Source organism: Pangasianodon hypophthalmus, chromosome 3 (assembly GCF_027358585.1).
Source record: "Pangasianodon hypophthalmus isolate fPanHyp1 chromosome 3, fPanHyp1.pri, whole genome shotgun sequence".
Taxonomy (NCBI): Eukaryota; Metazoa; Chordata; class Actinopteri; order Siluriformes; family Pangasiidae; genus Pangasianodon; species Pangasianodon hypophthalmus.
This window is the reverse complement of record NC_069712.1, coordinates 4,523,442-4,667,620: the sequence shown is the minus strand read 5'-3', so window position 1 is coordinate 4,667,620 and position 144,179 is coordinate 4,523,442. Positions and strand designations below refer to the sequence as shown.

The 144,179-nt window shown below is 37.4% G+C and overlaps 5 protein-coding genes and 1 pseudogene across 7 annotated transcripts; 5 read left to right on the top strand and 1 right to left on the bottom strand.

The window, feature by feature from the left end:
- Positions 1-43,093: 43,093 nt before the first annotated feature.
- Positions 43,094-57,323, bottom strand: LOC128318005 (uncharacterized). Its single transcript, XM_053232368.1, has 3 exons — positions 57,264-57,323; positions 54,859-54,936; positions 43,094-44,366 (listed from the first exon to the last, which is right to left on the bottom strand). Exons 1-3 carry the CDS (start codon positions 57,321-57,323, stop codon positions 43,827-43,829), a joined length of 678 nt encoding a protein of 225 aa, XP_053088343.1. The 3' UTR covers positions 43,094-43,826.
- Positions 57,324-59,770: 2,447 nt separating this feature from the next.
- LOC113542300 (zinc finger protein ZFP2-like) lies at positions 59,771-62,404 on the top strand. The gene is made up of 2 exons (XM_026939714.3): positions 59,771-59,833; positions 60,669-62,404. The coding sequence occupies exon 2, from the start codon at positions 60,675-60,677 to the stop codon at positions 61,761-61,763; it is 1,089 nt and encodes a 362-aa protein (XP_026795515.3). The 5' UTR covers positions 59,771-59,833; positions 60,669-60,674; the 3' UTR covers positions 61,764-62,404.
- Positions 62,405-66,308: 3,904 nt separating this feature from the next.
- LOC117596921 (zinc finger protein 239-like) lies at positions 66,309-71,710 on the top strand. The gene is made up of 2 exons (XM_034303191.2): positions 66,309-66,698; positions 70,615-71,710. The coding sequence occupies exons 1-2, from the start codon at positions 66,576-66,578 to the stop codon at positions 71,209-71,211; spliced, it is 720 nt and encodes a 239-aa protein (XP_034159082.2). The 5' UTR covers positions 66,309-66,575; the 3' UTR covers positions 71,212-71,710.
- A 10,254-nt stretch (positions 71,711-81,964) lies between these two features.
- Positions 81,965-96,107, top strand: LOC113542293 (zinc finger protein 850-like; annotated as a pseudogene).
- Positions 96,108-107,971: 11,864 nt separating this feature from the next.
- LOC113542281 (zinc finger protein 239-like) lies at positions 107,972-122,750 on the top strand. Of its 2 annotated transcripts, none has more exons than XM_053232513.1 (2): positions 107,972-108,108; positions 112,000-122,750. In XM_053232513.1, the coding sequence occupies exons 1-2, from the start codon at positions 108,022-108,024 to the stop codon at positions 112,828-112,830; spliced, it is 918 nt and encodes a 305-aa protein (XP_053088488.1). In that variant the 5' UTR covers positions 107,972-108,021; the 3' UTR covers positions 112,831-122,750. The 2 variants fall into 2 exon arrangements, with proteins under 2 accessions (XP_053088488.1, XP_053088489.1); XM_053232514.1 differs by lacking the exon at positions 107,972-108,108 and adding an exon at positions 108,977-109,077.
- On the top strand, positions 108,946-127,374 carry LOC113542265 (gastrula zinc finger protein XlCGF26.1-like). 2 transcript variants are annotated; one of them, XM_026939659.3, is made up of 2 exons: positions 108,946-109,077; positions 125,843-127,374. In XM_026939659.3, exon 2 carries the CDS (start codon positions 125,849-125,851, stop codon positions 127,160-127,162), a length of 1,314 nt encoding a protein of 437 aa, XP_026795460.3. In that variant the 5' UTR covers positions 108,946-109,077; positions 125,843-125,848; the 3' UTR covers positions 127,163-127,374. The 2 variants fall into 2 exon arrangements, with proteins under 2 accessions (XP_026795460.3, XP_034159081.2); XM_034303190.2 differs by lacking the exon at positions 108,946-109,077 and adding an exon at positions 124,674-125,454.
- The last annotated feature ends 16,805 nt before the right edge of the window (positions 127,375-144,179 follow it).

Below are 144,179 nucleotides of genomic sequence, written 5' to 3'. Positions count from 1 at the left end.
TGAAACATTACTGACATTACAAAGCTAAACACTACAAGACTTAGATTTAGCTTAGAGAATTGAGAGTTGTGTTTGTTTCTTATATAAGGCTGTGTTATATGGTAACAGTGAGTGTGTTATAGTCTCTCCCCCCCTCTCTCTCTCTCTCATCCAGAAAAGGAGATAGATAGATAGATAGATAGATAGATAGAGAGAGATTAAACCTGTTCATTTCACACTGAGGTTGTCACCTTCCTGCTTTCAGTCTCAGAACAATTGACTGGATTTATGAGAGAACTAACTATCCAATGTAGGCATATTTGTAGGTCTGGCCATGTTTTCTGCTTTAACACATCACAGAATCTTGTCTTATTTATCTGTACTAGAGCTGAGGTTTGATTATTAGCTTTAAATTATATCTAAATTATGCTGCCTGTGTTGCTCTCTATAACAGACCTAGATTTTTTCAAGGTCAAGGTTGAACTGAAGTACTATCCAAGCTTGCTGTAATGAAATGAAGATCCCATTTAAATCACATGCAGTGCCACTGAAAGCAGTTTATTCAATTACATCCTGACCTTTTTTTTTAACAAGTTTTAAAAACTTGTTAAACATATGTAGCTTATGGAAAGCTTGAAATGTATGGTGTGATGGAATATTTTCCACTCATTACTGCTTACCATCCGAAAGGCTCGTATGTGAGAGCAGAGATTCCTACTTTTTCCCCTGAAAAACTGGCTAGAGTTTTTTTATGCTGATATATAAAAAAAAGCTCTCAAGCAATGAGCACACTATAACTATAACAATGCTCTTACCAGCCCCAGCTACATAGTATCAGATAACTAACTAGTTTAGCTTGCTTTGCAGATGAGATTTATTATTATCAGTAATGCATATGAAGACAGGTAGTTTTGTAACTGGTGATGAGGAGGTTGTTTGCCTTCGCTGTAATATTGGAGACAGAAAAGAGAATTTTAACTGTTTGTGCAACTTGACCGTAAGCAGCTACAGTTAAAGTGAGACGTTATTTTTATTTACACTGGAACGTTGGAATATCAGCAATGAAATATTTTCATATAATTTTGTTTTTCAGCAGCATTTTGTCCTCTAAGCTTGTTTTTCTTAATTACCACCAACTTGTGACCTGATTGGTCAGGAGGTTAAAAGGCACTTAATATCACTTGTTTTTTTTTCTGGAAAAAAAAAAAAAAGGGGGACATTTTCTGAGGGACGCTTTCTGTCCACTCTGTTCTAACATTTCTGTTTGAACTTAATAACTAATTATCAAAGTTTACTCAATGTTTACGGCATAAAAGACCGTTCAGGAATTGACTTTATGGAAAACATAACTATTATAGCTATGATGATTCCTTTCCAAATATTAGTTAGATTTGAACATGAATATAGCAAATATGCCCTGTTTTAAAAAGAATTGTAATGTAACTAAATCTTACTGTTCAATTTGGATTAGTTAGTTAGTTAGTAAGTTAGTTAGTACTTGTTAGTGTATCCTGGCCATTTATCAGTCATCATTGAAACAGATACAGTTTCTAATACATGTCTAACCTCAGGGTTTTATATTTGTATCTCTATACGCTTTACAAGAGTTTAAGTGATGTATGAAAAGCAGAAGTGTAATATAATTATCATGTCAGGAATGTGATCATTTCAAGATCTTCAGACTGAAAAACCCCATGTCTCTGTGGTATAAATACTGTAATTAACACTAATTAGGCAACAGCTGAATGTGCATCTGTAGATTCAGCCTGGTAAACAGACGTTAACTGGATTCCGTTTAGCAGAACAGAAATTATGCATTGTTCATTAATATAAATGATTTCTGTGGCGCTCATGCTGCTGCTCACAATTCTATAGAGACCATTTATACAAATTCAATTAGTCGCCTGATCACTGGATGCAGAATTTGTTGAAGTCACTGCAACACTTCCTGATGGAAAATTCATGTCCTGACTTTAGTGTTATTTTCTCCTCAGGATGTTGTACATCAGATAAATGAGCTCTGTGATGTATTACATGCAGGGTTGGCCCTTGGCATAGGCAATATAGTCAGCTGCACAGGGTGCTAAATACAGGGGCACCTTTTTATTGAGCAAATAAAAAATTCTGTGCCGTTTCATGCACCAACAAAAAGGAGCATGTACACACTATAGACCTGTTTATGAAAGGAAGAGAAAGAGATGCTAATTTGCACAAAGGTCATACAACCAGCTGCAGTAATGTGGTTTGCATATTCTAAGGCAGCATTTGTCATAATTTGTCATAAGATTAACACAAACCATCACTTCTACAGACCCAGATAATTTTTTGTAGTACTACTATAGGTGTTATGTAGTGTATTATAGCACAGCACTGTTGATTTCTCAATTCAGATTGGTCAGAAAAGGTGTTGATTAATTTCCTCTAACAGCAGCTCTGGCTGCAAGGAAATTACAGGTTAATAGTCTAATATCTTATAGTTTCTATAGTAACTTACACATTAACTTGTATGGTGACACTCATCCTAATCTAAGACTAATAATAAATGGATAAAACATGCTGTTATTTAACAAAGAAGTATATCCTTATTTCTATGCTGTAAGGAGATGCTTATTTATCATTTGTTGTAGGAGTCTCCAGTGTCATTTAGTAAGTTTTCTGCCATGGGAAGGTCCTCAGGACAGAGTTTGTACTTTCCTTTTTTATTGATAACATAACAAGCTGTATTGTTTTTGGCTTATTAACTTCTAAAGAGGGAAAAAAGAGAGGTTGGTGAGGAAACAACTCTTTATAGCTGCTATAGTATAAGTGATTACAGGAACTAAATTGTTTCATGGATGTTCCATAAGATTACTTGCAACTATAAATGGATAAAAAGTAAGGAGTGTCATTCTTTAGTAAATTAATAATTACTATCATTGGTAAATTGTGGTATAAGGGGAATAAAACACTTCAGGACATGCTGTTATAGGAGAATAATCAACTTCAGGGTGGTTGGACTAACCTGTTGTTCGTTATTTAAGAGTATGCCGTGTTGTGTTTTATTCCTTACTTAAAATGTAAATACTACACACACACACACACACACACACACACAATACAGTTTGACTTTACTCACGTGAAGTTTCATGAAGAAAGATACATCTTACAGGAAGTGCAGCATGACAATAAATAACATGCCAATCACCACATCGCACTGTTTGTGTTTTCCCCTGGTACATATTTGTCACAGGGATCTTCAGAATATCAGTGTCATTATAGAGAAAGAGCAGTGTGATGTTTAATACTGCAGGGATTCACATGAATCATGGTGGGTTATTCTTGTGGATTAGTGTGTGTTATTAGTTTTGAGCATCAGTGGGTGTTTGGGACTCTTCAAGGCCACAGGAAATGAAATGGGTGTGAGGAGGGATGTAATTATTATATCTGCTTTTCTAAGACCTGGTTTATTTTTGCCATGTGACTTTGTGCACATGCAGACGCAGCAGCAATGCGAGCAGTATTGTTCACATATTCACCTGCATAATTTATGGACATCAGGCGGATTTAATGCGACTACTGGACGGCATGTCAGAACCAAAACATCCCTGTCTGTCAGGTTTCCACGTAGAAGTATAAAATGTTTCGCAATTTCGTGCACAGTGATGTTCAACACAGTGAATATCTCCGTCTCTCATAAAACTTTCCACTGTCATTGTGATTGCTGGCATGAGCTGTATGTCAGATCAAAAAACTATGACCTTACATCCAAAGTATTCTCTAATCTAGAAGATCCAGAAGGTACACAAGACAGAGCTTTGAAAGTTACATGAGTGGCTTTTAAAATTCGAACACTAAGCATAATAAGAAAACCGGTTATTACTCGTACTCAATAACTGATTAGAATAGTGGTTTTCACACTACTTTACTTCAAATAAAACATAAACATTGCTTATTTTACTTAAACAATGAGTGGCATAATTTCAGGTAAATGGTTTAATACATAATAAAACCATCATCATCAAACTCCTTTAGCTCCAGTGATATTTATGTGCTATAATGAAATGAGCTTTGGGCAGCTGGGAGACTCGAGTGGCTCTAGGAGTCTCAAGGAGGATGGAGGAAAGAAAGGGATTAATTTCCTGCAGATTTATGACAGAGGTGTATGTGTGTGTGTGTGTGTGTGTGTGTGTGTGTGTGCAAAACCTCTCTGTTAGGTGCCATGTTCAGCATAAGCAGGATCATCCTCTGCATAGAGATTATTTTACACACACAGAGTTTGGCTATTGCCACAGAAGTTTTTCTTGACTAACAAAGTCATAAAGAACAAAGACATATCATTTAAAATGCTAGTTTTATCCAACTAGCCACTATCTACAAACACTTAAGAAAGACATTAATGTAAATTTTACCTTCTGTGGAGAACATAGAGAAACGCTGGTACATTTATTTTGGTTTGGTTTTGTCCCTTTACAAAGCAACTCTGGAGTAAATTAACCTGCTTTATTGCTGATCATATCTATCCTAAATTTTTGTTACTTTGGAGAAATGTATTGTTTGGTTTCACTGACTGTGACAGAAAGGTCAGCTCTCAGTTTGATTATTATTTTAACCAAATTTTACATTCATTAATCAAAATTCACCAACAAAAAACCTAACTTTTTAGAGCTGCCAGTAAATCTCAAACAATATGTTTCTTCAAATCTCTGAATGTTCGAAGAAAAAAAACTGTTAAAATATAATTATTTTAAGCTTTACAAGATATTTATGTAACTCTTTATTATTATTATTATTATTATTATTTATTTGGTTTATTTTCTTATTACTTCTTTATTTTTCATCTACTGATCCCAAGTTGTTCACCCATTGTATACTTGTCTGATTTTCAATATATATATATATATATATATATGTATATATAAAATTACACACACACACACACACACACACTACATTTTGTCATATGCTGGTCATTAAGCTGTATCTGTAATTTGATTAATCTTTATAAACCAATATCATCTCAATTGATTCACAGGAAGTGAGACCACCAAACTGTTCTGATTTTCTCATCAGTTCTCTAAAGAGCTCAAACTTTATTCTAATTGGTCACAGAAACCCACAATCTATTAAAACCACTACGATAAACTGGCTGTTAAAGAGGAACATTTAATATTTCATTACACTGAAGGTTCACTCATAAACTCTGAGATTATATGGATATTTCTCTGCATTAATTTGTTTATTATATATTATGTAGTCTAAATAATGAGCTCTGGAAAGTCCCAAGATCTTTTCAGAAAAGGAATCTGAGTGAGACAAAAACTTTCTGAATATTGAAGATATTCTTTTAATTTAAATTTGTGGGACATTTGGCTGGTCTTCAAAGGAAAGCTGCTTCTTCTTCTTCTTTTTAACAAGAACTGCTGACTTTATTAAACTAACAAACAAAAACTAAAAGAGCCAAAAGATTTGTTACAGAGGTCATTGTGTGTGTGTGAGAGAGTGTGTGTGTGTATACAGGGAGAAAGAAGGTAAATTTTCTGGATTCACTTTTTAATCATCTCATCTCTATCACAATTTCTTTTGTAACTTCTAGCTGCATGATTGCTTCAGTTAATGATGTACAGATGGAGGAGTGTGTGTGGAAATAAAGTTGCCCTAACTGACACACTTAGAGATTTTGAGCAGATTCCAATTTGCTCCTAGAAAATCTTATTAAACAGTAAATGTGAATGACAGCCAAAAAGCTTCTTTCCAGCACATTTAAGCGAGCTGTGCTCAAACTCTCCTCATTAGCCTTCTATCTGTTCTTGCTGCTCCAACTCGCTTGGCTTCAAGCTGATCAGCAGCTGGGATTCAGATGCCTAATGTGCAGCTTTCTAATCATTGCGATGTACTTTATTGCTTTCTGCTCTTCAGTCCTCGCTGCTGAAAACCCTTTTAGCTCAAAGAAAGCTGCTGTATGAAACACTCAAGGCCAATAACAAAATCAAGTGCTTTCTAAGATAATTATGCAGACAGTATGAAAAGCTTTTTAGCAGTAAACCATCCACTCGCTCTTACTCATCAGTTCTTATGGCTCATTTCCTTTCAGGTCCATGGTTGATCGCTTTGAGGCACTAAGTGTGATTATTTTGTAATCTTCAGAAATAGATGACCGAAGCATAGCTTTGTGGCCTTTTGAACTCAAGGTGAACTATTATTATTATTATTATTATTATTATTATTATTATTATTATTATTATTAGGGGGTCAAGCACTGAAGGTGCATAGGTATATCTGATACTCATTTGTATTTTAATTAAATGAAAATTTACTCTTGAAATCCTGGTGTTGAAATAACAGCTATTTAGCAGATTGATTTACTGCTAAATAGCTTTTCACACAGTCTGCATAATTATGAGTGTTTCACACAGCAGCTTTCTTTGAGCTAAAAGTGTTTTCAGCAGCGAGGACTGAAGAGCAGAACGTGATAAAGTGTTACTGTTGATATTTCAACACCAGGATTTCAGGAGTCGATTTTTATTTAATTAAAATACAAATGAGCCTCAGATATTCGTGATCACACCGTTTTAACTTGACTTGTTGGCGTATATAGTGATCAGTGCTACAAGACCTTTAGGTCTCTGCACTGTCTCCTATTTGACTTTCTAATTAATGTAACATTCAGCTGTTAGTTTGCACATTGTATTATGTTATACTGTGCTGTATCATGTACTGCATGTTGTAATTTCGTGTACTCTACAAAGATTTATATCTCCACATGAGACCAACCCTTACCTTGTCATTTTTCCCTGTCATTTCTACAAAACTCTTTGTCATTGTTTTGATTTGGTTTAGATTTATAAAGCACAAATAGGATGCTGCTGAATGCACACTTCTATGAAACCATTTCATATCTTTCCATAACCTGCATCCAACTGTTAAACTGAACATTATTTAAACCAGAAACTCTCTAATATCCATCAATCTGCAGTTTGCTTGAAGAATCATTTAACAAGATGAATAGTTAAAATAATGTTTTACTACAACCATAGGGAGAAGACAGAGAATACATTTTGTGACAAATGTATATTCTCAGCTGAAACACCATTGTTCAGATGTTTAACACTGCAAAGCCTCTTGGGACAGATTTTCTCTGAATCTATTTTAATGTTGCGTTACAGAGCCTCATCTCTCTGAGTTGTGTTTGATTTATTAGAGCAGATCACTCAGATCCTGATGGAGGAGTAATAAATAAATGTTTTCCGCCATTCCGCGTTCTCTTGGGAAACCTAAACATGGCCGTAAACTGTTTTTCTTGTCCTTGTTTTTATTAAGTATCTTGCCAATGAGCCATAAAAGAGAAATTTGTTATGAAAGCAAAGCTGTTACAGTGCTGGTGATGGATCGTTCAATTCTGTGCACCTTTAGACAAGAATAAATGAGCTGCTCTGAGGTACAAATATTCAAAACCTCACTGAGAAAGAGTCTGTAGTTCTGAAAACTACAGACTTTCCTTAAGTAAAATATCTTTCTATTTTGCATGCATCTCAGCCACAAATATAGCTCTTTATTTATAATTAAGCGTTCTCTTCAGACTAATGTTGGTGGGGAAACAATTGTTGATTCATTCACTCACTTCTGTTCCATTGGCTAAATTTATTTTTATTAATGTCTTTTTATTACAGGTTATTTAAACATTTTAAAAGTTGCGTGTAACAAACTTCATGGATGGGCAAGGATAAGGAGGGAACCTCCTCCACAAAACACAAACCTTACAGAAACCACAAATGTAGCACCAGCATAAAACACACATGCATCTCTCTCTCTCTCTCTCTCTCTCTCTCTCTCAGGTGCTTCCAGCCGCTACTTTATTGCTCTCTTCCACTGATTAGACAACTTAGCGCCAGATGTGCATCCTCACGGCCTGGCCCCTCCCTCCCTCCCTCCCTCCCTCCTCACATTGTGTCATCTGTATGGAGTGCGTAAGCGCTCTTCTTTGTTTTGATGATGATTTTGATGACATATAGACAATATGACAATCTATATAGACATATAGATTACAAACTGAATTGATTAGGTTTATGTCCATTTCACAAAGTCATGTAACTATCCAACAATTTGATAAAATAGTGACATTCATCCTGTGAGGAAATCATACTATTGTTTTGGTAAAATATACATATGGTTTCTTAAAGTATGTTCTAGTTTGGTCAATGCTTGATTTTTTTTTTTTTTTTAATTTTTTGGCTATTTTTCACATACTGATTGAATCAATTTGTTACTTTGCCACCTAATTATTTATAAAAAAAAAATAAACCTGCTTTTGAGTGATTAATTAAACAACGATGTGGTAAATTATCATGTTTTTTAATAGAACAAAAATCTTACTAATAATTTTCATTGACAAATGACTGATTGATTTAAAAGTCCAAGAAGCGTAGTGTGATTTATAATGCGAGGGAGAAAGTGAAAAGTCTTGAGGGGTTTTGTGTGTGTGTGTGTGTGTGTTAGAATTCAGAACATCAGTGTTAAGCTGGAGGTCAGACAGCGAGAGCAGCAATATTGTGTGATATAAATGCACAACAATACTTTCAGCATCTCTTCCCTCATTTACATGCGGCTCTTTTACATTTCCCTACTCGAGCTGCCAGCTGGGACAGATCAAGGCATTTATCACCCACTGGCCACAGGCGATTGGGTCTTAATCCACCAGTGCATGTGCGCTTGTTGTTGTGGATGCTGTCTGAGGTACTAATGCAATCACTAGCCATGTTGGCACAATAAACATGATGAACCTGCTGCTCCAGTGGTGCTTGCTTTCCTTCCATTATTAAAGGAAACTTCTAACATCTCTCATATGTTTGTCCACCACAGCGAACAAAAGGACACCAGTAATTCTCTGTTATATGGAATCTCTGTGATGGAGAGTGAGAACAGCCGGGCTTTATCACTCCACTGTCTGAACTCTGACGAGCAGAGAAAGACATGACAAGTCAGTTTGATTGGAATCTTATAGAAAATAGACAAAACTTTACTTTAATGTCTACAAATAAGCATATCTTAATACTTAACCAATGCACACATGATGATGAATTAGTACATGCACACCAGGAAATACTGTATACTTGAACAGCCTCTGAGTCATATATGAATACCCATTATTAGCATCTTTGTTATCTCAGGTTAACCCAATGAATTTATGTAACTTTTACATTTTATCTTTGCTTTTCAACACCTTTCCAACAAACTCTACATATTATATTACATGAAAATACTTCTCCACATTGCAGATTCAGAATTATTTCTTTTACATCTTAAATAGATAAATGAAAATCCATATAAATTATGTAATGCTTGTCATAAACAAATAAATAGAAAGTGTATGGCCAAAGAAGTTCGCATTAATTATTAAAAGTAAAGACAAAGTTCTAAGTCCTGTTTATTCTGTATAAAGTGTGTATATTTGGCTTAGAGTATTGCTCCAGTAAGAGCATCAGTGTCCACTGGGACTTCATTAAGTCTGTGTGTCAGAAGAGTCTCTCTCTCTCTCTCTCTCTCTCTCTCTCTTTCCTGTAGAGCTGCAAAATCATTTTATTATGTCCATTTGTTTCATCTCATAAAAAAAAAACTTGCTGCCCCAGGACTTCTGCTGTCTCATGTACAATATTTGGCTGTGCAGATGTTTGCCATGGCATTTTGTAGCCCAATTATCCTTAAATACAAAGTAAATCTAAAATAATTAGTCAGTCTCAGGAGTGTTCAGTTGCCTTAATTAAGCACTGTCTTTTTGAGTGGCAACAAATTAGAGCTGATGTTTCTCCCCAAAATTAATGCAGAGTCAAGAGACCAATTTATGAAAACTATTCCATGTTAAATCACAGTTCTGTTGAATTTCTGATTCTTAATTTTCCACTAGTTCTGTCTGTACGAGAAATCACAGGTTTATCTTAATGCACTCAATCTAATAAGTTACTGTTACATATGGACTTGTAAAGCAAACCACCTCATATAAAAAGATTTTTTTAAAACTCTGTAATGGTAGATATAAGTTTTCTGTAAGGAGACATTTATTTAACATATATGGAAGGAGTCTCCAGTATCAGTGCTTTGTAATAGTCAGTGTTGCAGCTGTAACTTTGGACTTTGGCTGGTGAGGGAATGTCTGTTTATATATAATGTAAGTAAAGTATAAAATGATAAGAAGATTTTTTAAAAACCCACTTCCTGATGTGTTGTTATAAGAAAATCACCTCTGTTGTGGTAACAGTAACCGCACTTCATGTCAGGCTACAGATCACCACTTTGTTGTGGATTATTTTCCTATGACAGTATGTCCTGAAATGTTTTATTCCTAACATAAGGTACTATTTACTGCATTATTAAAATAATGAGCTAACATAGTGCATATTTTATTTATTTATATAGTTATTCTCTGTATTCTGTCTTCTCAAGTGCTCTCTAAAAACCCTTCAAATGATCTGAATTGTCAAATGCCAGGAATAATTATCCTTGACATATTCCTTATTGCTAGCATGCCCACTATTGCTTTGTGAACTTCAAACTGCAGTAATGTTCAGCCATTTCCATTCTCTTTTGAACCGTTTTGCTTTGATATGGACTGATCCTCCGTTCTGTATTAACTTCTTTCTGCTTCACCATGACAACAGCCATAACTGAATGCTAATCAAATGCTAAATGGCATCACATTTGCTCAGCAGACTAAATCCCAGCCATAAATTCAGTCAGCAGTTACCAAGTGCATATAGTTAGCACTTATTACCCATAGTATAGAGCTGAACACTGAGGAAGCTATCAAAATCAATATGAAGGACAGAAGCATAAAGTCAAACCAGGAATAAAGAACCAAGGAAAGCACCACTCAAAATGCATGCTGGAACGGCAAAACCTCACAAAGCTAGAAGCTGAATTAACCGGTATAAATACACATAGATAAATGAGGGTTAACAGAAAGCAGGTGAGTTCAGTGTGCAGGTGAGTGAGAGTGAGCTAATTACTGGACTGGATTGAATTGTGGAATTATGGTGGCTCCTGGATTAGCAGTGAATTTGGGTGTCACAGCCCCATACTGTAGGAAAACAAATAAACTCTTTTTAATTTAGCAGTTCTCTAACCTAGCACTAAATATTTCCTCAGGTGATACTTATTATTCACAAAAGTTAGTGAGTGTAATGCGATATCCAGCCCAGATTGTCATTTCTGTAGTTTCTTCATATATGTGTGAAATGATCAAAGAAAGCTCACAGCGGTTCTGCTGTTCTGCAAGACAAAGAGCTAATGCCTTTTAGTCTGAATACAGCTGATTGAATTGAGTCCTAATTCTATTTGAAGAAAATGACTAATCACTTCGTCTCTCCAACCTTGAACCTGAGGTGACTCTTAAATCAGTTTACTCTGTATGTGTCTAAGCTGGTTATAAAGAACATCCTACTGATCCAACATGCATAGTCCTCTCCTCTAAACACAGGCTTTTTCTGGTCTATTTTGACTTTTTGTGTCGTTTCTAGTGATATTGCAACACCTAATGTGTCTAAAAAGGTAAAAAAAAAAAATTAAGAACCAACAAGTAAGCAGACAATTACTATTTTCTATCGCTAGTGTATTTTTTTATTATTATTAAATTCAATTGGTAATATTTTTAACATCAAATATTTCTGTAGTGATGATTAACTGAGTTCTGCATTAATTAGTAGCATCTGGTAGTGTTAAATGAAATTAGAGAATGCTCTGAGGCACATAGAAAATAAATAAAGCCCTTCCCTTGAGCCATGCACATTACAGCACAAAGCCTTCCTTAGCACATGCTTTGCCAATGCAATACAATTTATCAGGCAGCCAATTACTCCCCATAGGATCCTTACTTTTTATGCTAAACCTATTAGGCTGCTGTAAGATCCTAAATATTTTCACAAGCATTTCAGGAAAGCATGTGTGATGTTTTCAGAGGCTACGTTGACATTATTAAGGAATAGATTTCATTTTCCAACTTCTGGCCTCTCAGTTTATAACACTTATTACTATTTTTTTTTTTTTTAGCTCTCCTACTCAAAATCGTAACTAGCTGCCAATGGTGATTGTGTATAGTCTCTTCTAAAGAAATCTGACCATGAACATTTAGTGTGAATAAATGCCAACAAATTACTTTCTTTACTTCCCTCACTCTCCAAAATATTAGGGAATATTTGTATCTACAAAACATATTCAGAGAAAATAACATTTTGAGATACTGAGGTCTGGTATCTGACAAGGCCACAATACAGACGCTGGTCTTTGCAGGGTCACAAATGATATTAGAGATGCTGGAGAATTTTCTTTTTCAGTCTAACTTGATATCACTGTAGCATTTGACACCAGATACAGCATACAGTAACTTTATTTTAATTGAAAGACCGTGGAAGCAGGTCGAGATACCAAAGGACTACACTGAACTGGGTTTCCTTCTACTTTTCTAGATGCTATTACTATGGGTAATCATGTGTCTGTGTTCACGTGTCATCTAGCCAGTTTCCATTGCAAGGGACTAGTTCATCTAAGACTGTCCATCACATGGCTGCCACTGAATGACTCCTACACTTCATCTTGCAGGTCACCATTTTTGGGCTGAGCCAGACCAGATTATATGGGTGCCCCAGTCACCAGATGCTTCCTGACGAAAGCACCTTCAGGCCTTGCTCCAGTGGTGGGTCCCAGTAACCCTAATCTGGATAGGGTACACTTAGTCTTTGTTGTACTTTTTATGGGTGTGTAGTTACTCGAGGCTGCAGTGGGCCGAACATAGACACACAGGAGGCAGGAGTGGTGGAAAAAAGTGCTCTTTTGTTTATTTCTTGAGTGTGGTGCAGGTGGGAAAGTTGCAAGGTGAGGCTGGAAGGGTGCAGTGTCATGGTCGCCTCATCTTGGGGTGCAGCGAGTACAGGTGAGTGGCGCCCAGGCAGGACCCAGGGAGCTTCTTAGGCTGCCAGGCTGCAGACTATCAACGTGTCACTGAAGGGGAGCGTGGTCTTTGTCACTGTCATCTGTCTTTAAGAGAGAGAGGGAGGAAGGGATCAGTGATCTCATGAAGATAAGACTGGCTACCTTTCTGTGTCTGCTGCACCCTTTTAGACTCACCTGAGTCACATCTTCTAGAGGATGAGGTGATGCTGCCGCAATCATTGGCTGTGTGTTTCTGTTGCCCCGCCTTGCAGCCATGTATTCTCGTGCTACAGCACTGAGGTTGCTGAAATGGCGCTGTCCGTTCATCACCCATGAGACAGTCGTGTGAAGAGCATGCAGTGTTTGTAGCGAGGGGGTTGCAGGCCCACCATCACAGGGGGTTCTGAGATTCACTCTTTGTCTGGCCTCTCCCCTCAGATCTGTTCATCAAGGGTAGCCCTACTGGAAGCATTAAGCTACTGGTGACATAGCCCTGATGTTCACACAAATACACAAGCCTCTTCAGCATAACAAGGTCTTCATCCACAAAGATGTGTCAAAGAGGATGGCCAACATGCTTCCTCACTTTAATTCAGACAAAACTGAGGTTCTTCTCATTGGTCTTTGGCATATACCAAATAAAATGCAGTTTGTCTTATTAAACAATATGTCACAATTTCTGTACTACCTTGACTACTATAATACTTTATTCTCAACACTGTTATCTTTGGTTTACCTTTGGTCAGTACATAAGCCTATAGCAGAATTGCTTACTAGACCAAAATTTTCTGCACCAAGGGAGTAGGGTCAGTAGCATCACTGCCTCACAGCTCTAGTGTCTTTGGGTTGAGTTCAAGTGTGGAGTTTTACGTGTTTTCTCTGTGTTCATGTGGGTTTCATCCGGGTTCTCCAGTATCCTGGAATAAATGCTTCAGAATGCTTAACTCCTTTACTGTCTTACACTATAATGTTTACTTGATTTTAAGATTTAATTAAAAGTGTTGTATGGTCTAATCCCTGAACACCCCCTGGGCATCTATCTAAAATCCTGCATTACAGATTTGCTCATAGTTTGATGCAAGATGGTTGGGGTGATTGCTTCGGTTAGAGCTATCTTTATCATTATTCTGTCTGCACCATTAATCATTTCATTACAACACTCCATATACCACATGGAAGCCATTTTGCCTGCTATCTTTCCTGTTTTACAAATTAAGAACACTGAAAAGGTTACATTGATTTTTGTGGTGCCATTTCCCTGTCTAACAGGATAATCTTAATAAATCAAATCATTTTGTGACACCAGTGGCAAGCTGTGTTGGTGAAGGTGGGTATTGGATTTTCACTGTTGTGTCTGCATTGCAGAGTAGATGCTGGGATTAAGAGTAATGAACAGATTACATCAGAAATGTCAGCATGTTGTTTTTCACAAAGATTATTTTATGACACCACAATCATTCAGCTTATTATCCCAGTGAGGTAATCTCAAAATAATAGCCAAGTGACATTTATTTCAGGTTTTATTTACATATATATCAGTGGGTCAAATGTGAGTCCTGAAAGAACTGGTATAACTCTGTCAGGTTTGTGGACCTCCTTTCTCAGATATGCTTTTTTAGTTCAGTCCACGAACTATGATATTCAGGTCAGGGCTTTATGGTAGCCATTTCATCTTGCATAACTCTTTAAGCCAACTTTGAATGTGTGCTTAAAAGTATCATTGTCCTGCTGGAAGACCCAGGTGCTAAACAAGGTTTAACTTTCGGTCTTATATTCAGGTGCTTGCTTCAGTATTTCTAGATAATCCTCCTTCTGAATGATGACATCTATTTTCTGAAGTGCACCAGTCGTTTTCCCAGCAAAACAGGATTCTGCCTTCCCCATGCTTCACAGTGTTCTTTGGATTAAAAGCCTCATCCTTTTTCCTCCTTACATAGCACTGATCATTATGGCCAAACAGTTCAATTTTTGGTTCATTTGACCAGAGAAAAATGTTTGTGATCACCTGCAAACTTCAGTCTGGATTTTTTTATGCCTGTCTTGGAGTAGGGCCAAGGCAATGTAGGACTCTTTTAATGGTGGACATACTTTGGTACCTGATGTCTCCAACTCCTTCACCAGTTCCTTTGTTGTTATCTTGGGGTCTGGTTGAACCTTTCAGACAAAGGCTTGTTTGTCCCTTGGAGTTAATTTGTGTCTCTTTCCTGAATGATGCAGTGTCAGTGTGATCTCAAGATTTTTATATTTGCATACAAGTGTTTGTACAGATGCTTTTGGTACCATCAGTTGTTTGGAAATTGCTCCTAAGGAGGAACCAGACTTGTGGATATGGCCACAGTTGCACTCCCAGTTAACTCCTAATTATGACAGTTTGCCAATCAGAAGCTTCTAATAGTCAATTTCTGGAGTCTTCCACACTGTTCAAAGAGACAGTCAAATTGGTGTATTTAACCTTTGACCCAACTGGAATTCTTTTATAGTGAAATAGAGCTGAAATAAATCTGTCTCTATTCCATTGTTTTAAAATGACCTCTGGTTGGAGCAAAGTAGATGCCCTAATTAACGATCCAAAAGAAATGTATGCTAATATGAAATGTGTGAAACACTTGTATATCTTTAGCCTAGGTGAATGTAAACTGTATATCTGAAATTGCAATTCTTCAAACTATGATCAATACATAAAAAGAAATCTGTCATTATAGATATCCACGCATCTTCAAAAAAAAAAACCTTTGTAGGATTCTACACATTTTGCTTGTGGTGTCTAGAGTAATCCCATTTTCTGATATGCCTCAGTGATTAAGCCATAATAGGTACAAATGGGTAAAAGAGTCAGAAATTGTTTATAAATTTTTACTTTTTCACTGTACAAATTAAGGTAGTTTATAACTCATATTGCACAGTGAGTGGCTATCAAAAAACATCTTAGCCTAATTCCTCAATAACAGACAAACACACAGGAGATCTGGAAGTATTAAAGCAGGAAGTAAATACTAAAATTATGATCGCAAGCTTTTATTATGAGTTGGGAAATCAGTTGGAAATTTTGAGAACTGCCTGTTTCCTCTGGCTTTGTATGCTGTGCCAGTTTAAATTAAAGTGAATACAGTATGCATACAGTATGCATACAGTATGCCTGTCCATCATATCTGAAAAAGATTGCCTCTAACATTAATGTAAGGAGTTTCAACAAGCTTTATTAAGGGCTTTCATTGTTGAATGGCAACACACACTTGATTCCTCATTGTCCAACCCAGTAAGTACAACGGGGATCCAATCAAGTTTCAAAGTTTCCATCTGCAATTCTTATTGCACTTATTGGCAGAAGACATTCAGTCTGTCAAGAAAAAAAAGTGGCACATCCCTCTCTTCTTTCAGAGAAGTTCAAAGCATTAGAACTGGTTTGGTCAATTGAGGTGATGATATAGTTTCATACCAAAGTTTCATCAATCTCTTCCATAATATGTTTAACCACCCATCTGATGGCTGAGAGGTAGGATAATGCCTAGTCACACTGAAATAGGGGCAATATACTCCAGCTGAGTTTCATATTCTTCACAGTGGCTGCTGGAATTGGATGGAATAAATCCACTCTCAATGCCGAATATCCTGAGGTAGCAGTATTTCACCTTCATTCCTCATTCATCTAGATAAACTGATTCACCATTAGTTCTGTCCCAACCACTCAGCTTTGGGAGTACCTACAATCTCTTCAGAATTTGTGAGGTGGGTGAGTGGAAGGCAATGCTTAACACCACATCTGGACACTATGAATACTTAGTCATGTCATATGGTCTAGTCAAATGTCCCCTCAGTTTTTGTGCACTTGGCACGTTTGTCATTGCTTACATCAGCAACATCTTTATATGTTCTGACCCCCTCAAAAAACACATTAGTCATGTCATGAAAGTCCTTCAGAAACTCCAAATTTTGTTGGGAAAACAACATTTTTATCAGTACAGAGAAATGTGCATTCTGCGTAAACAGGAAGTACAGAGAAATGTGCATTCTGCGTAAACAGGAAGTGGTACCTCCTCCTTGCTCATGCCATACCCCCTCAAAAAACACATTAGTCATGTCATGAAAGTCCTTCAGAAACTCCAAATTACCTTTCTTGGGGTATGGCATGAGCAAGGAGGAGGTACCAAATTGCAGGCAGCCCCTACGTGGCACTAAGGAAAAAATAGGCAGAAGGTCCACAATGAATATAGACAGAATGACAGCAGGTGGATGATGTGTTGACATTGCCAAGAACACACAAAAAAATGGCATACCAATATAAACACTATAGAATACAAGATTCATGCTATATTGTGATAAACACGAAACTCACACTGTTTTTGTTCTCGATGGACTCTCTACATATGTCTGATTGTATTGCAAAAAACGTGTTATTTAAAACGTTGAAAACCAATGCAAAATGCAATATATGTGAGTGAAATCAAATCACAACACTTTAGACATTATTTCTGCAGTTATTGCTCAATTTAACAATGAGATCCAAAATGAAGCTTCATCATTTCATGCATTTAAGCTGAAGATGCATTTAATGCATGCATTTAAGCTGCTTGAACAAAAACCTTGCAAGCTGCTCGCCATCAGGGAATGCAAGGCTCAAGTGAGTTAAAGGGTCAAGTGTGTGTGTGTGTGTGTGTGTGTGTGTGTGTGTGTATGATCTTTAGAGCACACAATCCATTACACTCCCATAAACCTTGTTATGCTTCCATCATGACTAGTTTGAGCTTTATTGAATCAGTCTTGTTATATATTTCCCATGTATATTATACTGTATAGTGATTTTTTTAATTCTCCTTGCCTTACTTATTAAATCATGAGTAGTATTTGGGAAATGAAATAGAGTGCAAGACCAGACATGGGGGTGTAACAGCTAGTTTGTATCATCAGAGTTAATAGCATGCTATCTAACATTTGAGAGATTAGAAATAAAGCTATTTTTATTTAGCCTTATCTTAGTCTAGGGGCAAAGAAACTAATTTACCATCAGTAACTAAAATCAGTGTGATTTCAAGCATTTTCTTCTACTTTTACTTCATACATTAAGTAAAGGAAAAAGTTGGTACATTTCTACTTTTCTGAGGCTGTATTTCAACTTTTATTGGATAATTAAGATGAGTAGTTGCACTTATACTTGAGTAAAGAATTTTGTTTCTCTTGATGCTCATCCATCAGACCACAGATAAAATATTAAAAGGAAGACTGTACTATAAAGTGCATAATATATTCATGATTTTGACTATTTTCCTAGAATTCAGCTACATCTGACTGATGTTCCAAGCCTGCCACACATACCCTCTACCTGCACAAATAAAAATAGCTTCATTATTAGGAAGTTGACACCATTTCTATTTAAATCCATATTTTGGCAAACAGGGAGGTAAGAAATATTTTAGAACTCTGGCTCTCTTTTTAGTTTGCATTGGTTAGGTAGATTTCTTATTTACTAGTTGGTGTTCATGTCATTATTTTGGCCTTTAAAGCCTTAATGTCCATTAATGTACTTAAAAACAGTGTATATATATATATATATATATATATATATATATATATATATATATACATACAAATCATTATTTTTGTGTATTACAGGGCTCATCCGAGACTTGAACTCATGCATAAAACATACATCAAGTATGTGGAGGAAATAAGTAAATGTAGGATAAAGATTCAGAGGAATTTATCACCCGAACATTCAGGTGCCCTCAGTTGCATGTATCTGTTTAAATAATATTAAAGTAATGAATAGAAATACTTTTTTTTAAAAAAATACATATTTCAAACATAGACCTTATATCAAATAACATATGTATCACACTGAAACATTATACTAGATGTCCAAAATCTAGAAAATAATCCCCCATGCTCCAAAACTGTATGCTGAAGAGTTCCCCTAGTGTATTTCTGAAAGGTACAAAAAGTCACGAAGCAAGCAAATATGACCATGAAATAAAATAATGCTAAAAACTTTCATAAAGTAGAGAAATTGAATGAGTTCACTGCTCACTAAAACCTTCCACACAATCTGCCTAACTATCTTAGAAACCACTTAATTTTGTTATTGGCCCTGAGTGTTCCATACAGCAGCTGTCTTTGTGCTAAAAGGGCATTTGGAATCAAAGGACTGAAGAATAGAGAGCAATAAAATACATTGTAATGATTAGAGAGCTGGATTTTAAGCACCCGGATCCCAGATGCTCGTTACCTCAAAGCTAAGTGAGTTGAAGCAGTGAGTTTGTCTAATAGAAATAGACTTCAGGATAGATAGAGGGCTAACGAGGACAATCACAGAACACGGAAAGAAGCTTTTCATTTCCATCCAAATTTTCTATTTAAGATTTTCTCTGAGCGTACTGAATGTGCTTGAACTATATCTATATGTCAATTGGTGTTATTTTTTTATATCCACATTCCTTCTATCTTCAAATCATTAACAGGAGCAAGTAAATGTTTAGAAAGGCACAGCTAGAAGCTATAAAGGAGTTGTGGTGATAAAGACCATTTGACTGGCAAGTCACTTCCAGACAATCATCCTTTTTCTCCCCTGTACTTTTGCACACTTTAAGTTGCACATTTATGTAAGATTGTGTTGCAAGAGCAAACTACACAACAACCCCAGTGAATTTTGTGAACAATGTAACAAAAACATGATCTTAAGCTGCATTACTGTATATATTATATAGACATATAATTTATTTTCATTCATTTTCATACTTTCGAAAATTCATGTTACATTACTAACATACTGCATATAAAAAAAAGTGGGGAATGGAGTTAAACCAGGAGCGGGACATATCCATAAAAACACTGTCAAAACACATCTTTGTGCTGGATTATCACACAAAAACACACTTGTTATAAATGACTCAGTGACCAAACAGTGTGGCTTTAGAAACCTTGTTTCTACCAAGGTAGTGAAAAACTATGAAGACAGCCAATGTATTTGTCTTAACACATAACTTTTTGTAACTTTCCTGCTGCACATACACTTCTTTTCCTTTTGTTTTAATTTCTCCTCCATTTCCTGACAATCTGGTCATTTGCCAATTCCCACCCACCAACCAGCTTTCCCCTTTCAGATGACAGTTAACAACCAGGGAGTGTAAAGGCTCGCATATGATTCCTCCAAGACACATGAAGTCGTTGCATCATGTCGAACTGCTGCTCATACTGTGTCAGAGAACATCTGAACACACTTGGAGGAAAGCTCTAACTTCTCTCTTCCACATAGATGAGCTCGCAGATGTGCACAATTGTTTAGCATCACTTTGATAGACAGGGGAGAGGGGAACAGCGTCACTCCTGCTGAGAGAGGATGCTCAGTTTTGCTCTCTTGGACTCCCAGTAACACACTACTGTGGCATCGTTGGGACGTGAACTCGAAATCTCCCAAAATGATTTTCCTTGGGCCATTCAGAAGGACAGGTTTTCTTAAAGATGCTTTTAAATTTTTTTTTACAATTTCCCTGAATGCGATACACAGAACCTGTAAGTAGTATCCTTTGACATTGAGTGTTGAGTAAAACTCATCATCCATCACATTACAGGCGAAAGCAAAGAAATTTGCTTTGTCAGTCCACACATTTCTATCTCTGATCTCTCTGCTTGTGTTTAAAGGCAGTGATATAATTGCTATTTAAAAAAATATATCTATCTGTATATAGATATATATAGATGTATATAATACCTATCTCGAATGCTTTTCCTATTGTGGCAACCTCGTAGACTTGAACTACATGTGATAATAATAATAATAATCTGAATGGACTGGTTAGAACAATCTAATTCCTGAAAATACCTACAATCTATGAGTTCACATGCAACCTTTCAGTGTAATTAAAATTTTAATTAGCCTCTTCAGTAGCCAGTTTATTGCAGTGGATTTGCTAGGTTATGGGTTTTGGTGGCCAGTTAAAGTAATGTAATGCAAACGCATCACAGGACTGAAGCAGAAGAGCAGTTTGGCGATCTAATTTTCTGTGAACGAGCCTCACTAAATGAATCGAGCCATAAACGTTATTGAGTTTCAAAGATTAATCAAGTTACAGAAATTGTGGTATATTTAGTTTTTGTGTATAATGTGTTCAGATCTATAATGTGCACGGAAATATGTCGCGTACAGTATATTGTATCACATTTAACGCCTGGTGTGTGTGTGGGGGGGTGAGTGAGAGAGAGAGAGAGAGAGAGAGAGATGCCACATTGTGATCTACTAAACAAGTTCTACAATAAGAACAAATAAATGAAAAGGCAATTTGTTAAGGGATAAAATTGTAATCAGATACATACTGCTGATGCAACACACATCATAGAGAGTCACTAACTCCATTAGATGCTAATGTTAAAATGATACATGATGCAAGCATTTCATGAATAAATCTGAGGAAACTCATTTTTTAATGCACCAAAAATCTAAGCAGATTACCCACACCAGAGATAAGCAGAGATCCCCCTCCCGTGGGTTTGATCATGTGGGTTTCCTCCTGGGACTCCAGTTTCCTCACACTGTCCAAAAACATGCATCTAGGCAGATTGGCTATACTAAAATGCCCCGAGGTCTGAATGCATGTGTGAATGGTGGAGAAATAAATTTCTAATTTTCTAATTAGAAATGCCACCCTTGATATCAGCTAGTTAAAAAAAAGACACTTGTAACTCAGATTTCGCACATTTCAGCATGACATAATCATGTGCATGCACAATGACTTTTCCCAGCAGGGTTTGTGACACTATATGTCACTATAATATCATAAATTAATAAAACCGACTGACACTTTCATCTACCCTGATGCAATAACCTCTAACTCTGAAATAAATCTGCTGTGTTTTAATTAATTAGCATTAGCACTTCTAGTTTAACACTATCAGTGCTGAGAGCAGAGAGAGAGAAGTTCATCTATATGAAACAGAAGCTGAACTACTCACCATGTCGTTACTGTAATAATCTACTAATGAACATTTCTGCTTAGGAAAATCCACATTTTGAATTTTTATTCCATACTCCACTTATGAACATCATTGTTTATAGTTCATTGGTTTCCTCCCACCTTCAAATTACATGCCAGTAGGCGGACTGGCTACTCAAATTTGCCCTTAGGTGTGAACGAATGGCTATGCTCACATGCAAAGATTTTCACCAATCTCACTTTATTCTGGCTTTTCACACACACACACACACACACACACACCATGTGCAAGTTCTGCATCCTCACTGATGAATATTAAATACTGATACCTTTACTGAGGTCAATCCATGTCCTGCATCTGCCACAGAATGTTAGTTTGATGCCCATTCAACCACACACTTGTTTTTAAATACATTAATATGTGTAAAATGAACTGTGTTTTCTTACAGGACTGTTTTATTGCACCTGAAGCACATCTCAAACACATGTGCAGAACACACTCACTGATTCTGATAGTTAAAGTAATTAGACACACAGGTTTAAAGTCCTGAAGTACTTAAGTTAGCACTTACCAAACAAAAAAAAAATAAATGTATTGTCTGAGCGCTTGTCTATTACCTCCCCAACAGAGTTTTTGGACTGATGGTATTCCTAGTTTGTGACGTAGTAAGCCAGTATCAGAATGTAGTTTTGATAGACAAAGCACTTTTATAAGTCGTTCTGGATAAGGCCGTCTGCTAAATGCCATAAATGTAATGTAATGTTTACATTTTGCTATTATTCTTCTGTTTAATGGATTATTAAAAGGATTACCCACTTTGTTCATTCAGTACATTTCATTCATATTGGTCTCAGTTGGTTTACTCTATTATGATTCTCTCACGCGTTCACTCAGGTTTGTCGAGGGTGGAGTGGCTGGCTGTCTCATGTCCCAGGGTGCCTCATGTCTCATGTCTGTGTTAGCTTCTGGCTCTCCCTTTTAGATATGCTGTCATAGCTAGTTTTGCCAGAGTCCCTGCTTGCACTCTGCACGCAAAGTACATTGTCCTTAACCATTAGAGGATGTCCTTAACCATCTCTCCCTCTCTCTCCATCTCTCTCTCACTCTCTGTCGAGCTACACATGCTACTTCTGAGATGCCAGTGATCCTGACCCCTTCTGCTCTCCGGAGCTGCCTGACCCATCCTTATGTCCTACTTCTGGTTGGAGTTCGCTCGCTGCTGCTGGGGTTGGCACCATATGGACGGCCTGAAGAACCGTTTGGATTGCTGGGGATGGTGCCACCTGGGGGCAGTGGAGATGGCATGGGGATCACATATGGGGAGCTGTACTGTAATGGCTTGGGACTGCGATTACACCTTCGTACTCAGGACTCCATCAGTGGACAGTGGATAGATTTTAACCAACCGGACTTCTTGCGAAAACCGTGATGAATTTACTGGTTGCACAATTGTACTATTTGTCCATATAGTACACAATAACAGAAGGGATTTATTTATAATTGCATTATCCGTTGCACCCAGTTGAGGATGGGTTCCCTTTTGAGCCTGGTGGAAGCTTTTCCTTGCCACCGTCCACTCTGGCTTGCTCATTAAGGATAAATTCACACATTTACAATATATTTTTTGAATCCATTTATTTCTGTAAAGCTGCTTTGTGACAATGTCCATCGTTAAAAGCGCTATACAAATAAAATTGAATTGAATTGATTAAGGTGTTTACATGAACGTTTTCTTTGAACTATTAGTCAAGTTGTTAATGGATTATTAGGGTGCATGTAAATGTGGCCCATGTGTGCCATGTGTGTGCATGAGGCACTGCAATGATGAGGAATCCCAGGTGTGTGTAGTCTCTGAATCCACTGCAACCATGACTAGGATAAAGTGGTTACTGAAGATGACTGAATGAATGAACGAATTAATGTACTATTTCTTTAAACATACACTGCAGTAAGAAAGGAATAAATATTTATTACAGAAACTACCTGCCAACTCTGTTGCCAGTAAAACTAATGTATATTGCCAAGGTAATGTAGTATGTTTTTTTACTGTGATAATATAATATAATATAATATAATATAATATAATATAATATAATATAATATAATACAATAATATAATAATATAATATACACATCAGCAATCTCCATTAGATACACACTGATTCTGTCCCCAGTGACCCTGCATTCATTGCATGCTAGCCTTCATTTTCCTTATATGGTCATTGTTTCCTGTTCTTGTTAGCATGTTGCTGTAGACCTAAATTCATCTGTTGCTTGTTGTCTAGTTATTCAGTCTTTCTCTGTGTGCTGGTGAAATATTTTATGCGTAAAACTGTATCAGCTAGGCAGCTCTGTGACCTAGTGTTGTCTCTGTGAGAAAAGCACCTATTTCATTTCCTGAGTTCCAAACACCCCTTGCCACTATAAACTAATAACACACACTGATCCACATGAACAACACACACAGAACCCTGTTAATCCCTGCAGAATTAAATGTCACACTGTTCTGTCTGTAGTGGCAGACTGAAGTCCCGGAGATTCCTGTGACAAATTTGTGTATCAGGGGAAATACAAACAGTGTGACGTTATTTATGGGCAACATCCTTTCTCCAGTGCTTATGATGTTAAAAGATGTATAAGTAAAAGTTAAAAGCAGGTTTTTTCTGATTTCACACTGAACATACTCCAACTTTCTGCACTGCCTTATATAACAGGCACTAGAGAAAAAAATAGCAACCATGCATTAACCTCCTAAGTGTCTGTGTGACTTTTACTAATGTATACTTGCTTGTTTATAACTATTTGTACATGATAAATATAGAAGATAATGGCACAGTGCTGTTGAACTCTCGATTCTGATTAATCAGAAGCTGTTGATTAGTTTCCTATCACAGTAGCTCCATTAGTGCGGCGGCAAATCCCAGGTTTATATTAAAGTGCTGATTCTAATACGTTATCGTTTCTGTAATAACAAGTTACACAAAGACTCATATGGCAGTTCCTCTGTGCAAAAGAATATAAAAATAAAACCTGTTCAGTCAAAGTGGAAAAAAAAAAGGTCTGCAGCTCTGTTCTTAAAAATGCTGATTTGAAGCATATTGTCAATCATATTTGGGTGTATGAGTCACACTGAGACAGAGCAGAAAACAGAATGCCCTTTAACACACACATTTATTAACTCGGCACATGTATATTTTCTCCCATGATACAGAAGGCAGCAGTAGGTCAAAGCAGATAGATGTTATGAACTATGTGTATTTAGCTTTCATTGCATTTCCAGTTAACTAGTAGTAAATAAATGCTGTTGTTACTTCAGTGCCAGATGTCTGTGCAGGTCTGAGGTGAGCTGTTGTCCTCCATTCCTGCAATTTCTTATAAGGTTCGTCCTTCAGCTTTCAGCATCATGGATGTAATTCTCCTGCCCCTGAGCCACACCACAGATCTGTGACCTATTGCTGTAATCACAGTGTGTGAGTGATATGTAAAACTGACTGACCTGCCAGCCCTCCTTAAAATACTGTACACCAGTCAGGAAATGGAAAGAGCAGAGCGGACATGGTGATGTCATTAGCTGTGAAGTCTGTGAGGTAAACAGGTAAATAGATTTTATTTGCAGAGTTGAAAATAGTCCTGGTGTTAGATGTGTAGAAGTCAAAGTAAATGGATCGCTTTACTCAGACTGGGATGATGTGGAAGTGCCAGCTGCAACAGACTCAAGACAAATGTGTAAGATGTTTAATCTTGGAGAAAGCAGCAGGTTAAGCACAAAAGGGACTGAAGAGTGTGAGCTGCCACAACCACAGACAACACCCAGCATCGGCACACTGTCATCCATCTGCAATCAGAAAAGCTGTGAGGCTCTGCTACGGCGCTAAAGTGGTTTCTGTCTGCATGCTGTTATGAATGATGGTCATTGGTAACTCATTTCAAAGCCTCGGTTCACAGTGAATCAAGAAACTCCTGCTGAACCTCAGACACATCAATGGCTTTAAACACATGTTGAAGAGGCTTCGTGTCGACATGCTGGAAAACATGGCGTCAGAGCCATCAGACTTCACTCGGATCAAATCAAATCAATGCATGGTCTGATTCCAGCAGGACAAATGTAGATATAAGAATCAATTTAACAGAGAAAAGAGTCACAGGTTTAGTAGACAGGGTAATGAAGCTCACTTTACACTTCACGGAGAGAGAGAGAGAGAATTATACATTTTGTGTGCCAGAATATGATTGTCTCTGGCTGAAAAGGAAAATTCATAATGCATGTACAATATATATTGGTATATTATAGGATTGTCATATAATACCGCATGGAATAAAGAAGGAAAAAAAAAAAACACGCATGCACACATTATACACAGTGGAACTAGAAAGAAATCAGCCCCAGCCTCACTTCTTCATACCATCCTGTGTATTTTTCTTATGACTATTGGTGGTGCTGTTGCGCTTGGTTCCACAAAAACCCAAAATGATCCCATTTGTTAACAGCAAATAATCTGACCCAAAATGAAACCTTACACTGATGTGTTTTTATCAGACAAGGTAGTTTAGCTCTGCTAGCTAACATTTACACCAGCCACCCCTGAATTTAGCAGCTCACAGTTCTGGCTGTTTTCTATGAATATTCCAAAGATTCTCCCCATGGAAACAGTGAATGCTTCAGAGCAGATGTCGCAATTCGAATTGGTCTGGTCTGCTACAAGTTCACTAGTCCAAAAAATCAAATGCTGAGCATGAGCCAAAACAATCAGTGGGTCAGTAATATGCTCCTGATTTATCTCATCACTTTCCATTGATGAAAATTACAGCATCTACTGTGCTCAGAGCAAAAGCTCGCTAGAAAGAAGGGAAAAGAGACGATTGCAGAGCGAGGTTTTTTCATTAACACATCAACACATCAAGTTTGTGTATTCATGTGAAAAATGTCCATATAATGAATCAGTTTGTATATACTGTCTAAACTTACATATACTTATATACATAAAGCTTAACATACACTATATGGCCAAAAAAGTATAGACCCCTGACCATTACACCCATATAAGGTTCTTCAAAATGTTGCCACAGAGTTGGAAGCAATTGTATAGAATGTCTTTGTATGATGCAGCATTCAAATTTCTCTTCACTATAACTAAGAGGCCCAAACCTGTTCCAGCGTAACATTTCCCCTGTGCACAAGGTGAGGTCCATAAAGACATGGTGTGTTAAGGTTGGAGTGAACTGGAATGTTTTCCTCACCCAACATCACTGCCTGATCTCACTAATGCTCTTGTGGCTGAATGAACACAAATCCATAAAGCCACACTCCAAAATCTAGCGGAAAGCCTTCCCAGAAGAGTGGAGCTTTATATAAATTTATATATATATATATGTAAAGCTCCACTCTTTCGGGAAGGCTTTCCGCTAGATTTTGGAGTGTGGCTGTATATATTATATATATATATATATATATATATATATATATATATATATATATATATATATATATACAATTTACAATATATATATATTTTATATATATATATAAAATAAGATTTGACAGCTTCAATTTGTATATAATTGTTCAGCATATTGTTCTATCATACTGCCCTTATGTGAGACTGACTGTTAATAAATCCATTTGTGGGGCTGTTAAATAATAACCTGACAACAATTATGTAGTTAAAGGGTTTTAAACATGTTTAAGGGTTAATACCTGGTTAAGAAAGAAAGAAAAAAAGAAAGAAAGAAAAAAAAATCTCACTTACATACTCCAGCAAATCCTAACACTCACATTATAACTGATTTGAACTTATACAAGACCCATCAGCCATCAGTGCTGTCGTCTGTCCGGCTACACACCATCTGGTTTCAGGCTGCATTAGTGATAATATGAATATAGTCCTTCACCACTATTATATTTATATTTATAAAAATATCATTTTAGCCTTTACTTTACCGTAGTAACAGTACTGTATTAACCATTTCGAACTAGGATGTGGAATTTTATATGGCGGAAACAGACAAGCGGGGTGATACACACAGTGAACAGGAAATACAGACACTATTGGAATGTCACTCGACCACTCAAATTAGTGGACCAGAGGTAAGTGCTGTATAATAGAAAATAACTCCTGGCTAGGCCACTGGCTTGCACTGTGTGTCCTGATGAAGGATTGTTCTAGTTTTGTATGTGGTGCCGCTGGACTGATACACTTCTCCCTGCCAGAGTGATATTAGCAGCTGGACTAAATGGAGCTGCTGCTGTTTGTAATTAGCAGCTCATTACCCAATCAGAAGTGTTCAGGGCAGGTCACGATGCATCTGGAGACTGGCAGAGTTGGCAACAGATGGGGAAACAAACGACCTCCATATTCAACCTTTCTGAAACTTGCATGAGTTGTATTATAAAGCATCTGTTTACTGATTACTCATTTTCAGCTTCTCTCAAGGCTGCAAACACCAGGTTCTCCCAGGTTGATTTCTTCTGACAGCACTGAGTGAAACAATTGATAACATATCAAGACATAATGGTTTCAACTTCGTCCTCCTCTATGGAGCAAATTACATCTGAACATCCATCATGGCTGCTTTCAAATCCCTTTCTCTCTACTTTGTTCCTCTGGGGCACAGTTTACTCTAAATATAGACTCAATTTTGGTACATCTTTTAGCACATCTAAATGGTGTTTGATCCTGCAGAACAAAAAAAAAAACCTGTTGAGGATGTGGAAATTTTGTTGTCATCACATTTTCTTTAAGGCCATGCTTAAAAAACATCTGATATGATGACTGTGATGATTTTTCGTCCAAATGATTGAACTGTTTTCTGCTCTGCCTCAGTGTGATTGAACATGAAATTGTGGGGAATGCCATTAGGAGGTGTCTCTTTAAATCAGTCCTGATAGGAGTCATCATGTGGTAAACTGCTGAGGTTTACCACATGATGTTTGAGGATGTACCAGTAGCACAGTTTCCCAGTTTCCCATTATTCCTATGGCAATGAATATGTTGTAGTTGTGTTTGTTTTGGTTTCTGCTCAAGCCCTGACTACGCCCTGTCCTGTCATTGCTTTGTTGCCTGATTGTGTTCACTTGCTTTTGTTTCATAAAGATAAAGCTTTTTGTGTTCACTTGCTTTTGTTTCATAAAGATTCTAAGATCTGCCTTTTCCTAGTTTAGACCCTTGTCTGTTTCCTTCGTTTCCAAATATGGATTATCCATGTTTAATTTTGCCTGCCTGTGTTTTGACTCCTGCTATAGACTTGGATTACGGTTCTTTGGATTTTCCCCAGTAAAGCAAGCAATACCAGATTTTGCACGTTTATGTGCCTCTTATGAAAAAAATATTGTCCTTTTGTTAAATGTATTGTGGCAAGAAAGAGACCATTGCTGGAAACCCAGCAAAAGGTAACAAAGCCCAACAGACTTCCACTGGATGGCAAACAAGCAAAAGGCAACATGCCGATATAACACCTTCTGATACTTTTTTATAACAGCACTCGTGCTAATGAAAGTGAGATGTTATACACTAAAATAACATGCAGCTGTGTACATGCTAACAGTATATTTGACTCCCTCACAAAACAGTTTGTCAGAAATGTATAGAAGTATTATTGATGACACATACCTCCATTGTCTGAATCTTAGCAATCAGTATATCAATAGCTGGCTAGTGCTAGTGAGCAGATTTCTACTGACCATCTCCCACACCAGACCTCTAACACTTGCTCTTCACACAAACACATTAAACATCTCTGAGTTGCTGCACGAACCTCTACTTAGAGGATGTCTATCAGCTAAAGGAGTCAGTGCTCCAGTAATGATGGAAATAATGAGGTCATTGCTGCAGTAATGATTGATTAATGACTTAAGCATTTTAAAGCAAATCAACTGCTGATTTCCATAATATGACTCATGATGCTGCCGAAATTTTTATAGCCCCCCTGCTGGTCAACAAAATGGACTAACAAAGAGCAGAAAGCCTTGTGTTGAGAAGTAGATTATCTCAACTTAAATGAATGTCCTTGAAACTTTTTTAGAACACTTCAAGCAGTTAACAGACCTTTTCCCACATTGTCCATTAGCAATCAATCAATGTGCAGCATGTTGAATTATAATGGTTTTAGAGATAGATGAATTTAACCATGGATTCATGATGAATGCAGGATGCTAATAATTCAAATGACCTCAATAAGCAGCAGCTGAATGAATTGCTATATTACAATCTGCTGCTTGCAAAACGTTAGTCCTCCATCCAAATATGCTAACCTCCAGTGGTTTATTGTCCTTGACTAACTCAGTATATTTTGAAAGTGATCTGATTTGTGCTGCAAGGCCTTATTCTAACTATTACAAAAGTAGAACATACACATTAAACAGATCTTTTACTACAGGTCATAACTTTTAAAATCCAAATACTAATTTTAGTTGCTAAATTGGTCCTGTATAAATCTATATAACTAGAATGTGAGCATTCTGGATTAACAGACTAATGCAATGTCTCTAAACCCCAGTCTGAGAAGACCACAACACTGTATAGTTTAACCCTTACCCTACTACACCTGACACACATCATCATCTATCTCTTATCATCTATTATATATTTGCAGACAACTAAAATAAATTGTATTTGAGCAACAACCATCTAAGACAGCATGATAAGAACCTCACTCTATCTGAATGGCTCTGACAGGAACAGCATAAAGCTGTTAAAGACAGAAGCTCTCATCATCATTGTAATCATTATTCGTCATTTTCATCATCGTCGACATCATCATCATCATCATCATCATACAACACACATGCACACAAACACACTCTAAAATAGATGTACATGGACACATACACTATATGGCCAAAAGGATGTGGACACCTGACTATCACACCCATTTGTGACCATTCCAAAACCATGGGCATTAACACAGCACTGGTGCCCCCCTTTGCTGCTATAATAACCTCCTCTCTTCTGGGAAGGCTTTCCATTATTTTTTGGAACGTAGCTGTGGGAATTTGCCCATTCAGCCACAAGAGCATTAGTGAGGCCGGGCACTGATGTCAACTATGAAAAAGCCTGGTGTGCAGTCAGCTTTCCAATTCATCCCAAAGGTGTTTAGTGGGGTTGAGGTCACTCAATGGCCACTCGAGTTCATCCACACCAAACTTGGCAAACCATTTCTTTACAGGTTTGGGCCTCTTAGTTGCAGTGATGGGAAATCTTAATGTTACAGCATACAAAGACATTCTACACAATTGTGTGCTTCCAACTTTTTGGCAACAGTTTGGAGAAGACCCACATATGAGTTTGATGATCAGGTGTCCATGCACTTTTGAGAATGTGTTATCTGTAGTGTGTGTGTGTGTGTGTGTGTGTGTGTGTGTGTGTGTGTGTGTGTGCGCTTGCAGGATGGAGAAACTGTGTTAGTGTTATAGTACCAATAACAGCCAATCTTTTTACACCTTCCCAGAATTCAGTTGGAAAGTCAGGTGCTTATGCCTACTGACAGCATTTCTGAGATCAGCCAATGACAGAATTTGATTATACTTAGTGCCAAACAGTCCATCATTTTTGCACACTCCAATCAATCCCATCCTGAGTTGCTCTGAGAGCTTCTGGCCTTTGCCCCCTTCCCAAGAAGCCTTGCAGAGACAGCAGAACAGCCAAGGATATCTTGAAACGGCACACAGCTTACACTGACACTTTACAACCTCAGACTCAAAGCCAGCAAACCCACCAAACTGTCAGTGCCACATTTATCTACAGTCAGGATAAACATGCAAAAACAAACAGATGTGATATCTGACAATATCAGTGCCATATAATTTTCAGCAACAAAATCAAAATACATATACATTTTCATACAAATCAACTAAATAAGTTTAGTGTATGATATCATTACTTGTTAATAAAAATAATTCACTATAAATTTTACTTAAATACTCATGTGGAACTATGGAAGAACTTTAACATCAGACACTATTTTCAACTTATAAATATGAGCAAAACTGATCATTTGAAGACAAGCCAGCATGATATCCAGTGTAGTTTGCTTTAACAAATGGTAAAAGTTAAGAATACAAATGTTGCTTGGGTGATCAATAAAGAAATAGAGACAGAACCATTTATTCCAAAAGCCAGGCTCATTAGGGGAAACTTTGGATATTTTATTCCAAGCAATTACTCTGCCAAATAATGACTGAAATGCTTTGCTTATGCTTACAAACATCGATTGGTCTCATCCCAGTAAAGTCAGATTGAGACACATTAGTTCCTTCCTGAGACAAAGCTATTAGCAAATATTCTTATCACTAGGACTCATTTATTGTTTAAATGTCCTCTGCAATCGTTGCAGGTGATTTCAGCAGTGCAAAATAATAATTATGCTGCATTTAATTGTGCACCACTCATCTTGGCAAGAAAATCACCAAATTTTCTTCTACCCAAATCAAAACTCACATGGCAAAAAAAACCTCTCTTAAAAAGTTCATTACTGTTGAGATTTTCCATGCAATCACCTTCCTGAAGGTAGAGTAGGACTGAACCTGATTCAACTTTCCACTAGACTCAAATAGAAGCCAGAGCTGACCTTTCATTATTGATGGAACTGTAACTCTCTGACCCTCAGCTAAATGAGTTATGAGTGGATTTGTTCTTGCCAGGAAATCCATGACTGGAAAAGTGCTTTCATAGGCAGTAAATGGTGCAGTGTGGTTAGTCTTCTCAGAACAATTACTGATCAATCCATCAAAGGACCAATTTATTGGGAGAGGGAGTAATTCTAAAAACGAATTGCTCACAGGTAAAAGTGCTCTATCTCTCTATTTGCATTCACACCTGGATTTGGACAGTTTATCCCATTCTTCATGGCAGATCCTCTCAAGCTCTGTCAGATTGGATAGCGAGCGTCTGTGAACTGCCATCTTCAGGTCTCTCCAAAGTTGTTCAATAGGGTTTAAGTCTGGGCTTTGAATGGGCCACTCGAGGACATTCAGAAACATGCTACAAAGCACTCCAGTGTGGTTTTGGCTGTATGCTTAGGGTCATTGTCATGTTGAAAGGTGAATTCTCACCCCAGTCTGAGTTTGTGTGCGGTCTGGTGGAGGTTTTCTTCATATTCATCTGTCCATCAATTATTACCAGCGTCCCTGTCCCTGCTGCTAATGAATTCTTGAAAATCTCTACATGTTTTCACTTCGACATTATGGGTAAAAATGGGTAAAAATCTACTGAAAATCAAATCCACAACAGAATAAAGAACATGTAAAAATACTTTCTTAATCCAATGAAAATATATAATCAGTTGCTTTTGTGGTACATTTTGGGTCATTATCCATCTGTAATGTGAAGCACTGTCCTATCAGTTTTGCAGCATTTCACTGAATCTGACCAGACAGTATAGCTCTATATGTTTCAGAACACATCCTGCTACTTCTATCAGTAGTCACTTCATCAATAAACACCAGTGACCCAGTTCCATTGGCAGCCATACATGCCCAAGCCATAACATTTCCTCCACCATCTATGATAGATGATGTGGTATGCTTTGGATCGTGAGCCCTACTTTCCTTCTCCATACTCTTCCCATCATTCTGGTACAAGTTAATCTTGCATCAGAACTGGTCAGGCTTTTTAGCCAAGGTTTTTTTTTTTTTTTAGCAAAGTCTAATCTGTCCTTTCTGTGCTTGAGTGTTACCAGTGGCTTGCATCTTGAGGTAAACATCTGTATTTACATTCATGAAGGTGTCTCTTGATTGTAGACTTTGATAATGATATGCCTACCTCCTCCAGCGTATTCTTGACTTGATCAACAAGGAAAGAATTCCGCGATCATCCACTTTAGTTGTCTTCCATGGTATTCCCGGCCTTTTGGTGTTGCTGAGTTTGTCAATGCATTCCTTCTTTTTAAGAATGTACCAAATTGTTGACTTGGCCAATTCTAAAGTTTCTCCTGTTTCTGATAGGTCTGTTCTGTTTTTTTCAGCCTAATGAGGGCCTCCTTCACTTGCATCGACACCTCTTTGGACTGCATATTGAGAGCTCCCATGAACAGCTACCAAATGCAAATTCAACACTTGGAGTCAATTCCAGACCTTTTATCTCCTTAATTGTCATGAAATAATGAGGTAACAGGCCACACCTGGTCATGAAACTGCTTATCCGTCAATTGTCCCATTACTTTTGAGCCTGTGAAAATGGAGGGACTCCAATAGCTGTAATTCCTAAAAGGTTAATGCAATATTTTTGTTAAAACCAATTGAATTAAAGCTGAGCATTTACACTTCAATCACATCTTGATTGCTTCATTTCAAATAGATTGTGGTGGTGTACAGAGGCAAAATTACCAAAATTGTGTCACTGTCCAAATACATATGGACCTGGCTGTATGTGTGTGCATGTGTGTGTAAATGGTTTTTCTAAAATACTTGAACTCTTTTTGCTGTACTGTAGAGAACAATACAGCTGGAGGCAAATGAATCACATGTTTTTGTGCAGAAAAATAGGGTTTCAACCTGAACAAAGTCAGGAGACGTGGCCAAAATATCATAGGTCACAGAGCCGCTGTGGATGTGCCAGGCCGCTGTGAGAGTGAGAGCAACATTACAATGTGTGCTGCAATATCAGAGTATGAGGTGATTACCAGCAGCCCCATCACTGAGCCCTACAAGAAAACAACATCTCCTAGCGTTCTTAGATGCACTTTACACAGGTCTCATTCCTGAGAATGACAGGGTGCTGGACAGAAATGACTTAGAAAAATATGTAGTAGTCTGGGACAATGTCAGCTTTTACTATACAAACCTAATCAGGACATGGTTTGTCACACACCTACATCTTTTGTTTAGGATTAGAGATGCATGGATTCCTCCCACTCTACTCCTCTTTTCTCAACACCATAGAGGAATTTTTCTCTGCCAGGAGATGAAAAATTTATGTCTAAGACCTTATGGCAACATGTCACTGTTGGAAGCAATGGATGCTGAGGCATGTGCAGGGTGGTTGCATCATGCAAAATCATTTTTTCCCACTTTGTATAGCCAGACAGAACATTAGATGTGAACTGGATGAAATGAATATGTAGAAAGAACAGTCAGAATATTGCTGTGGAAAGCCTTCTTGCTTCTACGTCTATACACCTTCAGTGTTAGTGTGTAGGAAGAGTGTCATATGTAAATGTCTTATATCTATATCCATATTGTTAATTTCCATATCCTTATCTGTAGGGGATGCAAACAACACTCCCACATTGCATAGTTTTTTTTTTTTTTTTGGCCTTTGGCTGAAAAATGAAATATTGTCAAACTATAAGTAAATAATACAGATGTAAGGGATTATAAGGACTATACAAATGTATCAAACGTATACGTACACACTGTATTTGTGAACTAAAATAAATTTGTTACTTTTAATGTAACAGCCTTCAGCTGGAATTGCATCCTGCCTCATGTGTAGTGGTTAAACTGCTGTCATCTACAGCCACCCAGAAAGCAATTTGTTGATCAAATGAGAGCAGATTGCTCCAAATCCATTATTCAAATCCCCTGGTTTTATATTCTTATGTCTACATTTAGTGGGGAGTCAAATAAATGTAAGGCTTAATGTGGTGCCTGATAGCATAAGACACAAGGATACTGGATCCACTCTGGAGGGAAAACTATTATATCACACTGTCTAATCTCACAGATCAATCTGTTTAGTACCCTGATTTATGACTCTATTATACTCTAAATACTGTAAAGCTATAAACTATTCTGGAACATTCTTGATTAATCAAGATTATTGATGGGATTAATCTGCTAAGATGGCACTCTGGCCTAATGTTTTGTTTCCATATTAACATAGCAATGTTTCTTAAACCCAAATTTAAATAAAAAAAAATACAGAACTACAGAATACAGATATATAGTATCACTTTTGGGTTTTTGCTTAAGGCAGCACGTCACTGAAATGCTGTAATTGCTGAAATGGAGATGAGTTGGATCAGAAATCAGAAAACATGACTATAGTCCTAAATCAAAACTGTAATTCTCTGGTTTTGTAAGCAGCAGTGACATGTCTGTCAATCAGGAGTAAAGACTAAGATGGTAATATCATTGTTTTGATAAGGATGCTGGACTATTCCAGTCTATTCAACAAGCTTTTCATTACCCATTTATCTCCTTAACTGTAGGCAGTGCATGTATAATTTACTACTGCAAAAGAGATCTTAACACCATACTGTATACTGTATACTACAGAACTGCTGAATTCTCCATTCTGATTGGTCAGAAGGTGTTGATTAATTTTCTTACAGTGGCCCTAAAGTGCAAAACACTTTAACAAATCAAAAACATAACAGCAAATCAAAAACACAACAGCAAAACAAAAAAACACAACAGCAAAATTATAAACACAACAGCAAAACAAAAAAACACAACAGCAAAACAAAAAAACACAACAGCAAAATTATAAACACAACAGCAAAACAAAAAAACACAACAGCAAAACAAAAAAACAGCAAATCAAAAACACAACAGCAAAACCAAAAAACACAACAGCAAATCAAAAACACAACAGCAAAACCAAAAAACACAACAGCAAAACAAAAAAACCACAACAGCAAAATTAAAAACACAACAGCAAAACAAAAAAAACACAACAGCAAAATTAAAAACACAACAGCAAACCAAAAAAACACAACAGCAAAATTATAAACACAACAGCAAAACCAAAAACACAACAGCAAAACCAAAAACACAACAGCAAAATTATAAACACAACAGCAAAACAAAAAAGCAGCAAATCAAAAACTCAACAGCAAAACCAAAAAAAAACACAACAGCAAAACCAAAAAAAAAAACACAACAGCAAATCAGTAACACAACAGCAAAACAAAAACACAACAGCAAAACCAAAAACACAACAGCAAAACCAAAAAACACAACAGCAAATCCAAAACACAACAGCAAAATCAAAAAACACAACAGCAAATCAAAAACACAACAGCAAAACCAAAAAAAAACACAACAGCAAATCAAAAACACAACAGCAAAACCAAAAAAAAAACACAACAGCAAAACCAAAAAAAAAACCATAACAGCAAATCAAAAACACAACAGCAAAACAAAAAAAAAAACATAACAGCAAAACCAAAAAAAAAAACACAACAGCAAAACCAAAAAAAAAACATAACAGCAAAACCAAAAAAAACACAACGACAAAACCAAAAAAAAAAAAACACAACAGCAAAATCAAAAACACAGCAACTCAAAACAAAAAGGGTAGGTCCTTATCGAACATCACATGCTCGTTTGTGAATGGACACGGGGTATGACTATCAACATATCGTATTTATATTTGAATATTTCTACTTTTCAGATAATACTTTCAGATTCGGATGATTCTACTCCGAGTACTTCTAGCTATGTTCCAGTTACAGATGTGTTTTAGTTACAGGCATACGAGTTTGTGATCATGAAAAGGATATACAGTGAGAGGCCAACTTATTTGTTCCACCTGCCTTGGCAATTTTTTTCTAAATAAATAACCTACTAAATAAGTGCACTTTGTAGGTTAACAAATACAGTCTGGCCGATCTGTAGCTGCACAGTTTCAGCCTCCACTCTACTCCATTCATCATTGATTTTTTTCCAGGCCAAAGGTCCACCACTGACCAAATACCACCCTGTCAGTGCCACTGCTGTGCTGAGATTAGTCCACTGCCCAAATAACATCTAGTCAGCAGCAGCACTGTAGTGGTTTCTCTCCACTAATGGGTGGGGTAGAGGGCAGATGATGTATTGTGCAGCAACAGATGGGCTACAGAGTGTAAATGCAAACCTAAGTGTGTAAATGCAAACAAAAGTGTACCTCTATACTAGGTATATGCAATAAACTGGTGTGAGTGTGTGTGTGGATGAAGATATTACAGATTCCAAAAAAGCTCTCAATTATCCAGACAGAACAGAGTATAAGTATAATGTCAAGGATTTTGTTGAAAAATGTACTTATGAAGAGTTTGGGGTCTTAACTATGGTCACGTTAAAGTAAGGTGCATGATGCAGTTCAGAAAGGTGATGATGCTGATGTTGTTAATATAAGGTGAATCCGTTTTCTTTCTTTTTTTTTTTTTTTAACTTTTCTTAAAGATCCAGAAAGTATTTAGCTTAAATTTCACTAGAGAAAGTAATATATTTCTACATTGTCATACTTTGATGGAACAGTTTATTAGCCCATCAGTTCTGTAGCATCTAAATGCATTTTTTATATTTTACGTTACAGAAAGGAAACTCTCTCTGCAAAGAGAGAGAGAGAGAGAAAGAGAGAGAGAGGAAACTCTCTCTGCAACATAAACGTAAAAAATGCATTTGGCACTCTGCATTGATCGTAAAAGCATCAGGAGATTCAATATAAATAGATCAAATGTCTGGGAAGAAGCAGTCAGAGGATTCAAGCATAGCTCATACATATCAAGCAATGATATGCTTGTGAAGTTCACAGATGATGCCTGCTATTTGGAAGAAGGTATCAGTACAGGTGGACTGAAGAGAGAATTTCTTACACTTCTGTTGAATCATCCGAGGGATCGTGCTATTTTTGATGGGCCGTCAAGGTCGTTACCTCGTGTACAATTCTACAGGTACTTATTTTCATAAATACTACAGTTTGCACTATTTTGAGGCCATAACTGAGATATTGTCAGTTCAGATTTTATATACATGTGTTGAGATGAAAAAGTCATCACCATAGACTGGCATACGTTGGTGACATGTTCTAAAAAGATTTGTTTTGTATTTTATAACAGCTGTCAGGGAAGATGAGTATTTCTTGGCAGGCATGACGATTGCTGTGTCAGTCGTACATGGAGGACCAGGGCCCCATTTCCTTTCAGAGGACCTTGTAAATCACACTGTAGGCCAGCCTTGTTTCAGTGCCACTGCTGAGGATATTACAGATGAAGAAATAGGAAAAGTTCTGCCTGAGGTAGGAAAGGAAAAGATGCCACTACATTGATTACAGAAAGAAAAAAAGGCATTTTTACCCAGATCATAGATTTGGCTGATTGGAAAGAGTTTGTTGTGTTTGAAGAGTTAAAGTTTTTGAGTCCCTGTCTTCATTCATTACCAGTGGGGTAAGAAGTAGAGTTCATCTGGCACACCACCAGGACATGATGGTGTCCTGTCCTTGACTGCCAAACCCTGTGCTTGTTCCATAATGCCGTGCATTCATTTAGATCCTTCTGAAGAACACTGATGAAGCAGAATTTAAGGAGACTCTGGTGGTCATTGCTGCCATTGAAATATCCTGCATCCCCGAGGTCTCCAAACAAGTCCATCCAAAACTGTGCCCTAGTGAGACCATAAAGATGATGTGGGTAACACTTTAGCTTGATGGCCCCGTTGTGGATGCTCATTTTAACTTGAACTTGAGTAATTTAAGTAATCTGCTAATATATATATATATATATATATATATATATATATATATATATATATATATATATATATATATATATATACATATATATATATATATATATATATATACATATATATACATACTAAAGTTTTCTACTAAAACTTTTCCCTAACCCCAAACCTAATTATCTAACCCTTAATTAAACCACAATCCGCTCTTGATAAAGCTATCTATCAGGGACCATCAAAACAAAGTGTGACATACCGTATAATGATGTACCGCTGCATCACGTAAAGTCATCACGTGCTTACTAATAATGCCAGTAATACATCGTGTATAATATTATTTAATATTATTTAATTCAAAATGCTGTGCAAGGTAAGATCTCATCAGCTTTAATTATATATTTGCTAGTACTCACTACTCTACAGGGGTAACTTATGTACTTGAGAAAATATAGAAATATGTTTTTTAGTATATTATATGAGTAAAAGTATCTACATTTCTACTTGAGTTAAATAACAGCTGAATTAGATCGTGTCTGCAGTAGCTTGGGTTTGTTTTTTTAGCAATGACTATTAAAATAATATTAGTATCTACAACTCAATAACTCAAAGTACTTTTACTTTTGATACTTGTTTCCGTTCACAAGCAAATCATTTTGTGCTTTTACTCAAACAGAAATATAGATATAAAATGTATATAATACATTTAGATAAATCGAGCACTATTCTACCAAGAGTATTTCTGCTTTAACTCAATTCAGGATTAGAATGCAGAATAGGACTCATTGTACCTTCCTTTTCTGAAAAAGGAGCATCAGGACTCAATGCGCTGAGTACTCACTGATGAACCATACATATGACGAGATGAACCTGCATTAATAGTCTGTGTGGCTGTGCCACAGGGTGCACTGAATGGCTGCCATGGTACTATTTTCAGTTCCACAGTCAGTACCTAATCTCACGAGAACCAGACCAGTGGTCTCAACACATTTAAGAAAATTGTGAGCAATGATATTTGGGTCATTATTAGAAGTTCCACAGTTAAGCCACATGATTCTTCTAGAGAAACAGCCTGATAATGCTAGATCAAATGGTTTTAGTTTGTCGCATCCATCGACGTGCCAAATGTAGCTGGGTCCCATGGAGTGGTACGTACATCTAATAAATCTGCGGTGTGCTCTCAGCTCAGTTCCTCGAGGATTGAGTTGTCGGAGCAACCTCATTACATCCTCACGTCTGACTTTGTTCACATTGTTCTGTACCCAAACATCTGTCCCGGCGCACGCAACTCAGTGTGGTCGGGATTTGACAGGATAACACTTCTGATATCTGATATTCTGATACGAGAAATTCTTTCTTCTGAATAACCCGGTTTCCTTTAGATGGGTTTTCAGCACTAGCAAATTCATATTAATGCCATGCAAAGTATGCGACATATCTAAAATAACATCATATAAATGTCTTTGATAAAAATAAGAACAAATAAAAGAATGAGTTGATGCATCTAGGCTTATATTCCTTCTTACTGTACACTTCCTCCAGTAAATCCTCACTTCCCATGATTTCTGTTTCTGGACTTATGTGCACTGTAGCCAATCAGCAATCACCACGTGACGTCAATAAGGACCTACTCTTTCCATTTTGAGTAGTTTTTCTTTCCAGTTTGATTTTGTGTTTTATGGATTTGCTGTTGTGTTTTTGATTTGCTGATGTGTTTTTTATTTGTTGTTATGTTTTTTGTTTTGCTGTTGTGTTTTTTGATTTGCTGTTGTGTTTTTTGATTTGCTGTTGTGTTTTTTATTTGTTGTTATGTTTTTTGAGTTGCTGCTGTGTTTTTGGTTTTGCTGTTGTGTTTTTGAATTGCTCTTGTGTTTTTTGATTTGCTGTTAGGTTTTTTGATTTGCTGATGTGTTTTTGGTTTTGCTGTTGTGTTTTTTGATTTGCTGTCGTGTTTTTGGTTTTGCTGTTGTGTTTTTTATTTGTTGTTATGTTTTTTGATTTGCTGATGTGTTTTTGGTTTTACTGTGTGTATTCAGTAGCTTGTACTCAGCATTTTACTCCAGTTAGCAACTGGACTAGTGATGTGGAATTCTGATAGAATCAGGTAGAGAAACTCAGCCATGTCATCCTCTTTAAAAACACGCTGGAGAAAACTAGCATGTATGCAGGCCTTCTGCTGTTTTGATTAATGAGAGCTCCTGCTGCTTTGAAAATCGATGCCTCTCGTCAGCCTTACAGTCACGTCCAAGGTTATTGTTCTCTTTCTGAATAACTACATTACAAAGCACTATTCAATATCATGGATTTTCCTAGTGATCCATTCTGCTCTGTTCTAGACATGTGTGAGATTGGTTTTTCATCATTGTGAAACTCATGATAGAAACATAAGAGGTTGAATTTTCACACAGTAATGAATAATAATCATACTGAAGCACTGCAATGGCATCTATTTGTTTTCTGAGAATCCATGAATATTTCTCTTCATACATCATAGTGTGCCATTTAATGCCTTTTTGTCCAATTTGTTTCCTATATTGGTATTTCTGAGTACAAATACAATATTTGGTGGAGCAAAAATAATAATGTCTGAATAGTTGTTCCCTCCAAATGTTTTTGTTCGTTCGTTCTTTTGTCCATTTGTTTTTATATGGAGTATTCCATGAATTTTTTTTCACAGAACATGTACTGAATATCAGTTTCAGAGCCAGAGCACGAGATCAATACAATGAAACCCAAACATAATCTAGTTTCTTCATGCCACATAACCAGATTCTTTGTGCCATCTGTGCACTGTAGCACAGATAACAACTGATCATCATGTGGATTTAGACATAATAATGTCAGTTATAAACCAAATGTTAGGATTTACAAACAGATTAAGCAAACCTCTTATTTTCAGACAGATATGAAGCCTAGTGCTTAGGCGTCAGATATAAAGCCTAGTGCTTCATGTCATGTAAGGAGTCTTGGAGTGATTTTTAGATTCATTATCACTTTTCAACAAGCAAATCAGTCCTGTTGTCAAGGGTAGCTTTTTCCATCTGAGATCTGTCACTAAAGTTAAGCAATTTCTTTCTAGCAAAGACTGAAAATAGTGATTCACTCACTAATTTAATCACAGTTAGACTATTGTAACTCATTGTACAATGTACGTGGTCTCCGTCAAACTGTGTTATGCCTCCTACATCTGGCTCAAAATGTGGCAGCTCAGCTTTTAACAGGGTCAAGAAAAAGGGATCATGTTTCCCTGGTATTAGAGTCTCTACATTAGCTTCCAGTGAAATTCAAGGTTGATTTTAAAATTCTGCTTTATGTTTACAAGGCACTTTCTGGTCTAGCGCCCCAATATATCAGTGATCTTCTTCTTCCTTATTCCTTCTTCCTTACTTACTCCACATTATTACAGTTTTTGATAACACAATGATTACATGATTTCTGAAACTATGACTCCTTTTCTCTAAACTCTACACACAAACCCCAAAGCATACACAACATGCAAAATGTCACACTTATCTAGCAAAAGCAAACACTTCATTCAAATCTATTTTAACTCTTCTCAGAATAGTATTTTTGCATCATAACTTTACACACAAATCATCGAATGATTAGCCATATGCACGCCAACTACACATGGATGTGACAAATGTAAAATACTACTATCTTGTGTCTTTTGCATATTCAGTGTTCAGTGGAGTGCATAGCAGTTTGTCATAGCACGTACATGTACATATGCAAATATTGTATAAACAGTACGTATGCATATTCAGAATATATTTACGCTATAAACAGAAATGTAAGGTGGGGGAATTTATTTCTTTTTCAAAACATCGTATTTTCATTGTATTCGACTTCAAGATGAACAGTAACAGACAAAACAAATACATTTGAAGATACTGTAAACAAATAGGCTTGTTACTGTAAAGAAAACAACAAATTAGGGTGCATCCTGTTTTCTATTTGGGTCTGGCCACATCACCTCATCAACATCAACAGAGAGCAATGTTCTCTCTGGCTAACCAGCGGGGGAAGTAGCGTCTGGAGTGGCATAGCCAGCCCTGGCATGCCCCTCGTCTACACTCAAAAAAAAACGAATGGTTGGATTTACTTAAAAAAGCAGCGTCAAGTGGTTCCACGCAACATCGTTGAGTAGATTCTACTAATAACAATTTAGTTGTATGAACAAAAGACTGACTCAAGTAAAGCTGACAAAATTTCTTTGTGTAAATAATATACTAGAGAAAGAAAACGTAGGCTATATGCAACAGAATAGCATAGCCAGACTCCAAAATAAATAGCTAACTTAAAATAATTAAACTCTGTGGAAACCTAAATCACTTTTTCTAGGCAGTATTTATCAAGATGGTAAAGAATTTTAATAAAATATTCATACCTTACAGAGTCACCCGCAGAGAACCCTCAACGTGGTTCTGTCTGTCTTTCGTTGCTCAGCTTTGGCGTAAGCCACTACGGTGCACGGAAAAGTTCAGCCTAAGTTGTTTTATTAATTTGTTAAGGTGACCGAACAAACACTTGTTAAATAAAGCTGACAATATTCTTTTTTAGTAGAAACAACACAGTTAAATTAAGTTCATGTAGTTACATGAGTTTTTAAGTGAACATGGATGGATTGAGTGAAACCAACAACAGTGAAAGTTCATTTTTTTGAGTGTATGTCACCACAGGCCTCCTCCATCGCCTGGAGAAGGGGTATATGTTGGTGGGGTTGGCGATCATATACCTTCCAACACCCCACTGAAAAGAAGAACTCTTCTACTGGGTTTAGAAATGGAGAATATGGTGGCAGATTGAGCATCAAAATTTGCGGATGGGCAGTGAACCAATTGCAGACTAGAGCAGTCTGGTGGAAACGTACGTTGTCCCAGATGACAACAACCCTGGACTGCTCTGGCCAATTCCTCTGGTCATTGGGAATGAGGATATTATGCAGGGTATCAAGAAAGGTGATAATGTGGGCAGTATTGTAAGGACCAAGAGTGGCATGATGATGGACACCATTCTGACTAATGGCTGCACACATTGTGATGTTGCCACCAGGCCGTCCAGGGACATTGACGATGGCGCAGTGTTCTCTGAGGTTTCTTCCCCTGCGTCTTGTTTTGGCTAAGTTAAAGCCAACCTCATCAACATAGACAAAATCATGATGCTCTGCAGCAGCATCTAGTTCCATAACTCTCTGAAACAGACAACACAAAACATTCATGTATGACAGTATGAATACACATAGAGCAGTTAATATGTAGCAAAATACACTGGAATACAGTACCAGTGACAGGACAGTATAGCTTACTTGTACCTATTCCTAGAGCGCTCTTTCACTCTGTCAGAATTTCGTTCAAATGGTACTCTATGTAGAGCTGCTTCATGCGAATCTGATGGCATTTCAGGAGATGGCTAAGTGCGGATAAACTAACCCTATTTATGTTACTGAATGTTGTGTTGTCAGTGATGATGTGGTGCTGTAGTTGTTGTAAACGTATGCAGGTTTATAAGAATGTGCGCATTTTTAATACATTATCTTTCTATAGTAAAATATAACTTATATGGGGACATGTAGGGCAGATACTCTCCATAATGTAAGACTAATAATAAATAATTATAAATATCATTAATAATGAATTATATTACTTATAATAAATATAAATAATTAATAAATAAGTTATCATTTAAAAAAAGAAAATATGTAATCAGGAATCATGAAGTTTTTGTAGTAGGAGTGTCAGTAACAAGTTGCTTTAATATATATATATATATATATATATATATATATATATATATATATATATATATATATATATATAGATAGATAGATAGATTTTTTTTTTTTTTTTTTTGACAGCATGCCCTGCAATGGATGCAATATTGTTGATTTGAGATATGATGAGATACCCTCCATGTTCATTGCATTGCCAGATTTTCAGTCAGAAATGACAAAAATGTCCAAACAGGAATTGCATTTCCTGTTTATGTAATTAAAAAAATAAACATAGTCTAAATGAGTAACATTGATGTGGAAACTCTGGGTTGGATCAGTAACAGATGTATGGAAGGAAACTGCTGCATGCTCGTTTCAGCCTCACTGCTTCTCTGCTAATGTGCATCTACTAACAGATGATAGAATGAAACTGAATTGTGCGATTAACAGAGTCCCACACTTGAAGCAGCTGGAGCATCAGGTCCGAGCCAGAGAGTTTTCAGCCACACCGCCCGCATGCTCGCACTGTCATTGACAACATGATGTTCCACAAGCTAATTATGAAACCGTCTGTAAATATCATTTGTATGTAATTATAAGTTAATTATAAGGTACACAAAGAATAGCAACACAGCATGAAGAGCAGCAACTACAAGCACCATTACACATATTTTTACAACATTAGCCTACACAGAACACATTACACATGTGGGGTTTTTTTATTGTCAATTCATGTGAGTCACTAATTTTGTTTAGAGAAACTAATTTTGTTTCTTAACAAACCAAGTACAGAATTTGAAAATGAAACCTAAATCTCATTTATTCACTCATTACACACAGAGAAATGGATCTTCACAGATTCACAGAATGTGGTCAAATACAGTAGTTCAAATAATTAGCTAAAGTCCATCAGTTTGAGAAGGTGCATTAGTCATGAACTAAAACTTGAGAATATGCGAGAAATCTACACAATATAGATGAATAATAAAAAAAAAACAATAAGTTAAACATACTAAGGGTAGAGTGTCTGCAATTGATGTAATTGTAGCAGATAAAATTGAAGAGTTGCACTAATGAGAGGACAGAATCACTGATCTACTGCAGGGATCTTCCTTAGAGGAACATGATGAGGCTGTTGATATATCATGATCCCTAGTTAGTCAAAGAAATGTTAGACAACTATTATCGTTGAGGTTTAGAGCAAAAGAAATTTAGCTGTGTAATTCACAATGCAAATTAATTGCCCCACGTTTATTGGAGGCTCCAGATCCAGCTTTTAATATATAATATTACCAAAATCAGCAGTAAATGTGTGGGAAAACCCTTCACATGGTGAAACTGAAATGTTTTTCCTTTACATGTCTCTCAACCACAAGTAAGGTTCAGGCATTTTATAGTCTGATTACTCCTAAAAGTGAAAAATTAATTTAACACTTCCACTGCACCAGTGCATTGTCTAAAAGCAACGGCTGTTTATTGATTCATTTGTATTCATTTCTGATTAATTAAATATGTAATCCCAAAAATATAAACAAACAATAAATCCGACCATTTATGATGAAAAATGGGTATCGCTTTGATCCACCAGTTCCTCTAGTCTCTTCTCTTGACGTAAATGTTAGTCACAGTATTTAGCAAACATGAGCCTTGCAACTGATCACTGCTCACTTCTTTACATCAGTCCCAAAATAATCACTAATCCCCACTTTTTTGATAAGCATTCAAACATTATAACTTTGTCTGCTACAGTTTCAGCAATATTAGGCTTATGTCTGGTTTGCTGTGTCATATATCCAAAAACATGACAATAGCATGACAAATCTAGCTAGCCTAGTTAGTAAGCTTGCAATTAAAATATCTTCGTTAGGCAAACTGACCATTTTTACAGCCATGCTTGTTAAAATGAATGAATAAATGTCTTCGTATGATTATAGTTATTAATTATGATAAATTTAAATTTCCTGTACAGCCGCAAGACCTGGTTATCTTCACTGACTAATGGAAATCTTCCACAAACCTCACAAAGCTTCCCATCCAACAGTCAGGTCAAACAAAGGCAAACTTGGCAGACTTGTCATGTCGAGGTCCTTTGTTAATATTAACAGACATATGTAATTAGTATTGGCTGTATGAGCTACAAAAATGCCATAAATAACTGGAAAGGAGCACATTGAAGAAAGAAGAGCTTGTCTTCTCATTGCCCAGACAAACATCTTTGTCTTTTATTTATTGTAGTCTTTTCTTGATTTTCTATTTAACAGGATAAAATGGAGAAGGTTAAACTACATCTCTGATTTAGCACCCAAATGTCAAATTAACCACTCTCTGTAGTTGATGGTTTTTTTTTTCTCTTCTGTGTGATCTTGTAAAATGGCTGGGAAACGCATGAAGTGTGACAGAGTGCAGTCCTCAAGCCAAAGCTGTTCGGAATGAGAGCAGGCAAGCAGCCAAGCAGCCAAGCAGCAACTCAGGCAGAAACATGGCCTAACACAAGTAACTACACCCGCACACTCACACACCCATATATACACACTAATCTAGCTACTTACTTGCTTTCCTAACACCTACTCTTTCTGTCCAGATGTCTGCAGATCAGTTCTAGCACAATATTATAATGAGTATTTTCATATATACAGTATACTGTAAGAAAGCCTACTCACTGACACAACTAGCACTGTTCTCAAATGTTGGTCCTTTTTTGTTTGTTTTGGTTTTTACTTTGGCGTGTCTGAATAAATTAGTGGTAACTAAGGTAATGCCCCATGTTGATTACTGATAGAATGAGTGATCGCTTTTAGAGGCACTCAGCTGAGGTATCTCAGTTTTGCCCATTCAGTGTTCAGCTGGGCTCTAATTAATCCAGATAATGCCTTAAAGCGACTTGCTAGTATGATAATAACATAGATATTAGCAAGCCTTTTTTTAGCTTTATCCACTGAAGCCTTTTCATTAACACACATGTAGTAAGTTATAAAGAATAAGAGAATAAAATAGGAATAAACACATTAGAGAACCAGAAACAACCCCAAAAAGCACTGTCAAAGTGTTAGATCTTACTTCTTTCTTGATATTGAGAGCTCCAAACCGTGTTAAATATTGCACTCATACTGTATGTTCTACGCTTCCCATCATGTTCAAAGCAAATTTATACCTCTATCTCAAACAGGTCTCCAATTAAGGTAAAAGATTGAGTGTTGACAATTAGAAAGCACTTTCTAATTACTGTCAAGAACATTTCAGAGATCATTGATTCACTGCTGTAACTCAGCTTTCAGACTGTCATTTTCTATGTTCACTGAGGAAATGAGAACTTTGTGTTTACGCTATAATTTAATCATAGCAAAGTGTGAAACACCATTTGCAATTCCAATTAACTCTCCCATTCTCCCGTATTCTAGGATTATGAGTACGGGAGTTTAAGACATGCTCTCAATCAATCTCAATTCAGTGATGAGATGGAGGATAAACAAAAAGTGACATGATTACGTCAGAGAAAGAACACCAACAGGCCCTAGCAGCTTAGCAATTAAATGCAGGGGGCAGGGTTTGGCACTAAATCATCATTATTGAAAAGTGTTAAAGGTGACAGACATGTCTCACGTAGTGCTAAATACTCAGGTAACACACTAAGGTCCTCCAGATGTTTCCTCAGCATTATTACTTCCTATTAATACAAGAATCATTTAAAACTTTTTAAATCTTATGGCCACATCTTATGATCACCATGAAATAATGGAATAAAACACACAAACTGATCATGTTTTGATGTAAAATGATTTAAAACAGCAAATTACTGGATCCTTCAATGCATTGCATTTTCTACCAGAGCATCTAGACAGTTTCTGAGCAAATCTCTTCTTTTTCTTATTTACTTTATTTATGCATATTTCCTTTTCCCACATTGCTGTGAGCTGCATTTGATTATAGATTGTTTCTCCACAGATATTCAACCTGCTTTACCTCAGTCAATGGTAGATGACTCAGTGAATGACTTAACATCTGAAAACACTGTTAAAGGTAAACAACTACAAAGTTAATTTTCAATAGTTTATCGCACACAAAATATGCAAAACAGGTTAATGACTCTCCATCTTGCAGGTGTTAAATCCCAGTCAGAGTTAAAGCCACTGTCTCAATTTCCTGCTGTTATGTTACACCAGTGACAAATATCACATGTGGAGTGGATTTTAATGCATACATTTTCACACACAATTAAGAGAAGTGACACAAAACAAAAGAGGCTCTGGAAGGACAAAGAATATATTCACTATGCACACTTCAGAATAAACAACAAGCCTTAGGCAGGAAAACTACAAACACACAATAATACCAAAAACACAGTATATTATACAGGACTCACTACCCACACAGGCTGCATTCCATTTCTTAGACAAACCCATCCTTTAGATACTTTCCGTGTAATATATTTGTCAGCTTAATAAAGGTGCTGAGCCAACAAGCCTAAGATTGTTACATGAGATGAAGAGGAAGTGCTTTTATAGCACCTTACACTGCTACATAACACACACTCCATATGTAGTACTCTTTAAGGTGTTTAAATGTATCTGACACCCTGAAAAGCCCTAACAGAACTGTGACAAATTGGTGTAAACCGAACAGGAATGAAGACCTCTTCTTTAGACCTTGTTGATAAGGGAATCTGCCAGTAGATCTTGGTCAAATCCAGGGTCAAATAAAAAATGGTGGCATCTAGACAATACAGGAACTAATCAAAACAAGGCTTTCAATTTTAAAATTGCTCACCTTATAGCTCAGTGGTCCCTGATTCAATCCTGAGCTTGTCTGTGCCAAGTTTTGAATGTTCTGCTTGTGTCCATGTGGGTTTCTTCTGGGTTTTCTGGTTTCCTCCAACCTCCCAAAACCAGGCAGTAGGTGGTATGGTGACTCTAAATTGCCCTTAGGTGTGAATGAGTGTATAAATCTGGGTGCCTAGTGCCCTGTGATGGTCTGGCATCCCATCCAGGGTGTATTCCACCCTCACACCTAGTGTTCCTGAGAACCAGGAGAACCAGGATGACCAGGCTAAAATGGTTACTGAAGGTCACTGGATGAAATGGTTACGGAATGAATGAATGACTCACCTTATGGTAGTTCACATAGAAACAGACTGCCCCATCCACTTTGGCCACAAGTACAATGAGGCTGTTCCTCTATTACTCCAATCTCTATCTCTGGACTACTGATCGGAAGGTCATGAGTTCAATCCCCAGCACCACCAAGCTGCCACTGCTGGGCCCTTGAGCAAGGCCCTTCACCCTCAACTGCTCAGTCGTATAAAAATGAGATAAATGTAAGTCGCTCTGGATAAGGGCGTCTGCCAAATGCCGTAAATGTATCTTTTTCTCTAATTCATCCTGAACCATGAATCATACAAATGGTTTGCAGGGTCTCAACCTTTGATTCCTTGAATGGTGAGAGATGTTCTCCAAGTGTGATTAGAGTGGAACAGGGACCATCTCTTTCCACTGTTCATGGAGATTGAGGTGGTGTGTGGGAAAACAGTCCTCGGGTATGCTATGCTAGTCATTAGTCATCATATTATTCTCTTTCTTTTACCTCACGTTAATAAAAACTATATTTCTGTGCAAAGTGTGGCCAGCACTGGGGAACCCATCATATTTAGAGGAGTTAAAATGAAAATTTGGTGGGAACACTTATTCTTCAATAATGTAATAGGGTCACTATTCAAGTTTTACAGTTCTCACTAGTGCACAAACAATTGTGGGAAACAGTGAGGACTACAAGACTCAATGGCTTTCATTTTCCTCTCCATAACTCATCCCAACTCCATCATAGTGATTATTTACCTTGTGGAATCTGCTGTGTGGGCGCATGTTTGCTCTGTTCAAATCACTCGATGCACTCTTTCCCCTCTAACCACTGTCATTTTGACTTATGCATTATAATACCATGTCTCTCTGCTTTGACACAGAGGGGAATTGCAATTACTCCAGCTCTATTCCTCTTGTCACTTTGCAGGCAAATGGAGGGTGAAGATAACATTCCTAATTTTCTCAGGTATGACATAATCACAGTGGATTAAGACAGGATTTGAGGGAAGTCAGGTGAAAGAGCCCTCCTCTTGGCTGTTGACTTACTCTGGGATGAGATGACACTGAGTGTGTAGTCTAGCTCTGTGTAAAACTCTATAACCTTTGCTACTGCTGGTTTCAATCCCGGACCCTCGTTAAAACATCGAGAAAAGGTTAGCAGTGTTGGCACACACTTATCAACACTGTCCATTTCATAGCAGTGAAACTGAACCTCCCACTGAAATCACACACTGTGTTTACTATTGATAGATACAGGAATGAACTTGTTACAGCCAATTCTGTACAATGACAACAAACTAAGAGACAAAGACTTGATGAAAATAAGAGATGAGAAAAAGATCATTTGCATTTACTTCTCGTGAGTGGTAATAGAAAGAGGTTTTAAATCTACTATCATCCATCAGACTTCACTTTTCCTGAATTTTCTTTAGGGATAAAAGAAAAGGGTTTTTTTTGAGGCATTCAGCTAATGCCCTTAATGAAGTGGTTCTGAGCTATGAAGCCCTTTTGAATGTTCCAGTCACAGTGTAAAATCAGGGTAAAGGGCTAATAAAAAGGCTTACCTGTCAAACTGCCTCTAACTGCATTTAGATTTCTGACCAAGGGAGCATGTCAAATCTGCATAGAGTCACCTGCTTCAGGGCAAGGCAACACAAAACCACACACACACACCCCAAATACGACTGGAGCAAATACTAACTTCAGTTTTACACACCGCCCAGAGTGGCAGCGATGTATCATTAAGCCAGTAAAATCGAAACCAGCAAGGTATAGTTGGATTTTATGCAAACTCAAACTCTGCATTTAATCAGACATCCAGGAACAGGAAGGGGGAAGTACACAGAGAAAATACAGAGGAAGTCACCTAGAAACTATGAAAATGAAATTTTATCTTGCATTCCAAGTGAGCATTTATATTTACTCTCCTACTCCATGATATCTTCTGCAACCCTCTCCTGTTTGTGTGAACTACTGCTTTTGTATTTTCTCAACACTCAGGGCTGAGTTGTTTTCAAAAGCATGGAAAACAAATATGGGTGTTGTACGTAAGGATTACTTACAGTAAGTACAATACTTAGCAGCGTGCTGTTATAGGAAAATAAGCAACAACAGTGTGATGTGACCTGGAATGAAGCGGAGTTACTGTTAACACCCAATAACAGCACATCTTGAAGTGTTTTATTCCTCTTACACCATAACAATTTGCCAACAGTGATTTTTTTTTAATAAATTTATTAAAGAATGACCTGCCATAGTTTTTTATCCACGTATAACTGATAAGTTTCATATATATTATCACATATCAAACAAAAATATTTAAGGTTGTGGAACATCCATGAAGCAGTTCCTATCATCACTTATAACAGCTATAAACAATAGTTTCCTAACTACACCTTCTTTTTTCCTCTGTCTTCAAGTTAATTTGACAAACAGTGCAGCTTGTCATGTTATCTCTGTCCTGATGGCTTTCCCATGTTGGAAAATTAAAAGTTACAATTTTACTCATGATTGTTACAAATCACTGACACTGACACATGTTAAATAACATGATCATGATCTCCTTACTCAACAAATACACAAAAAATGTAATCCTTTTATGTGGAGCACCTGCCATGCAAGTCCATGTCTAAGTTATTAGCATTTAAACGAAACATTCATATCAGAACAAGCACGTTAATACAAAGCTTGCCGTAGGAACTGCTACCACAGAAAATTAATCACACCTTCTGACCAATCAGAATCAAGAATTTAAAAGCGCTATGGTCATCTTGTTGTCTGTTCTGAGTAATATGCTAATCTAAAAAAAATATGCTAATCTAATACTGAGGCTAAACCCCTATAATAAATTGCACTGAGGGAGACTACATTATTCATATCCCTAACGCTGTGTGCAGATTTGTGCAGGAGCAGCTAAAGGTTGATAAAATATCCCTCGTAGAAACATGAGACTCACAGCACCTGGCAAATGGCTCCAATTTTGTGGTTGAAAATAGATATGGATGAATAACTAAATGTCTGAGACCATTTTTCTTGCAGCTCCCTCTGGGCTTTTTCTCTCCTCCATGCTCTGTTCAACCTTTTTAGAGATGGAGAATCCATTGAATTTCAATTTCTCCTTCTGTGAAATTTGAACATCTTAAGGTAGAAGATTTGACATATGAACATTCTTGCAATGAAATGATGCCTGATATCCTGAGGAACAAACAGAACATATGATATTTGTGTGTTTAGGCATGAACATAGTGAGTGACTATTACTTAGATAATAGTTATGTTCTAAGACCATGTGATCATTACAGCAAAAATAATCACTCTTTCTTTTTCTTTACTTTTAAACTGCTGAAGTATTTGGCCAAGTGAGTGTGTGTCTTTACCCAGGTGTGTGTACAGTAAGTGCCCCTATTAACCTCTCTTCATTAGTCTGGCTCATGTTCCTCACTGCAGGTGCGTATTGTGATTAAGGAGCTGCTACTGTTCCAACTTGTGTTGCTAACAAGCTCATTACAGGCTCCATGTTTGGGGTCACAGCTATAATATTTCTCTAGAGAGAGAAAGAAAATCACAGCGCTCCACAACAGCATACACACACATTTACAGGGAAACAGAAAACTGTGAACAGATTCATCCTCTTCTCAATGATATCGGATAGTTTACAGGATGTTCAATATGAGCAGATTGTGAATAAGAGTCGAGCACAAGACAGTGTTTATGAATAAAGATGCAGTTCTTATGTACATGGGTATAAATCTACAGTATTCAGGTGAGACTTGTTCATAAACTGTTTTAGGAAGTTCAAATCTTCAGGTGGGACCATCCACAGCACCAGAGAGTGATTCACAAGTTCAGAAAGCTCCAGAAGTAGAGCATCAGGATGAATCAGGCAGGTAAGGGAGGTTAAAGAATGAGGCTTATCTCACTTTGTTGGAGGATGCCCTATGTCATTTTTGTGAGTGTGTGTTTTAGGAACCAGACTGAAATCTTGACTATAATCAGCCCCATGACTTCTGATATCACATTTAAAAATACGCCTGTCAGTAAATTCACTGTGGCCTGTGATAAAGATCAGACTTTCTTATTTTATATCTCATCATATTTTGGTAATAATGATTATTCAAACTCAACTAAAATATTGTAGCACTGAAATGCCTAAAATACAATGAAGAACAGCCTGAGGTCTAAAAATCTACTATTCTTCCCACATACTTTCCAAAAGATGCAGAGAGAGACACAGAGAGAGAGAGAGAAAGAGAGAGAGAGAGATTTGATATTCCAGTGGTGAATATTTGCATGCATTTGGCATTGTTCTTTTGCCATTTGCCATTATAGTGTCGGCAAGATTATTTTTATTTTTTGTGTTTTCCTCATATCAAGCGACCTTGGGTATGAAAGTTGTGCTCTCTCTTTCTCTCTCTCGCACTCTCTCTCTCGCTCTAAGGTATGATTTTCCATGTCTGCCTGCCATAGTTCAGCCTCAAAACAAACAGGGGAAGGAACTGTATTACACATAAAACACTTTGACTTTTAAAAGAGTATAAGACGAAACACAGAGATGGATATATACAGTATACTGATATGGAGGCATGCCGTTTCAGGAAGGTAATAAACAAGGGCATGATGGTTTAAAAGACCAAAGTATGTGTGATGCCTTCCAAACCTGCACATCAACATCATCAATAAACAATTCTTATACTCCAGTATGAACAGCAGCAGCAGCTTCATATTAAATCTTCACATAAATAATAACTGGGAGAAAACTTGGCTTCATTAGAAGATGTGACGATATAAAAATATACCATAATTTTGTGGTTTGATTTAAGGCTTTGAATGAGGGGAAGTGAATGAGAAGTGTGCACAGGGTCATTATTCAGTGAGGAGGTGCTGCTGGAATGATGGATTTACCGTGGCCTCTGGAGTCGAGAAGGATTCGGAGGGTCGGAGCTCACCACCAGACCTGGGGTTACAGCTCCATGGGAAAGTCTGCAAAAAGAGCAAGAAAAAGATCTTCACATAGAAGTTCACAGAAATGTTTTGGAGTGCAAATCTTCTTGGATGTCTAGGATGCTGTGCAACTTCCAGCAGTGTGTGTTTAACTTTTCAGGACAGAGAAGTTTGTTTTGTGGTTTCTCAGAAACTTGACAAACTGTCTTTTTTTTCTTATTAACTTAAAAAAAATTTTAAAAAAAAGGTTACTGATAAGAGATGACTGTTTATAGCTGCTATAATGTACGCAATAACAGAATCTAATTGGTTGTTCCACAATAATAAATGTACTATAAACAAATAAAAAGTATGGAGTGCCATTAATTAATACAAAATACTGATATTCAAATCAAATCATCATTTATTTCTATAGCACGTTTAAAAACAACACATGTTGACCAAACACAAATTAAGAACACACCCAATACAGTACACTACTCCTCCCCTAAGGACAGTTATAGGCAATAGAATAGAGATGCGTTTTCAACAACGATTTAAAACATGCCGATGAGTTGCAGGATCTAATATGAGGTGGGAGGCTATTCCAGAGACGTGGTGCTGCCACAGAGAAGGCACGATCACCTTTAGTTTTTAATCTTGATTTCGGAACATTCAGAATGAGACTCTGAGATGATCTTAGCGGTCTAGCAGTGCAGTGCCATTGTAACAGGCTAGAGATATACTCAGGACCGCAAGACCATGTAACCCTTTAAAAACCATTAGCAAGACCTTATACTGCACTCTGAAATCCACAGGCAGCCAGTGCAGAGAAGCCAGCATCAGAGATATACTGGTATTGAAAAATAATCATTTAAACTTTAATTATTGATATGCATATTCACACACACACAGTATGTGCATATATTATAAAATTTATCATATTATTTTACATATGTTTTTACAAACCGAAGATATCAAATAAAATCTAAAGCTGAATAAACGAGTATAGCAATAGCACATAACAGCAGCCTGATATATGAATATCCATGTAATAATTGGCCTGCAGAATCGTGTAAATTGATTTACACAGGAAGTTGTGCTTTTTTTTGATTGTTTGATTTTTGAGCTACTGCTATTGCATTAATTTTTCCTACATATGCACATTTCATTGGAGCTTATCTATGCATTTCCCTGTATATATAAGCTCCAATGAAATGTGCATATGTATGAAAAAATAGTGTGTTTCATACAAGTTATAATATTTCTAGGGCTGTGACCAGGCTGGGACTTGACCTGACCTGCAGCTGTACTGTTTTGTTTTGTTGCTGTTTCTGCTTTCAGTGAAAATCAGTTAAACTCTGACAAGGAGATCATGTGAAACTGTGCGAGGAAAGAAAAGGAAAAACTGTTCTAGTAAAACAAAAAAAAAACATACCAAACAATGTTTATAGGTTATTTTATATCTACAGGTTAATTAATAGGTTAAGAGGTTAATAGGGTAATGTGCCTGACTTTAGCATCACATGTTTCAGTCTCCTGGGATCCACACACAGTGTTAGAACCACACACCACAGTAACAAGGACAGAGAGGACATGGGTCCAGTCTGTCTCTAAAAACACCCTCACACCCCAGAGCATTACGGCAATGCATACGTTCACTCGAGTAAAGGGTAAAAGGTGACTATTGTAGGGCAGCATGTCCATGCTGAGGATATTGTTACCTGTCTGCACTGAGAAATTAGAATTGAGGGAAATGAGACAGAAAGACAAATAAAACAATATTTCTTCCTGGAAGTGAGTGACAGTCCCCATCCCTACCTTGTATCTCTCATCATGTAAGAGGATTGTTTATAACAGTGATTCCTAATCATTATTGAGACACATCTTGCAATATAAATAAGTGTACACATAGATGTATTCATCTAAACTCTGTCTTCATAATAAGATCTACACACACAAGATATTATCCCAGCTTTTAATAATGTTTATAGCACAGTGCTGGTTATTTCTTGATTGGTCAGAAAATGTTGATTAATCTTCCATAACAGCAGCTCTGACAATAGTGTAACTGCACAAGACAGGTTCATATTAATAACTAATAATGTCATAGTTTCTATAGCAACAAATCTTTCACAGCAACCTGTATGGAGGATGTGTCACATAATCTAAAGCTAATAATAAGTGGATTAAAAAATACTAACAAATGGTTAATTATTGATATGGTTTGTATGATATGGTTAATTATTGATATGGTTTCAAGTTTTCTATGAGGATGCATTCATTTAACATCTTATTTAACATCTCTTATTAATGTGCAGCATTCCAAACAAACATAAATCAAGGTCATCCAGGTCATACACAGGAAGAAGAATCAATAACAGTACCAGAGGGCAAATTTGTTGCACCCTCTGGATATCCTCAAAGATCTCAATGATCTCATTCATCAGGATGAATCAGGCAGGTAAGGGAGGTTAAAGAATGAGGCTTATCTCGCTTTGTTGGAGGATGCCCTATGTCATTTTTGTGAGTGTGTGTTTTAGGAACCAGACTGAAATCTTGACTATAATCAGCCCTATGACTTCTGATATCACATTTAAAAATACGCCTGTCAGTAAATTCACTGTGGCCTGTGATAAAGATCAGACTTTCTTATTTTATATCTCATCATATTTTGGTAATAATGATTATTCAAACTCAACTAAAATATTGTAGCACTGAAATGCCTAAAATACAATGAAGAACAGCCTGAGGTTTAAAAATCTACTATTCTTCCCACATACTTTCCAAAAGATGCAGAGAGAGACACAGAGAGAGAGAGAGAGAGAGAGAGAGAGATTTCAACAGTGAATATTTGCAGGCATTTGACATTGTTCTTTTGCCATTTGCCATTATAGTGTCGGCAATATTATTTTTATTTTTTGTGTTTTCCTCATATCAAGTCGACCTTGGGTATGAAAGTTGTGCTCTCTCTCTCTCTCTCTCTCTCTCTCACTCTAAGGTATGATATTTCCATGTCTGCCTTCCATAGTTCAGCCTCAAAACAAACAGGGGACATAAAACACTATATATATATATGAAGGAGCACAGCACATCAATATCCCAATATCACATCCCATATATATATATATGGAATGTGATATTGGGATATTGATGTGCTGTGCTCCTTCAAGCCAGTGTTGCCACTCCACTAGTGCAGCTTTAATAGCAAGAAGTTCATGGTTACCCACATCATAATTTCTTTCCGTTGGCATAAACTTCCATGAAAAGAAGGCACAAGTGTGCATTTTAGCAGGATTTCCATGACGTGGGTAGAGGATTGCCCCCACTCCATTTTCAGAAGCATCTACTTCCACAATAAAAGGTAGTAAGGGGTCAGGATGATGGAGAATTGGGGCCATGTTAATATATCTTTTTCTTTCTATGCTAACACACACACATACTGGGTTCTAAAGCGTCATTTCATGTTTATCACATTTATGAAAGAGAAAGGAATTCCTGCTGCGCAGAACAGCGAGTGCTGCAGTGAGAGTTGTTGTTTTAGTACAAACTCACTTGCTTGGTTTGTTCCTTCCTCATTAACACACAGTATAAACACTTTTAGAATTACTCATGTGCTATATTATAATTGTAAATATATCAGGCAACTTTAACACGATTCCATTTAGTGATAATCTAGTAGACCTAGTAAGTATCGCTAAATTATTTAATACTAGTGCTACAAATTGCTAATACTTTAGTCAAGTTTTCTTCAATTTACTTCAATGTTCTTGGCATCTTGGCCAATTTGCTGTAGACAAATCTTTGGGCTGAGATAAAGCCATTTAACTAACAAACTGACTGAATATAGTACCACAATCATCTATTTAGGTAAAGACTCAATGGTACTATTACATGTACCGTATAACCATATAGACCAAATTCATACTATCTGTATATAGATTACATACAGTATATTGGAAATAGTATTTATTAATAATTCTAAAACATTATAAATATTTAAAATGATGGCTTCAAATAGAGTGAATGATATGATGAATTATTCAACATGTTTTCAAGATTCTTTTAGCTTTGATTTTGGAATATAGTATGGAAACACTTAATTCCAGATTAATTACAAAAACACATACAGACACATTGTTTGAAACAATAAAGTCACATTACAAAAAGTCTCGGGTGTTTTGCTCTAAAGCATTCAAAAAGGACTAGTACACACATACATAGCAGCTAATTAACAGAGGCAACACTTGTGTTGCACTCAAACTTTTCTGTATTTTCACAAAAGGGTTTGTGGGCGTGTGCAGTAATTATGGCATAGAGACTGATAATACTCTTATTCTGTGACCTAGTATGAGGATGTATTTATTGATAGAGGCTTTAAAGCACTTCTGTAAGTCGCTCTGGATAAGGGTGTCTGCCAAATACAGTAAATGTAAATAACAAAGTTTATCCTTCTTAATTTTCACAAAACATTATGGTATTATAGTTTTTTCAGACTTGTGTTTGCTTGTATTCTGCCATTGAAACAAATGTGCTGTGTCTTATATATTTGTCCAACTATAATCCTACTCCACTTGATAAAACATGATACAGCATGTTATATCCTGATCAAACAATGAAGGAGAAGTTTTAGAGGGAATCTTGCACGTTTAGAGTAACATACCTATTTTTTTTAGTTCCCCCTACCCTAATAGGGGGAAATTCCATCCAGTCACGGACTTCTTTGCATATCCTTAATTGACCAAATGGTTCCAGACTCTAGACAAATGACTTAGATGATGAGGCACTAATGGATGGTTAATGACTGTTAAATGCTCTGTTGTTGGATTATCATGTGTCTTTTCCCTCACATATATATTAAGAAGACACTCTGTACTCTTATTTTAGTCTCTTGGACAGAAGACTGTTGTGAAGATACTGCGATTAAAAATATATCATCTCAGCTCGTTTCCACTTGGTAAGTCTTTCTTTCTTTCTTTAAATAAATAAATAATTAAATATTTACAATGACGTTGCAATTTACAAAATTTGCTTCTTTTGTATAGTAATAAACTTACAACTATCTATAACCATAGATGAATAATAGGTGCATAACCAAGTGTATATACTGAAAAAAAATAAAAGTTATCTGTCTACAACTGATATCCATATTGTACCAGATTCCAGGTTATAAATGTGATTTAATAATAATATAATATAGTATAATAATAATAATAATATAGGCACCATAATAATGACTCTATATCCGCAACATTATTGGAAATGACAGTGCCATTGGATAGTGTTGCTAAAGGAAATTAAGTTATATTACAGCTATCAAGACTCTAAATGGTCAGAAACCATGCAATAATAAATAAAATAACCAGATATGAGCTTGAGACTCTTTTCATTATATTTGGACCAGTTTTTAAAAGGTTTCTGTGACTGATGAATAACGTACATTAGAGGTGTTTAGCAGAGGAAGAGCCGCACAAAATACCAACCATCAACCAGACTGAATGCTTAATGTTTTAAACAGGAGACACTGTTTGATGGCTACAAATAGCACTTGTTCATATACACTTATTTTATTGTTTTTTTTTTTTTTAAATTAGACTAGTAGTGTTGTGGCTAGTAGTCATGAATGTGATCATAAGAGAACAGTGAAGATCTATCCATAACGTCTATCCATTTCAACTGGCTGCTTTTGATCCAATCACTTTGAGATGCATTGTTGCCAGATATCTAAAATGCATTGCTATGGGGCTTAAAACTTTCTAAGATTGGTGCTTTTGTCTACTGTTCTGCTACAGAGTGAAATGTCATCGTCTGCTTCTCTTGGTGCTAAACACCGTCGCAGAAGGAATCATGCAGAAATTGGCAAGGAGAGAATTCACTACTGCTCACTGTGTGGGAAGAGTTTCGCTAAAAAGAGCTATCTTCACCAACACTATCAAATCCACGGAAGAGCGAAAGCACACAACTGCTCAGAGTGTGGGAAAAGTTTCGCACGCTTGAGTACTCTCAAAAAACACAAACGGATTCACACAGGAGAAAAACCATATCAGTGCTCAGAGTGTGGGATGAGTTTTACACAACAAAGTACTTTAAAAAACCACCAGCGCATTCACACAGGAGAAAAGCCATATTGCTGCTCACAGTGTGGAAAGAGTTTTACACTCCTGAGTAATCTCAAGATACACCAGCGCATTCACACAGGAGAGAAGCCGTATCACTGCTCGGAGTGCGGAAAGAGTTTTTCACAGCAGAAAACTCTCATAGTTCACCAGCGCATTCACACAGGAGAGAAACCATATTGCTGCTCACAATGTGGGAAAAGTTTTACAATTCTATGTAGTTTCAGAAAACACCAGCGCGTTCACACAGGAGAGAAGCCACATTCCTGCTCAAAGTGTGGGAAATCTTTTGCACTGAAGGATAATCTCATAAAACATCAGCTCGTTCACACAGGAGAGAAACCGTATTACTGTCCGCAGTGTGGGAAGAGTTTTACTCAGAATAGTCATCTTAAAAGACATCAGCTCATTCACACAAGAGAGAAGCCGTATCAGTGTTCACAGTGTGGGAAAAGTTTTACAAACCAAGCTAGCTTTAAATCACACCAGCACATTCACACAGATGGGAAGCCATATTGCTGCTCACAGTGTGGGAAATGTTATACACGACTGAGTACTCTCAAAACACACCAGCGCACTCATGCAGGAGAGAAGCCGTATCGCTGCTCACAGTGTGGGAAGCGCTTTACACAACGATGCAGTCTCAAAACACATCAGCGCATTCACACAGGAGAGAAGCCATATCACTGCTCACAGTGTGGGAAGAGTTTCACTCGGAATAGTAATCTTAAAAATCATCAGCTCATTCACACTAGAGAAACACCATTATAGTGCTCATAGTGTTGGACGTGAACACAAATAACATTAGCGCATTCATACATAAGAACCTACAGTATATTAATGCTCAGTGTGTTGGAAAAGTTTTACACAACAAAGTAGTTCTAAAAGACACCAGAACATTTACTCGTGAGAGAAGACATACTGTATACTTGCAGCATGGAAAATATTTTATGTGGAATCTGCAGTGATGATTTTGACATATGATGGTAACATCTGCTGCCTGAGGAGAAGTAGCAAGACATGGCAGAGGCACAAGAAAACTAAATTAGTGACTGATTTGATTAGCTACAGTGATTAGTACTAGTTATTCTGACATATTTAAGTAATACAAGTTACAAGTAGGTATAGAAGAGGTTTATGCACAAAAAGAAGTTGATTTCTTTGCATATTAAGTCACATATATGTGGATGAAATGACAAATTCTTTACATGTTTATTTCCTTAAAATGTATGCCTAACTTAAACTGGTGACATGATAAACCTAGTTTGTCCACACTACTATTTGAAACCCTTTTATTTTATAGTTTGCAGGTGAAACTGATTCAAATGCTTTCTGAAACATCTGTTAAGAAGTCTTCAGTGTTTTTTCTTAGAGGTATATCTGCAATAAAATGTTTCTTCTGTGGTAGGGAACAGTATGACACATCTTTACAGCTATGAAGTAACACAACCCAAATAAGTTTCAAGCAGGATGACTTCATGGTGATCACATTATTGTTTCAGTGGATAATCTGACCTAGACATTGTACATTAGTACATTCTAACAACTGCTGATGTAATCATAAATACTGTCATGTTTTTATGCCAGGACTCTTATTCACCTCATATGCTTATAATAGACATCCTTTTAACACAAACTTAGCAATGTTTGCATTTCCTGCTGTTCTACAAATGTATAATGTAATTATATAAATATTCCCACTATTCACTGTAACCCAGAAAATGTGATGTTTTCTTTAGAGTGTGGTTGCTCTTAATGTTTGTTCTTGTTGGCAAGTCACCGTGCAAAGCATCCTCGATATTTGGGGAGAATCAAGAACACATCCAGAATCAAGAACACAAATACCAGGACAACCGTCCTTGGTATTTGTGTTATTGAGTATTGCAATGGAACTTAGGTGATATTAATGATTATGTCAGGCAAAGACACACAAATATCAATACTGAGAAGCACCCTCTGTACATGTTTTTTTTCCTGGCTGTAAATGTGATTAAAATAAATGTTACATAGCATGTTTGAGTTCTAGTGTGAAGTGTGTAACGTTGGATAAGATTCACATTGGAAAATGCTTTAAATTTTGATCAATATTGTGCAAATAAGGTGCAGAGGGTAGTATCACATATCCAAGGTCCCCAGTTCAATCCTGAGCTTGGGTTCCTGTATGTGTCCTGACTATCTTTAACTAGGTTTCCTCTGGGTTCTCCAGTTTCCTCCCACCTCCCAGAATGCCAGTAGATGAATTGACTACACAAAACTGGATTTAGGTGTTAGTGTGTGCGTGAGCTGTAAAAATATGGGAATATGATTCATGAAAAAAAAAGAAAAAATCTACTTTCTTTGTAAATTTAATTCTGTGCTGTAAAAATAGTGGCTCCCAGTGGAATGGAAATTGACTTGTCAGGCATTTTCAATCAGCATATACAAACAAATTATTTTATTGCTGCAAGTCTGTTATAAGACTAATAAAGACACTGTTAGGTTTCTGTGTGTAGAGTATCATGACTTTGTTTAGCTGCTGGTGAGCAGGGCCAGGGGAAAATCGGAGGGGTGTGAGCCCTGCTGGGCAAACAACTCACACATTTCCACAATAAAACTGGTACAGAGATAAAATGTACAGCACAACTAAAGCTTTTTTGATAGAAAACACTGCCACGATAAAAGTATAACATTTAAGCCTAGTAGTCTAGGTTAAAAAAAGAAATACTTTGAAAAACTGCAAATTCTTAAAGCCCTGAGTGTCTACTTTCATATAAGCCATTAATCACTGCTGTGAAGTGTGACATCACAAATAAATTCAATGCTGAAAACAGGCATGCTCAAAACAAGCAGAAATTCCACTCTTTGGCCTCTGGTAAAGAGTTAAGCCATGGCCACAGAATCATACTTAAGAAAGTCTCTGGCTGGGATTGCTTCTCTACCAGAACATAAAGCATTACTAGTAAAAACTTAAGGAACCTTTAGTGAAAAAGTAGTGAAAGTTTCTCTGGTGAATTTATAAGTCCAGCTTTAATCAATATTTTAAGTATGTTTAAACGGCTATGTATATTAATATATAGTTCAGATTCATTTTTATTGATTTATTCACAATAATGTGTTCTTATAAATAATTAGGTTGATCTTATATTTCTTCTTTGTGATCCAAGTAAATTCCTCCATCTGGTAAATCCCAAATTATGTCCTATTTACAGTGGTAAGTTTTGGACTCGAACTCCTCTGTATTTTCACAAAAGATTCATGTATTTGCACATTTGTCGGTGGTTGGGAATGTGTGCAGCAGTGTCAAAGTTTGCTCCTTTTCATTTTCACTAAATACTACAGTATTTTCTCAGTTGTGGTTGGCTACATTCTGCTATAAATGTGTTGTGTCTTAGGCTTACTAGTTTGTGCTCTTATAATCCTGTGCCATTTTGTAAAATATGAGACAGGGAAGAAGCAGAATTTTTGGTGTGAATCTTATACATTTAGAGTTATTTATTAAATACTGTTTTTTTTTTTTTTTTTTTTTGCTCTTCCTACCCAGGAAAAATCCATGCAGTCACTTTGCATATCTTTAATTGACCCACCCACCACACCCCAAACTCAAATAATGGGGTGGTAATAGTTGGCTAATGACTGTGAAATGCCCTGTTGTTGGACTATCCGGTGTCTTTGTCCTCAGAAGAAGACACTCTGTAGTAATACATTTAATACATTAATACATTTACTGTGACTTTGCAATTAACAAAATGTGTTTCTTTGTATGTTAATTAACTCTATCTATACCATATATAAAGTATATGGACTCATTTTAACAAGTGCTGTAGCAATAGATGATACAAGCTGAAATATCTTCTCTACAGCTTAATGAGACAATAATCTGAGATGTTCATATAAATAAAAGGAGATTCTACATTAAAAACTTTATACGTTCTCTGCAATGGTAACATTATAATCATATGTACTGTGGTCAACTCTGTTACATCTGTATGGGTGTAACAGCTGTTTCTGTTTGGGAGCTCTATGTTTGTGGGAGCTGTATGCTGAACACTGATATCATGCTGCTTCTATATAGTGACTAATCTCTTCATCTTGAGTTTTACTTTGTTTATTTACTTGCCTCTTTTCAGTTTCTGTTTGTGTGATTGATGAATAAAGCACATGATTTTTAGCTGAAAAAAAGCACCTAATTGTTTATTCAGGAAACAGTGCAAGATCGCAAACAATTGTATAAAATGTCTTTATAGGCTATAACATTACAGTTTCCCTTCACTGTAATTAAAGGGCACAAACTTGTTCCAGCATGACAATGCTCCTGTGCACACTGTCATCACATGAAGACATGTTTTGCAGGTTGGAGTGGAAGAACTCAATGTCCTGCACAGAGCCCTGACCTCAACCCCACTGAACACCTTTGGGATGAACTGGAACAGTGACTGCCCCCCTGATCTCCTCACCCAACATCAGTGCCTGATCTCACTAATGCTCTTGTAGCTGAATGAACACAAATCCCCATAGCCACGCCCCAAAATCTAGTGGGAAGCCTTCCCAGAAGAGTGGAGGTTATAATAACAGCAAAGGGGGAATAAATCTGGAATGGGATGGTCAACAAGCACATGCTGTATGAATGTTATGGTCACATGTCCACAAACTTTTGGCCATATAGTGTAGTTTATCATTTGAGTTTTGACATTAGGCTAATGGTAGTCAAGAAATGTGTTGGTGAGATCAGTCAGGCAAGATGCACTGAGACGTATGAAAAGGCCATCTATGTAAAATGTATTGTTATGGGACCTAAATCTTTCTACGATTGTTGCTTGATCTACTGTTCTGCTACAAGGTGAAAAGTCATTGTCTGGTTCTCTTCATGCTAAAAATCACCACAGAGGGATTTGTGCAGAAATGGGCAAAGAGAGAATTCACTACTGCTCACAGTGTGGGAAGAATTTTGCACACAAGCGTGGTCTCAAACACCACCTGCGCATTCACACAGGAGAGAAGCCACACCACCGTGGGGAGAGTTTTTCATAGTTAGAAACGCTAAGAAGACAAACACATTCACACAGGAGGGAGGCCATATCAGTGCTCAGAGTGTGAAAGGAGTTTTACTCTCAGTGGTATTCTCAGAGAATATCAGTGCATTCACAGATGAGAGAAGCCCTGTTGTTGCTCACAGTGTGGGAAGAGTTTTACAGATATACAAGCATGTATACTGAGAAATATCCACTGTGTGTGTGTGTGTATATATATATATATATATATATATATATATAAAATCTTTCTAACTTTGGTGATGGAATTACAAGTAGCTCCAAATCACAATAGGCACACAATCAGACCCATTGTCATTGGTCGCAACATGCAAACATAAGATGTAAAGTTTATTTCGAAGTGCCACAAAATGTGCTGTACTGTCGTAAAAATACACACATTCGCGATACGGACCATGTAGCGTCGAAAAGTAGAATCAAATGTACGCGCATGCGCATTGCAAATCGGGACGTGGATTGGACACTTCCATACCGGATCTCCGCGAGTTGAAACTCCACCTGAAGTTTGTCAGGAAGTGTATTCAGGGACAGAGTAACCTGTAGACTGCAAGTATTCATGAAGACGCGCAGTAAAGACCGATCAAGCTGCAATATGCACAAGGACAACTCTTCTAAAGGCGCTCATTCAGAGAGTACAAACACGCTTCAAAGTGTCGAACCGCAACAACAACAACAACAAGTAAGACTGTACACACACACACACACACACACACACACTTTTGCTTTCGCTGCATTTGACTCGCAATCGCAACTTGTAAGCCAATGACTGTACATACGAGAGGACAACATAACGGCATTTACTATTACAGTTGTTTTGAAGCCTTTTTCGAAATGGGAGTCGCCATCTTGAAAAAAAAATGGCGCCCGAGTCTGCGCAGTGCAGACCTTGGAGTCAGCGCATGCGCAGTAGAGTCGACCGGACTGACAGTGAGGCACACCTGAAGAGCAAAGTTTAAAATTTCTTAACTTAATAATCTTAACTAATTTCTAAACTGCTAAGTCCCTTCCCTGTTTACAGAGTGACATCTAATCAACATGGCTGTGTACAGCATCAGAAATAAACTTACCTTAAAAATGTGTTATACTGTATATAAAATATTTGCTTTAGATCAATCAACATACAGACATTCACAAATTAAATCTAAAACATTCACTATACAGTTTGCTGTGTTATTAATTAATATATAAAATGTAAAACTGTAAAATAGTTATTTTAGGTATATTGATTTTACTGTTGGTTAGAAAAGATTTTAGGGCTTTGAGTCATGACTGACTGAGCTACCATTACTATACACACACACACACACACACACATATAGTGATGACTCATGCAATTTTGGCAATTTTTCCACAATGGATTTGAAATGAAGCAATCAAGATGTGAATGAAGTGTAGATTTCAATTAAATTCAAAGGGGATTAACAAAAAAATGTTGCATTAACCGTGTAGGAATTACAGCCATTTTTACAGAGTCCCTCCATTTTCACAGGCTCAGAAGTAATTGGACAATTGACGGATAAGCAGTTTCGTGGCCAGGTGTGGCCTGTTACCTTGTTATTTCATGAAAGTTAAGGAGATAAAAGGTCTGGAGTTGATTTGAGGTGTTGAATTTGCATTTGGTAGCTGTTCATAGGAACTCTCACTATGCAGTCCAAAGAGGTGTCGATGTAAGTGAAGGAGGCCATCATTAGGCTGAAAGAACTAAACAGACAATAGATTTTTCTTCATTTCAAATCCACTTTGGTGGTATACAGAGGTAAAATTACAAAAATTGTGTCACTGTCCAAATACTTATGGACCTGACTGTATGTATAATTAGCTAATGTAAGGTATCAGTTGAAAATATGCTGGTAAACAGCAGTCAACATTTACACTCAACACCTGTTTTTGAGAGGAAAACTCATGAGGACCTCAGAGACATTTTGGCTTCAGAATTGACTTCCTGTCAAAACACAACGTGCACTCATACACACAGTCAATGGCCCTCATTTATCAAGCTGGACATGAACAGATATATGCAAAATCATTAGTACGAGCATTTACACAAGACATTTGGTATTCATGAAAATCCTGTAAATTCAGAAAAATGTTTGTATTCTATTCCTGCTCATATAATCTGCATGGATTACTGCACTTTTATATATGAATTATACTGTCAAGTTAAAAATGCTTATTTTTATTACATTTACAGCGTTTAGCAGACGATCTTATCAAGAGCGACTTATAGAAGAGCTTTGGAGTCTCCATCAAAAACACATCCTCATGCAGGTTCACTAGGTCAGGCACTGAGAATAGCACTGAGAAAATTTTGTGGGGTCGAGAGTTCGAATCCCAGCACCACCAAGCTGCCACTGCTGGGCCTTTGAGCAGGGCCTTTAACCCTCAACTGCTTACTTGTATAAATGAGATAATTGTAAGTCGCTCTGGATAAGGGCGTCTGCCAAATGCCATAAATGTAAATGTAAATGAAAAACAGTCATTAGATTACTGGCGTTAAAGAATATAAATTATAAAGTGAAGTGAAGTGACGTGACGTGACGTGTGGCCAAGTATGGTGACCCATACTTGGAATTTGTGCTCTGCATTTAACCCATCCCAGTGCACACACACACTGTGAACACACACCCGGAGCAGTGGGCAGCCTTTTTTTCTGCGGCGCCCGGGGAGCAGTTGGGGGTTCGGTGCCTTGCTCAAGGGTCTCACCTCAGTCGTGGTATTGAGGGTGGAAGACGCTGGTCATTCACTCCCCCACCTACAATCCCTGCTGGACCCGAGACTCAAACGCACGACCTTCGGCTTACAAGTCCGACTCTCTAACCATTAGCCAACGAAAAAAAACAATAAATTAAGACAAATAAAAATGGCACTGTATAAATGTAGGATGGGCCGATCTGTCTGCGCAGAGCCATAAACAGATGCCTCAGCTGATGGAAGATTGAGCACTATCTTATTATTATTATTATTATTATTATTATTATTATTATTATTATTATTACAAGACAGTTGAATTAGTGACATTAATTTGATTAGCTACAGTAGTTGTACTGTTTATACTGACAGTTTTAAATAATACCTGTAATTACCTGTAGTTATATAAAAGATTTATTTAAAAAGTCATTCATCTTTGCCAATGAAACCTCAAACTCTAAATAATAATAATTATTATTATTATTATTATTATTATATACTATTAAATATTTTTATTGGCATAGTAGCGAGTCAAAATAACTTCCACTTCTGTTTTTCAGGCTTTACCCTGATCAGTCGTTTCATGCTCAACAGCTGTCTGTGCACTTGAACTTTTATGGAGTCTTATGGGCGTCGCTACATGCAAATGAGCTGTGCAGTGCACGTGCTTGATAATTGATGGGTGTTTGGCAGTCATCAACATACACACATAAGTACAAATCATAATCAAAAATCATAATTTCCAAAACTTTTGTGAATCCGGCAGACAAAATTGGTTCGGTTTGGCTTACACAAACATTTACACACAACTTTAGGATTGATAAATGATGCCCATTGTTCCCAACCTCCAACTAGTAAAAGTCAAAGAAAACTCCCCCTCATCTTTAAATTCCTACTCATCAAGATTAGTCATTAATCGTTAGATCAAAAATATAAGATATCATCGACTATACAGTTGTCTGTTTTGTGGAGGAAAATATAAATCATTCGTCACAGTTAGTTGCCTGGCTTTTCATAACAAATGATAAACATGGGATGTCAGTGTATGTTACAAGACAATTTTAGCACCTTTTTAACACCTTAATGAAATAATTATTTAAGGAAATGTCACATTTTTACTTTTTACTTTTACTAATGTCATGTTTATATTACTTCCTTAAGAAATACTCTGTGACATTACTTTTGAATATTACATTTGAAACAATGCTTTGAAGTTGGACTTTAAAAATAGGCTATAGATTTTAGAAAGGCCATATTTTTCATATTTTTGGTGTGGCAGGGTATGTCCAGACATCAGATGACGTTAAATAAATGCTCAGAAACCAACAAATAAATAACTAGATATAAGCTTGAAACTTTTTTCACTAGATGAATTTTTTTTTAAAAAAAGGCTCTAGCTATTAAAAAAAAAATCTCTACAGCTTAATAACACCTGAGCAATAATATGAGAAATGTATACAAAGTAAATAAAAGATGATTAAGAACATTAAGAATATTAAACACTCCCTGTAGTAATATTTACAGCCTTTACTGTGGCCAAGTTTATTACAGCTGTATGTGTGCGAGAGCTGTATGTATACCTGAACACTGCTAGCATGCTAGTCACAAAGTTATCTCATCAGCATATGTTTACATTGCTTATTTACTTGCCTCTCTTTGTTTTCTGTTTCCAAGATGCACAAAATGATATTAAAAGTTCATGTAAAGCTGTCAGATGATTAGTATATACACTTATTTGTTTTTGATATTAGGCTAGTAGTCACGACATGTGATCGTAAGAGGTTAGTAAGGATGCAAACATAAGAAGGTGATCATTTAAGACACATTGTTAGCAAAACTAAGGTGTCTACTATGCATTGTTCTGGGACGTTCTAACATTGTTGCTTCTGTCCGCTGTTCTCCTACAGAGTGAAACGTCATCTCCTGGTTCTCTTCATGCTAAAATCAGTGGGATTCCTGCAGAAATTCCAGGCAAGAAGAGAATTCACTTCTGCACAGAGTGTGGGAAAGGTTTTGCTCAACACTGTTATCTTAAACGACATCGGGTCGTTCATACAGGAGAGAAGCCATATATCTGCTCTCAGTGCGGGATGAGTTTTTCACATCCCAGTACTCTAATAAGCCACCGGCGCATTCACACAGGAGGGAAGCTGCATTACTGCTCGGAGTGCGGGAAGAGTTTTACACGAAACTATCATCTTAGACGACATCAGTTCATTCACACGGGAGAGAAACCATATTACTGCTCACAGTGTGGGATCAGTTTTACACACCAGAGTACTTTAAAGGAGCACAAGTACACTCACACAGGAGAGAAGCCGTATTCCTGTTTACAGTGTGGGAGGAGTTTTTCACACCAGAGTACACTAAAAAAACACCAGCGCATTCACACTGGGGTGAAACCGTATTACTGCTCAGACTGTGGGAGGAGTTTTAATCGAAATAGTCATCTTAAAAGTCATCAGCGCATTCATGAAAGAGAAAAATTGTATCACTGCTCATAGTGTAGCTACACACAGAGAAGAAACCATGTATGTTTTAACTGATTATTCCTGGTCGTAACGTTTTTATCTATAGTGCTGCTCACAGTGCTGGAAAAATTTTACAGAACAAAGTGGTTCAAGAACAAAGAGAACACAGGCGTTATACTCGCAGTCTCCAATGATTGCACAAGATACACAAGACAGTTGAATTAGTGACATTAATTTGATTAGCTACAGTAGTCGTACTGTTTGTACTGACAGTTTTAAATAATACCTGTAATTACCTGTAGTTATATAAAAGGCTTATTTAAAAAAAAATATATTTTTGCATTTTAAGTCATTCATCTTTGCCAATGAAACCTCAAACTCTGTTTCTGTGTGCGTAACTGTGTGCGTTTGAAGAGAATAAACTGGTGACAGTGGGGACATAAGCAAGTCTGGTTTGTACACCTGCCCACACTACTATTTGATGCTATAAATTTATCTATAATATATAATAAATGCTTTCTCAAAATATCAATGAAGTGGTATTCAGAGTTTTTTTTTTTTTTTCTCCTTAGGAGTGTATCTGTAATAAAGTGTCTCTTCAGTGGTAAAGAACAGCATTGTACATCCAGACAGCTACCTGAATTAACACGACCTAAACGAGTTTCTTTTGAGCAGGATTTCTTTCCTGTGAACGTGGTGTTTGCGTCACTCATGGTGATGTGGACAAGTCAGGTGGAGTTTGTCATTTCAACCATATACAGCTAGTTAGTACGTAGTGAAACATAACAAGCTTCCTCCAGGACCAAGGTGCTGCATAAGACAAACACAACTACAAGAGACTACATAAATAAATCTGACAGAGTCACTGTAGAGTTGTACCTTCTAACAATTGCCACCAGGACTCTTATTCACCATCTGCTCATACTGATCATCCTTTTAACTTAGTACTGTTTGCATTTTTCTACTGCTCTATTAATGTAAAATGTAATTATTTCTAATCCCACGATCCACTGTAACCCAGAAGAGGATCGCTTTTCTTTTTATTCTGGTTGTTCTCAAGGGTTGTCCTTGTTGGTAAATCACGATGCAACGTATCCTTGATATTTGAAGGCGATCCAGAACAGTTCTGGGTTTTCCACTGTACATGGTACTTGTGTTTTTGAGTATTGGAATGCAACATTGATAAAAGATGAATTCAGGAGAGGATGTGAGGACGAGCATACACACAAGTATGCAAACTGAGAAAATACCTTGTAAAAAAAAAATAAAAAATTCTTCTGGCTGTAAATATGATGAAAATAACCTTTACATAGCATGAATGTGTTCTTATGTGATGTCTGTAATATTGGGTAAAATTTATTGCTATTATGGAATTTTTAAGGGTAACATATACAGTATGGGAAAGGAATTAAATTTGAATCAATACTTTCAATGTAATGGTGGATCCCTGGAGGACTATTGGTTATGCCACAACGCTCTCATTGCTGTGGCCTGGGTTCGATTCCTGGCCAGGGAACCAACCAAAGCCACTGGGGTTGCATGCAACAGTGTGCTCTCAGTGCCTGTCCCAAGCCCGGATAAAATTGGGGAGGGTCGTGTCAGGAAGGGCATCAAATATGCGGACCAATGATCCACTGTGGCGTCCCCTAATGGGAGCAGCCAAAGAGGAACAGCAACTTTACATGTAATGATGATTATAAATAAATAAGATACACTGACATTGGTGTAAATAAGGTACAGAGTGTTGCTTCACAGCTCCATGGTCCTCAGTTTGATCCTGAGCTCGAGATACTGTGTGTGTGGCGTTTCTGTGTATGTTCTCCCCATCTTCACTTGGGTTTTCTCTGGGTTCTCCAGTTTTCTCCCACCTCCCACCAGTGTTTGAGTTCATGAATGTGTGTGCATTAGCTATAAAAATTAAGGCAAGTGATTTGCCCAAAAAAGCTGAGACAACAATTTACATGAACTTCCTTTGAGAAACTTTAACCCCATGCTGTAATGAGTACAGTTTAGGGAGGCTTTATTTAATTCAATCTGATGTTTGACACACTAAATTTAGGTAAACTTTATTCATTATCACATGGGATTTACTATACTCAAAAAAGTGAATGCACATTACTGCTGTCATTTTTTTAGGTAAATCATATGCCTTATTTATTTCACTGATTCAGTCAAAGACATTTGAGTTCTTGTCTTTAAATCCTTTTCCAATGCTTTTGCTAGGCAAATTACTCATAATCATACACATTGGTGTTATGCTGAGTGACGATGTGCCATGCAGAATTCAGTTACCCTTCTTTCCTAGTGCACTATTAGAAAATGTAAAAAAAAAAAAAAAAAAAGGATTTTTCGCTTGTCCCTCTGTGGATCGATATACAGGGTTTCTCAAATTCTCTCTAATTACTGCAGTTAAACTTCAATACCTCATTGAGTGGGAGGGTTATGGACCTGAGGAGAGATGCTGGGTGCCAGCCCGGGACATCCTTGACCCACTTATGTGCCAAGAATTTCAGAAAGGTCCTTCAGTTCATTTACCCATTGTGAAGTAAATGCGCAGTGTTCTCATACCTGTCGATACCAATGATTAAGATCACATTTTCTGGTTCTTGGTTTATGTCTTTGTATTTTGCCCTCATTGCACTCTTTATGCATCACTTGACTCAAGAGTATATTCATATTTCAGGCCCTGAAACAAGGGTATATTCGACCTTCAGTCTCACCAGCCTCAACAGGATTTTTTTTGTGGAGAAGAAAGAAGGTGGCCTCAGACCATCTTTGCATTTTGCCGTCATTGTTCTGTTTGTACATCACCTGACATCACCTGAACTGTGGCTTTCTGATTTCTTATTGCTGATGTGTGGTTTGCATCTTGTGGTTTAGCCTCTATGTTTCTGCTCTCTAAGTCTTCTTCAAGCAGTAGATTGTGATACCTTCACCCCTGCCCTGTGGAGGTTGTTGGTGATGTCACTGACTGTTGTTTTTGGGTTTTTCTTCACAGCTCTCACAATGTTTCTGTCATCAGCTGTTTCTTGTCTGTTGCTCAGTACACCAGTGGTTTCTTTATTTTTCAGGACCAAATTGTTGCATTGGCTATGCCCAGAGATTGTGCAACGCCTCTGATTGATTTTTCCCTCTTTTCTCGGCTTCAAAATGGCTTGCTTTTCTCCCATAGACAGTTCTCTGGTCTTCATGTTGGCTTATGCTTTTTAACAACAAATGCAGTCTTCACAGGTAAAACTGAAGGTTAAATCAAGAGTAGATGTTCGAGTAGATGTCAGTCACATGTTCCAATATTTTTGCTCGCCTATAAATTGGGTGCTCTGACATAAAATGTGCTTTTTTCTATGTTGTTTAACACATCTACATATAAATACCAGGACATAAAAGCTGAAATTCTAAACTCTCTTCTCATATAAAACCAAATGAATTTGGATTTGCCGTTCCAATAGTTTCGGAGGGGACTGTAAATAAAATGCAGCAGGAATAAGAGGCATGTGGGAAGGAGGTATGGGAATGGGGGGGGGCAGAGAGCACATTGTGAGTACACAGAGGGGCAGTAGAGCAAAAATACTCCAATGACAAGGACATTTCACATAATAACAAAAAAAAAAAAAAAAAACACTGAAGTAACTGTAAGGTCCATAGCTGCAACTAGAATGAAATTTAGTATGAAGTGACAGTGAAGTAGTGGTTGTGATTGCAACCTGAAAGGAGTGAAGTTTAAGGGACATGGCAGTATTGTATGCATCAGTATTGATTTAAAGCATCTGTGCAGTGGGGTGGAGGGTGTTACTTAGATCCCAGGGTGATGTGTGTAGGGAGGGGCAGCACAGGGGTCTGCCAGCCAGAGGGTAGAAGCTGTTACCCAGTCGAGCAGTCCTTGAGTGGATGCTGCAGAACTTTCTGCCATAAGGTAGAAGAGCAAATAGATTGTGGGAGGGATCTTCCACAATGGTGGAGGCCTTGCAGTTGCTGCATGAATGGAAAATGTCCTGAAGGGGTAGAGGCACACCAATGATGTGTTCAGCTGTCCACACTATCCTCTGCAAGGTCTTGCGATCGGGGGTGTTGGAATTCCCAAACCTCTATGCTCTCTATGGTTCCCCTGTAGAACATGGTGAAGATGGGTGGAGGGATGTTTGCCTTTTTCAGGAATCAGAGGAAGTGCAGTCTCTGCTGGGATCTCTTGGGCAGGGAGCTGGTGTTGGTTGTCCAGGTGAGATCTTCTGTGAATTCCAATGAACTTGGTGCTCATCACTATCTCCACTGTGGAGCAGTTTATGCACAGGTGAGTGTGATCAGTGCAGGACTTCCTGAAGTCAACAATCATCTCTTTTGTTTTGTCAGTGACTAGTGACTTTGAAAGATTTTTTTTCTCTCTGGTGAATTTATGAGTCCAGTTTTATTATATACTTTAAATATATTAAATGGTGATTTATGGTGATGGTGATTATCCACAATAACATGTTAATTCTTATAATTATTTAGCTTGATCTTATATGTCTTTTATGTGATTTTCTGTATTTTCTCAAACAATGAAAATGTTAGCACATTTGTCTGTGTTTGGAAGTTTGCTTCTTTTTATTTTTACTAAACATTAGAGCATTTTTCTCAGTTGTCTTTGCATTTTGCCATTAAAATGTCATTAAAATATTTTCTTTATATTTTTATAAATGTTATTCTTTTTTGTATTCTTTAATTAATGCCAATAATATAAAAGGACTGTTTTTCACAAACTTTTTCACAAACATTCACACAGGAGATAAGCCACATCAGTGCTCACAATGTTTAAATGTTTTAATGTTGCATGTTATCTCAAAAAGCATGAACACATTCACACAGCACAGAGGCTCACTCACAGTCTAGGAAATGTTTCCATTCCAAGAAACACATGATGGTAAAGACTTTCTGCCACCTGAAGAGCAGTCAGAAGACCATTTTCTAACACACACCAGTGCATTCTTGTAGGAGAGAAGCCATAACACTGTTTACAGTGTGGAAAGAGTTTTACTCAAAAGAGTCATCTTAAACAGCACCAGCTCATTCACACCTTTCACTGCTCACACTGTAGGAAGTAACAGGGTTGGAAATGTTCTTCAAAAATAACAGCATGTTCACACATGAGAGGCTTTAATGCTGCTCACAGTGCTGGAAAAGTTTTACACAACTTTAGGTAATCCCCAAAGTCTGTTCAATTTACCCAAATAAATAAAATACATTGACATGACTGCACTACACAGAGTGAAGTGTTGCTATCTCTTTAGCTGATCCTGAACGGTGCTGAACGGACAGCTGAAACTACTGTTGTGGACCACCGGAGAGCACAAGGCTGTGGGGCGGAGTGGGGGAATGAAGCACAGCTTGTGAGAGATAATCACTGCAGCTCCTTGCCCTCTGAAAGAAGAATGGAGAAGATAAAAGGAGCTGTGGCCACAGGAAGAAGAATAGCTTCTGTCTAAACATTGATGCTGACACTTTCTGTTCATTATTTTGCAGTCAGTGATGACAGTAACTCTCTGCTATGTGCTACGACTGAGCCCCTTCATCCCCTGTACCCATGGAAGAATCCGAGTCATCCCGCCACGGCAACCTGCTACCAGCCCGCGCCACACCACCCAGCCAACAGCAACTGCCACCATGCTCCACCTTGACACATCCCTCACTCCCCTCTGCACATGAAGACCGTATCTCACACCCCTTCTGCACTCCCATATTCCCTTTTCCCTCTCACTTAAGGGAAAAAAAGCCTCCTTAAACTCCAGCCCTGCTTCTGCCTGTGTTCTGCCTGCCACTGCAGCGAGTCACTACACAGGTTAGAAGCTATGATTTGCGAAGGTTTCCAAAGTGTTTTGTGTGGTCCAAGAGGCTTTTTGGGATGTGCATCTTGGTGTTCTGGACATTCAAGATCTACGAACTCTTTCAATGTTATCATTGATCTTGCTTTCACTGGCAAGGTGGAACGTTTTCTCTACACCTTTGTGGCCTTTGTTGAGTTGTTTTAGAGTCTGGAATGGAGTCTGGAATGAGAACTTGTCGGCCTTTGAATATGACCCATGACTCTATTGGGAGTTGTAAGAACATAGGTCTTTTGGCAGATCTATGATCTTTTCTGGCCATCCTTGATGCATCAACTCCTTCAGTGCACAGAGCCTGGGGTCTTTTGCAGTTTCTGTCCAAAGAGTGTCCTGTTTATACAGGCGAACAGTTGATTATTGCAACAGTGCAAGTGGTCTGGGTCTTAGATTTCTACAGCTACTCCATCAATGTGCTCATCCAGCTCAGGGTCTCCATGGTTTTCAAGGTTTGGCAGCCTGGTAAGAATGTCTGCAAGACACAAGGGTAGCTGTACCCCTGTGTTTTAATCAACACACTGAAACTGTGGTGGTTTTGCACATATGGTGACTAGTGGTTTATGGTCAGTTATCATAAGAAACAACTTACCATATACAGTAGGTATGTATGGTAACACTGAATCCCATACACAGTGGCAAGCAATGGCATGGTTTTTTTGTTGCTGCCTCTTTCTGGAGCTTGTCTTTGTGATGTGTGACAGCGGGTCTTCAGTCCACATGCACAAACACGGCACGCTCCTCCCATGACTGCCACCCAGGTGCTGAAGGGACAGCACCACTTCAGCACCATTGTTGTGGATTGCAAACAAGCACATGGCCACAGGGTGGGGCAGAGGAATAGAGCACGGCTGGCAACCAATAAGGACTGCAGCAGCTCATCACCTTCACATAGGAGCCAGAAGAGTATAAAAGGACACTGCAGCCACAGCAAGGTGAGCAAGTTCTGTCTCCTTAATTCCACTGATTTCTTTCTTTCTGTCTGTCCACCACAGGGATTGGCAACAGCGACGACAGCAGTGCTCACCCCCTGTGCCATGCTGAGAGCTCTCATTCCTGGTACCCAACGGAGTGTCCCAGACTTCTCGACACCTTCAGCCTGAGCCTGCACCTCTACACCTGGCCCACGGAGCCCACTGCCCCTGGCTGTTCTACTGAACCTACCAATTCTGTCAAACTGATTGGGATATGCTTCTTTTACTTTGGTGATGTCTGGTGTACATTTTGATGAAGGTGTTTTTTTTTTGCCTCTATATTCACCTGGACGCAGTTCCTTTTCTCTGCCACTTTGTCAACATTAACAATCATCAAGTTAGCAATTCACCTGTAGGTAATCCAACTACAGTTGGCCTTGATACATCCACCACCTAAACCTTTGCATTAACCCAATTGGAAATTTTGTACTGACATTGAATGTTGATAACACCAAAGCAAGGGATCACATCACTACTATATTATGTCAACTTTAGGTGTTAGGTGCTAGTTCAAGATTTTTCATGGCATGAGAGTTTGTTCCATACATTTGCTTGAATGCAGGCAATGGGAGCATAGCTCCAGAAGCCCCTGTATCTATTTTCATGAGTGTATGCCCACAACTTGTCTCAGGGTGGTTTGACATGAATGCTATGCATACACTTTGCCTTGATAGTGATAGAAAAAATATTTTTGGTATCTGTATTCCTCACTGTCTCATTGTCATCTATACTATCAATGAGGGATTCACCCCTTTGTCTGTGTCGCTTCTTGAGTTTGCTGTGTCTGATGCATGCTATGTGGAGGGTGAGACTTGTTTCTTTGGCTGCGGCTAGAGGTTTATCTCTGTTGTCTGTTATTTTTGAGACTTGCTGGGTCATCACCAAATTTTTGGGCTCTCCCTACCCTGATAGAGGAGGAATCCAATCAGTCACAGATTACTTCGGATATTGTTTACTGACCAAATGGATCTAGATGTCCACCACCACACCCCAGACTCAGATAATGGGGTGAGAATAGTTGGCTAATGACTGTTGTTTATTTGGCAAATGGTGTTGTGGCTAATAGTCAGGAACTGATTGTGATTGTAAGAGGTCAGTGAGGATGAGTTTGAGACATATGAAAAATATGGTGTGATTGGCTAGCCATCTCAGCTGACCAATTTTGATCCAATCACTTTGAGACACATTGTTAGCAGGTATATAAAATGCATTGCTATGGGCCAAAACTTTCAAAGATTGTTGCTTTTTTCTACTGTTCTGCTACAGATTAAAATGTCATCGTCTGGTTCTCTTCACACTACAAAACATAGTAGAGGGAGTAGAGAGAGTGCAGAGGGAGTAATACAGAAATGGACAAGAAGAAATTTCACTGCTTACTGAGTGGGAAGAGTTTTGCCCTCCAGAATACTCTCACAGACCACCAGTGCATTCATCCAGTGAAAATCATATTACTGCTCACAGTGTGGGAAGAGTTTTCCATGCCAGGCTAATCTCAGAACTCACCAGCTCATTCACACAAGAAAGAAGCCATATCACTGCTCACAGTGGGAGAAAGCTTTTAATAATAGTTCTGATCTCAAGAAACATGAGTGCATTCACATGGGACAGAACCATTCCTGCTCATAGTGTGGGAAGTTTTATACAACAAAGTAGTTTAAAAAGAAACACCAGCTCATTCATATAGGTGAGAAGCCACATTACTGTTCACAGTGTGGGATAAGTTTTTCAGAATTAAGTACTTTAAAAAGACACCAACGCATTCACACAGGAGAGAAGCCGTATCAGTGTTCACAGTGTGGGAAGAGTTTTACACAACCGGGTGCTCTTAAAACACACCAGCTCATACACACAGGAGAAAAGCCATATCACTGCTTACACTGTGAGAAGAGTTTTATTCAGAGTAGTAACCTTACACTACATGAACACAGTCACACAGGAGAGAAGCTGAATACCTGCTTACAGTATGGGAAGAGTTTCACTCAAAGTAATCATCATAAACATCAGCACATTCACCCAGTAAAAAGGCCATATCACCGCTCATAGTGTCGGTCAAGCTTTAATGTTGGATGCGATCCCAAAAATCATCAGCATGTTCACAAATGAGAGAAGTTATATTGCTGCACACAGTGCTGGAAGTTTGACCCAACAAAGTAGTTATGAAAGACACCAGCATATCCATTATTCATGTGTTAAATCTGCACTGATGATTTTTACATATGATGGAAAAGATTTTCCTCTGCCTGATGAGTAATAGTAACACATGGCAGAGGCACAAGAAAACTGAATTAGTGACTCTGATTTGATTAGCTATTGTAGTTACACTGTTTGTGCAGATAGTTTTGAATAATACATGTAATTACCTGTATTGACAGATAAGATTTGATGTTATATATATGTATGTGTGTGTATTTATGAGTTTATCAATCTCTCACATTCTTTCTTTTTTGGAGAGAAGGGGCATATCCCTAGCCACACTTCCATGAAAGCTATATGTGTTGTGTAGTTTTCTGATTGTGCTGTCATTAACATAAATATTTGCTTGTGCTTACAGAAGTCTGTAGATCAAATGATGTTGCTCTTGGGTTTTTTTCATTGGTTTGTTTCATTATATCTCCTGAGCTTTAGTTGGTCTGTCCTTGGACTGAATTTGCTGGGACAACCACTCCTGGAAAAATTACTTTGGTAATAAAGTAATAATAATATGAAGTGTCATTTTGTGTTTTAAGTCATTCATCTCTGCTGATAAAACAACCAACTGTTCTCATGTTAATTCCTATCCAGTGTAGGTGTAGCTTAAGCTGGAAAAGGCTTTCAAAAATGTATGTTAAACAGTACTTTTTTTTTTTTTTAAATTAAAATCAGAACTTCTGTGATGAAACTCTCATGTTCTAGCCCTGAACAAGTTTGTAGCAGGTTTTCTTTCCTACTAACTGGCCATCTTGCATCATACATGGTGATATGACCACATTATTGTTTCATCCTTGTTTCAGTGTATAATCTCACCTAGATACTGTAGATTTGTCGCTTCTAAGAACTGCTGCTATAATCATTCACAATCATCACAAGTCCTGTGCTTATCCCAGAACTCTTATCCACAATCTGCTTATACTGAACCTCCTTTCAAAATAAACTTTTTTTGCTGTTACTCTATTCCTTAAAGCATACCGTAATGATTTATAATCCCTATATCTGGTGTTACCCAAAAGGGGATGGATTTCCTTTTCAGTCTGGTTCTTCTCAAGGTTTCTTTCTCATGTTGTGTTAAGGGAGGTTTCCCTTTCAATTCCCAAGGTCAGTAGGGATCTAAATCTATATCAATCATTTTATGGTGACATGTGAATATACGTTATTAATTATAAAAGAAAGTGATGTGCTACAAAATTAAAATGTCTACAAACTTATTTTTTGTTTTGTTGTTTTTTTTTTATTGTTGTTCTTTGTTGGTCACTTTTGGTCAGATATACTGTCAGTGTGCATAACATTAAGGGACATCCGTATTAAATCTTTAGTAATGAAAAGTAGTGAAACTTTCATCAAAAGGTTTCTCACTGTGGAAAATTGAAATGTCCAGCAATTTATTTTCACTAAACATTACAGTATGATAGTACTATGGTATTATCGTTCCTGTGTTCGGCTGCATACTGCCATTGAAACAAATGTGATGTGTCCTATGATCCCTTCTATAATCTTGCTCCATGTAATAAAATAAGTTATTTGTTTTATTCTAATGGCACTAAAGCTTTATACGTTATGTGATATTATTATTATTATTATTATTATTATTATACCCATTCCAAGTCACAAACTATTTCAAATATATAATTTCTGTAAATCTTTCTGTAAAGCTGCTTTGTGACAATGTCCATTGTTAAAAACTCTATACAAATATAATTGAATTTGAATTGAATTGAATTGTATCAAATATTTCAAAGGATTCCTTTTCCTGCTCTGAATCCTGAATCTCGCGAGAGAAGGTGAGATTCAACATGGCGGCGCCCTGCTGCTGAAACTCTTGTCTGTTCCTTAAAACGTAACTCATTTAAAACCAAACAGAAAATCTCCGAATCTCTTAAAAGTGGGGGAACTTGAGAAATTTGTGAAAATATATAATGGCAGACACTTACAAATCCGAAGAGAGATCAGCTAAACCCGAGAAACAAGAGAAAGACGACTCTACTGATACGGAGGATGTAAACACAAGCTCGGTCCAGGTGAGTTTATTACAATCCGAATTAAAATCCAAACTAAAATTACTTAAATGGATGCACACAGAAAGGCAGGAATTGCGGGGAAAACAAGACAAAACACAACAAACAAAGCCTTACAACCAAGCAGAAACCGAAATCATATAATCATACACTCCACTGTATAAACTGTATATCCGGAAGTTTTCTTTTGTAAATAAATCCATTATACAATAGTGTGATCATTTTGATGTGTGTGTGTGTGTGTGTGTGTGTGTGTGTGTGTGAATATGAGTGACAAACACAGGGGGAAAATATATATACATGTTTATTTATAGCTGTCAGTGTGAGAGTTTTATCATAGAGGAGACATTGTATTAAACACACCAGCTTGATATTAGCTGATATTTTATTTTTATTATTATTATTATTTTTTTTTTTAGAAAATCTTGATAAAAGTTTATATTGCAAGCTGTTTGTCTATAAAATTTTTAACAGACTATGCTTTGAAAAAGCAGTTAGGATGCAGGAGCCAACAGAAGACAGAAATTACTGGATGTTATTAGGAAATTTTATTATTTCATCCGCACTGTTTAACATTTTACTGTAAGACAAATTTGGAGCAATTACTTTGAAACCCTTGATAAAACCTGCAGAAGAAATGTCACCACGTCTCATCGCAACGCTTTAGGCTACCTTACACACTACCCTGCACTGTAGATCCGCACTACGCCAGTTAGCACATGGAGGACTACACAAGAGAAAGCATCGTGACACAGACATACAAATGTGCATTAACACAGAAGTATAAACCAGGTTTAACTAGTACAGTTAGTTTCCTTTTTAATTTGCCAAAGAAGCTAGTACAAACTCTAGCATGTAACATGTATATCCAAAAAAAATAAAAAATCACGATTAGTGCATTATTTATTGTGTGTTTAATTAATTAGCTTAGAAGATATATACAACTATATACATATATACAACAGTAGCAGTCAGTACACACCTACAAGAGACACACTACAAGTATCACACCTGACTTTTTGCTTGCTAGTGCTAGTGTCACATGTCATAATGTGAGAGAAATGTCCAAACATTGCAGGCACACTGCTGCTATGTAGTCTCTGCAAAGTAGGATTGATTGATTGATTGCTTTTAACTTGCCTTACTCTAGTTAACAGTCTGATTCTGTTTTTATGATTGACGAATAAAATAGAGGAAATATATTTGCTGCCCAAGTGCTATTAATAGTACATATAAAGCGTTCATTGACCAATCTGGGCACCTGATGGTTTCATCAGGAAACACTGTCTATCAGCTCGCTTTATACACTTATTCATTGTTATGATTCGTTGTTATGATATTTAGCAAATAGTGTTGGTGCTAGTAGTCACAAAATAGGATTGCAAGGGGTCTGTGAAGATTCATTTGAAATGCTTGTGATCCGATCATATTAACACTGGTGGTAATAAGCACCTAAAACTTTCTAACAGTGTTATTTCTTGTTCTGCTGCAGAGTAAAATGTCCCCATCTGGTCCTCTTCATGCTAAAAACCATGACAGAGGGATTGATGCAGAATTAGGCAAGGAGAGAATTCACTACTGCTCGCTGTGTGGAAGGAGTTTTACTAGAAAAGGTCATCTTCAACGACACCATCTAATCCACACAGGAGAGAAGCCACATCACTGCTCACAGTGCGGAAAGACTTTCAGAGAGCAGAGCAATCTCAAAAACCACCAGCGCATTCACACCGGAGAGAAGCCGTACGAATGTTCGAAGTGTGGGAAGAGTTTTACACAACAGAGTAATTTTAAAAAACACCAGAGGATTCACACCGGAGAGAAGCCGTACCAGTGCTCAGAGTGCGGGAAGAGTTTTACAGAACAGACTAATCTTAAAAACCATCAGCGCATTCACACTGGAGAGAAACCGTATTACTGCTCGCTGTGTGGGAAGAGTTTTACACACCATACTAATTTTAAAAACCACCAGCGCGTTCACACCGGAGAGAAGCCGTATCACTGCTCGGAGTGTGGGATGAGTTTTTTAGAATTAGGCACTTTAAAAAGACACCAGCGCATTCACACAGGAGAGAAACCGTATCACTGCTCACAGTGTGAAAAGACTTTTAGAGAGTTAAGTCATTTAAAAACACACCAACGCATTCACACAGGAGAGAAACCACATTACTGCTCAGCGTGGAGGAACTCCAGTGGTCTGGATAATTACGTCTGATCATGAGTTTGAATGTGGTTAATTCTGAGCTGAAATGCCCCATTAAAATGGCTGTGTAAATTATTGTTGTATAACAGCATGGCTCAGACAGTAGTTCTGGCTGTAACATGAACGATAGGTTAATATTAATGTATTAATTGTTCTAATCCATTATTGTTTCAAAAGTAACAGCTGATACACAGGGACATGTACGGCAGACGCGCCACATAATCTAAGACTAATAATAAACAGATTTTTAAAAAGTGTGTTGTTTAATAAATTACACCATGTAATCACTGATATAATGATGTTTTTTATGAGAAATGTATTTAATGTTTATGGAAATCTTGATTGTAAGCATAACAGTTAAAGTTTCCCAGGTCAAGACAGAGGAGAACGTCTTCAGCACAGAGGAGTTTGTGCTTTCTCAGTAAAATGACAGGCTGCATTTTGAGAGAAAGAGAGAGACAGAGAGAGAAACTGTTGAGGGAATGACTGTTTATCACAGATATAACAAAGGTTCAGATGTTCCACAACGTTAAATCTAACAATATACCCTTAAAAAGCGTGCCATGCCGTTCATTAATGAATTAAACATTGTAATCGTTGGCACATTGCTGTTGTATAAGTGGAATAACACGCTACAGACTGTGCTGTTATATGAAAATAATACACACCAGGGGGTTGTGATGCAACATGACACACAAGCGGAGTGCCACTAGTCCCCCAAAGTCTGTTGTGTGTAATTCCTTACTTACAGCTGAAAAAAATCTGACATGAATTATCTTAGTTTGTTTGTTTTTTCTTCATAAAAACCTGCAATTTACCAGAGATGTGTAGACTTTTTATATCCACAATATATCATGAATCATCAAAAAATAAAAAAATTCCCAAAGTGAACTATAAAATTAGGATTTGAATATCTACAAAACTCAGTGAATGGCAAGAGCTGCAGGGAGAGGGGAAAGTTTTTATGTTATGTGTATATTTATGGTCTGTGTGTCATGTCATCACTGCAGTTGCTCCTTATTTAACAGATGCTGGGCCTTGTGGAAGTTCACATCAGTCATAGGTCATGGTCAAAATTTCCCTCAAGTCAGGCTTTAACACGTTTTAATGGGAGGACGATGGAGAAAACCTCCAGAAAAGCATCAGATGGTGTCACAATTATGGCTACATCAATGTACGTCCCTCATTTTACATGAGGAGGAAAAACAACAAATAATGACAGCAATTAACTCATCTTTACCATGTGATTTGCACCTTATAGTCAAGTGAAGTCAAGTGGAGTTTATTGTCATTTCAGCCATATACAAGTACATAGTGAAACGAAACAATGTTTCTCCAGGACCAAGGTGCTACATAAGAAACATAGAACAACACAGAACTACAAGGGCTACATAAATTATACAATAAAGTGCACAAGTGCAAACATGTGCAGACAGCACAAAGACAATGAGCATAGTAAGCCCCAGTGCAGCGCCGACCAGTACACAGTTCTGTTCAAAAGTGAACCTAGTGACAATAGTGCAAATAGTACAAGAGTACAAAACAAGTAGCTGAAATAGTGTAAACATAAGAGTAGCCTATGAACAGTATAATATAATGAGTAATGTAGCAGCATAAACATGTGCAAAAACTTGCAAAACTATTGCAGAGAGGATGCTCAGTTGTGTGTGTATATTGGTATGTGTGTGTGTGAATGGGTTTGGGAACCATGGCATACTTGAATGAGTTTGGGAAACATGGCAATCTTCTTTTCTTTTCTTTTGCAAATATACTTTTATTTGTAAATGGGTAAATTGGAAAGTCAAAAGTCTATAATTTCTATCAATAATTCTAAAATTCATACAAAATCATGATTCTAACAATTCTAAACTCAGACATATTATTATTATTATTATTATTATTATTATTATTATTATTATTATTATTATTATTAAACCAATTCCAAGTCTTAAACATATTTATTATGATTAAAATATTGAGATAAAAATAACCCAACGTCGTGTTATATCAGCCTTTAGTTAGGTTGCTAGTTGAGTTGTTTTTAACCCAACATGCAGTGTGCGAGATCTCTGAACGCTGAATCTCGCGAGAGAAGGTGAGATTTAACATGGCGGCGCCCTGCTGCTAAAACTCTTTTGCCTGCTCCTGAAAACTTTGTTGATTAAAAACAAACAAAAACTCTGAGAATCTCTTACAGACGAAGGAACCTGAGAAATTTGTATATAACTGCTTTGCAGAATATGTAATGGCGGACACTTACAAGTCGGAAGATTCAGCTAAACCCGAGAAACGAGATGAAGACTCTTCTACAGAGACGGAGGATGTAAACACAAGCTCGGTCCAGGTGAGCTGATTACAATCCAGATTAAATGCATACACACTGAGAGGGGCTAGCTAATTCAGATAAAGGTGGATGATCATATTTCATACTGTGTGTATGTCTGTAGCTGTGGATATGTCTGCATTGTTTTGTGTAGTCGTGAGGAACGACATGCAAATAAGGCTTTCATTGTACTTCTGTGCACATGACAATAAAACAACTACCAACTGTTATGTTAAACAACTCAAGAATAACATAGAGCTTGTGTACTGAACTGTAGAAAAGGAGAAAAATATGGTCAAAATTTCATTCACTGATTCATCTTCAGTACCTGCTTTATATTGTCACTTTAAAAGGTCTAAAACATTTTATGAGAAAAATGATAAACAAGAGGATTCATGTGAGTGGCCCAGTGGAGGCTGGTGGCTTTTAAAATGGGGGAACTGTATTATTGACAAATTCATTTAAAAAAAAAAAAAAAAAGTCATAATATATATGGAGAATAAATTGGCGTATCTAATATTATGAAGAAAAGTCATTATACTAAGACAAAATGGCACACATTAGAGCAAGAAGAATTAAGAAATACCTGATACTTAATATTAAAAATACTTAATACTTCTGCATCAGCACTAGATTATTATTAGTCTTAAAATTAAACCAGCTGTGCAATAAACTGCAGTTATTTAGAAGAAATAACCACACAAACTTGGGAGAAATTGCTACCACTGTTAAATGTGCAATATAAGTAAAATTGAATTGAATACATACTGTGTCAGAGCCGTTTTATTTGGAGAAATCGCAGGCATCGCAAGTTGCTTTCAAGATTATCGATGGTCTCATCTGAGGTGTAACTCATCTGAGGTGCTGCATTCAGTGCAGCAATCGAGGCCCCACTGCATTATAGCACATGGGCTCGCCGTAAGGCTTAGTTTTATCATACGAGACCATGTGCCATAACGCATTGGGGGTTTGATGCTGAGCATGCTAGAGTTCCACCCCTTCAGTATCGATCATTTTTATTATCATTCATATTGTCTCATGTGAAACTACACACTCCCACTGAATAGCACACAGGTGTGAAAGCAGCCACTGCCTGTGATTTCTCCTTCAACAAGAGAGACAAGGTTCTCCTATTGGATGCTCCTGTTAGGGGTCGCCAGAGTGGATCATTGGTCCACATGTTTGATTTGGCACAGTTTTTACACCGGATGTCCTTCCTGATGCAGCCCTCCCCAGTTTTATCCGGGCTTGGGAGCGCACCTTCGTCTGCATCCCCAGTGGCTGGAGTTGGTTCCCTGGCCGGGAATCGAACACGAGCCCCGGTGGTGAGAGCGCTGAGGCCTAACCACTAGTCCTGCAGGGACTTCAACAAGACATGGACTTCAACAAGACAAGGACTTGTTCACACAATTCAATTCAGTTCAATTTTATTTATGTAGCACTTTTAACAATGGACAAGCAGTTTTAAAGAAATCTGAATATAGATATGGATTTAGATTTCTCCCTAATGAGGAAGCCAGAGGCGACGGTGGCAAGGAAAAACTCCCTCAGACATGAGGAGGAAACCTTGAGAGGAAGCAGACCTCTTGTGCTCCCTGTGCTATCTGGCTTTCAGTATACTCTTTGGGGTGCTTTCTTGGCAGTTAAACCTTGCCGAGTTTACTGTGCAATAGCCAGCACTTCCATATAGACTAACTGGTGTTGAATTATTTAGGCATCAGTTCCTCTGTGTTGTCAGCCATGTTTCCAGCCACTATGTTTCCAAACTAAACTAAGAACCATGCAAGCTAAGGAGCTGCCTTCTCTTTTTAGTAGACCTACTCTGTAATTGTTTTTTTTTTCTTTTCATGTGCTTGTCAGGAAGAATGAGAACTGGACTAGCAAATAGCACATATAGTAAGATCTGACAAATTTATATCACTTTACGGTCAGTCTTCTTGAAAAAACAGATCGTGGAGACATTTTAATCATCCATGATCTAAAATTGTCATATCACCCACCCCTACCCACAAACAATGTAAATTTATATTTATGGCATTTGGCAGACACCCTTATCTAGAGCGACCTACAGAAGTGCTTTGAAGTCTCTATCAATAAATCCTCCAAACACTGCTAGCATGCTGCTGCTATGTAGACTGTGCAACTTAGGATTTATTTTATTTTTTACTCTCCTCTCTTAAGAGCTTGTTTTTATTTCTGTGATTCTCGAATGCATCTTCACTGACCTCTTGTGATGATGCATTTGAGACGCATGAAAAGACCAGGTGTGAACAGCTGTCCATCTCGGCGTACGACATGTCAATACCAAGTGTAATCAGGGCCTAATGTTGTCTAACGTGTTATTTCTGTCTCTTGTTGTGCTTCAGAGTGAAATGTCGTCATCTGGTTTCCATCAAGCTAAAAACCATCATGGTGGGATTGATGCAGAAATGCGCAAGGAGAGAATTCACAACTGCTCGCTGTGTGGGAAGAGCTTTACTAGAAAGGGTCATCTTAAACAACACCATCTAATCCACACTGGAGAGAAGCCACATCAGTGCTCTCAGTGTGGGAAGACATTTTCACAGCAAAGTAATCTTAAAAACCACCAACGTGTTCACACCAGAGAGAAGCCGTACGAATGCTCTCAGTGTGGGAAGAGTTTTACCCTGCAGAGTACTTTTAAAAACCACCAGCGCATCCACACAGGAGAGAAGCCGTATCACTGCTCAGAGTGCGGGAAGAGTTTTACACTACAGAGTACTTTTAACAACCATCAGCGCATTCACTCCGGAGAGAAGCCGTATTACTGCTCACAGTGCGGGAAGAGTTTTACACGGCACAGTACTTTTAAAAACCACCAGCGCGTTCACACAGGAGAGAAGCCGTATCACTGCTCGGAGTGTGGGAAGAGTTTTACACTACAAAGTAGCTTAAAAAACCATCAGCACATTCATAGCGGGAAGCTGCATCAGTGTTCACAGTGTGGAAAGAGTTTTTCACAGTATAGTACTTTAAAAAACCACCAGCTTATCCACACAGGAAAGAAGCCACATTATTGCTCACAATGTGGGATGAGTTTTAGAGAATTGAGTCATTTAAGAAAACACCAGCGCATTCACACAGGAGAGAAGCCACATTACTGCTCACAGTGTGGAAAGAGTTTTAGAAAATTAAGTAATTTAAAAACACACCAGCGCATTCACACAGGAGAGAAGCCACATAACTGTTCACAGTGTGGAAAGAGTTTTATAGAGTACAGATCTTTTAAAAGCCACCAGCGCATTCACACAGAACAGAAGCGTTATCACTGCTCACTGTGTGGGACGAGCTTTACACAACATGCCGGAGCGAAACCTCACTACTGCTCGGAATGTGTGAAACGGTTTTGTGTTGGTGTAATAAAAAAATAACCGGCTTTTCACCTAGAAGACGTACGCTACAGTGCGTTTTTTTATTTCCATTATTTATGTGTTGAATACGCAATTTAAACTAAGTGTAAACCACATGATTGTAAAGGCTTTCTGCTGTAGAGCAGTAGGAGGACCTGACGTGGACAGAAGACGTCATCTTAAAACGCAGATTCCCAACAAACGGTCCTGGGCTACCCTATGTCCTGCATATTTTAGTGTTTCAACACTCTCTAACAGTCCGTCCCGAGTTACAGCGCGTTTGTTAGAAGTAGGAAAGCAAATTTTGCAGAACGGGGTATTCCAGGACCAAGCTTGGAAACCTGAAACAAAAACTAAAAGAAGTTCATGATTTAATGCTCATTTATATATGAACAAGTTATGAGTCTTAAAATGTTTCAAACATATAAATAGTTACTAGGTTCTAACACTGTTAGAAATGAGTGTGTTTGCAACATAAATTCCTATTCTAGCAATAGTTAATAGTTAATTGAAACTACATGTACATCACTACATGTACTGCAGGCTGTCATTCTGTGCGTTGCATGGCAACATGAAACACTTTATCCAGCTGTGGCTTCTTTGGGAACTGTTTTCATTGGTGGAGCAAAATAAACAATATTTGGCTAGATTGTGTCTGAATTGTCAGTTATGCAATATTAATTTCTTGTTTATAGAACTGTTTTATAAAAGCAATATCACACTCGCAATCATGCAGCAGTCTTGCTAAACTAGCAGCACTATTAATTAGGATTCCATCTGCATTTTATCACTGACATTTTTTTTTTTTTTTTTTTTTTGTCACAATGACAAATATATCTCCTAATATAGTTTGTGGTCACTACAACCATTGGAATTATTATTACTATTAGTAGCAATAGAAGTATTGATACAAGCTCCACATAATTTAAAATAGCTAAGCTGTATACATATACTATGCATGCTATCTTAATAAAATTATCTGACTCCAAATTACTTAAATACACTTTACCTTATTCCAAGTTATAAATGTATTCAATTATGGATAAATTATTTCAAATATATCAGTTTCGAAGGGTTCACTTTTCTAAACAAGTAGGAAATGCACATATTGCACTATAAAATTAATTAGAAATTATTAGAAATTAGAAATATTTAATTAGAATTAAATAGAAATATATATTAAATAGAAAATATATTAGATAGAAATATCTGAATAGTGTGCAGATTGCAGTTTGTTTGATTAAAAAAAATGTTGAACTGGTGAAAACATAAAAGGCAGTGTAGCATTTTGTCTCTCTATACAGCTACTTGGTGAAACAAGTAGCTTGTTACTGGAAAAAGCTACCGTATTTTGTAAATGGCTCAGCTACTGCTACGTTAAAACAATATAATACTTCAGCTATTAGCATTGCTGCTTATGCAGCTCCCACTGCAAATTATATTGTTGAGCAATTCAGGGCTTCTTCCATTATGCTATGCCTATAATCCTCAAGTTACACAAAGACAAAAATGAAATATAACCCTTAAAAAAAACATGCATTCTCACATCTTCAGTTTTAACAACTTGAGGTATTAAAAGTAGTGAAACTTTTCAACATGCTTCAAAAAAGGTTTCTCACTGATGAGTGCAAAGCGAGGGTGGCCATCTCTCACACTCCAGTCTCAGATGATGGGGTGTGAATATATAGTTAATGACTGTCATATGTCTTGTTGTTGGACTATCCTTTGTCCTCGGTCGTATTTAACGAAGACACTCTGTAGTCTTAGTTGAGTCTAATGAACAGAAGACTGCTGTGAGTATACTAGGATTTTTCCTTTAAAAAAAAAAAAAAAACACTTGAGATCAGTGTTAAATCCCAGGAGCTGTTGACTGACCAACAGAGAGACAAACTCACCAACCAACATTAAAACAGAAAGTAAGATTGCTATCTTTCATTCAATTACATTAGGTATAGTTCCCCTAAATTTTGGTTTAGCTTGGAACTTTTGCTAAATAGAAGAATGTATTTTATGCATTTAATCACTCATTGCTGCTGAGGATAGCCCCATATGGACAGCCTAAATATACATGAGATTACTGTGGATGGTACCACTTAGAACCCATGAAGATGGCTTTTGGACTGTGATTGCTATGACTGCTTTAACACTGCAATTACCAAAAACTGTTTTGCACTCCATCAGGGAACAGTTGATAACTTCACCAAAATAGACCTCGTGAAAGCTATAATGAATTTCCTTGTTACACAATTGCACTTTTGACCATGTAGTACACAGTTATAGAAGAGATTTATTTATAATTGCACGCTCTGGTGTCACCCAGATGAGGATGTGTTCCCTTCTGAGTCTGGTTCTTCTCAACGTTTCTTCCTCATATCGTCTCAGGGAATTTTTCTTCACCACCGTCACCTCTGGCTTGCTCATTAGGGATAAATTTATAAACTAAAAATGTTTATCCTGAATTTATATTTTTCTGTAAGGCTGCTGCTTTGTGACAATGTCCATTGTTAAAACACTATACAAATGAAATTATTATTATTATTATTATAATTATTATTATTATTATTATTATTACTATTATATTCAGTATGGTTTATACACACACACACACACTATATATATTCAGTATAGTTAAAATATTTCAAATATATAGAATATTAGAGGATTCATTTTCCTCCACATCATAGTCATGGGTGATTGTGCTGAGCTCTGAATCCTGAATTCTCGCGAGATGAGGTGAGATTCAACATGGCGGCGCCCTGCTGCTGAAACTCTTTCCTGTTCCTGAAACCTGTACTTATTTAAAACAAACAAACTAAATATCGGTGAATTTCTTATAAGTGGGAGTTTGTGGGCAGTTCCTTTGCAGGATATAGAATGGCGGACAGCTGCAAAGCCGAAGATTCAGCTAAATCCAGGAAACAAGAGAAAGACGACTCTACGGACACGGACGATGTAAACACAAGCTCGGGCCAGGCGAGTTTATTACAATCCGAATAAAATCCAAACTAAACTTACTTAAATGGATGCACACGTAGAGACAAGAACCGCAAAAAATCCTCACAGCCAAACAGAAACTAGTTTCATATACTCAATCATATAGTCCTTATGTGTAAACTCGTTTAAAGTCTTTCCTGGAGAAAGTACACACTTTTTCATTAAAGAAAATAAGACAGTACAAACGGATATTTTTTTGAAAATGAAGTTCCTGTTCACACAAACGACGTTTTAGGAAATATCTCCCTCCACAAGAAAACACTAAAACGATTGAAACGTCAGCTAATTAGGTGGCGATAATATTTCATACTGTCTGTGGCTGTGAATGTGTCCGGACTGTTATGTGTATTTACACCTCCATATAACTAATGCTGAGGTGTTTAGGCATCAGCTCCTATACTGCCAAACTAAACTAGTGGGAACGATACACGCTAAAGAGCTGCTTACGCTGTTATTGGTTTGTTTTTTTGTGTTTTTCAGGAGGAAAGCGAACAGTGCGTAAATCACCCCGAGTTGTCATGTCTGAGCCGTTTCAGCGAATCTGACAAACTGTGTTTAGTATCACGATACACACGATTTCTCTGTGAAAACAGATCATGAAGACATTTTATTGTTCACTATATAAAACGTCATATCTCTCACCCCTTCCCGCAAGCTAGGAGCGGTCACTACACGTCCACAAGAGACAAACTACCAAACTACTGTTCACCCTGCTTATCTATCATAGTGTGAGATCCATACAAGGCAAATAAGCATTTTTTTTAACATTACAAACGTTAAAATGTTCCCAGTAATGGAATCGCTATAGCCTTGTGGTCGAGTTGTGGTCACATACATGTGAGGGATATGTCCAAACAGTGCAAACACACTGCTGTTATGTAGTCTGTGCTATATAACTTAGGATTTCGTTATTGTTTTTTTTTTTTTTCCCTTTCGCTTGTTTTTGTTTCTGTTGTTCATGAGTAAAGCAGAGGAATTTTTTGGATGTGCAAAAACTCCCCAGATCCTATTAAGAGTGCATGTAAAGCTTTCTCCAACCAATCTAGGCACCTAATGGTTTTAATCAGGAAATATTGTCCAATGGATCAATATATACACTTTATATACAGTGTAGTAGTGTTGGTCACAAATTGGGCTCACAAGAGGTCAGTGAGGATGCATTCGAGATACGTGAAAAGGCCAGATGTGAACGGCTGTCCAGCTCGGCTTACTACATGTTAGTGCCAAGTGTAATCAGGGCCTAATACTGTCTAACATTATTGTTATTTCTGGTTTTTGTTTTGCTGCAGAGTGAAATGTCATCGTCTGGTTTCCATCATGCTAAAAACCATGACAAGGGGATTGATGCAGAAATGGGCAAGGAGATAATTTACTACTGCTCGCTGTGTGGAAAGGGCTTTACTAGAAAAGGTCATCTTAAACAACACCATCTAATCCACACTGGAGAGAAGCCACATCAGTGCTCACAGTGTGGGAAGACATTTATTCAAAAAAGCAATCTCAAAAAGCACCAGCGCGTTCACACCGGAGAGAAGCCGTACGAATGCTCTCAGTGCGGGAAGAGTTTTACCCGACACAGTCCTTTTAAAAACCACCAGCGCGTTCACACAGGAGAGAAGCCGTATCACTGCACACCGTGTGGGAAGAGTTTTTCACTACAGAGTTCTTTTAAAAGACATCAGCTCATTCACAATGGAGAGAAGCCGTATTACTGCTCACAGTGTGGGAAGAGCTTTACACGATACAGTAATTTAAAAAGCCACCACCGCGTTCACACAGGAGAGCAGCTGTTCTGCTGCATACAGTGTGGAAAGAGTTTTAAAGAGTTGACTACTTTAAAAAACCACCAGCTCATTCACACAGGAGAGAAGCCACATTACTGCTCAGAGTGTGGGATGAGTTTTAGGGAGTTAAGTCATTTAAAAACACACCAGCGCATACACACACGAGAGAAGCCACATTACTGCTCACAGTGTGGGATGAGTTTTAGAGAATTAAGTCATTTAAAAACACACCAGCGCATTCACACAGGAGAGAAGCCACATTACTGCTCACAGTGTGGGATGAGTTTCAGAGAGTTAAGTCATTTAAAAACACACCAGCGCATTCACATGGGAGGGAAGTCATATTACTGCTCACAGTGTGGGATGTGTTTTAGAGAATTAAGTCATTTAAAAACACATCAGCGCATTCACACAAAAGAGAAGCCACATTACTGCTCACAGTGTGGGATGTGTTTTAGAGAATTAAGTCATTTAAAAACACACCAGCGCATTCACACAGGAGACAGGCCATATCGCTGCTCACAGTGTGGGAAGAGTTTTAAACAACATGGATCTTTCAAGGCACACCAGCGCATTCACACAGGAGAGAAGAAGTAACACTGCTCACAGTGTGGGATGAGCTTTACATAACATGCAGGAGTGAAACCTCATTACTGCTCACAGTGTGTGAAATGTTTTTGTGTTGGTGTAATAAGAAAATAATCAGCTCATTTACACAGAACACAAGCCGTACACTCACAGTGTGGGTGTGGTTTACATTATTCATGCGTTGAATTGGAAATGACTATCTTACGTTAAATGTAAACCACAGGCTTTCTGCCTTCTGAAGAGCACTACGACCTGACACAGGCAGAAAGCTAACATGTTAACAGAACAGTGCAAACAAAAAGAGGTTTATGGTTTAATGATCACTTATATGTAAACAAATTATGAGACATCTAAATAGTTACTATTTTCGAAGAGGCATACGTTGGTGTCACTCTTTTCAGTGGCTGGATCTTAAATGTTGTATGGGGTATATAGTGCATCACAACGTAACTGTTTATTTGCAGCTTATTATAAATAGCCAGTTTTAGAGCAATTGATTATCATTAGAACAAATCTAATTCATGATTCTAATTTGATTAGCTACAGTAGTTATTCTGCTCATGCTGACTGTTTAGAATAATATACGCAATTATGTCTAGTTACAGAAAATGTTTCTGTAATAAAAAAAAATGTTTGGATGTTTGGACTATACATTAATATAGTATTATGTTTTTTTTTCCTTATGCTAGCTTGCAGCAGAAACTGGTCCAAATGCCCTTTAAAATATTTGCGTAGGCCAAAATGAACGTAAAATTTCCCTAGGATATTCATAATTGAGTGCATTTGTTGATAAATTGCAATCACCCATAAAATGCTGGGCACGAGGAAGGCAACAGACTCTATAAAAAGCAACAAAACTCCATAAAAAGCAACGCTCGCTGAGCGGAAAACACAAAACGACTACCAAATGGCCAAAAAAGTTGTTCCCAGAGGCAGAAGTGGAAATACTCAAGTCTACAAGAATAAAAAAAAATTAAAAATATATATATATTTAGCAGCGTAACCAGTCACAGTATCTGAAATGGCCAAAAAAAATTGGAGAGAAACCAAGCAAGAATTCACGGACAAAATTTGGCCATACACAGGAATGGCACAGAATCCTTTTGTCCGTCGAATTAGTACTGGATCTAAAGTGTTGCACAGCATTAAAAGTGGAAGCTGTGGCAAAAGGAACTGATTTATAACCCAGCTTTCATCCTCCTAAAAAACAAACTGGACTCGAAATATCCTTTCCCTCTTATGCCAACTCCTCCAATAAATTATTTCTGCCATTTGCATCACCTGGGCTTACAGCTACCATTTGCACAGACCAGACTGCTCTGCTTTTATATGATGGCATGTATTCTTAATTGAATGAGTAATCTTATGTCTTAATATGTATTTGATTTGGCTTGCTTTATTTTCCTTTATTTTTTTTTATAATTAATATTTAATTAATGCCATTAATATGTTAGTCTAAGTCTAATGTCATTTAAAAATGATGAGAAGAAGTGAATTTCCTGATTGTTGAATATTTCTCTCCTGAATGCAGTGGCAACAATTAAACAGTTTCTTTCATGGAAGGCCTTTGACTTTTGCAGTACATTTCATCCACATGGATGTTTCAGCATAAACACGCTTTGAGATAATATCAGTTATCAGTAATATCAGCGAATGGCAAGAGCTGCACGGAGAGGGTGTACATGGTGTAATGTAACATCACTAATGTAGCCTGATGCCAGTTGGCTTGTAGCATGGAGGCATCACTGCAATGGTCCCTGTCCTATGTAATAGATGCTGGGCTTGTGGAAGTCCAGATCAGTTAAAATGCATGGTCAAAGGCTGATACTTCCCCCTGAGTTGGGCTTTAATACATTCTAATGGGGATGATCAGAAGCGATTGGAGAAAACCTCCAGAAGAACATCTGATGGAGCCACTATTATAGCCACATCAGTATAGATCGTTTTAAAAATGTGAAGGAAAAACTTCAAATAATGACACCAGTTAGCAAAAATTTACCATGTGAAACATGGCAAGCTGTTGTTCTTTTCTTTTCTTTTCAATTATATTATAAAGGTAGGTCCATAAGTATTTGGACAGTGACACAATTTTCGGATTTTTGCGTCTGTACACAACAACAATGGATTTGAAATGAAGCAATCAAGATGTGATTGAAGTGTAAACTTTCAGCTTTAATTCAGGGGGTTTAACAAAAATATTGCATTAACTAGTTAGGAATTACAGCCATTTTTACAAAGTCCCTCCATTTTCACAGGCTCAAAATAAATTGGACCTGACTGTATCTTATAATACAGTTTGTGGTAACTATAGTTACGATTATTAGGGGGTCGAGCACCTTTTCTTCTTAGTATTATTATTATTATTCTGCATCTTCTGTATCTTCTGGCTAGGTTGTCTATAGCAGCCCATAGAATCGTCTGGTAAAAAGTTGTGAAATTTGGCACACTGATTGGGGAGGGTCTAAGGAACATTCTGACCAAATTTGGGCCAAGTGCTGCCAGTGCTGTAGCGCCACCATCGGGTCAAATTTGGGCCTAATTTGGAAGTACGTTTATGGTCATAACTTTTGAACAGTGTGTCCAAAATGTAAAAGCCAGGTATCACTGGATTCTCTGGAGCAAGACAAGTTCAACACACCCTATGATATTGTGGAAAAAAAAAACCCAAACATTTTCCTTCATCTTGGATTTTGTCAAAAACTGTTTTTTTTTCGCTACTCCTCCTACAAATTTTGTCTAATCATCATCAGATAGCATCTATAGGCCTCAATAATAATAATAATAATAATAATAATAATAATAATACAAGCTTTGCATTACTTATAATAGCTAATATGTTTTCTTTTAATAGCTGCATATACTATGGATGTATATACTTAATTAAATGATCTGACTCCAAATTGCTTAACTAGATTGTACCTCATGTTGATAGACCTTCAGTGGATATAAAAAGTCTTTACAATCCTGTTAAAATTGTAGGCTTTTGTGATGTAAAAAATGAAACCGAGCTAAATCATTTCAGATCTTTTTCCACCTTTAATGCGATATAGAAACCAACAAAATTTGAGTAAAAATAAAATAGAAATGTTTTAGCAAAAAAAAAAAGAAAGAAAAAAACTTATAAAACCTGGTTGCACAAGTACGCAGACTCCTTAACTAATACTTTGTTAAAACATCTTTTGCTTGGAATACAGCACTCAGTCTTTTTGGGTAAGAGTCTTCCAAGTTAGCACATGTTGGTTTGGCAATTTTAATTTTTACTCTTCATTGTAAAATTGCACCAGCTCTATTAAATAGTGAGGTGATCTCCTGTGCACAGTCTTCTTCAAGTCATTCCACAGATTTTCAATAGGATTTAGATCTGGGCTCTGACTGGACCATACAGACAATTTGGACTTGTTCTTCTGAACCCATTCCTTTGTTGAATTGGATTTATGTTTTGGGTCATAAATTTTTTATTCATCTTCAGCTGTCTAACAAAGGCCTGCAGGATTTGTGCCAGAATACATTGGTATTGGGAGCTGTCCATGACTCTATCTTGCCTAGAGCCCCTAGTCCCAGCTGAAGAGAAGCAGCCTCATACTCCCTGATATGTATTCTTCTTGTCCTCCTGGAGGGATGTACTGTTCTTGGTGATGTCACTGTGTTGGCCCATTTTCTCCCATTGTTGATGTCCTTCACAGTGTTCCATGCTGCATCTAATGTTTTGGAAATTCTTTTGTAACCCTCTCCTGATTTATACCTTTGGACGGTGAAATCCTGTACATGCTTTGTAAGCTCTTTGCGGACGATGGCTTCAGCAGTCGGTTGAAAACAAGATGTCAAGAAAATCCTACAGAAACAGCTGATTTTATTTGGGGTTAATCAGAATCACTTCATTGATGAGTACACTCACCAAACACTACTAATATTGGGTAGGGCCTCCCTTTGCTCTCAAAACAGCCTCAATTTTTCATGGCATGATTTCCATAAGATGTTGGAAACATTCCTTTGAGATTTGGGTTCATGTTGATATGATTGCATCACGCAATTCCTGCAGATTTTTCAGGTGCATTTTTATGCTGCGAATCTCCCATTCTACCACATTCTAAAGGCGTCCTACTGGATTCATATCCGGTGACCGGGAAGGCTACTGAAGAACATTGAACTCAACCAGTTTGAGATGACTTTTGCTTTGTGACATGGTGCATTATCATGCTGGAATTAGAACATTAGAAAATGGGTAAATTGTGGCCATGAAGGGATGCACAGAGTCAGCAGCAATACTTAATAAGCTGTGGCATTCAAACAATGATTGGTTTTAACAGGCCCAAAGTGTGCCAAGAAAACATTCTCCACACCATTACACCTCCACCAGCGTGGACTATTGACAGAAGGCAGGTTGGTCCATGGATTTATGCTGTTGGCACCAAATTCTGTGCCTACCATCTGTGTGCCTCAGCAGAAATTGAGATTCATCAGACCAGGCTACTCTTTTCCAGTCTTCAACTGTCCAGTTTTGGTGAGTCTGTGCCCAGTGCAGCCTCAGATTTCTGTTCTTGACTTGAAAGTGGAACCGGACGTGGTCTTCTGCCATTGTAGCCCAGCCGTCTCAAGGTTCAATGTGTTGTGCATTCTGAGAATCAATAGCTTCTAAACAGCTAAATATATTTCTTCAAAATAATTTTAATATTATACCCCTTCTCTGGAATAGAGAATAGAGAACACTTACTTTGATGAGTTCAACTTTACCTGAAAAAAGCCAAACTCAAATCCAGTAGCTTCTAAACAGTCAACATTATTGTTACAAAACCAATTATATAACATTATGCACCTTCTCTAGAACATACAATACCTCTTAATTTGGTGAACGTAATTGTTATTGAATTTTAATGAATTTTTATTTGGAGAAATATCAGTAGCCTCTAAACATGTTAAACATATTTAGCCTCTAAATATGTTAAACATATTGCTCAAAAATAATAGTATGAACTCTCTCTAGAATATACTAACCCCTCACTTTGAGGAATTTATCTGTTATGCATTGTTTTGGAGCACAAATTCTGACTGTTCAGAAGCTACTGAATTGTAATTCTTTAAAATTTCGGAACAATTAAGCTGTCAACACTAAACATTATGTATGTACCCCCTAGAGCATATGGAATTTGTTTCAAAATAAGATTTCACTAAAATAATAATAATAAAAAAAAATCTGTGTATGATAACCCATTTTGTATGTTTACATTCTTTGCAAAAGCAATTTCCTGTGTTTTACCTATAAATCACTGTAGTAATACAATTAGGTTGCAATAGACACAAAAGACAGTAAATACAAATTACCCATTGTTTCAATACAGTTGTTATCATGTAAAAAAAAATTACTGGTACATGCTAATTAAATCATGATAAATATCTAAGTAAAATAATTTCATAGTGTACTATTAATTACACTGCAGTGTGTGGAGGGACAAGGATGAAGTTGGCTTCTTATTAAATTCTTGTTAAATTGCACTTTCTGCTTAGTTCCTATGCCATTATCAACTTCTTATAATAACATTTAAACAATGTAACAATTGCATATGAAAATAGGTGTAATGTACTGTCAAAATATTCAATATGAAGAAACTTTACTGTAGGAAATCTTAATTAGAGACCTGTGAACTTGACATTTGAGACTATCGGATACAGGCAAATTGGATGCTGTCTAATTCCTATCAACTTCCTATCAACCATCAACTTCCCATTCTCAAAGCATCTAAAAAATTTGATGGCCCTCTCACCTTGGTATGCGAGAAATTGTGCTAACACGTATAGTGACAGAGCAAGGGAGCAAGAGCTGGGACATTGCAGGGCATTGATATTTCCACCAGACCCCGTCTTTTAGGTAAATATCAAGGAGCCCACCCTGAAGGAGGAGATGTTGTTAGAGCTGCCAGAACAAGCATAGCACCAGGCTCCACCGGAGTGCTATACGTGATCAATAAGAGGTGTCCCAGGCTCTTGCATTGTTTGAGAATTATCAAGGTGGAATGAAGGAAGATCTTAGTTACCTGGGCAACAGAGATGTTTCTGTAAAGATAATCCACTGACACCAGAATCTTTGGGGCAGGCATTGGGGTGAGAAGTGGGAGGAAGTGGAGGCCATCGACCAGGCTGAATCATGGCTGTAGCACAGAGTGCTAGTGGGATCTGTGGTGTCTGGACAGTCAGGGCTGGGTAGCACTCCAAGACTACGCTACAATAAATCCCAAGAGAAGGCGAGATATCGGCTGATCCAGGACGAGGTGCGAGCAGGAGTGGAGGAACTTTGTGCCAGCAGAACTGTAGGGATGTGACAGGTGAATAGCAAGGGTTTGGCGACTGAAGGTCAACCTAGGGAGATAGCTTATATTCCCAGATACCATCACAGTAACAACAATTGGCCACACAAATTCTTACAGCAATTTTTTTAATAGTGAGCACACTATACATTAAATATATTTTTATATGCAGTTGTCATGTTTTTGAAATACGAAATAAGCAGGGTTTTTTTCCTCTTTTATGCACAGCGTTCACTGAATTGTGTTGTAATTCTATTGCGCTCTGTGGCGCCCTCTACAGGCGCAAGATTGTAAGTCTAGGATCTTTTAAAGTGGAAGGAATATGCATATACACCCTGTTCCTGTACCAGTTAAAATTTTCATGAATCTCTTAAGAGTAGAGGAACTTGAACAATTTGTTTACAGTTGCTTTGTGAAATATATAACGGCAGACATTGTAAATTCGAATATTCATCTAACCCAGTGAGATGGGGAAATGAACGATCTGAATACAACCCAAGTCCTCGTGAGTTTACTACAATCCATTAACGGCAAACTAAACTTACTTGAATTGAGGCATAGTGATGCAAGAATTTTTGGGGAAAAAAAAGCCTCGAACACAGCAAAGCAGAAACGGTCAAAACAAGGCATGAATATGAAACTACACTCTGCACTCCAGTATATGAACTCTAATCAGAGGAATAACACCAAAGGGAAAAAAAGACAAAAGAAAATCACACTGTTCGCAGTACCAAATCATGCGAGACTGTATTATCTTTGCTGGAATTGAAGAAAAAACTATCGATGACCAGGAGGGGAAAAGTGATATTTGATGCGATCAGCTTTAAACTGAAAATGGAATTGAAAGCTCTTCTCTGAATTTGTTTTAAATGTTTGATTAAAAAAAAACACATTAGTGTAACATTTCAGGATCAAAACTTCCACTCATAAAAACATGAATACTGTATTGTGGACAATAAATAAGTAGACCTAAGTATTTAGGATACTCAAATATCCTAAATACTTAAAAAAAAAAAAAAAAAAACTTAGTAGTTATATTTTTCTCCTGGAAATATGAATATAGTATATCCTTTAAAAATAATTGCACTGATGTACCTTTAAAGCTCACTCTAAGAGTTAATTAAAGTTTCCAAGTGAAAGATGCATACTAAAGGTACAAAAGATGTACATTTGATGGTACCACCCCAGTGACAAGAAACAGTACAGCATGGTGCCATTATTTCTGAAATAGTAGATCCTGCATGAGATAAGTCAAGCTTTCCTGGCATCCACAGACACAGTGAAACAACATATGTTTGATTTATCATCTCAGTGATATTTGGATATTTAAAAAAAAAAAAAAGTAGAAAGAGAATATTTGTACTCTTCATCCCTGCATCAGTCTTTTACATGTGATGCATGTGTTTTTTTGTCAACAATTCATTCATTCATTCATTCATTCAATATTCAGGCAATACATTCAATCACAATTAGCAATCCAGCAATAAAGTTTTGGATGGAGCTTTAATATAGCATTACATACATATCCAGATTTCGGTATAATGCCTAGAGTATTATAGAGTAGAATAATCTATTATTACACAACTATCTGTTGTTAGACAACCTTATGTTGGTTCGATTAATGAAACAAACTTTGAGCTTTTCTACATTTTTGTTTAGCTCAGGAAACAGACATAGGCTTAATATGATGGAATGTGAGGCAGGCTGCAGATGGTCAGTTTAGCCTGTTTGTCTGCTGTCTCTGTATCAACAGCTTTACTACGACTGTTATAAGACCTCAGCACCTCATTAAAAGGCCTTGTCCTTAAAGCTAATCTGATTATCAATAAAGCCCACATTGTTTTGAGAGCACCACCTGGACGTCCAGCAGTTCAGTGACAATAACCTGCTGTAAGCTACATCTAGATGGATTACATACATGCTGCATTCCGGAAAGGGCCAGAACATGTGGCATCAGACATGGCTTTCCCTAATTTACACAAAAAAATGCATGATTCCAATTTGTTAATCCTCAGGTAGCTAATAAAATTACTACACAAACCAAGGGAGCATTCACATGTTAAATGTTAACCATGGGGTGTGGTATGTTAACCATCTACAAATAACCATTTGGAACTGGAAAATATTTCAGAGGGGTCGAAACCTGAAATCCACCCTTTTAGCTAAGTGTCTGATCCAAATAGCTCACACATAGCTCCAAGCCTAACTACAAGACTGAAAAGAAAATCTGGAACCCAAGAATAAAGTAGAAAAAATTAAATTTGATATTGCTCTGGTGAAAGATAGGTGGCAGTGACAATGCGCTGCACTGACTTGATAAATGTTACATAATACCCAGGTATTTATACAACTGGCCACTTAACAATACATCTTTTTGAAATACTGGTAGCTAGTCATACTAAATGCCAGAACCCAGAGTGTTGTAATTGTAAAAGGTCAGTGAGGATTTATTCAAGACACGTGAAAAGGGCAGGCTGGAATCACTATCTGTCTTGGTGGATCACTCAAGATGCATTGTTACCAGGTGTAATTGAGGCCTAACCTTTCTAACATTGTTTCTGCCTCTTCTTCTACTACAGAGTGAAATTTCATTGTATAGTTGTCTTGATACTAAAGACCATCAAAGACGGATTCATACAGTAATGGGAAAGCAGAGAATTCACTACTGCTCAGTCAGCACATTCATCCAGGAGAGAAACCGTATCAGTGCTCAGAGTGTGAAAAAACTACTAAGAGTAGTAATCTCAAAATACTTGAGTATTCACACAAAGGCGAAGCCATGTCACTGTCACAGTGTGGGAAGAGTTTTAAATGATTGAGTGCATTAAAGAGTCATCAGCACATTCACACTTATTACTGCTCATAGTGTGGGGACTGTGAGCATAAAAGCTGTTCAATCACAGTGTGGTAAATTCAATTCAATTCAATTCATTTTTATTTGTATAGCGCTTTTTACAAAGGTCATTGTCTCAAAGCAGCTTTACACAAACAAAAGTAAAGTGAAGTGTGTGTGTGTGCCGTCTCTGATGAGCAAGCAGGGCGACGGTGGCAAGGAAAAACTCCCTGAGATGGTGATAGGAAGAAACCTTGAGAGGAACCAGGCTCAACAGAGAACCCATCCTCATATGGGTTTACACTGTAGTGTGCGTGTGTGTGAGCACAATGTGTGTTGGTGTAGTCCATGGAAAACAGCTGAAGCGTTTTCGTGGCAGTATGAAGCATTGCCGGTGGACAGGTCCAGAGTGAAGGGGGGGAGGTCTGGATCACCGGCAGCTCAGGAGTGTAGCTCGGCAGAAGGAGAAGGAAAGTGGTTAGGTACACTCACAGTCACCGTGAAATGTTTCCATTATTTATGTCTTGGATGATGACAATGATTTTCAACTATAAAACACATTGTGCCAAAGGCTTTCTGATGCCTTAAGAGGATCTGGCAGGGGCACAAGCCATCTTAAAATAACGACCCTTCTTTTAAGACACAAACAAAAAGAAGTGTATATGTGCAAATTATGAATTCCAGAAGTGTAGCAAACATTCATCTTAATGAGCGAGCCAGTGATGATTTTAGCAAGGAAAAACTCCCTGATACTCCCTGACTCTTACTGACGCAGTGGAGAAGCCCTTCTTTAAGCATCAGCCTCACCTTTTTGCACTTCTTTTCCCCCTTTTATATCTAGCTAGTGTCCATCTTTCATTGACAGGAATGCTATTATCTTTCGTTCTTCCAAATTTCCCGCTGAGGATTTTCACAGGGTGCCCACACAAAAATGTTATCCTTGCTATTTGTACTGTGTAGACATCCGAAGTAGGGGGAATGGGGGTAGGTTGAACTATCAATAGTGCATCTCTAAATGTGTACAGTGCTTCTGTCTAATTTTGGCCAGGGAGCCAAGTAAGCCAGAACTGCCACTAACAGCAGACCATCAATGTTGTACTTGCCAGAGTAGTATGGTATACTGAAATCGTAAGTGGCTAGGGCAGCAAGCCACCGAAGAACTACATTTAGCTTAGCTGATGTCAGCACACAGGTGAGTGGATTATTATCTATAAGGATAGTAAATTTGGTCCTGTAGAGAATCCTGTGTTCAGAAAACACTCAGCTTCCTGCTAGCAAGAACTGGCCTGAGAGCCTAGGTTAAATCTTTTGATTTTATAATTTAATAATTTTATGCACTTTAGTTTAAAAATAAATGCACTTTGTTAACAGCCAGGTTTGATATTTGCAATAAACAATAACAAAGCGTTGTTTGGTTTGTATTCATTCTTTGCGACCTCTGATTTAAAAATCTGGTGTTTTTTGACATTTCAATTCCAATGTCTGAATATTCTTAAGAATTAAAAGTTCATTGCTCTTTGAAAGGGAGTATTTACATTATTATGCTATTATAATATCATTGTATCAGTGGAATAAAATGGTCTTAAAATGACAATAATATCGTTTGTCACAATTATTTCTGGGACAATATATCATCCAACAAAAGTAGTTATTGTGACAGGCCTACACACCATTATAGCTTGTTTTAACAAAGCGAAAGTCATGTAAAAGCAAAACAACTTTAAATAATGCCACCAATTAGCACATCATTACCATTCCATTTGATTTTTGCCCTGTAGACTGAGTGGGTTTGGGAAACATAACAAGCTACACTACATGGCCAAAAGTATTTGGAACACCTGACCATCACACCCATATGTGCCCATTTCAAAACCATGGACAGTAACAGAGAGTTTGTCCCCCTTTATAGTGATATGTGATAAGAGCCTCCACTCTTCTGGGAAGGCTTTCCACTGATTTTGGAATGTGGCTGTGGGGACTTGTGCTTATTGAGCCACAAAAGCATTAGTGAAATCTTAATGCTACAGTTTACATAGATATTCTAGCAAGGGTGGCTCTAGCAGGGCTGCCCATTTCGGTAAAGTGTATGTTTATGTCAGTAGGCGTGTTACAGACTCAGTCATGGTTGCGATGAATGTGAAATAAGTGGATTATTTATTATCTAACATAATGTGTTTGGAGGAGAAACTAACGTGTTACGTGGTAATGTGTTTGGAGAAACTAAAACACACGTGGTAGCTCAGTGGTTCAAATGTTGAACTACCCCTCAGAAGGTTGTGAGGTCATATCCCAGCACTGCCAAGCTGCCACTGCTGGGCCCTTGAGCAAGGAACTTTGGAGTGATGAATCATGCTTCACTATCTGGTAGGCTGCTGGATATACAAAAGACACGGATCGTTGAAGAACTTCCTGCTCACAGGATAAAGATCAGGTTCATTAACATGATGCTAATGGGAGATGAACTATTCAGTTTTAGCTCGACCTAAACTTTGCCTTAACGAGCTCCAAAATAAATGCACAGTTCTACCATATGTTTGTACTAGCAAAAGAAATAGGCTTTTGTATATAGAGGTGCACAGGGTGGCTCCCTGGAGAACTAGTGGTTAGGCCACAGTGCTCTCGCTGCTGGGGCCCGGGTTCAATTCCTGGCCAGGGAACCAACCCCAGCATGCAACAGTGCGCTCACAGTGCCGGTCCCAAGCCTGGATAAAACTGGGAAGGGTTGCATCAGGAAGGGCATCTGACGTGAAAACTGTGCCAAATCAAATACATGGACCAATGATTCACTGTGGTGATCCCTAACAGGAGCAGCAACATATAGAGCTGCACATGACTCTGTAGGACTCTCCAAAAAATACTTAAAAAAATATTTTCATAAATAAGCACTCTCCAAAAATACTCATTTGATTCATTTTAAAAATATTTTCAATTTTATAACCTTAATTGATGTCAACTTGCCTGAATTCACCCTATTTCGAAGGGTTACTTCCTGCACAGCACTGAGGGGATTGTTGCTACCCGATCCACGTCCTCTGTCCGATTTGCATCGCACGTGCTCACCATTGTTGCACATAAACATTTTTTTTAATCATTTAATATATTGTAGTTACATAATAAAACGTTGGAAATAACATTCTGCTTGTATGTATTAGGCTTAATTTATGTTAAGATAAAAGTTCAGGGTGAACGCATGGATCAGGCAGGACCGCTTCTACCCGATCAGCACCAAATCATTTTGCAAATCGGGCAGTGTTCGCGGAATCTCGCGAGAGGAGGTGAGATTTAATATGGCGGCGCCCTAAGCTGCTGAAACACTGTAGGTCTGCTGCTGATGACTTTGCTTATTGAAAACAAACAAACAATTATCCCAGAATCTCTTAAAATCAGAGGAGCTTGTGCAGTTGCTTTGCTGAATATTTCATGGCGGAGACATGCACCTCTGAAGATACAGCTAACCCTGAGAAACGAGAGACACACATGGATGATCTGAGTACAAGCCCTGTCCAGGTGAGTTTACTACAATCCATCCACAGCAAGCTAAACTTAAATTGATGCATAGAGTTGTAAGAATTGCATTAAAAAAAAAAAAAAAAAAAAGCATGACCACAACTAAATTTATATTACATGGACTGAAAACACAACATTACACTCCCACTGTCCAATCTCCATCTGAAAGAAAATATATATTCAACAAAGAAAACTTTATTTATTTATTTATTTATTTATTTATTTAACTTATTAGGCCAGAAAATAAATGCTGATGAGTTAAAATGTCCTAATTTACCTGATAGATAGATAGATAGATAGATAGATAGATAGAGTTTGATGTGTGCATGTGTATAGATGTTTTGATAGATAATTCATTATTATTATTATTATTATTATTATTATTATTATTATTATTATTATAAGGATACTTGTGTATGCTACTTAATGCCCTATGTCTTATGTTATTTTGCACTAACAACATATGTTGTATATTTACACCTGAGGCCCAGTTAAATTACATTTCATTATACATTGCAACCCCTGTACATATATAATGACACTAAAGCTTCACTGAATAAATCATTAGGCTGTTGCTAAGTTTCAGTCAGACACACAAATTAAAAATGTTTTGGACCCAAAATTACATTTTTAAGTTACATCTCTACAAATTATTGATATCACTCCCTTTCCTTATGATAAATACATTTTATTGGAGTTATTTGGTGATAAAATAATAGGATGTGGTTGATTAGGTGATTGACTGCACTCTTTCTAACTACGTCAGCCCATATCTCAGAGCATGCATACTCCAGACCTAAACCAAGTAGAGAGTCCACCACCAATATGGGTGGGCAAGACCAACTGTCCAACTGGCTGTATGTACTGTGCATGTTCTGGCTCCAAGTCTCTACTGCGCAGACTCAGGCTCCAGTTTTCTCAACATGACGACTCCTACTTCGACAAAAAAAGGCTTCAAAACCACACAATGTGAGTGCATGATGCTTCAAAACCACACAATGGGAGTTTTTTGTATATATATAATATATACATAATGCATAATTGTGTGGTCAGTAGTGGTATGAGATAAGTGATTCCTTGTTGGTCAGTGAGTGGAAGTTTAATAAGGCAAATCTCTTGTAAAAACGTAAATACTTGACATATTGCAATTCATTGTAAGTAGCAGGCTAGTAAGTAGCTGGCGTTCATGGATGTAATTGTGTTGGGAATAGATTGACGGTGCTGCTTGTGATCTCCAGTACTATTCCCAGTGCTGCGCATAATTTGTAAATATAGAAGGAGAGCTGAGCCTTACAATTCAGATGTAAAAGCAGCAGTGTAACAGTTGGGCATTACACTACAGAAATATGCCCGTGTGTTATGGTGCCAAACTTGCTGCTTTACCCAGTTAAACTCCAGCAAAGTATAAGTGGTGAGAACCAAATATATGAAGCTTGCTCATTTATACGGTCTAGATGGATACGGTTAGGCAGCTGACCCTGAAACCTCTACCACCAACATAAAACCACTTACCCGAGACAGAACAGCACGGAGTGGGAAGGCTTGTGTGGTAGTCATGATTTTATGCTATTTTGGGTAAAACCCATTCTCATAAAATGTTTAAGTAGTTGTTGAGGGTAAAATCAAGTGACTCAAAGCTGCGCAGTGTGGATAAACTCCAGATAAGGATAAAATCAATGGGATGTCAAACCAGTAGGATGTGTAAAAGAGAAAAAATAAGGTAATGCTATTAAACACTAGTGCTAATAATACGCTAATAATGACGATATTTGTTTATTTGTTATCGTCATTATTAGCATATTATTAAACACTAGTGCTAATAATATGCTAATAATGACTATAACAAATAGACAAATATCCAGTGAGCAGCAGCTGTCAGACACTTTTCCTTGTAATAAGCTCTTAGGAGCTTTTAGGCCATCACATCTGGTGTTAGCAAGTTAACACTGTTAGCTGCACAGGAGTTAGCTAGCATTACTTGCATTGCTTTACCTTGCTTTTTAAGTGATGAACATGTAAATACTTTACACGTTGCAATTCAAAGCTTTATACAGATTGCATTTACACACCTGTCAAGGAACAAAAGCGCTGGCTAATGACACTAGCTAAAGACACAAAAGCGCAGATTCATCCTCTTCACCAGTAATACCAGTAATTCCTCCATCTTGGAAAAAGGCTGCCAGTGTTTATTCTGGTTTCACTGAATTTCTTGTCTTTTTTTTTAACCCAGCATAGCTTTTTGCTCACAGGAGAATAATCTGGATGTTCACTTACCAATTTGTGTCATATTTTTTCTGAGATGTGGGTGGTTGAAGGGCATTGGGTATTGTCTATAAAAAGACTGACAAGAGGGCCTTGTAAACACACACAAGCACCCTTGAGCTTAATGAACAACAGTTTTCCAAATGGGTTTTTTCAGCTGAGGCCATGGCATACATTTTTGTTGTTGTTTTTTATCATATTCTACATATTTCCCAGGTTATTTGTACTAGTAAGAAATAAAAAAAAAAAACATCAACTATTGGACCTTTTTATAAAAGTTATCTGTCTTAAGTAGTTATTATACTGGACCTAATCCCATGTTACAGATGAATTCAATATGGATAAAATATCAAAACTTCAAAGGGTCCACTTTCCTACAAAGCATAGTTAATGAAAACTGAAAACGACTTATTTAAACTGTTTACTTATTCTAATAATTAGGCCTTTTTTTACTGACAATATATCCTAATCAGAGATGCTAATGATGCTCATAAAAGGTCAGCCCAGATTAGGGTTCCCGGGGCCCGGCCCTGGAGTCAGTTTACTGGTGGGGAAAGAACCTGAATTAGTAAGTGAGATAGAAATGTGTGGACCAATGACTGAATGAAAAGGTGAAGCAAAAATATTTCTAAGGCCCTCTAGTGGCTGGCTGAAGTACAAATATAACCCCACCCATTCCCATGTTGAAAGGAGAAGCCAAATTTACATTTTAAGTTAGATCTCCACAAATTATTTTCAGAAATATTGTTCAGTTGTTTTTACAATAAGTTCAGTTGACCTTGATATCTCCCCATTTTTTCTTTTATGATAAATGTGTTTTATAGCAGTTATTTGATGATAAGCAATAGGCCATGGTTGATTAGGTGGTTGGCAGTTTTGGACATGACATTTGAGTCATAACTCAAATTATATGACAAGTTAGCAATTTACATATTAATTCATTATTAATACTGTACTTACCACATTGAGATGGCATTCGATGCATTATCTTAATTTCACTTCAGGTAATATCCCTCAGTGTGTACGCTACCAGCATGAAGCAGGGGTGTCTCCATGGCCAATATGGGTGGGGCGTGTGTCTACTGTGCATGCTCTCGCTCCAGTTTTGACCTACTGTGCAGTCAAGGTGGTAATGTCTTTCAATTTGACCAAAAAAGGCTACAAAACTGCACAACTACACAAACTATATCTAGTCCATACCATTGACTGTATACATGCGTGGTACCATGCTGTCCACTCGTGTACACAGTCATTATTATGGACTAGATATAGGTAGCCTAAGGGCACAATAAGGGCTCTGGTACCAAACTTTTGATCAGGGTGGTCTCTCTCTTACTCTGGAGCACAGTAGATAGGCTTCAGACAGTGTGGATATCCTGACTATTTAATTCAGTCTGATGAGGCAGACTGAATTAAACCATTAAACCACCCCCTGGCAGCCAAATGTGTCAGTGAAGATATCAGTGAAGATGATATATTCAAGAGATATAAAAAGGCCAGGCTGGAATTGCTGTCTGTCTCTGTGGACCACATGTGATCCAATCACTCGAGACGCATTGTTAATACCAGGTGTAATCGAGGCCTAAAAACTTTCCAACATTGTTGTTTCTGTCTCTTCTCCTGCTACAGAGTGAAATTTCGTCGTTTGGTTGTCTTGATACTAAAGACCATCAAAGACACATTCATGCAGTAATGGGAAAGCAGAGAATTCACTACTGCTCACTGTGTGGAAAGAGTTTTGCTAAAAAGAGTCATCTTCAAGAGCACCATCCAACTCACACAGGAGAGAAGCCATATCACTGCTCACAGTGTGGGAAGAGTTTCGCACACCAGAATACTCTCAAAACGCACCAGTACATTCACACAGGAGAGAGGCCGTATTACTGCTCACAGTGTGGGATGAGTTTTGCTCACACAAGTACTCTCAAAAAACACCAGCGGATTCACACAGGAGAGAAGTCATATTGCTGCTCACAGTGTGGGAAGAGTTTTGCACAGCAAAGTAATCTCAAAACACACCAGCTTATTCACACAGGAGAGAAACCATATTACTGCTCACAATGTGGAAAGAGTTTTGCTCGAAAATGTCATCTTCAACGACACCATCAAATCCACACTGGTGAAAAGCCACATCACTGCTCACAGTGTGGGAAGAGTTTTGCACAACAGAGTGCACTCAAAACACATCAGCGCATTCATACAGGAGAGAAGCCGTATCAGTGCTCGCAGTGTGAAAAAACTTTTACTAACAGTAGTAATCTCAAAATACATGAGAGTGTTCACACAGAGGAGAAGCCACATTGCTGTTCACAGTGTGGGAAGAGTTTTAAAGGATTAGGAGTTTTAAAAAGACATCAGCGCATTCACACAGGAGAGAAGCCCTATTACTGCTCACAGTGTGGAAAGTGTTTTAGTGCTGGATATGATCTCAGAAAACACCAGCTCATTCACACAGCATAAAAGCTGTTTTCTCACAGTGTGGCTAATATTTCCATTTATGTCTTGAATACTGATTAAGGCGATAATACTGATTTTTGCTGCTTGGAGGAGCTGGCAAGGGCTACAAGCCATTTTAAAAGAATGACCCTTCTTTTAAGACATAAACAAAAAGAAGGGTATATATCAACCTTTTAAATAATTACTTTTTTTCTACAGTCACTTCCTTTTTCTGTGTCTGAATATTAAATGTTGTGTTGGTTATATATTGAATCAGTTTTATTTATATAGCACTTTTAACAACGGGCATTTGTCACGAAGCAGTTTTACAGAAATCGGGATATGGATTTAGATTTATCCTTAAGTCAGAGGCAACAATAGCAAGGAAAAACTCCCTGAGACTATACACGAGGAAGAAACCCTGTGAGAAACCAGGCTTAAAAGGGAACCTGCCCTCTTCTGGGTGACACCGGATAGTGCGATTATGAGTAAATTACTGAGTAAATTACTCATCCACAACTGTATGCTATAAAGTCAAGCAGTGCTAAATGTTTTGAAAGGATCTTCAGTCATTTATTTCATTAGTGTTTTTTTTTTAGCTTTAAATCTTTATTATGTAAGTAAAGTTATCCACTGAATAATGTATGAGCGTAAACTGTTTTAAGCAAGTGCACCTTTAGGTAATACAATGAGACTTTCCAGTCATCTTTAGGGCATCTTTCTGGTACAATCCACAGCGATTTCATGGCAATCTTTAGGCTATCCATGTGGGCCATCCTCAGCCAATAGAGCCTCAGGATGGATCAGGCAGGACAAGAGGGCAGATACAGTCTGGATCATCAAAATCTCATCAGGCATCAGGAGTATCATGTAGCTGGACAGAGAGAGGGATGGGGGGAGAGAACACAGATTACTAGGTATACTCCTAACTTGTAGTGGTTTAAGAAGACATATGCTGTGCACTATTAACAATAGGTTTTCAGCCTTAAGACTGTATCCTAAATCCTGTATCACTAATTGGAAGGTGATTCCTTAATTGTGGGGCTTTGTAAAGAAAACAAGCTCTGCCCTGTGCTGTAGTCTTCATTATTCTAGGTACCAAGGTACCAGTGTGAAACCATTCAATGCTTTATAGGTCATTAGTAGTATTTTATATGCAATGCTAAATTTTACTGTGTGCCAGTGCAGTGTGGATAAGTGTGATATTATCAAAGCTTCCAGTTCTAATAAGGACTTGGGCTGCTGTTTTCTGGACTTACCGGAGCTTGTTTATGCACCTACTGTAACATCCAGACAGCAATATGGGACAGTAATCTAACCTAGGTAACAAAAGCTTGAACTATTTATTTATTTTTTTTTTTGCATTATGTAGTGACAGTTTCTTATTTTAGCCTTTTCTCTATCTCAGAAATATTTCTATCACGGTAATATTGTCTATATGAGCTTCAGATGAGAGACTGGAGTCAATAATCACACCAAGGTCTTTCACAGCTGCACATGGTATAAGGGGAAGGCCATCCAGGGTTTCTACATAATCAGAAAGCTTACGTCTAGCTGCCTGTTATCCTAGTAGAAGTACTTCTGTCTTGTCAGAATTGGATAGGACGAAGTTATTCAGCATCCAGTATCTAATGACCTTTACACTTTCCTCAACTTTATTATGCTGGTGTCTGTCATCTGGCTTTGCTGAAACATGTAGCTATATATCATTAGCATACCAGTGTAAGCTAATATGTTTAGGGAATAATTGTGCCTAGAGGTAGCAAATATAGAGAAAAGAGCTTTGTGGAACACAAAACTTTACTCAACATTTATATCTACAAACGCGATCAGACCTGAGCCAGGAAAGAGCCATTCCCTTAACTGCAACATCAGTCTCTAGTCTGTCTAAAAGTTTATGTTATGATCAAATATTATGATCTAAGGTATCAAAAGCTGCATTAAGATCAAGCAATACAAGCAATGACACAAAACCCAGAATGGAAGCCAATAGTCATCAACGGTCATTTACCACTTTAACCAGCGCTGTCTCGGTACTGTGATGAAGCATGAAACCTGGCTGAAAGATTCCATGAATGTTATACCTATGCAAGTATGAGGCTAACTGCTGTGCTACAACCTTTTGTAGGTTTTTGGAGATCTAAGGGAGGTTTGATATTGCTGGTCTTGTTCCTAGTTAACTTTGCTACTGTATTAAATAATAATCTAGGATTATTTTTATCTTCTATTAAGGCGGAGAAATATGCTGATCTAGTAACACTAAGAGCCTTTCAATAGCTGAGAAGGCTCTCCATCCATGCCAGATGGAGTACTACAATCTAATTCCTGATTCTAATTTGATTTGTTACGGTAGTTATACTAATCATTCTGATAGTTTTGAATAATAAATGCACTTACCTTTAGTTTCTGTAATAAGGTTTCTGTAAGAATAATAATAAAGTTGTTTCTTTTAGCATTTTAAGGGGTTAATTTCAATGGATTAAACAAACTCTTCACATCTCTATTCCCATCAAATGTAGGTGTAATTTAAACTGGGGAAATGATAAGTCTGGCTTTGTCCGTACCACTACTTGATGCTCTTTTGCATAATAATGTTTGATAGAAACTGATCCAATGCTTTCTAAAAATAACTATTGTGTTTTTTTAAGAAAATACTCTTCTGTGTTAAAATTCTCAGATTCTGATAGTTGTAAATTAACATAGCCAGAGAGAGTTTCTAGTAGGTTTGTGTTCCTGGGAACTGGGCTATTTGCATCACACATGATGATATGGTCACATTATTGTTTCACAATTCCTTTGGTAGATAATCTTACCTAGATGTAATCTGAAAGTACTATTGGTCTTTAATTATGTTTGGTTTTGATTAAGTTCTCAGTTTTGATGATCATTTCCAGAAGTCTATGTTCATTTATGTTTGCACAGCATCAGAAGTAAACAAAGTACAACCTCTTACCTTTAAATCAGTTCTGCTGTATATACAAGAATTTGCTTTAGATCAATCAACATGCAGATATAGTTACTTGTTAAATCTGTAACAAGTCAATATATCATTGATTATACAGTTTACTGTTTTGAGCAGGTATGTATACATCACTAATAACAGTTAGCTAGTTATCTTGTTGCTAACAAAAGATGAACATGAAGTTGTCCATGTTTTACCCTCCACTTTGAACCTTGAAAGCACAGAAATTGTCATTTTAATCTCGGACTTCCCATTTCCTAGGTAAGTTGAATGCCGCCTAAGTCTCAGAGATTCAGTTGGCGATAGGCAATCCTTTCTTTTTTCACTCCACTCTCCTTAACCCCTCCAATTACATAGGCCTTGTTCATTTTTTTAAATTTCCACTCTCACCCACTCCCCTCACCTTCTACATAAACTAGGCCTCTGTTTTGATGTGTAGATTGAGCTGGTGAAATTATAATCTGAAGTTATGCTTCTGTTAGTGAAAGCTAATCTAAAGATTGTTTAATCACACAATAACCATCAAGAAATCAATACCTGTCTTGTGACTCTTTTGCCAAATTTTTGACAACGTGGTGCCAGAGATGACCCGGATGGCACATTTAAAGCTCTGATAAGATACAACATTATTTATCAACTAAGCAAAAAGTTAGCTGAGTTTCTTTCCTTGTCAGATAGGAGAGACGGATTCAGTTTATAGAATGTTACATGCTAGGCATAGTACTAGCCTCATGGCAAAGCAAGCTAACTGTACTATCTAGGTATACTCACCAGAGGTAGCATCAGTCTCTGCTATTTCCTTCCAAGCTTTATTTTCCAAGATACTTTCAAGTTGACGGCACGTTAGGACACGCTAGAACAGCGGACCACACAGAGGGACAACTGTGTTTTTAATTTTTCAGAAACAAGGCTTAATAACTGCATCCCTGATGTGGCCATTCAGCTAACTGCGCTAACCACCTTCCGAGCAGACCAGGACAATACAACATCTGGTATGACCCATGGATGGGGCATGTGTTTTTACATCGACACAGAATGGAGTGTGAACACTGTGTTAATTTCTAAAGACTCTTTGTCACTGGTGGAATTCATGGCAGTGAAGTGTCAGCCTTACTATCTGTCAAGGGAGTTTGTGGTCATTGTTGTGGCTATGTACGTCAACTTGCTGTCTAAGGACATGTTACATGAACTGTATGGGGCCTATCAGTGGACCACAATCTGCTCACCCTGTTGGCTTTTTCATACGGGCCTTTCACACCGCGGGAACCTTTTCAAAGTACCTGAACTAACTGTGGAAATGCTCACTTTTTGGCATTTTCGCACCTCCGGAACTGGGTGCGATTTTAGTACCGGACTGCCTTTTTCGAGAACCAAATTAGCTCCTACTTCGGAGCAGGGTCTAACCAGCATAACTGGTACTATCCGTGACATAAGTAGGCGTTGATTGGCCAAACGCGTACAAAAACGCCCTCACCTGCCATGATTTAAAACGCCATGTAAACATACTGTAGTCTCAACTTATTTCGCAAGTATGGAGAACAGTGATAGATGGACAGACGCTGAAGTGCAACACAGCTCCGATGACAGCGTCCTCCGTCCTCCGGTTGTTCACGTTGTTCTTCTTTGTTTCCGTCGTTGAACACCGCGCACAAATGACGTTGCTGTCGACCGGCTTACGTCACTACCTAGTGCCCACTGTCAGTGCGAATGCAACCCTTTAAACGATACTGGGAAACAGTTCGCACAAAATCGCAAAGTACTTTATTACTGTACTTTACACAAACAAAAAGGACTCCTACAAACCCACCCCGCCCCCCTCTCGGACCATGTTTCAGTCCTGTTAACACCAACTTACACACCACTCCCTTAAAGGCAGATTTATGCTTCTGTGTTAATGCATATTTGTGTCTTTGCAATGCAGAGAAGTGTATCATTGTAAGCATGGCAAGCAGAGATGCACTAGCTCAGTACTCTATACAGTACTATCTCAGTACTCCTACTAGCTAACTAGACATTGTGTGTACCTTTGTTGCTATGCATCATATAAACGCTGATTGGTTGGCAGGGAGGCATGTCTGATTGCATACAGTGAAACAGTTTGAGAAGTCAGACTCAGACTAACATTGTTTAAATCAGAGTAATACTGTTCAAAGTACACTGGAAGTACAAACAATAATATGCTAAACAATGAAGTGTAAACAATAAATTTTCCCTCGTTGCATCTAGAACTTTCTTAAAACTCTAAGAACTTTCTTTTCTCTATAGACAGGCTTGTGCTCCAAAACTGCTTTCTGAAAGTGTAGTACATTAAAAATCTTGAAACAGCTTGCAACAAAAATGGATGAAAAATGCTCTGTCAAATTTAAACACTCAGTTTTTTAGACTGGTGTCTTCAGTAAAAATTTCTCCTCTATGTTAAAACTTTTGCAGTGAATATAAGTGAACAAAAGCAATTTTTTCCCTGTATTTCATGTTTGCTTCACACATGCGATATAGAACTCTTCAACATATCCTCAACATCTGTCTGAGCCAAGCAGTCGTCCCACAGTGTTTTAAGGCTACCATCATCATACTGGTGTAGAGGTTTCAGTACCTCGCTCTGCAACTGGATCCTGGACTTCCTCACTGGAAGACCCCAGTCAGTTCAGGAGCAAGACCTCCAACACCATCACCTTAAGCACGTGTTCCCCCCCAGGGCTGCGTGCTTAGCCCACTGCTGTTCATGCTGCTGACCCAAGACTGCAATGCCAGATCCAGTACAAACCACATTGTTAATTTAGCTGACAACACCACAGTAGTTGGCCTCATCAGTGACCGTGATGAGACCTCATACAGAGAGGAGGTGGAAGGGCTCACAGTCTGGTGCAAGAACAACAATCTGTCTCTAAATGTTGACAAACAAGAGATGAATGTTGACCTCAGATGGTCCTGCCCTGATCACTCCCCCCATGCATAAACAGCTTCACAGTGGAGAAAGTGATGAGTACCAAGTTCTTTGGTGTTCACATCGTGGAAGACCTCACCTGCACAACCAATACCAGCTCCCTGGCCAAGAGAGCCTAGCAGCGCCTTCACATCCTCACCACGGGGCATCATTGGGAGCATCCTGATCAGCCACATCACTGTCTGGTTTGGGAATTGCAACAACACCGACAGGACCCTACACAAGACCCTACAGAGGATAGTACAGACAGCTGAATGTGTTATCAGCAAAGACGGTCATCAGGAAGAAGGTTCTACTGCATTTGCTCAAGGACTGCCAGACTGGTTGACTGCATCTAACCCCGGCCTGTCAGACTCCTCAAACTGGTTCTGGGAATATGGCCTATCATTTTACTGATGGGGGGAAAGAGCTTGAGTTAGTAAGTGAGATAGAAAGATATGGACCAACGACTGCCTGTATGGGTAGATGTCATAACTGTTGATAAAGTGAAGCCAAACCTATCTCAAAGTAGCTTGGTACAGTTAGCCAGTCGCTTTTATTTAAACGCACTCCACCAACAGAACAAGATGAGCATAAAAGACATTATTGTATTGCTCTCTACATGTGAAAACAATCTGTCGAATTTTTCATATGTCTGGGCTGTGGGGTAGAGTGGCAAGACTGAAGCCTTTTTTAAGCAAAAAAAATTTAAAAATACATCCAATTTTCCAAAACCAAATGGAACAATGTGTTATGGCCTGATGAGACCAATGTTGAACTTTTTGGCCATAATACCAAAAGATATGTTTAATGCAAAAAAAAAAAAAAAAAAAAAAAACTTCACCAAAAGAACACCATCCCCACGGTGAAGCATGGAGGCAGCAGCATCATGCTTTGGGCTGCTTTTCTTCAGCTGGAACTGGGGCTTTAATCAGGGTGGAGAGAATCAGGAATAGCTACAAATACCAGTCAATTTTATCCCAAAACCCTAAGGCTTCTGCTAAAACACTTTCAGCATGACAACGACCCAAAGCAAACCTCCAAATCAGCAAAGGAATGGCTTCACCAAAACAAGATCAGGAGTCAGAGTCCAGATCTTAATCCAATCAAAAATCTGTGGGGTGACCTGAAGGAGATGCCCAGCCAATTTGACAGAGCTGGAATGTTTCTACAAGGAAAAATGGGGAAATATTGCTAAGTCAAGTGTACAGGTGTTCCCAATAAAGTGGTAGTTGAGTGTATACTCTTTAGATGTTAGGCAAGTAGTGTTGGTGGCTCATAGTCATAAAACGAGACTGCAAATGGTCAGCAAAAATGGATTCGAGACACATGAAATGGCTGTCTGCCGACAACTTGTGTACCAATCACTCGAGACCTCATGTTCATACCAGGTTTAAACTGGGCTTAAAACTTTCTAATGTTATGCTGTAGTGTCTGTCTCTTGTTTTGCTACAGAACAATGACTAGAGTTCACAAAGTGTTTATTAAATTTGTGAGTGTAACTGAAATAAATAAGCTATTTAACTTGACAGCGTAATCCATATAAGTGTGCTGTAGCCCATGTCAGTTTATGATTTAAATCCAATCAACTGGGGTTCACATTTGTTGTCTTCTTATGCAGACATTTATGCACACTCAGGAACTTTTTTTCTCTGAAAAAATGGATTTTCATGAAAATGCTCCTTTAAATGATTTACAGATAAATTTGTATCCAACTTGATAAATGTGGCCATTGTAAGAAAACTTTGTATGAAAAATAATAATCTCCAAAACCATAAGCTTATTCATGCAAGAGAGAAGTCACGTTACTGCTCACAGTGTGGGAAGTGTTTTGCACACCAGAGTACTCTCAAATCACATCAGCGCATTCACACATGAGGGAAGCTGTATTACTGCTCACAGTGTGGAAAGAGTTTTAGTGTTGAATGTAATCTCTAAAAACACCAGCTCATTCAGACTGGAGAATGGTCATTAGCTCACAGTGAAGTTTTTCCATCACGTGAAACACATGATGGTAATTTGTTTCTGCTGTCTGAAAAGCAGTAGGAGGATCTGACAGGGGCAGAAGACAACATCTTAAAAGAAATAACGCAAACAAAAAAGTGTATTTGAACAAATGTTTCAAACATTTAAATAATTGTTAAAAACATTTTTAATTTTTCAAATGTAATTCAAAAAGGGACCCTTTTTCAGTTCCTGAATATTAAACAATAATGATATATATCATTTTATATATGCAGTGCAACAAAAATAATAGCCCCTTCTATTGTAACTGTCGCTATCATTAGATGTGACCTGCTACAGCAGTTATATATGACAGAATAATATATTTAATTACTTGTTACAGAATGTGTTATGTAATAAAATAATGATTTTAATTGATTTCTTTCTGCTGATGAAACAACAAATTCTTCACACATTTATTCTATTTAAATGTAGGAGTAATGTAAGCTGGGGACAAACATACTATCGTTTCAATGTACTATTCTGTAACTGTATACTGTAATGGCTTATAATGCAACACTGATGTCACCATGTTACAGATTTCTGTAAAGCTGCTCTTTAAAAATGTATGTTATTAAAAGTGCTATACAAATTAAGTAAAATTTAATTATTGTATAATGAATTTATTTAATTATATTGTGGCATATTTAAAGTGGAAGATGGCAAAATCCTAATGAAGACAGGCAGACAACACAGTGCATGGCAAAGGGAGTGTGAGATTAGTTAGCTTTGGTAGATGCTTAACTGGAGGTCATGTAATGTTGGCTGAGGATCATGGGAGTTGCAGACATGGATGGGGAACGTAGGCGTTACAAGTGGGCATTAGAGAGAAGAGAGAAGGTGTAAGGCTTTATAATGAGGATTTGATACCATTTAGTATAGCTCCATGCAGCATGTTTGTTTCTTGCTAAGCTGTGTGACACAGGAAGGTACCAGGAAGCTAATATTCTCACTATTGACGAGAATTCTCACTAATCGCCTGTTCCCAATCATATCCATCTACCTTCTTTTTGTGTTTTCAGCAGTATTGTATATTTTACATAGCACATATTTTTCATTTTTTTATTTATAATCTCTGTTGATATTTTGGAGAGTTTATTTTAATAAGTTTACCAGTAATGTTAAGTTCCCTTTGTGGATAGAGACTGTTATGGTGATGGTGTTTCAGTGAATCTCAGGGCTATGTAACCAGGAGCTTCATGCTGACCTGTGGTCAACAAATCTGAGGGGGTCCTCTTGACATGCCCAGATTGGGGTTTCTGGACCTACCCCTGGAGTCAGGCCTGGGGGTGGTATCCACAGAGGAGCTTTGTGTAACCGAGTCACCCACCTAACACAGATGGGCTTACCCTGACATGACAGTATGGAGCATCTTGTTGGCCCACCACCTGCAAGATAAGTGGGGGTCAGGAGCAACTCCAGCCAGTTGGTAGAAATGTGATGTACAGTCTTAGATAGATTAGATCTTTGCATTAGAAATGGCTTTGGGAAATGTTGAATGTCTCTTTGCTAGTGGAAAAAAGAGTCTGTGATAGCGTGTGAGATTAAAAGGTAGTGTGTGGACTCTGGCACCAAGGCAGGTATGAGCTAATCCCAGACTCAGGGCCCCGCAGTTGAAGTTTTTCCCAGTGTACAAGACATCTGTGAGATTCTAAGTCTCAGGAAGGAAAACTTCTTTTGTCTGCCCACCTGAGAATGGTTAATGGTTTGCTGCAAGAAGCACATATATGGGGGCAGTCGTGGCCTAATGGTTAGAGACTCGGACTTGCCACCCGAAGGTGAACCTGAAGGTCGTGGGTTCGGCAGGGATTGTAGGTGGGGGGAGTGAATGACCAGCGCTCTCTCCCACCTTCAATACCACGACTGAGGTGAGACCCTTGAGCAAGGCACTGAACCCCCAACTGCTCCCCGGGCGCCGCAGCAAAAAAGGCTGCCCACTGCTCCGGGTGTGTGTTCACGGTGTGTGTGTTTGTGTTCACTACTGTGTGTGTGCACTTGGATGGGTTAAATGCAGAGCACAAATTCCTAGTATGGGTCACCATACTTGGCCACAAATCACTTCACTTCACTTCACTTCATATACCAGTCAAATGCAATGTATATGACCTTTTTTCTTTCTTTCTTTTTTTTTTTTAAGCCGCAACCAGACAAGTCAGTGAATTACATTCTTTATCTAAACAAGTCATGCTATGCCCAAGCCCAGCATTCCTGTTAAAGAGATATTTTGCTTATATTAATAAACATATTGCCCAATTTGCTCCATAAGTTGATAATGTGCCTAGACTGCCCTGTGTCCAGTGAGGACTCTTCAGTGCTATGTGAGGTGACTGCTAGCTAGAATATCATTGACCAATTGTTTCTGTGCCTTGGGGAGCGTCCTAAAGTGGCTCTGCTGTCTAAAGATGGGTTTTCCCTTTGAGTAAAAGAAGTGATTGCGAATGTCAAGAGCCCTTCTTCCCTTAAATACCATTCAGTGTGCATTTAGGCTACCTCCTGGAGGCACTAAGAGGAGTGTCACTTGCAGGCACTTGTGAAGCATTGACAGTGTTCACTGTCTACCACCAGAGTTTACAGACTGGCTGTTGTTTTATTTCATGGGTTCTATGGTAAATTTGGGTGACTCTCACTCTCAACAGTCAAGATACCCTGTGGGACATTCTGGCAAGCTATCAAAGGTGTTATAAATGGTGCTTTCTGAGGGAAGACCTTTTGAATAGGTGTGACCAGTTTGGTCAAAATATATTTTAATGGCTCTGTTGATGCAGAGATACAACAAAAATGTAGTCAGAATGACTTTTTACTGTATTGCTTCAGCATTGGAAAAATCTACATAGAAATACATCTTTAAATTAAAGAACCAGTCACCACCAGTTTTGTGGTATTAACTATGAATACTAGGAGGACCTTGGTGTTGTGTATACTGTAATTGAGGATTGATTATTTTTAGTAATAGATGAGTAAATGTGCATAGACAAACAGACAGAACTTTACTGATCCTGAAGAGGGTTACAGCTAGAGGGTTATAGATGAATATCCCAACTTGTCTTCTTAATTTTAGAAATTTATTTTAATGTTATGGATTTTTTTGTTAATTATAGATTAATTATTAGATTGTTGTCCCTGGAGGACTAGTGGTTAGTCCACAGTGCTCTCACTGCTGCGGCCCGGGTTCGATTCCCGGCCAGGGATACCGACCCCAGCCACTGGGGTTGCGTGCAACAGCGCGCTCTCAGTGCCAGTCCCAAGCCCAGATAAAATTGGGGAGGGTTGCATCAGGAAGTGCATATGGTGTAAAAACTATGCCAAATCAAATACGCAGATGAATGATCCACTGTGGCGACCCATAACGAGAGCACCCGAAATAGGAACAACAACATAAATTAATTATTAGATTGTATTCATGTGTAAACAATTCCAAACAAGTTATCAGCTCCAAATACATATATAAATGGCTAAAAAAAACTTTGTTGTATCTTCGTTTTCAGCATTAAGAGATAAAGGGAGGGAGAGAGGGCTATCTTCATTAAATATGCATAAATAAGGTGTGAGCTATTCACCTATTGACTTTTCACACCATAATTGAGGTTTCAACCCCCCTCTCTCCACCCCAAGACAAAGAAAACAAAATAAAACACATCTATCCTACCCCGTATTTTTAATATTAAAAATGAACTGGCTTACAGTAAAGCACTTTAGAAGCAATGAATGGAAATTCACATTTCTGCAAACCAAAATGAACTCCAAATGAACTTGCCATTCCACCTAAATGTGCATGCTTTTTCATTTTTAAATCATACAATTATATGCAGGCTATACCTGGAAACACGATTACAATAGTTACAATTTTGAGCTAACTCGTCTATTCTTAAATAGTAATACATGCAGATGGGTAGATTGGAAAGCAATTTTCTCTACTTTCTCCACTTAAAAAAGCATAGCAGTGATTTGGTCTTAGCAATGCTTCAGTGTAGTTATCTATATAATTTCACATTCTGTATATTACTTACTTGGTTCTTATGTCAGGTCATATTGATTTATATAGAATATCTTATAAAATATAATCCAACTACAATAGTCAATAAAATAAAAAGTATAATTATTTGTGCAATTCATTACACATTATCCTAACTTACTACAAAATCATCCATGTCACAAAAAGTAAGCAAAGCAGTACATATACTTTCTGACATGTATTGTTAAACAGTTCAATGATTGTTATGTACTCTATTGTTATGTACTCTAGAAATTCTTTTCTTTATTAATGGGGCGTTTTATTTCTTCTGTACTTGATAATAGTGTTACAAGTTAGTTCCATTCTAATGACTCTGACCAAACAAGCAGCACGAATTTTATAAATGTGTAGTTACTTATTGCATACGTTTCCTGGTTGTTATTCTCCTCATCTGTGTTCCTGATGGGGGTCACAGCATTGTTTGCATAACTTCAATTGATTAAAGTGTCCACCTCCCGCTCCTCACATTCAGATAATGAAGTGCTAATAGATGGTTAATGACTGCCTAGTTGTTGAATTATCCTATAGCTTTGTCCTCACGTGTATTTAAAAAAGATACTCTGTGGTCTTAGTAAAGTCACTTGGAAAGAATTGAGCCTTGAACATACTTGGATCAAGACACTGACTTCCAATTTGTGTCTTGCCTCTGCTTTATCCTTTATACTTTATCGTTGGTGCTAATGCTGTCTGACCCAGCTCTCTGCTCTATAACACACATAGCATAGAAAACTGACCAATTAAGAGATGGTAAATAATTTTTTTTTAAATGAAAGCTGCTGTTTTGGTAGGATTTGTCCTATAGCAGGGGTCAAAACACAGGCAGGCAAAGAGCATAATGAAGGAATAATCAAAGAGCAAAAAAATGAGGGAGACAGACAAGGATCTAAATGGGAGAAATGAGGAAACTTTGACAAACATTTTAGTTTTAACTCATCCATGTTTCTAAGTGGCCTGATTCCTGCTGCATCTTTTATTTTCTATATATTATTTTTACTGTCTGTGATACTACAATACTAGTTTTCCAAATCTATAATAATAAAATAAAATAAAATAATGTTTATAATAAAATGTAATGAAACAGACCATTTATTTTAAATATCCAGTTTCAGTTATTGATTTTTTTTTTCTCCTTCAGAGAGGAATGTCGCCTGGTACTCCAACACTAACAACCCTGAGAGATGGATTCACAAAGAGCAGTGAAAGGAGGAAATTCACTACAGCTCAGTGTGGAAAGAGTTTTACTCAGGAAAATATTCTCAAGCGAGAACAGGGTGTTCACACAGGAGAGAAACCATATGAATGTTCATATTGTGGAAAAAGATGTACTCGCCACATTGATCTCCAAAGACACCAGAAAATTCACACAGAAGAGATATATTACTGCTCACAGTGTGGGAAGAATTTTAAGCGTCTGAAGTATCTCCAGCAACATCAGCTCATTCATACAGGAGAAAAACCATATCGGTGTTCACACTGTGCGAGTGGTTTTACACAACGCAATCATCTCCGACAACACCTTCGCGTTCACACAGGAGAGAAGCCGTATCACTGCTCCCAATGTGGGAAGAGTTTTGCTCAACAAAGCAGTCTGCAAACCCACAAGCGCATTCATACAGGAGAAAAACCATATCGGTGTTCACACTGTGGGAGTAGTTTTACACAGCGCAATCATCTCCGACAACACCTTCGCGTTCACACAGGAGAGAAGCCGTATCACTGCTCACAATGTGGGAAGTGTTTTGCCCTACAAAGCAGTCTGCAAATACACCAGCGCGTTCACACAGGAGAGAAGCCACATCAGTGCTCACAATGTGGGAACAGTTTTAGTGACAGACGTAATCTTAAACGACACCTGCGTATTCACACAGGACAGAAGCCGTTTTTCTGCTCACAGTGTGGAAAGAGTTTTTCTTACCAATGCAGTCTGCAAACACACCAGTTCATTCACACAGGAGAGAAGCCACATCAGTGCTCAGAATGTGGAAATAGTTTTAGTGACAGACGGAATCTTAAACGACACCTTCGTGTTCACACAGGAGAGAAGCCGTTTTTCTGTTCCCAGTGTGGAAAGAGTTTTTCTTACCAATGCAGTCTGCAAACACACCAGTTCATTCACACAGGAGAGAAGCCACATCAGTGCTCAGAATGTGGAAATAGTTTTAGTGACAGACGTAATCTTAAACGACACCTTCGTGTTCACACAGGAGAGAAGCCGTTTTTCTGTTCCCAGTGTGGAAAGAGTTTTTCTTACCAATGCAGTCTGCAAACACACCAGTTCATTCACACAGGAGAAAAGCCACATCAGTGCTCAGAATGTGGAAATAGTTTTAGTGACACACGTAATCTTAAACGACACCTTCGTGTTCACACAGTAGAGAAGCCGTTTTTCTGTTCACAGTGTGGAAAGAGTTTCAAGTTTTCAAATATGTTAAAAACACACAAGTGTATACATTGAATCTGTAATCCTGATTTTATACTAACAGTGAAATGCCTGATGGAACTTGATTTGTGTCACTGGGAGGCACTTGTAACTTATCTTGTACCATAATATTGTCACTTTACTATAATATAATGCAACAAGGCCTTGGAGAATGCAATCTTGTCCTACTGTCTTGTGGATTTATATTGTATAGAATGACAATAAAGCTCTCTACTAATTTCTACTAACATATGGTGTACATAAGAAAAGGATTCTTGTGGTGGATTCTTGTGGATTTAAACTTTAAACTTTTGTATCTTCACATTTTGTTGTGGTTTGTTAACAGTTTCAATTAGATCAACACATATGTGTAGATACAGCAAATTTCCTTTGTAGTTTTATAAACTCATTGTTCATACATCCTTTTTGAAAGAATACCTTCATTGTTCCTGATAACACATCCTTAAGTAGTACATAAGTCTTATATCTTATAGTATAAAACAATGCTAAAGACATTTGAAGAAACATTAATTATTCAGCTGAAATATGAGACTCTTAATTAGGTGAAATCTGTATTGTAATGATAATAATAGTTGCATTACCACCACCTCAAATAAGGATCATATATATTTCTATATGAAGAAGATATTGTAGATTAAACACACTCCCAAAAAGTTAACAAGTGGATACTTCATAGACGCTGTCTCAAAGCTTCAGGAATGTGCTGTTTGTTAAAACTAGTAACTTGTAAGATCAAGATGAAAAATTACAGCTAGAACAGTCTCAGAAAACAATAGATTCATAAAGATAATCAAGGCATCTTCATTTCATGTACAGGCAAAGTCATATAATACATAAAAAAAAGAAACATAAATGGTACTTCACATTTTGACCCAAGCCTTTCATAAATCAATAACCACACATTTACAAAAGATTTATGCAATGCTTACAAATGTGTTACATCCTTCAAATAAAGTGTTACCTAAACCTAGTTTTATATACATGAGGTCATAAGTGCTGATCAATAAAACATCCTGCTGCTCTTGAATATGTGTTGCTGCATGAGAGCCCTTCACTTGGTCAGATTTTGCCATTTTCTACTATATATAGTTCTGAAAGCTACACGCTGAACTGTAATTGCTATCTTATTTGAACATATCTCCACCAGAAGTAAAGTTCTATCATTTTAACCCACCCAAAGTTTAAAAAGGGAGGAATTTGCATCTAAAATTTCATTCTAGTTCAACTGAAAGATGGCCCACCAAGCTCTACATTTATAACCTGATAAGCTTAATGGAAAACATTATCTGATTACAAACCGAATTGATTAGTATGATTATGATTTATAGTATGATTTATTAGTCTGATAATGAACATAGTATGATTATGTTCATTTTTCTATGGAACATACCTATGAAAAAAATATCATATTGGGACATTGACTGTGTGAGGAAATCACACTTACGTACCAAGGTTTTAGACATCTTTAGACAGACTGACCCTTTTTAACACTGCGTTTGTTAAACTGACTCCTTACACAACCTGATCTTTGCAGGAAGAATGCGTAGGCAAGATTAAAAAGTAAATAAAACATTTCCATATTGTTTTGTTAAACTGTATTTACATATGTTTCTTCAAAGTAGAGATGCCCAAGCATTTTATATGCATTTACCTGATTTTTCAGCATTCTTGGCTGTTTTCCGGAATTCAGTCACAGCAACATCCGATAGTTTTTCCCAGACCACCACACATATCTCGGTGCTAAGAGAACACAGTGTGTTATTACCCGTCTCAGTATGGGCCATTTATGTCACATTACAAATACCTCCTATTTTTCACCAAAATGAAGCGGCATTGAATTGTTTTTCTAAAAATGATTTAAGACGTCTTGCAGATCCCACAGAGATTCTAATGGCCAACATGAGGAGCCTGATTAAAGGCTACAATAGCAGAATCCCTAAGGCATTTTTGACAGCGTTCACTGTGGCTGCTCAAAGGCTCCAAACTACTATAAACTTAGAGAGGAATGAAGATGTATTGCCTGAAGTGGATCTTCAAAGGTTTCTCGGGTGTACATGAAATTTTGTGTAGGCACTCAACAAGTCTGTGCTGTATAAATTTGCTAGAGATGAGTGGAAGTGTTTGTGAGAGGTGTTCTGCTATTACACAGGGCCTAGAGGAAGCTTCGGATACTGAGAGTTCAGACTCAAACACAGAATTCAAATTCATAGAGGCAGACAAATGCTACTCACACTTAGCGAAGCATGGTCATTTTGGGGGTGAAACTGAACAAGAAGAAAGATTCTGACCTGTTCCCAATCTGGAAGCAGGTAAAAGTTGAGGTGAAAGGATCTGAGTTGATGTTCAGTGTGTGAAACAAAGATTCAATAAATATACACAATAAATATCGAGCAAATATTTCCTCAGTGGTAGTCTATACAAGCGGCCTTCAACTAAAATTTGTGATGGTTCACCTACATAAAATTTCTTGTTTACAAATTGGATAAGCAACTAACATTACTGAATGATGACAACAGTACATTGTAATACTTTACTATTTATTAGTTTATGGATAAAAATAAGAAAATTTGGAGTGCTTGTGTTTTATTGCACGCTGACATGTAACATGAATTCAGGATATTTCCCCTCTAACAGAGGTCACATTCACTGGAGTTCTAGCACCACCTCTGCTATCACTTCCAGGTTTTGGACTATTTAAGCGTATATTCGATCATTGCTTGTATGTTTCTAAGTTTCAAGCCTTGAGTATCCCTTACTGTTTTTGTAAATTTACTCTTCGGATTATCGTTTGGCCTTATTTATACATTTATCATACTACTTTTGTGTATATACATTATACTACTTTGTTTCAACCCTTGCCTGTTCATTGATCTTCATTTTGGATTGCATCTCAACTCTATTCTGTATTAAAGACCTCTTTCCACATCCTCCAGCTTTGAGTCCTGTATGTTACATAAGACTTTGCTGCCTGAGGACATAGCAAGTCAGGGTAGGTGGTGCAAAACATTCCACAGAATTGGAAGCATGTGGCTTTACAAGAGGCTACCAATGCTCCAAAAGTCTCTGCAGTACCAAAAGAAACGGCAGGAAATGTTTGTGTCACAAAACAGCTTCCAGGTGGGTCACTCCCTCTCTCTATGGCTGCATTTGACTCCATAAGTTTTCCACAGTTGATTCTGATGGGCATTCATTTTGAATATTCCTCTGCTGGCTAGTAATTTTGAGTGCTTGATTTAATCCACTAAAATACTTTTCTGATTGTGTATCTAGATCACCGTCAGCCAGTTGATGATCCCTGGTCTATATAAACAGCTAAATACAGAAATATGTGAAGTTGAGCTGAGTAAAGTGAAGCTTACCTTTTAAGGTGATCTTGGTTTTACCCTGAAATCTTTTCCAATATTATATGGAGAGTCTACTGAATGTAATGCCGTCTCTAGTGAGACGCTAAATTAAGTGTGATTTCATTGAGCTCAGAACTGCAAATTTGTCTATTTCTGTCTCAGTGTTAACATAACTTGGCATACAGTAAAATACACACAGCACACCGAGGGAAATATATTCATTATATAGTAAAGAAAATTGAATGTAAAGTCAACAGAAAGATTTTGATTACAAGAAATTTTATAACTTGCATGTATACAAAACAAATATCACACTTCCATTGCTTTCTCGATGCTTAATGGTAAATGTGATCTTTTTGCATACATCTTTGACCTATGTTGGAAAAAAAATACATCTACTGTTTGTGCTAACATCCTGTTTTCATACTTTGAGGAAAAGATGGGAAGAAGAATAAGGAAGAAGCAGCCATGTAGAGGAAACATGAAAGAAATCGCAATTTACTTATTGTACATAATATAACACCTGAACACAGATATGGTAGAGAAAAGTAAGTTGAATTATTATTTGTTTTAAATGAAGAAATTTGCAGCTACAATGATGCTTTTTTCTAATGTGGATTATTTGTGTGATGATACTCTTGGCTATTTCTGCTAATGCAAAGTTGAATATAGAAACCCAGGTGTGAAATATGAAGGCTTTTAGGGATACTGCACTGAATGGATAACTGGATATGGACCACACCATGGGAGATGCTATTTAGAAAAAGAAAAGCTTCCATTTTGGCAGCTGAAGGCTACATGAAATTTTAAGAAGAAGAAAAAAAAAACTGAGTTCACTTTCAAACTGCTTGGGGCATTTAGGTTGTGTATGCTGTTTCTTCACATTTCACAGTAATTGTAACTTTCCTTGACACAAATATGGTTGCAAGCAGTGAGACAGTAATACAAGCCACTCCAATGTAGAATACAAAGTAACCACAGACTTAATGAAGCAGAATTTTCTTTTATAATTCACATCCTTCATATGCAGTGTTTCTCATCTCTCTATTTTCATCTCTTCAGTTCCACTTTACTGTGTCTGAAAATTAAAGATGAAATCAGCCAGCTGGTGGTGGCTTCTGTAAGGAGACATTTATGTAACAATTATACAGGGTGTCCCAAAAGTCTCCATACATAGGGGAAATTAACACTTTTTAGCAAAATGGACGTCCACAAACATCGACTGACGGAGGCACAACCAACGTGGTGCTGGGAAAACATAGTCCCCTGTGTATGGAGACTGTTGGGACACCCTGTAGATGGAAGGAGTCTCCAGTGTCAGCGCTTTGTAACAGTCAGTGGTAAAACTGTAACTGTAACAGAGTAAATTCAGACTAACTTCAAGAGAGAGGGGGAAAAAAAGAAAGACTGGTGAGGGAACAACTGTTTAATGCTCTTATAATGTAAATTAATGTAATGTTCCACATCATTAATGGTGACTGGAAACGAATAAAATGTTTGATGTATTGTTATTTAATAAATGAATCAATGTAATAATTGAAAAAAATGATGTGGTATAAGAGTAAAACACGTTGGGGCGTGCTGTTATAGGAAAATAATCAACACAATAAGCTTAGCTCGCACTGTATCACTAGCACCATTTTCCTGTAGCAGAATGGCATATTGGGTTTTATTCCTTACTTAAATATTCAATGATTTGTAAGTTGTTTAACAATTTGCTTACTGCACAAATTTTTTTCTGTTAAGTGAAGACATTATAACTGTAACCTCCCTCTCTGTTATCATGTGAGTTCATAATATTTTATACTCAGTTCGTGCTCAGCACTGATCGTCTGATTATCCTTCATAATAACCTGAAAATGATTAATAACCTGAAGAAGAAAGCTCTCAAAGAACATCTGCTGAATTGTGTAAACCCATATGAGGATGGGTTCTCTGTTGAGTCTGGTTCCTCTCAAGGTTTCTTCCTATCACCATCTCAGGGAGTTTTTCCTTGCCACCGTCGCCCTGCTTGCTCATCAGAGACGGCACACACACACTTCACTTTACTTTTGTTTGTGTAAAGCTGCTTTGAGACAATGACCTTTGTAAAAAGCGCTATACAAATAAAAATGAATTGAATTGAATTGAATTGAATTTGAAAGTTACTGAGATCCAAAATTCCAATGTGTCTAGTGAATGCTTATGAAGTGCGTCAGTGATTTACAGCTTTTCCTTGAAAATGAAGTGGGATAAGGCTTCATAATTTACTGGAATAAGAACAGAATGCTAGAGAAAAAAGAAAAAAAAAACAGTGTAATATAATAAATGCATATAGATATAAAATGTTTTTTATGCAGAGGACAATCATGGACAATTGTTCCAATTATGCAATAATCTACAGCTGCTTTAGAACAGCATGTGTAGGGAAGAAAGGACCATTATCGTTAACCTTACAATAACCCAGAGTGTCCCAGTGGAACCCGCACCAGCTGTAATTAGAGGATGCTCTGTTCAGTTCACTTTCAGGTTTAATGAGGGTCACCATTTATTATTAATGTGGCATCCCGCTTGGAGTTTAGATGCTAAAACCGTCCATTTAATACAATACAAAGCTGCTGAACATGCAGCACCTGTGTAACATCACTCCTAAGCAATAATATATGTCCTAATGCCAGAGCTTGCAATAAAATGAGAAAGAGCGAGCATCGAAGGTCTCTGTGGAGATCATCAGGTACTACATTTGTTTTTCACGGAACGTTAGACGTTAGACACACAGATCCATCCGGAGCCCCTGCACCAATGAATACATGCATGATACACTCTGACTCACTGGATTTAAGTTTATTTTTTGAGTTTGCTGTTTCAGTGCTAATTTAAGTTTTAATGGTTCAGGGTTTACGAATCAGACATGCTACTTTAAGGCAGTAGAGTTACTATGGGAGCATGTAGAGACTTAATATATGAATGTGGTAATGCTCAGACTTTGTTGAATATGGACATTGTATTATAGTAGAGCCAGATCAGCTAACTAACTAGCTAGCAGCATAAAATCACAAAGCTATGGGTGGAGCAAATTGCTATTGAAAGCATACTTCGAATGTAATAAAACATCTAGCTAACATTGGCAAAAAAATGCACATATTACGCCTTAACAATGAGGAGACAACTATTACACTTAAAATTCCTTTTCATAGCTTCTCATAGGTGGAATATTTACTCAGTTGCTGATTGTAGTCAGTCTTAAAAAGCTTAAAAAAGCAGGCTATGTCGATTAATGATGGGAGGAACGTTACTGGAAGTGAGCTTGAATCTGATCATCACATAGCGGTAGTGTGGAGATAAAGAATTACCGGGAGCGAGTGCTATATTACAAGACTGACAGGTATAAATCACACCATTAATGTCTTATTTATATAGCATATGTAAACAGCATACCCCAGTTTATTGTTATATACATATAATTTACATGAAAAACACCCTAATTTATGCAGGCGTTGAGATAGTGGACCAATAAAAGGAAAGCTTTTAGCAGGTTGTCTAAGAGCCGAGGAAAGAAGTAAACAAAGATGTTTCGGTAAAGCAAAGTATTTATTTATTTATTTATTTATTTATTTATTTATTTATTTAAATCAGAGAGATACATACAGAAAGCCATACAGTCATAGAGACAGACATCGAGGCAGACTGCTCTATCTCTATTTCCTGTGTTGTTTTACTGATCTGATTGTGTTTAGTGAGATAGACAGATAGAGAGAGAGAGAGAGAGAGAAAGAGAGACGTGTGTGTGCACGTGTGCGTGTGTGTGCAGGTATTACTGCAGGTGTTGCCACTGTCCCATGGGTTTCCATAACTGAGAAAGCTCAGTAGGAGTAAATATTGGAGTGTAATTATCACTGCATTACTCCAGGTCCTCACACCGGGGAAAATATCTCCGGCGATGTGGGAAGCTCCGCAGCAGGGAGTTCTGAACTGAAAGGCAAGATTTCACACCTGGATAGGTTTCCCCAATTCAGTTCATTTTTATTCTGTGCAGCACTTTTAACAACTGTCATTGTCACGAAGCAGCTTTACAGAAATGTGGATATTGAACTAGATCCCTAAGATCAACTTTTCTTAGGAGATCACTGTGCAATTATTGAAAGACTCTCACAGTTTTTAACAGCTCTAGTGGTTTGTGTATAGTTATGTATTATTGCAGGTTGTGATAGATGTCTTCTGTTTTCTTCATGGCCCTCTACTTGCTACTTTGCTTCTCAGTCCCTTGATCATTCTTTGTACATGATTCTTGTTATTACTCTTGCTGTTCTCATTAGTGTCTGTTACTCAGTGTACACAAACCTCTCAGATTATATGTTGTTGAAGTCCTTTGCTTTGTTTATTCAGAATTTTCAAGCCATGTTTCAATTCCATCCACAATTTTATGTTAACAATAGACACAGTCACAAAGCAGTTTTACAGAAATTTGGATATAGGTTTAAATCCTTAACGAACAAGCCAGAGGTGACTGGTGAGGAATGACTTACTGAGATGACATGAGCCAGAAAGCTTGACTAAAAAGAGAACCCATCCTCTTCTGAGTGATGTTGGATAGATCATAAATCATCATAAATCATAAATCAATATACAAGTATTAAAGAGTAAAGACAAACAGTACTAAGTGTGTTGAAAGGATGCCTCAATTCCCATATTTTAGATGGATATTGTACTTTTTTTTCTTCTACAGATCTACAACATTCAATGCATCCTATGCACGTTAAGTTAAGAGGCGAAAATATCTGTAAAGTATATGTAAAATACTAATAATACACCTGATACCTGATATACTGCACCTCTTACTTTCTATCTCTCACTGTCTGTATAAAATCCTATCAACACTAAGGCAGGTTTGGAAACTGGCAGTGTTTTTATTATAGTCTGTTTGATGGGCAGTTTTTTTCAGCATTCATACATTAACATTTAATGTTTTTATCTTTAAAAAAAAAAAGGGTGGTTAAACCACAAACCATCTTCATAGGTTAGTATTCAGACACTAATGTTTTTATCTTTAAAAAAAAAAGGGTGGTTAAACCACAAACCATCTTCATAGGTTAGTATTCAGACACTAATGTTTTTATCTTTTTAAAAAAAGGGTAGTTAAACCACAAACCATCTTCACAGGTTAGTATTCAGACAGAACAAATCAAATTTATACTGGACAATGCGCTCAACATATCAGGTTGAGTGCATTGTGTTATAACATTTGTGTTATAACATTTATGTTATAAAAGACCAATATAACACTTACAGAATGCTGACAAAAATGTGATTCAGTGCTCTCAGTATTAACATCTAAATAAAATGAGACTATGTTCCACCTTGCCACTCAGTGAACAGTTTTCAACTCGTCTGTGAATGCAGTTATGGTATAGTTAAATATTAAATCAGTTTTCACAAGAAAAAAATAATCTGGTAGAAACTGATGACAGGTACTCCATTTGAATGGTCCTTCTGTTAACAGGCTTGAACTCAAGTGCAATATTCTCTCCAGTGAAGATAAAAGCTGTGAGTATCTTTACACATTAAGAGCTTTAGACTGCGAATGTGGGTCTATCACGAAGACTTTTAAAGCCACTCCCAGCTGATGAATATTAGTGTATATCTTTAATGTGTTGATGAGGTTGTGGTGAACAGTTCCTCTAAGAGTTCCTCTCAGGGTAAAATTGACAGTTCTTTTTTTGATATGACAATTTTGGGCACGTGGCACTAATTAGTTTCCATTTCTGCATTTCTGACACAAGTAACACTTTAACAATACTGTTACATAGGTAATGCGCATGATGATGAATAAATAGTGCTACTTTACCAATTAAATAATGACTATTAGCTACCAATGTAAGCTGGTTACTAATTAAAAGTAATGTTTGGAGTAGTTCACTATTGACTAAGCCAGAGGTATTCAAACTGTGGGGTACGTACCCCTAGTGGGGAGTGAAGGAAATGTTTGGTGTTGCTGATGAGATGGGAAATACAAAAAAAAAAATTTTAAGACTGTATCAGACCTGCCAACCTTTAAGGATTTTTTTGCAGGAGCTCGAATGTATTCTAAAATACATGAAAAGACTGACTTTATTCACAATTTAAATGGCAGATGAGCCAATTCACATGTGCAGGTGTTTTGAACCCACTGATATTAACTAACTGGAAGCCCACCCCTTCCTTTTTCCACACTAGTAATGTTTTGCCCATGCTCATGGTACTTGAAAGATGCACTGACATGATGGAAAATGTAAGGTAAATATTATCTTATCTTGGAGAATCTTTTTGAGTTTATAGAAAATGGTCAAGTTCTCAAAAAACGGAGAAGTGGGCCACACGGGGAAGAACGTTTGAATACTTCTGGACTAAGCAATAATTACTGAGTCTTACATTTCCCCTGTAGAACTACTTGCTAATTATGATTCGTTTATAATAGATACTAATTACTCAACATTAACTCCTTTACTGCTGAGTCTTTTATTCTTAGACTGTAAGCATTTTCAAATTCCACAACTTTTCATGACATCCTGTACCAAAAACAATAATATCCAGGACAGAAGATAAAGTACTTCAGTACTAAATACCAAGAGCAAAATGGTTTGAACCTAATATGACTTTTTTAACCCAATTTAAATATTATTTACTATATAATATCTTATATTGGCCTCAACATATTAATTGGTGGCCATGCCTTATTAAAAATAACCACCATGTCACCTCAGAGGCTCACTGTATCAATATTTATGTCAGTGGAAGGTCCTTACAAGTATAGTAAGACAAATGTGTGTGTGTGTGTGTGTGTTTGAATGAGTCATGTGCTACATCTGCAGACAGAATAACCTGAAACAGTATTTTTAATTGTTGTTGCTATCATAATGCCAAATTCTGTTAAGCAGAGAAGTTGAACAAATAATTATGATCTTGAGAGTCAGGGATTTTTGTCTGAAAAGAGTGATAATAGAATTCCACTGGTCATATTACTGTTTCAAGCTTCAAGCCAGTTGACCTCATTCTCACAAAGAGAGCTTCTGTTGAAGGTCTTTACGCAAGGACATTTACACAATAATCAGCACGGTGGGGAAATCTCACAGTTTAACACTGATATTGAACTTATTGTCATAAATAGAATGATTTGCAATGACGTTTTAACTAGATTGATTTATTCTCGTATGTTATTCAGAGTTCAGATAGAAATAGATATACATAATAGAGATGATATAGTTGGGTAATTACAGGACTGGGGTGCCATTTAGCCCCTGTAACTCTTAAAACAATAAATTTCAATTTTAAAATTATTTTTCGAATATTAAATCTAAGACAATATTCACTAAATCTTTAAAAATGTGTTAATCTATCTTAGGCGAAAAAAAAAGGGTAATTTTACAATTTTAGATTTTTTTTCTTTGCTGACAGGATGGATTTTGCATAAATATGTAACAGAGTTGAAAATAACAAAATGTGATTAAATAGCATCCATTCTGATGGCATAAATACTTAAATACTTACAATATGTTATTTTAAATTATTAGTTTACTTTCAGTCGATAATTTGTACATTCTAAATAACCTTGTTTGGCAATATCACAATATCAAAAAATGGGGAAAAGTCAGATAATGCACTGTTATTCTTCCCATGATATTCAGGTAATTTGGGTGATTCAGCTAGAACATGGCCTGTGTGCAATAATTTCATAGGGGTGAAAGTTTTCAAGTACTGTAACATGGTTGAGTGAAAGCTGTGGAATATTAGTTAGGTAAAGTGTAGTTATAATGGACTGGTACAGGCAAACATGCTGATTTTTATGTGCTGTAGAGGTTTTATTAATGTTCGAAATTATTTATCTGAAACACTTTACACTTTACAAGTTTTTTTTGTTTACCGTACATACAAACTTGTAAATGTAATATCAGTGGAACATTAATGGCACCGCATACATGGAATCACTCAGGTAAAGATTGTCATATGCTGGAGAATTGCAAATTGCTGTCTGTTTCAGACAAGTATATGGGGGACTAAAAAACACTTTTTAGCACTGAAAGGAAATAACATTTTGAAAAGGGTCATTAGCCAGCAGGCCAAGCAAATTGAAAGCTGAAGTATTACAGTGTCATAAATAAATGCTTTTATTTTTTACATGCATTAGAAAAGCAGTGTGCTGGCATTATCGATGTCACCTGGCCATTACTCTTAATCCTACCATCTGCTCAGCAATGCAAACACAATCTCAACATACCAGAAATCCAATACCCGCCATCGCCAACACGCCTCAGCACCGCTGTCGAAACGTAATTTGATTTATTAAGATTATCCTGCTAGGTTGGAAAATTGCGCAAAAAAAAACCCATGTAACCTTTTCAATCTTGGATAATGAAGGTAAAGAAAAGAGAGCAGCTGAAAAAGCTACCACATATTACATGCACGGTAATGAAATGATTAATACCGCAGAGAGAATAATGACATAGAGATGGCCAGCTAAAATGTTATGTGACTCAAATCAAAGCATTAACGATAATATGTGACTTTTATCACTGTCTTGGGCCTTACTAAGGGCATAACTACAGATTAGCTAAAGGAATAACAGGAATAACAATAATATTGCTAAAAAAAATATGCCAAGTTAGATAGATAGATAGTTACTGATCATTTACCATATTGTCATAATTTCTTGTTTTGTTACTATAAACAAAATACAGTTCATTTTACAATCCTGTTACAATTTCAGGATATTACAAAGGATGCACTAGCATGTGTACTTGGTAGCATTGTTTGGTTATGTTACGAATATGACAAAGACAAGAGAATAGCTACTATTTAATTAACATGTACATTTCTCATGGTATTACAAAGGACGTACTTGTATGCATACGTAGTAATATTGTTTGTGTCTGATTATGGCATGAATATCACATAGAGGAGAGAATAGTTACTGGCTAATTACCATGCAAAAAAGTACACTTTATTTTACAGTCCTATGAGTACGCTATTGCAGAATACTTGTAAACATCCCAATAATGTGAAATAAATTACTGGAAAGTTCTAAAGAATAAGAAGTATAAAATTTGGTAAAGAAAGATACCTGTACTTACCTGTGCTTACCTAGTTTTGTCATGCTTATTTCTAGGAGATTAATTCTTAGCACCGAGTACTGCCATATACCTGTTTTTTTTTCACATTAGTCACTATGTATTTACATTTCAACTTGCAAAGTATGTGTCAACTATTATTGGTAAGTATTACATTGTTACATATTAATTTCTAGGTAAGTAATGCCTTATGGCACCAAATACCTTTATAGAAACCTATAGTTTTCACATAAGGTACTATTGATTACTACTTACTTCTTACATACTTGTAACTTATCACAAATGTCTCTATTTAATACCAAATACTTACCACATTCTTACTTATTTCACACTAGCAATGACAAAAAATTTGCTACCAAAGTAAGCCTTTATTTGGAGCTGTTTAAGAACTTCAGCAGCGCAGGACCAGTTTCCAGGAAAGGGCTAATGGTAGACATGTATTGTGAGCAGAAGGTCAAGAATCCAATTTGTTGTTTAATAATAAAAATGTGGCTGTTGAAATCACCAGCTTTTCTACATGTCCATCTCCCCCCCTGAGCCTGTATTGATTTCTCCACTGTGATTTTGCTGAAATGTAAGCATAAGTAGTAATACTTCAGCAAAAAAGTTGGACTCGCACAGCAGTCTGAGAGGCTTAGTGTAAAAATAAGGATCCTGTAGGGAGTAATTGGCTGCTTGATGAATTGTATTGTATTGGCAAAGCTTGTGCTTAGGAAGGCTTTGTGCCATAATGTGCACAGCTCAAGGGCAGGGCTTTATTGGTTTTGTGTTTGCCTCAGCACTCGCTCATTTCCTCTCATTTCACCGGAACACTACCAGCTGCTACTAATTAATGCACCACAAGAAGTTATTAATCATCTAGTCAATAGTACAGAAATAGGTCTAATCAAAACACCTTGCCAGTGAAAACAAATCAAAGAGCTGGAAGTTTTCATTTTGCCAGTTTTATCCAAATGTAAAACTATATAAAGCACACAAATGATTTTTAAAAAGTTGTTAATTAGACTAATTATAACCATATTTTGTCTGGATTGTTTGGTTCACAGTCACAATTCCATTAGTGAGGAGTTTAAAGATGCTGTTGATAATGAGTTTGTGTTGTAAAGACTTTTGTGAGTGTGATCTCTTTTCCACTCCTGGAGTTCCCACAGAAGGTAGGCCTGGGGCAGATGTTGGGGTTACTTAAGAGTCCAAGGACCTCAAAGTTGAATTTTTTTCCAGTGGAAAAGAGGGTTTTCTCTATGAGGATTTGATTCTCAGGGAGGAAGACAGCGAGAAGGGCTGAAGAAAAAAAAAGCAGTTTTCTGATGGCTTCATATTTTAACAACAAGAAACAACAAACATTAGTTACATCCTCAGTGTTTAGCTGTATGGTTTCGGTAATTGGTGCTAATTGTTTACAGACAGTAACTGCTAACTGAATTTATTGCTTTGAATTAGTCTGCTGAGCAAAAGTCATGCCATTATGCATTTCATTAGCAGTTGGTTATGGCTGCTGTCATGGTGGAACAGATAGGAGGAAATACAAAATGGCAGCTCAATCCGGACAGAGCAGATCAAAGCAGAATGTAAACACAGACATTAGAGCCTGGAAATGGCTGAAAATGACTGCAATTCAAGCCAGAAAAATAAGCATGTGAGCACAGTAATTATGAATATGACAACTTTGAAATTATGGGTAATCATATGAATGCAGATTGTATTTAGAAAGTACAGCGAGAAATGAGTGCAGAAGAGGAGACATGGCCAGAATAAATACCAGTAAATATAAAAGAGAGCCCATAATTTTCAAGCATCAGATGTGCAGGGAAATGAAATGACATACAATACAATACAGTAACATAAACTAAACTAAACTAAGCTAAACTAAAAGAAAAGAAAAGAAAAGAAAAGAAAGGGGTCCTGAGCCAATAGTTAAAATGTAGCTGGTTATAAATTTAGAATTCTTTATGCAAATGCAGGTAATTTCTCATTTTGAGAATGTTTGATTAATATATATATATATATATATATATATATATATATATATATATATATATATATATATATATATATATATTGTAAATACTGTATGTTAGTTTATCTGTATGCAGACAGAATAATGATGAAATGAATTTGAGTGTGTGGGAAATAATTAGTATTACAGTATGGGACTTTAATGAACTTTGTTCAAGCCTGTGTTGTGCTGGTATTGTGATAGCATTTGACAAATTAGTCAATTAGTCACAATAAAATAATTTTGCAGCACTAGAGTAGAGAGTAACACTGATGCTTAGTGCAGTGCTTGTCTTAGTGGCATTCTTCTTGCCCAGAATAAAAAGGATTTACAGATTTGTTCCTGCGTTTAATAATGAATGTAAAAGTTACAGAGAAAGAGTAGTGTCTGCGTGAAGGGCATTAGCTTCATTTTGAATTCTGACCCATTAGCTAAATGCACTAAATATTTAGGGCTGTAGGACTTATATCCATTTTTGGACTCGAGTCCAGTCTGGAGCCGTTTTTCTGTATTGATTTGGACTTGTCTCAGAATATTGGCATTTGTACTTGGACTTGCCTCTGTCTTGGCCATTGGTCATGCTAATTATGGACTTGATCTAGACTTTGTAAAAATAATGTTCATGTTGTCTTTTCTTTTCACATGCACAAGTTTGACAAGAAGTATTTTCTTCTAGAAAACATTATCCAATCAACAGTGCAATGCACAGATGAAGCCAACTAGTTGATGTAAAATTATTTTTTTGTCTCAATCTTGACTCGGCCTGAACCCTGTTAGAATTCAGTCTTGACTCTAACTTGACTAGTCCTGGCCTTGGACCTAACTTAGACTTGACAATGTCAGTCTTGACTACAGCATTACTAAGTTTATTACACATTAGTGAGTTTAACAGAATAGTATAGATAGTGTTTTCTAACTAGCAAAATGCCTGCTTTGTGATCCATTGACATGTTCTGTTGTGTTATTCTTTTGTTCTTTTGTTATTCTGTGTTCAGTGTTTTTAGTTGTCACCTTTGCTGGCTTTCCACCAGGCATATTGCTGTGCTATCAGACTTCAGACAGACTCCACATAACGCAGAATTCCTGGTGTTATTTTGTGCACTGTGGTGTAAGAATGTGAGAAATGTTAACGTTTCTTTTATTAATGGAAGGAAAGACAGTACCACTGGAGCAACAGATTCATCATGTTTACTGGACCGAGATAAATTGTTTCAGATTCTCAGGGCTGCTTTCCCCCCAGGGATGAGTTGGGCCTGCAGGTAAAAAGAAAGAGATTGAAATGAATGTCAGGAGTGTGTAAAGAAAGCTCCCGGTTCATGTTACACTGTTACTGAAGCTGCTGCTCCTACACATATTTTTTTAATGCTGTGTCTCTTGCTTAAGTACCACTTTACCTAGAGCACTATTGTGACAGGAGCAGCACCACAGCCAGCAAGTGCATTAGCACCTCATACAGTACCTACATTAACAAGTGCAAATGTTCCCGAGGTGGGTTCAGACCCAATTGCCTGCGGCTGGTTGGTAATAATTGCATTCAATCTCCCCAGCTGGCATTTCACATAAGTAAATGTAAAAGATCTACATGCAAATGAGGGAAGATATGCTGAATGAATCATTGTGCATTTGTACCACACATTATCACGGCCCTCGCAGTTTCTCTGATCACGCACAAGCACTCAGCAGCTTCACTTAAAACTCTCACTCTCATTTCAACATAGACAGGCAAAACATTTTATAGCTGTGTTTAGGTTCCACAAGACAACAATGGAATCTCTCAGATCATCAGGATCAGAGTGACCTGCTCTGATAACTCAAACACAACTCAGAAAGAGATCAGAATTTGTAACAACACAAACATGGATGCAGAGAAAGACTGTCACATTAGGCAGCAATGTTTTAGTTACACTTTTCCAATATAGATTTGGGCTCCAGCTTCATGTTTCAGATGAATATTACAGAGTGTGATAAATTGTATTGAAATTAAATTCAAAGGTTATGGCAACATTTATGCAGGGAAAGTTTCTCATATTCTGAGTTGGGTTATGCAGGTGCTTAAGTGAAATTTCTCCTCATTCAGATTATTAAAATTACCTGTGTGTGGCCCATGCCTCTGATGCGAGGGTTTTTCAGTAGTGTCTAGACCATCAACTTTAAGCACAAGCACTTGCCTTGTCATTGCTGTAGATCCCAATGTGTGTGGGTGTAAGAAGACTCGGGAGACAGGCAGATTTTTGATGGAGCTTCGGGGCTACCTTTATTCTTCCCCAGTGCTTTTCAGTGCGCTTTTTATAACTCAACAGAAAACAAAATGCTGTCTCAATATCTCACAGCTTACGTCTTGTTCAAGTTTAAATTCAAGTTCAAACACACACTCTGTTCACGTTTGTGTGTGTGTTGTATGTAAATTGTGCCAGCTCTGTTGCTGTTACTGTCTCTCTCTCTCTCTCTGTCTCTGGCTCAGGGCACCTACTGAAAGGAAAAACAACACACATAAGTAGACTGCTGGTAATAAGACACAGGTGAGAACCATCACACGTTACCTGCTGGTTCAACCCTCATCCTCATGGCCGATGCTCAACCACGCCCACTCTGCCATGACTGTTACTCTCTCT

Coding starts and splice junctions, on each gene's coding strand:
- LOC128318005 (XM_053232368.1), bottom strand. CDS start 57,323: ATGAATGAGATCATTGAGATCTTTGAGGATATCCAGAGGGTGCAACAA. Junction 54,937..57,263: donor TGCAACAAATTTGCCCTCTG/GTACTGTTATTG, acceptor CTCTTTTTGCAG/ACTTTCCCATGGAGCTGTAA. Junction 44,367..54,858: donor TCTCGACTCCAGAGGCCACG/GTAAATCCATCA, acceptor TGTCTGTTTCAG/AGAGTTATGGAACTAGATGC.
- LOC113542281 (XM_053232513.1), top strand. CDS start 108,022: ATGGCGGAGACATGCACCTCTGAAGATACAGCTAACCCTGAGAAACGA. Junction 108,109..111,999: donor TGAGTACAAGCCCTGTCCAG/GTGAGTTTACTA, acceptor CTCCTGCTACAG/AGTGAAATTTCGTCGTTTGG.
- LOC117596921 (XM_034303191.2), top strand. CDS start 66,576: ATGAAGACGCGCAGTAAAGACCGATCAAGCTGCAATATGCACAAGGAC. Junction 66,699..70,614: donor CGCAACAACAACAACAACAA/GTAAGACTGTAC, acceptor GTTCTCCTACAG/AGTGAAACGTCATCTCCTGG.
- LOC113542300 (XM_026939714.3), top strand. CDS start 60,675: ATGTCATCGTCTGCTTCTCTTGGTGCTAAACACCGTCGCAGAAGGAAT.